This window comes from Takifugu rubripes, chromosome 7, assembly GCF_901000725.2.
Source record: "Takifugu rubripes chromosome 7, fTakRub1.2, whole genome shotgun sequence".
Lineage (NCBI taxonomy): Eukaryota > Metazoa > Chordata > Actinopteri > Tetraodontiformes > Tetraodontidae > Takifugu > Takifugu rubripes.
The window spans coordinates 6,234,041-6,338,953 of NC_042291.1; the positions used below are offsets into that span (position 1 = coordinate 6,234,041).

Sequence of the window (104,913 nt, forward strand, 5' to 3'; positions counted from 1 at the left end):
TTGCAGAGCACTGAGGTAATAAATGCGTTGCAGATCTCTGTGTCTCTGAGCCGTGAAGGATCGGGGCATCTTTCAGCACTCTCTACCCCTCTGCTCTATTTACCTTCTTTCCTCTCTCCATCCCCCCTTTTCGCCATCCTCCTCTCTCTATTTTTACCTAATTTCCTCTCCTCTTGTCCCTCGTCTCCTCCACTCCTCAACCGGCTGTAGCAGGATAATAAGCGCGTCAGATTTGTGCTGACTCGGCACAACTGACACATAAAGTGAAGGAGGAGCGAAAGTGAGAAACGGCGAGGAGAACAAGGGAGAGAAGTGGAGAGCGAGACCTTCAGGCTGTGTCTCGTCTCTGCAGTCCAAACAGGGGTGTGCGTCAGTGTGTGTGTGTGTGTGTGTGTGTGTTGTGTGTGTGTTCTGCACAGGATGTGCACGAAGCTGTGTACAGCTTAGGAGGTCCAGTCACACGACATGGCAGTAAGTAAACTTGGTGTGTGTTACCCTTTATATATGTATTTGTTGTGGAGTCTCCTGATGGCCAACAAACATCACATGTGGACACAAGGAAAGTCTTGCACAATGACGGTGAGGAGAAAGTCACATTAAGAATCAGGCCCTCAAGTGAAGCTGCTACCTCCACACATAATTCAACCAAGCATAAGTGTGTTCATGCTAGCTTTGGGCAGATTTTTACCACTCTTAACCAAGCTAAGCTAAGCTAAGCTAAGCTAAGCTACGATCCTTGATTTGTCGTACAGACTGTAAAACAGGGTTAAACGCAGATGTAACAAGTGGAACTGCATATTTTCCGTGGCATTTGCCATCGGTAGATAGTTCTGTCATGTTCTCCATTCATGCCTGGGTAAATGCACCACGGTCATACATTTCCACCACAAAAGAGACACTCGAAGAACAGATGAAACATAAAACAGCATGAAGAAGTGCTGAAAGAGGCTGCTGTATTCACACCTGTTTAAACTCCTGGAAGAATCAAGGCCAGTGAAAACTCCGCTGTTCTGAAGCAGAAGTTCATAAAAAAGAGAACGTTTAAACTCCTCCTTTATCCTTGTTATCCCTGAATTTGATTAATTTCAGACAAATCTCTCAACAAGGGGCAGGAACATGAAGGGAAGCCACTGCGGAATCGTTCAAAGATATCAAATAGAGTGTAAGAGAAGTCCTGGAGGTCCTGGAGAAATCAGCTGCATTATTCTGCAGCCAAAGAAATGACGTACATCAAAGCGCCGCTTGTCCGCCGCATGCTCAGCGTCTGAGGATGCAAAACCGCTAAACTTGTTAGAAGTGTTAGTGGGGGCGCGGGCGGCGCTTCAGGCTGCGGCGCATCAGCTGCAGGCTCTCCCAGAGATGCAGCGAGCAGCTTTTGGGGAAGCGCAACCTGACGGTACCAGAGCTGCGTGACATCACGGGGTCAAACGCAGGGTTGTTGCTAACACGTTCTCTGGTTGCCTGTCTGACGCTCACAATGCCGGTTTCTAGCTGGCTGTGAAAAAGGAAAAAAAACAAAACTCAAGGAAATCTGGTGCGCTGAGTGCAGCTGAAGTGGGGTGAGGAAACATCTTCACTCTTCTATTCAGTCTCAGGAATGTCAGGAACAAAATGAATCCACTTACCTGCATCTGGTGCAACGGAACACTCGTCGGAAGGTCTAGCTGACACAGCATCGTGTGGCAGGTTGTGTCCTTCAGCAGTAGCTTCCACTGCCCATCATAGCTAACATTTATGCAGGTTAATATTTTCTTTCCCAATATGGAAGAAGAATGAAGAGCTAACAGGAGACACCAATGTTGTGTGGACACAATCTGACTTTACAGCAAACAGGAACGCATTAGCAGGTTAGCACTGACTAATTTCCTTTGGCTTTGCTAGCATATTCATGGAGGAAAAGCAGGCTGCCTGACAACCTGAGCGAGAACTGGCAGGTTAGCTAAAGCAGGCTGCCATTGCCGTGTCAAAACCCTGAACCTTGACCTCGGTAGCTTGATGCTACTCTGGTGGTTTGGCCTCAGAAAGCAAAGGGGAATTATTTACACAGCTCTGACCTGCTAGCAGCAGCAGCAGCAGGCTTGTATTTCCAACATCTATTGAATCCTTTTCCCAGCAGCATAAAAACAGCACTCTACCTCTCTCTGCATCCACGAGTGAGATATCTTCTCATTTTCTAACCGCCTTCCTCGGCCTTGTGGACGAACGCCGCGGGACCAAGAAAAGAGCCGATGAATTCATGAGGCAACAGGAGGTGCAGAAAAGAACAAGGGTGCACATGTATCGACATTGGTCTTGCCACTTTAAGGTTTTGTTTTGTACAGCCAGAAAAACACTTAATTAGCACTGTGGCTCATGCGGATGGCGCGTGTGTGTGAGAGCTGGCACGCACACACCGTCAACGTGAAATAAAATGTTATTCTTTTGGAGGTTAACCACTTAAAACCACAACTGTCATCACGCAGCGTCAACCAGCTCATTTATTCTTGCCTCATTCTCTCCCCAGTGCTAATCTGATGAGGGCTTCACGCACATAAAGAGATCGTGCTCTCTTAGGAGAGAAACCTCTCCTCTGGCGATGGGGGTCATTCCAAACACGCTCCTGCTATCACGCTATCGGCCCATGTGCGTCTTGGGTTTCCTGTAGCTGTAGCCTCAATCACAGGATCCAGGGAGGCCGGGGTGTGTGTGTGTGTGTGTGTGTGTGTGTGGGGGGGGGGGGTTAAGGTGCAGCCAAATGTGCTCTGAAGATAAGATGCAGGCCAAGTGTGTGAAGGTGTGAGACGCAGGCCGGAGCGGCGCCCAGAGGTGCGAGGCTGCGGCTAAGCTACAGCACCAGAAGTCCCAGAGCCAACGGGATCAAGCCGGGCCCCTGAAGGCCTCCGACGTTCCACGCTGATACGGCGCTGGAGACACAGCGGCGGCCAAAAAAGCGGCAGAACACGAAAATACCACAGAATGAAGGAGCGGCTGCATAAAGCCAGCTGGGAGCGCGGTGGCGTGCAGGGAAGGACTCGCCACGGCGACGCTGTCTGTCCTGATTGTTCAGGTTGGCTGTTGTCAGGGAAATTTTTTTTCCCCTTTTAAATCAAACAAATAAATCAGAAACCTTTTGTTCTTCATTGTCCAAAAGCAGAAAGAACCGGTTGTTACCATGGTCACCAAACAGACGCAACAGTCAGGAACACGTGACCACGGCGGACGGGCCGCCGCGCCTCCTGGGGTTTCTCTGCAAGCACCTTTTTGGTCCTCCATTTGTGTCCTCACAACAAGTCTGAACCCCATTAAACCATTTTCCTCATAACTAAGCCAAAGCAGTGTTTTTGGTAATTATCTGCCTCTCTCAGCAGCGACAATTCTGCAGATGGCTCTGTTTTTACTCTGGAAATGAAGAGGATGTTGGGTGGGGAATCAACTCCAAAATGGACAATTAACTCAATTAATGGTAGAGTAGCATTAGGAAGGGCTTTATAATAGCCACGACAGCATCAATATGGCACCGATACCATATGTATGCTAATATGTGAGCGCTAAACGGTTCATTTTTTTTGTCCCATTACCCAAAATCCACATTTTTGATGACATTCATCCATCTAAGGCTATTTTAATACCCAGCAGCTGCAATTAGATGAGAATAAATTTGACCAAGAGGACTTAAACTCGCAGTTTCTTACCGAGTTTATGGCCTCCCGCTGCACTTTATGAAACCTTGAGCTAATGTATAATAGCGCTTACATGGATGTACGCCCATTTAGATACAAGATGGATGACACCTTTATCCTGATGAGATCGCCCGGTTGCAATAATGACACCGTCTGACCTTGCCCTCTCCCCATTTTCTCCGTGCACTTTCTCCCGTAACGCACTTATCAGCACATAATTTAGATGAAAAAGAAATTTTAAAAATGTTTGCCTCGCCGCGTTCTGCAGCTTAAGGTGGCGAAAGAGCGCCGGGGTTAATATGGGCTGGTTAGCGAGACAGCGAGGAACCTCATAAATATGTCCTCAGGTTCCCCGCTCCCTGTCGGCTTTAGCGCTCTGCCCACGCACACGCCCACACACGTGAATAAAGCCACAGGTACACACACACGAACACACGTGAAGCTCCGCGCGCTCTCGCGCACACGCCCACCCGCCGCCTCGTCAACCTCGCTGAGGAGCTCAGCAGGCGGCCGGGCGGCGCTGACAGGCTGAGCCAGAATAAGTCTGAAAATGGCTCACCTCAGCCACCATATCGACCACCGCATCGGAGCAGACGGGCGCCACCTGCCGCCTGATCGACGCGGCGCACACAACGAGTTTTTTGATGTCGCCTTTGATCTTCACGGGTTTTATTTAGAGACCGGTATTGGAGCCAGCGTCTCCAGGCGGTTGGACCGGGCCCCTCCTGCTGATCTCGACCACCACCTAACCGCCTGTTTTCCGACCACAATGGTGGCACAAGGTGGGACAGATCTGATAATTGAGCACCCACCAAAACATTTTCCAACAGAAATCTGGTCGATTGGTACCGAAATAACTGCAAATCCGCTAACGTAGCGACCGCGGCGTGCTCTCATTAGCAAAGAGGAGATAGTGTGGATGTGAGGAAACCCGAATCGATAACCTGTTAACAAAAATGAAACGTGCATTGGTGGTCGGGTGGGGGGTGGGGGGGGGTCTCCACTCCGGATGGATTCGAGGACCTTATCTGACTGAGCCATGGGATTGCGGAGGCTGCTCAGGGTTGGGGTGCAGACAGGAATCGGTGAGGAGCGGAGATTGAAACGTTAGCGCAGGGCTGCGGCGCCGTGACAGAAACCTCAACAGAGCGACTGACGCAGACGCCGGCGCCCGAACACGCTCGCACAGCAGATTTAGGTCAGCCTGCATGTGGGCAGGGTGGGTGTCTGACTGACTGGTAAATAAGCAAGATGGGAAAAGTAAATAAAGGAAACAGGATCAGACAGCAGGAAACCAGACAGGGGCACGCTAAACACACACACACGCACACACACACACACACACACGCGCGCTAACTGGTGTGGAAACATCGATGAAAATTAGCATGCTGCGGCGCAGAGAAATAAATTAGATGTCGTGTGTGACTCACTGTGTCTGTCAAAACCGGTGTGCTTCCACAATAAGCGCCAGCACGTGCACGCGCGTGTGCACGCAGCAATTAATGATTAAATGGGACAGTGCGTATGCATACATTTACGGAAACTTACACGCAATTATCGTGTCATAATTCTTGTAATCAGCTGAACATGAGTACACACGTATAAGTGCACACACACACACACACACACAATTACATCATTTTACTAATGCAGAAGCCCCTAGTGGTCTTTTATCATATATTACTAATGATTTATTGTCTTTGTGCTCTACATTAATTAACAAGAATGCTAAATTAATCGCACGACTGTGGTGATTAAAACATCAATAAATCAACATACTGAAATATTTGATCCCATGCGTTAAACATTGTCGTGCAGTTTTATTGGGTTTTTCTGTAATATCGCAGCTCTTGAAGAAAGTCCTGAGGCGCAACGTTTTTCCTCTCTCCCCCCGAAAAGACAGAAGCAGAACATTTGTTTTCCTTCCTAACAGATTCATCGGTGCTGTCAGCAGACTCTGCTCTGTCCCTCTGAACTTTTTAAACACACCTCGCTCCTTCAAAAACCTGTTGTTTCTGTATTTATGAGAACCAGCCCTCTGACCTGAGGGATGCTAGCATTATGCTAATATACATTTGCAGAGGAAAACTGGAATTGCACACGGCTATTAAACCGCTGTCTCCTGGCAAAATGGTCCTGGAAGAAGTCCTCGGTGGTTGGAACCTGGCCCTGTGGCTCGGAGCGGGGGGGGGGGGGGGGGGGGGGGGGGGTCAAGTGGTGGCTACAGGTTCTCAATCTGTGAACGCAAGATGTGTGAAAGAATCTTCTCTATGGATTCTGCCTGGTTATGTGAATCACTGATTACCTTTAGTGCTGCCCCCCCCCCCCTATAGGGCTGGTGATTACAATAGAGGGGGGGGGGGAAAATCCCATGTCGCAGGATTATTTATAGATTAACTCTACATAAAATGAACAGCTGAGAGCTATTTAGAAAAAAGCTGTTCCAGCAGAGCAGCAGCGCAGCAGATAGGGACTGGTGTTTATAGAGGCCCACACCATCGACAATGCCTCCTGCCGGGCAGTTAGATATCCAATTAGGCCCCTCGGCCTGAATGGGAGCAGAAATCAGTCGATACAGGTATGAAGTTGTGCTTCTGAGCAGCTATCAGCGCCCAGCACGCCAATTAGCTGGAGACTTTCTGATGAAAAACAACATTGATTTGTCATCTCAGAAGGACAAACGGGTGGTAGAGGGGCAATTTCCCTACTGCCTCCCCCCCCCCCCCCCCGATGGCAGCTGTGGAATACTGGTAAAGGTGGTGGCGCAGGATGTTGAGCACGGACGCTTGTGTGTGTGTGCATCCCATGATATTCATCCTATCCTTAAGACCCAGTGGAATAAGGTAGGAAGTGAAGGACGAGGATTCTGAAGTTATAGGCTGCGATTGGGCTTTGATTTCTGCACGTTTGACGATATTTAATATGCACAAAAGAAGGATGCGGTTGACATGGGAACAGATTACTTCCAAACACAATCTGTTCACGTCGGAATTATGTTGCAGAGACGCCACCCAGGCAGCCTCCCACTGCTCCGAGGCCTCCGCCCCGGCAGCAGGAAGGCCTCATCTAATAACCCTGAGCTGTCAGTCACCGTATGGATGTGCACCAGCGCCACATTAGTGCAGCTCAATATGGATCGACTGCTGCGGGAGACCGCACGGCCTGAGAGAGAGCCGGCTTGGGAGGGGAGACAGAGTGAGATAAATGGAGATGGACAGAAAAAGGTGAGCGCCGAGGGAGAGCCAGAGTGTGAAAATGTGTCAATTGCTGAGAGGAAGCGGGAGGACGGGGGAAAAGGGAGGACTCTGGTGTGTGTCAGCTGACGCAGGGGGGTGTTTAATACAGCACGGACAAGAGATGACGTCTGTAATGCACTGATAGGTGGGATTATGCATTCTACCCTGAGGTGGTGGTGGAGGAGGACCCCCGCATCAGAGACCTGAGCGGCACCATCACGCCGGCGCCATCAGCTCACCCAGCCAGACAAAACTGCAGCTATCCAGGTATAAAAAGAGGAGGGGATGAAATAATGATAAACTTTGGGGGAAGAAGCTGTTATTTTCCGATCCGTGCGATAATGGGCCCTCGACGGAAATCCTCCCGAATTCAAATAAAGCGGACGCGGACGCAGACAGACCCACAGACCCTCCGGGAGGACTGGGAGGTCAAACGTCTGCATCCCGGTCTGCGTTTGTGATTTACCTGGGCTGATTACCCGACAGGAAGCCGCACGCAGTAAACAGCCCCCCCCCGCTATCCTCAAAGCTGTCGACCGTCAGCCCGGCCTTTGTTTATAAAAGGAAGGTGAAGCTTTATTCCCATCTACAAGCCTGCAGAGCTTCAAAAAAGAGCTGCGCTAACTGGGACTGATCAATTACGCAATAGCTGTCCTCCAAAGACGCCTTCCTCCATCCATCCTCAGAGCAGCTGACCACAGGAGCAGCAGCACTTTCTCTCAACCGGACACCCCAGCAGCATTAATCACTTTCATGAACTGAGGATGGTCAGAACTGGGCCGGTCAGGCCCGACTGAGATGTCTGCGTCCTTCAGATAACTCAAAAGAATCAGCATCATTGTCTCTCTCCCATTGCTGATTCATCATGAGAGCTGCCGTAACTCCACCTCTGGTGGAGCTCCCTTCTAACCATCTTCTCCAGAACTTTACAGACAAGGTTTCGTCCCACTCTGCAGGCCTTTGGAAGACTCTCCCAGGCCCAGCAGGTGCACAACAATCCTGGGGTTCAGAGCAGCATTTATAGATCCCAGAGAAGGATGCAAACCTGCTCATCCCCCTCAGTTCTATATGAAAACAGCTCATCAAAGGGCAGCAGCATGCATGTCCAGACCACCAGCTGGTCCAGAGCAGCGACCCTGGACTGGTTAAAACCCGCTCAGGTTCTGCAGTTGGCCCGTGTGCTGCACCGGGTCCTCATAAACTTTATAGTGCTGCCATGTTAAGGGGCTGGAACAGTGTTTGGTATGCAAACACACGGCCCTCCATACATCATTTACATATAGATGTCAAACAGATGTAGCAGCATATAGGTGCAGAGCATACATATTCAAATTGAATGTAATCTGTAATTCAAAGGCATTTGAATATAAAGCGATGTGCTGTATATTTACACAAGCTGCAGACAAACAAAGAGAAAAGCGGCTCCTGCAGGCGGTGAAATGCTGTGTGGCTGGGCAGCAACTGGGAGCTCTGGGACGGCCGCTCTGTCGTCCCTCAGAAGGTGGAGGAGTGTGTGTCTTGTGTTCTACATCTGTGCGTCTGCACATGTTAAACACGTGACCGTTGGGAGTCTCTCATTACCTTTAAAGGCATTCGTCGCTGGCAAGTCAGTTTCCTGCATACTGCCCCTCCCCGCGCTCTGTCCGCTGCTGCCGATGCTGCGATGGATGCCGATGGACGAGCGTTAACCCTTCCGAGCTGCGGCCGCTGGTGGGTGGGAGGGTGGCCGGGAGGAAGGGGCGGCACCTGCCGGTATCGCTGCCATCTTTCTTCATCAACAGATCAGCCGGGTTCAAAGTCCGGAGCGGCCGACTCTCACGCTCACTCCTCAGGCTGGACTTGGGGATGTAGGCGGGAAGTCGGGAGGTTCTGGTAGTTACCGGCCGTTGGTCTGTCCTCCACGCAGCAGAACAATGGCCTTCGCTCTTCTCTTCTACCTCTTAGCTGCACTAAAACGTCCTCAGTCTGTGTGCGTTGCTTCGCAAACGTCGCTGCTGCTGACTTTGTTTATTCGTCTTTATTTAGCTTCCCTTCCCCACTTCCTCTTCACATCCCTTTTGCCCCATGAGGGACGTGAGGTACGGTGGCATTCATGCGGTGGCACCACAGCTGAAGAAGAAAACAGAGGAAAAGAAAACAGTTAAAGACACGTTTCAATTTCAGTTTCACATCGAGCAGCTTTTGCACCAGTATCATGATGTGTAATGATCCAGTTCGCGTCGCATAATCATCGTACATCAATCATCATTCCAGGTTACCACATAACATGAGGGCAGAGAACTCCTACAAGTGGAGCCAGAGAGTCTTTATCACCCGTGGTGGCGGTTTGGAGAGCTCCTGCTCCGCGGCGCCACCTCCTGGTGAGATTCTGACTCTTCCCTGGCAGGAAGAGCCACCACATTGTCTGTCTTTATTGAATACCAACGGCACGCGCCGATTATCGTGTGCCAGCCACGTCAGACCGGCCCTGACCGGTAGCTCCTAGTAGAATTTCTGCAATAGTCACACACGTCCCCCACCACAACATTCCGGTCCATGTCCGCGCTTGTGCAGAGCCTCACCCAGCTCCACAATGGCCGACCGAGCAAAGCCAACAGAAGCAGGAGACAAGCACGAGCGTGCGCACGAGGACGAGCCGCCTGGGTAGCAGGTGGGTGGGTGGTTGGCTGGTAGTGCCCCCTTTAGTTCCTCTCACCCACCACATTCTTACATGAAAGGGAAGGTTTTTCTGAAAGCTAAGCGCCGCCTGTGACCCTATTTCACAGAGCAGAGCGGAGATAGAGCCACATGTCAGCGTGCCGCTTTGAAGTCGGCCTGATAAACAGGGCTGGAGGAGGCTACGGCTAAGGAAACAACAAAACTTTATTTACATTTCAAAAGTGCCAAGTGCCTGCTCTGCTTTTTTCTTTTCCCCCTCCCTCCCTCTCATCTGTCTGCGAAACGAACAAAATCTGTGAACGAGGTTTTTGAAGGGAGAACCGGTGGGGAGGATTTGGAGGGGGAGGCCAGTTTCGGTCAGACTGACACCGTCTGCAAATGAGAACCTGCAGGTTATCACGCTAACGGGCGGGGGGGGGGACCCAGAATCAAGGAGGAAACCAAAAAAAAAAAATCAAAGATGAAGAGCTGCAGGTCGAGGAAAGTTCAAGACGAGAAATGGCACGAGGAAGCGAGGAATGAGTCTGGGAGAGAAGCAGACAGACGGTAAACAAACGCACGCCCTGTCTGAGGTTTACAAAGACTCAACAGATCTCCGTTAGACGCTGTTATCTCTGCCGGCCCAAACGGAGCCTCGGCACTAAGCAGCACTGATACACACAGCAGTAAAGACCCGACCCGCCTGCGACAAATTTCATTCCTTAGGAGAGTTTCTGTAGCACTGAGTCATGGCGTTTCTGCCTGTGACCAAACCCCCAGAGTTCCTGAGGCTTTAAACAGGCGCGGCCACCAGGCCGACGGTTGCATTCATCAGAGGAGCCAAAAGATAAGGAGTGGAAGGGCGGAAGGAAAAGAGATCCTGGGTGAGATGCCACCAGGACTGACGTGCAAGGCAGAACTTCACCAAACAAAACCGCCTCTGCTTGATTTGGACTCAGCTTAACTCTTTGTTAGGAGAAAAGAAAAGGGAGAGAAAGAAGCGTTACATGTGGTATTTGAAGGAAGTGTAAGGTTGTTTAACATCTGGGCACGGAGAGTTGGACTATATTATTACTACTTTACATTCTAAAACATGATCGTTAATGATCGATCATTAATGCAGCAGTGAAAGTAACAGTTGTGAAGATAAAGGCATGAGAAGGCTGCCATATTGATCCCATTTCAGGACTGACTGGCTAATCCAGTGCTGGCTATTGAAGAGAAGGACGAGTGAGTGAGTGTGTGTGTGTGTGTGTGTGTGTGTGTGTGTGTGTGAGAGAGAGTTCAGTGTGTCCATGTCTGTTTGCTCAGGCTATCTTTACATTCATCAGTCTTCAAACAACACCAGCCTGTTGCCACTATCGTTGATCAGGAGTTAGCTGATCATTATGGGTTTGTTTTCATCCTTGACCTGAACGTGTGGTTGGTTTCATTTTCCCTTTTTTCCTTGGTAACAAACCCCTCAGGAGTCCCCCAGGGTTAGGTTCTTGGGCCTTTCAGAGTCTCCAAATGCAGCTTTATTATAATATTCCTATTTAATCTTCCTAAGATGCAGTTTAAATCCAACTGTTGCTGCAGTATTCAACAATAATAAATGTTTGGGGGATATTCAGAGTCAATGAGTCCTGTAGTAAAAGTCAGAGATTGAATCATTTAAAAAGGATTCAATCTCTGACTTTTACTACTTTTACTACAGTAATGATGGCACACTGTCCAGGATGTGCAGCCTGAAAGGAATAATTTCTGTTTTGACGTGCTCTGTAAATGGAGGTGCGTGTGCTCCATCAGAGGTGACGGACGCTATAGTACAGTTTGAATTCAGTTACCTTACTGCTTGACATTGAAAAATCAAAGAACCTATTGACGGTTCCTGGGCAGGACTTCATATTTGATGATATTACTGCAGAAACCAACATGACTTTATATTCAAAGAGTGCTTTGAGGAGCGCAGAAGGACAAATGTTGTGAAAAGGTCCCACATGATCCTGAACCTGTAAAGGTTTAACGTGACCTGGCCCTCCGGATCCACCAATCTACCACTGCAACCAACACCGGCCTGTATTTTCCTGTCTGACTGGAAAGTCCTGACAGGCTGTGGAACATGTTGGTTGAGGATGTTTGCCAGCATTCTGAGGACACCTCCTGGCCTCCGCTCCAACCTGTTTGATCACTTGCAAACATTGCTTCAAGTGAAAGATCCCCACGATCCCCGCGATCCCCGCGATCCACTCCTCTCACCGGATGTTCTCCAGCCCATCAGAATCTCAGCTGCAGTCCAAACACGCACTCCATTTATTCCATGCCCACATCTTTATCGCTCCCCCCAACAAACCAAATGTAATAGTAAGTAATTAACTCATTAAATCTCTGCGGCCTCATCATCAGTTGTTCAGAACAGCTCTGAAAAACATCGGAGAAACACAAGATGGCAAATAGCTCCAAAGACGACGATGGGAGAAGATCAGCAAGAAACACAAGGTGGCCAAAAATGTCAAGAGACTCTGGGAGTCGTCCATCTACACCAGGACCAGAGGTTCCTCCAGCGGGGCCTTGCCTCCATTTCCAGGCTGGACACCCCTTGGTGACACCGAGAGTTTAGCATGTCTGGAGTACAGGGAGGTCCCCCTATCAGAGGGGGGGGGGGGTCAATCGGGGGCAGGTACTTATCAGCGAGACAGCAGCCAGACAGACAAACACAGACCCAGTTTTAAACTGTTACACCGAACGTTCGGCCGGCCTTGTTGGGAAAGAGAGCGGTTGCGTAACAGAGAGAATGGAGATAATCTGTCGGTCTCGGGCCACTCGAGGGTTTGGTCTGAGGACGCTGCTGACAAATGAGGCTTTTCTCCCGTTTTTATCAAATTAAATTCAAACATCACCCAAACTACAAGAAGAGAAAACGTAAAAGCTTCTCCTTTCCTCTCCTCTGGCTCCCCGTTCAGTTTGGCAAAGATTTAGGGGATTTATTTATTTTTGGGCGGTTGTAGTGCTAGTAACCACAAAAAGCGCACACCAAATATCAAAGACCACAGATAGCTTCGTCCCAGCGGGAGTTGTGAAGGCATAAATCATCCTTAGATTAGAAATAAACGTGACCAACAAAGGCAGAAATGGTTCAGTACTTTTCCTGAGTCACCAAAGTCTCTGCAGTCCTTTTGTGGTCACATGGAGACATGAAGACGCGTGTTATGACAAGGTGACAACAGCCCTGGAAATTCCCCCACCGCTAACCTAATGTTCGCAAGGTAATTTCCTTCAGATGTATGCTAATGCGGTTAGCATTTGGCCTTTGGTTACCCAAACTCTTCCTCCTCAGAACAGAAAAGCAAACATTCATTGAGCAAATGTCTAAAACAAAAACCAACAGAAACAGCCGATTTGGAGGTTTAATGCAGTTTCGCCGCAAAGTCTGGACGCCGATGACAGTTGAGGAATCGCTCGAGGACGCCGCCGCTAAGCGGGACAAGCTTGGACAGAAGCCAGGCCGCAGAGGGTTTTTAAGGCTGAGGTTAAAGTGTCCCACACTTCAGTGATGACTGCGACAAACACAAGGACGTGGGCAGGCGGTGAAGCTCCTCCGAAAAGCGGAGCAACGGGATGTTTCTTTTTTTTTAATGCAAGAGGAAATGGTCGCGTAAGCAGTCACTTTTTGATTCGTCTCAATTATCTGACAACACCTCGATGACAAACGGGAAGAAAACGCTTTCTTTGTGGTTTGAGGTGTGAAAAGCAACGTTAGGAGCGGCGCACTTCCTCGTCTGCGTCGCGCCAAACCGAGCGTGATGAAGCCGACACGCGTAATGTGGCCCCGGCCCCAGCGGCTCCTGTGCAGACAGGACGAGGGCGGTGACGCATCCGCACTCCCAATACAGCTGTGCACGAGAGGAAGCGCGGCAGATGGCTGGCTGACGTCAGGGAGTTGAAAAGTTTAAGACAGACGCGATGATGGATGCGCGCTCCTGTAAATCTGGCTGCTCCGTCGCAGCAGAGAACAACAAAGGCAAATTAGCTGACATAAAAGCCATTACGTCTCACAGTGGCAGAGGAGCACGAACGCGCCCGTCGAACATGGATGACGGCAGATGTTCCCACTGGGAATTTGATTCTTCTCCTCAAGTCCTGTCTGAGGGGATTTAAAGTGTCTCCTGATGGGTTTTTACAAGTCTGGATGAAGAAATCAAAGGACAAACCCAGATTATGGTTGAACCTACAGCACCAGTTTGGCTGGTGGGTTCAGAACAACATGGGACTCGTTTCTTTATCCTGCCGCTGGTGGATTGACGATCCCGTAATTCCTCCTAGGACCGTATATTTAGGATAGGCGCAGGAGTTGGGTGGGATGTTTAATCAGAATTTCATCTTCTATAATGCAGCCTGTGATGGGCCCCGGAGGGACGCACCTGAACCCTCCCGCTGGCTACGCTGCTAGAGCAACAGGAAGGGAAACAGAGGGTGCGGAGAGGTCTTAATCACATGGGTTAATGGAGGAAACAATGGCGACAAGGCGGCGACACACCGCAGACAGCCAGAAGAGCGGGCCGTCTCACGCTGGTGCAGGTATGCCGTCTGTCCTTTCTTTCTAAAGCTCCAGAGAGCAGATGGCTGGTAAACGGGAACATACTGTGTGCAGTTTACCGCCTCTCGCACATTATCGGAGTGAGTCTGGGTAATTTCTCAAACACAAAACCGTGCCAAGGACAGAAAAGTTTCAAGAATCAACTTAAGACCGAAGGAAACGACGGCACAAAACGATGACAGAAAGTACCAAACTTTCTGATGACAGCTGAGGTCAAAAGCTTTTTTTAAACAAATACAAACCGACAGTCTTTTTTTCCCCTGATAAATCACTTTAAATTCATTTGTAGATGGATGAAGATAGTGAATCAATGTTAAATGCTGTTAAAGATGAAAAACATGTTCTCCTGTGCTCCTTCCTTCGACAGAAGAGGAAAACTAATGTAGAAAAAAGAGGAGAATTGGCCAGGACATGGCCAAAGTGGTGACCTCGCTGGAACACTCTGACCGGATGGCTGGAAGGAAACATTGTCCTCCACCCGAATGCATGCACATTAAAAAAGGATGCTAATACGTGCAGGTACATGTGCTTTAAAAACATGCACACCGATGCGTTGACATGGCCGCTGTTGTGCAGCCTTATAAAAGCTATTTAAATACAAACTCAACAGCTAAGCTCGAGCTTAAATCTACAGGAACAGGAGGATAAGCTAATAACTGTCTCAGGCGGGATTGTGATGTCTGGAATCGTGGCGGCTTTGATGAAAGAAGCCTCGGATTTCAACGTGTTGGAATCGTAATCACATTTTTATCTGAAGCTTCTATTTCTGCTCCTCTACAAAGACGGAAACGGTTCCCCAAAGTGCAAAAAGTGACACCAACCGTGCGCGTCCTCTTAAACGGAGATGACGTAAATGTGGGTCCCGTTTGTGAGATTTAGTGATATCTAGTGGTCGGAGTACAGGGTGCTATTGGGTGCTATTGTTCCCCACAGCTTAGCAGCTGAATGTTAAATGGAATTTATTTTATTACAGTTGATGAATAATGGAGTTAAATCTGGTCTTTGTGGGAAATACGGCCCCATTCTGGCATCTTTGGGGAGGTGGGGGGGCATCATAATCACAGCCGTCAAGCGTCTGCTGGGGTACAGTCAGCTAATCCCACATTAGCAACGTGTGCCGTATCAAACCCATAAACTCAGTTGGCCACACTGCTACCACCTGCCGTAGCATGTACGATGTCACGCCATGATTCCAGACATCCCATGATGTCATGGAGCTAATGCAGTTATCTCAGGCCAAACATGTTCAAACTCCCGATATGGGAACCTCCTGCTGCAAGCTGTGCTGGACCAAGGCGACATTTGGTGCAGAATACAAACAGAGACGGTGTCCCCGGGTCAACCCTGACCGCTCCTTCCATTTGGCTCCCAAAGGAGACGAGGGTCCACGCGAAGCCGCTCGTTATGAGTCTTTAATCTCCCTCTCAGACTCTCGCCGGCCGTAAAGACGAGACGCTGACTCGGAAAAACGGTGACGGTAATCACGCGGTTCAAGCGCCGCGGCTCCTTTTGGAGCTTCCCGGCTACTGAGCCCTGATCTCATTTTCCGTTCATCAGCCAAAGGTCACGGTTATGCTGTTTAAGGAGAAAAAACCCTCGCTGTGGCGCCCAGCCTCATTAATCATGTGACCACCTGGCCACAGAGATGCCCAGCCTCCCGTCCACGCAGCAAATAGACTAAAGTAAAATCTTTGCAAAGTTGAATATTAAGTCAATTTGAGCTGAGGTTGCTTCTTATGTTCTCCATAATCAATTAAGCCTTTGTTTAACAGGCGTATTTGCAGAGCTCCAGCCTCCTCCAGGCTCATCTGTGCTCATCTGTGCAGCGGCGCCAGACTTAAAGAAACGCCCGAACCAAAACAGACGATTCCGAGTGAGTCGAGCCTGTGAATGCCTCACTCCCATAAATGCATGTGTAATGAAGACGGAGGTGAGGCCTGCAGCGGAGCGCCCTGCGTGCCTCATCCTCACCGGCAGCAATCCAAACTCTATTTACTCTTCATCAAAAATTCACAAAATAAAAGAAAGCGGATTTTTGCGGAGGACAAACATTAGCCTTGTTCCCACCGGCGCACGTCCGTCAAAGTGAAGAAGCGCCTAGCATGTGAGCTCACGCTTCCTTTATTCCAGAAAAGCCTCAACAGGAGAGGACGGAGTGATGAAGGCCACCATTCGATCAGCGCCGTCCTGACTGGCTGTTGTCATCATGATTACTCAGCTGCCAGGGGGACAACCTGTCTGTCTGTGGTGACAAGCACATTACATAAGTCCCTGTCATGGATTCAAAGCCTGCGAGTGTGTGTGTGTGTGTGTGTGTGTGTGTGTGTGCCAACTAGGCCAGTATATCCCCAGGCTTTATCCAGTACAGTAGTCTAATCTAATCACACTGGCTAATTGTACAGACTTGCCTCAGCCTGATTCTGTACTTTCATCTGTCAGTCTTACCGCTACTTCTCTCTGTCTCTTCCAAGTCTGAACCCGCTGTGATGTCACATGCTCCTTTGTTCTTTTTTTTTTCCAGGCCCGGTTCTGTAAGAGAAGCAAAGGGGATACCCCGACCGGATCAGATCAAAGAAACGGAGGCGAGCCGCGATCGTCTAATCTGGATTTTACATGAAAGTGGAAAAATCCTTGGCAGGGAGACTTTAAACGGAGCCCAAAACCTGCTGGGAGAATGAGCTAGAACCACAATACGCAGCTGTGGGAAGGGCATTCCATCGCCAAACGACAGCAGGAGCAGGAAAAAGGAGCCCGTTCTGGTCAAGTATCGATGCGCTGGTCAGATGATGGACTCTAGCATCAGCTTTGGCTAACGCTAACAAGGCTGCATCTTCCAAAACTAAACAACAAAAATAACATCAACATGGCATTCTGCCAGCGTCTGAGTGATGCGTCGGTCTTTGAGAAGAGGGCGAGAGAGACACCTGCACGCCAGCGGCTGGAATGTGGCGGAATTTGGAAAAAGTCACGTCTGCGCCTGGAGACATTCGACAGAAGGGAACCGACCCGATGACTGTGCAGGTATTTGATGATGGTTGATATGATCTGTAAATGTGTGTTGACTGTGTGCCCAGGGTTGACGTACACCAGCGGAACAGGTTTCATCCAGTTTCAGTGGCTCCCAGCGGACGACGAGCAGTTTCCCACAGCGATCCTGTAGCTCCATCGCTGCTCGATCGTTGTTGTCTTAAGGATTTTTCTGCTTTTCTTGGACTCACAGAACTTAGAATCTCTCACACCAAACTAATGTTGCCAGTAAAATGGACGAGTGCAACTGTCTGCACGCCCAGACATAGTTTTGCATAGTGGGGCATAAAAAAAAAGCCAGACTTCATCTAAAAGTGTGTGAATATGACCAAGGGCAAATCCTCACAGACAAACGCGTCAGAGAGGCGTTCAAGAAACCTCGTTCTCAGCACTTCCTTTGCCAACCGCCAACCTTTCCTCCACAAAAGAGGATGATTTATTTCTAAAGTCTGTTTGAACAAATGCAGCGAGCAGGTACAAACCCTGTCATTTAACCTCTGATCATGTTTACGCAAATTCCGCCTTTTTCGTGACGCCTGCATTTTAGATTTCATCTTTTTTGTCAAGTTTTTGCAGCCTGAGAATTTTTTGAGTGGTTTTACAGGTGAATGTGGTAAATCAGCAGGGGGAGCTGAGCACTCGTGCCCCCCCATATCCATGAAATCAATTAAGAATTTATTTTATAATTGAATGATGGACCTGACTTCCAGGAAACCCAGAGAGAACAAACAATCAAAACAAAACAACAACAAGACAGACAAACAACAACTACCAAACAAACCCAAAAGAGGCAAAAAAAGAAAGAAAATAGACTTTAACGACAGAAAGTGATGAAGGAAACTAGGAAAGAGAATAGAACAGGAGATACAGAAAGGTGCAGATCAGCAATGCATATTTAAACGTCCTTTCATACATACAGAGGTCTATTCACATATAGACAGGTGCACACAAGCAGCGTTCACAATCAGCAACAGTGGAACGTTCATAAGCGTGACACAGCCAGGTTAGGCTGTGTGTTACCGATGAGTGAGACTGAACCCCCCCCCCCACATCAGAGAAACCCAAGCACGCACAGACCAAAGTCCCCCAGGAGAGCGCTGGGTACCTACCCCGACAGTAACCCCGCGGCCCCCAAGATGCAACATGCTGCCAAGGGGGAGGGGGGCAACACTGGACCACACTCATGATCACACCCGTTCACACGTGTGCCCTCTCTCACACACACACACACACACACACACACACACACACACACACACACCACCCCCTAGTGTATACGCGTACATACACACATGTATATATGTATGTATGTGCTGTGGGTGCTTTATGGGTTATATGCAGTAGTGAATGTTGTTTTTAATTTAAAGTTTAGTTTAAATATTTTAGAGGGGGGTGAACTCCAGATGGGAGGGCCTACGTTAAGTGCCCCCACTCTCTAATCCGCCTACAAAATACCTGCCCCCAGCCCCGCGTGGCAGCTTTCTGGCTGCCATTTTTAAAAATTAAATAAATGACTATTGTCCCCCCGCCTGGGGGGTTTACAGTAGAAGCAACCCAACACTCATGATCACTTCCAATCCAATCTGAGCCCCGAGGAGGGAGCTGCTCCTCTCTGGAGGTAAAGAAAACAACGTGCAGACGCGGGAGGAAGCTGCCACCAGTCGGCCTGATATACAGAAGAGGCAGCCCAGCCGTCCCAGCGTGCACGTTGTGCGTGTGCGGAACATTTGCAAACGTGTACAGACGAGAATATCCTCCCTTTTTTTGCAGCAGTAAGCTATTTACACAAACAAGCCGATTGGGCTCAGACGGAGGGAAGCTGCGGAGGTATAAAAGATGGGGTCGCGCAGACAGGATGGGATAAACACTAACAACAGAATCGGCAGAGGCTGCTGGAAATCCCATTAACTCTAAATTGAAAAACAGGCTAAAATCGTCTTCCGGAGCGGCGCTGCGCTTTTTCATCCCCCCCCCAACTTTGACGCGTCGATGCGCTCCGATTTTCTCGGCGAGCTCTAATAGGTGGGTGTTCCTTCGCTTCCTTCTTGCAGTGAGGCGGCTTTATTACCCAACCAGGTCAGGTTTTTTCCCCTCCAGCCCCCGGGTGTGGGGGGGGGTTGGGCAGCGTAAGTTGACACCGCTTATTTTTTCATGGTTGCGGAACTTTCTCAGTCTGATTCCAGCCTCCTTGAGAACTCTGAACCCACCCACACGCCTCTGACCTCCCAGGACGTGCGCGCACATGGAAATGGAGCTGCGAAGCCTCTGAAGATCCCCTGGGATCCTTCAGGTGGGGTCTCCGAGAGCTTGATTGAACTGGGATCTGGAGAGTTTGGAGGGCAGGTCACAACCTTGGGCTTCCTCCTTGGAATCCTTTAAAGTCCTTGAGTTCAATTTCACATGCTAGTCATAGTCCGATTGAATTGAATTAAGAGACTCTGACAAAAACGAGTGCTAATCTCGACGATGGTGAGGAATAAAGTCTTGCTGGGAGCTTGAAGGTGAAAACCAATGTGTTTAGGGCTTTTTGATGTGTTTCTGAGTGTAAAATCTTTAATGGTTTCACCATATCGAGGCTCTGGGAGGTCAGGAAAAGGTCCTTTCCTGAAGTTTGGCATCTGTGAGCTTCTGACTTTGTCTCAGCTCCAACGTTTATTTCACAGTTTGATGCCGGAGATTTTGTCTTCTTCCTCACAGGTTGGAGCACAAACACATGCGGATAGCTTGTTCCTGCTCGTACTTTTGATTTTCCCTTCTCTGTTCTGGTAGCTTCATCTCGCTCTCGGTGAAGTTGTGTTTTCCTCAAAGTTCACGTGAAGCCTGGAGCGATCGACGCTGCACGATTATGACTTTGAAAAGCAACTTTGTATCCACAGTAAAGCTGGCAAGATGAAAAGGGAGACGAACTGATCCTGCTACCATCCCTATCTCATTTTCTTTTACTTTTAATTAAGTCCTGGATTAATCATTTGAACTTTTATGGAGGAAAAAAGTTAGAAATAGATAAAAATGCTGATCGAAGCCCTTAAATGCTCCTGTTTGATTCCTGTTTTCCAGAATCGAAAAAAGGAAAGGAGTCGACACTTGCAACAACAAACAGCAAAACCACCTCGGAGCGGGACAGAATTCCCACGGGCGCTTGGTTATTTGGTCACGCACAATCAAATCCCCGGATTTGTCGGCTTATTCCGGCGTCAGAAGTTCCGCTGGTCCTCGTCACGCTGCTCCTCTTCACCCTCTGGTTTTGTCTCCCTCCTCTTCGTCAACACGTCTCCGCTCTGCTCGTTATTCCCGAGGCCGCCTCGCTTCATTCAAACACCAGGCTTACCCCGAATCAGGACAACGGGATTAAATCCAGACATCCGTGCGCACGCATCCAGCTCACCCACTGTGAATCCAAATAAGGTCGGGATTACGGAGCATGTGTGAAAGGGGTTTATGAGTCAAGTTCATTGGTAACAACATCAAGTCTGTGTGTAAAAGTGCTGCTGACGGAGGGAAGCAGAATCAACCACACACCCACACACACACACACACACACACACACACACACCCAAAAGACTCTTAGTCAGCATCTTTTCCTTTTTTCCTTCCTCCTTATCAGATGTGATTTTGTCTTCCTTCTCCATCTTTTTCGCTACCTTCTGTACTTGTGCCTCTGTCGCTCGTTTGCTTTCTTTCTCTCTTCCTCTCCACCTTCTCTCCATCTCTGCCCCCTCCCGCTGCAGCTTTCACCGCTCTGCAGATGATTTGAACCGCCGTGAGGAAAAAAATTAAAAAGGAGGGACGGCGGAGGGATGTGTGCACGCACGTCTGCGGCGCATTGTGAATAGAAAGATAAAGGGGAAGGTGAGGGATCCCGGGTGAGAAACAGCTCGCCTGCTGGCATTCTGCCCTTTCAAAGGGGAGAAAACAAAGGCCGTGGAGGAGAAATACTCCACAAAAACAATCCTGCCTTAATAAACTGACCGCTATGCAGAAGTTTTCAAGCCACAGGCCCGATTCCCGTTTATTTCCGATTCCTCATCCACGTTTGCAGATGATGTGTTGTCTTCCCTGTGAGCAGTTTCCAATAAGGAGCTGCACATCAAACAACAAAAATCCTGATTGAAATTGTGGGGACCTGCTAAAATGTCCTCACTTTGCAAGTCAAATGCTTATTGCGGTCCTTATTTCGTAGCAGGAACTCACACACACAAACACAGACACCCACACAGGAGAGATGAGGAATAAGGACAAAATGGCAGATAAAGGAATGAAGAGAGCGAACAAAAAGAAGACATCCAGCCTGGCTGCTCAGAAGAGCCACAAAATGATGGATGGAGGGCCAGTTTGATTATGGAGGGATGGAGGGCTTGATGGATGGAGGAAGTGTTTGATGTCAGGAAGAAGGGGGAGAGTGATGAAGAGATGTGGGAGAGGAGTGGATGCTGAGAGAGGCAGCCAGAGGTAAATTTATTACAATTATTAGAGTTGATGGACTCGGTCTGAGGCGGCCGTCTGGCTCCTGTTTGTGTGGAAACGCGTCCGATACGCGGCGCCTCCTGATTGGACATCACCTGGCGCTTTCTTCCCATTTCTGAGCAGGCAGAAGACTTTCCTTATCATTTTCTGCCTGGTACCACGGTTGGTCCTTTCAGCAGCCCTGTATCAACGCCTGCTTTTCCCCGTTGGTTTTCCCTCTTCCTAATCGTCTCGAGCCGTTTCCCCCCCCCCGCGCGCTGACATGACGCGCCAGATTGCTGCGAGTGCTGCTATCACAGCTGCTTGTCACTCCCAGATCACTACAGAATAATGGGTCCATCTCCATGTTATTCTGCCGTGAAATCTTACGTCTGGAGGGGTCAAACCGAGGCCACGGCTGCTTTTACCTTCATCTTTGATTGTGGGTGGAACAACGAACTTAGTAAACGCGAACTTTTATTTCTTTTCCCACTTTGGAAGGGGGGGGGGTATATTTTACTCTTTTATGTAAACCATCTAATATTGATTAGCTCAACAGTTGCTACACAACACCGTCTGCAACAACACACACTCGCTCTGTGTCCATGGAAACAACAGGAAACATAATAAGCATGTGCAACAGTTGCATTTGTTAGTAGTTATTTTCTCCCCGAAACTATTAATAACATGACAAGCTCTTTCCTGTCAGCGTGACTCGGTTTAGCTAATCACCCACCCACACAGCACGCCCGCCACGGCGCCCTGACGGCCCTCTCTCCCGTCAGTCAGCCCGTGTATCTGCGCGCCGCAGGTCGCTGCGGCGCTCAGGTGACGGCGCTCATATTTAAAACCCTGCAGCGGCGTTTTGTTTCTGCCCCGCTGACTTTGCCTATAACCTAAGTGGGCTTTATCAGCCCCGCGCAGGCGACGGCAACCTGGAGACGGCAACTGGCGGGGGAGGGCGGTGGCGAGGGAGGGGCGGGAGCAGGCAGACAGAAACAATAAGAAGTGATGGAGGGTTTTTAAAGAAGTCTATGGAGGTGGGGTCAGGACAGGGAGGAAGGAAGGCAGAAGGAGAGCGGGGGAGATCTTTCACACTTCCCTGTGGTCTCACCCGAGCGGTGACCCTGTCATCACTCTGTGAGGGCGTACGCATCCGATTGTTGTCTGCAGCACGTGACTAAACCCTCCACACACACACACACACACACACACGCGTGCGCGCGCGCAGGGATTCTCAGATGTTTCATCCCTGGGTGTGCCAGATGAGAAATGACTTTGCCTCCAGGGGGTGAAAGTACATCTGGCTGAGCCCAGTCTACACGACAGTTGCGGCGTTGCGAGGGTGTGAATGGTTAAACAAACTCAAAGTCACTTTGGCAAGCTTTTCTTTCCCTTCTCCTCCTCATTAATTGCTATCGATCCAACGGCGAGGAGCAAAACCGACAGAAGATCAAAGAGGGGTAGATAAATACTGGAGAAGCAGGTCTGAAGGAGAAACGCTCCACCTTTCCAGCTGGATCAAACATTCATGAACACTCCTTTCCCAACGGCGGCGTGGCACAGCCGTCACGCTACAGCCCTGAGAGGGCTCCTGATGACTCCGCATCGCCCATCTTCATCTCTGCCCTTCCCTGTCATCATTCCGACACGCCAAGGGAGCATTAGGGTGCAGAGAGGCAGTTTGTGGTTAGTGTGAAAAGACAATCCGTTCCGCCCTTTCCCAGTCGATGGAGGCCTCTTTGTTAATTGACGGCGTGCCGCTAACGTCCCGACCGAGCCAAGATCGGTGGCAGGTGCCCAGATTTCTCCCAACAGTGGCTCCATCAAACCAGGCGGTTTATCCAGGTGTTTACCTGAGATCCTTTTCCCCACATTAAAGGGCCGCGCGCTGGTTGGTGTTCAATATATCTGTCACCGGCGTCTTTATTATAAGAACTAGAAATGTTTACCAAACACAGCCGCTCCTGATGAAAATGAAAGGAATTCTTTTATTATTTGTGAGTCACCGTTGCCAGGGAAGCTCCTCTTAACCTTAAATGATCCTCAGAGGAGGAACCTGACTTCCTCCCTGACCCTTCTCACCTGCCCCCCCCCCATTCTTTGAATCAGTGATGCACATTTAAGGTCAACCGTGACGTGTGATCTGTTTTTTAGGAGATCAAATAGCTTGTTCAAAGAGTTCAGAAAAGCGAACATCTGCACACATTAGCTTGAGAAGAACTACCAAAAACCACGGAATAATTACAGCTTCTAAATTGGCCCTGGGGTGGGTTTGAAACACAGAGGGGAGGGACGGCGTACTCCCCTACTGCAGCCTCACCCAACATCACCTGAGGGCAACCAAGAAGCTTTAACCTCAAGTTTGTGAGCTCTTTAGAGTCAGGGAAAAAAGCATGACTTTGTCTAACCCCTCCAACACACACACACGCACACACACACACACACACACACACACTCTTGCCTGTTTTGCTGTGAAGAATTGAAAAATGTTGAATATGGCCTCCAGCTTCTGGCAGCTGCTTTGATCGTCAGTGAGGTTTGCAGGGAGTATTCTGATCCAAGCACAGCCAATCAGTCTTAATTAATAAGCCTATCTTATCTCTTCTGGCTGCACTCATCGCCTTCACTCCCTCCCTAAAATATGAAGTGCAGCAGAAACGCCGAGGCCTCCCTTTTCCCCCCGAGCAGCTGCCTTTGACACTGCGCAGCTCCACTCTTCCTCCGCCGCTCCGTCTCCCCGCTGACGTTGCGTACCGAGGAGTTCAGGACAGGAGGTGTCTCATGTCTGCAGCCAAACCCTGAACTCCAGCTCAGCGGCGCTATAGAGAGCCCGACTCCGCTCCTCTCTGCGGAGGCGGTTTGTTTCCAAGCGGCTGAATAAACCGCCTTTTTGAAATAGTATAACGAGGAGGAACGGTCCCGAGGAGTGGATCTAATTCTCCCTGTGCAGACATGCATCATGTTTATGAACGATAACCAGCCGAGGTGGGATGGGGGGGGGGGGGTTTCGTGCATTTGGTCTCTCCAGGAGTCACGTTCAAGTGCAGATCTGATAGGACCAGGCAGGAAGCCAGAGCACAGGAAGCATTTGCCAATCAATGTCATCACCCAACACACACACACAGGCCAGCGTACAGTAACACTGCAGAGTGTTGCGCACGTGCGCGCGCGTGCGTCATGAGATGATTTGTGCTGCACTAGGTTTTGCAGCCAAGTGTTATCAGAGTTGTCAGGCGGGCAGATCTGCACTACAAGAGAACGTGGCTGGGATGGAAAGCAGACAAACTGTCAGGACGGGTGTAAATTCATGTGTGAGACCGAACACGCGTGTGTGTAAGATGCAGAGGAAAACCCCAGCAATAGCTTAGCAACGGCAGCCTCTGCTTTAGGGATCGTGAAGGTGGAGACGGTTGAAACGGCGGAGAGATAAAGGACGCCAAAGTCCAGCCATTTATGGAGGGGCGCCCCCGGTGGACGGCTGCTGTAGCTACGCAGTGAGCTTAAACACTGAGCAACAGCATAAACAATTAACACGCTAAGTGGATTTCTCTCTTCTCCAAAGAGTCAAAGCTCCCTATTTCCCCGCCCTGCCCGCACATCTCCGTCCGCCCAAGCTGAGAACCGGAGCGCCGCTCAAGGCTTCCTCTCAGGTCGCTCACGCCATGCAGAAATGTAGTGAACCGTTTTAATGAGTGCGCCGATGCCATAAAAACAAGGTCAAAACGGGTCTTAGAAGAGCGAAACATCCGCAGAAATGTCAGATCCCATGGCCGGCGCCGTCACGGCGGCGTCGCTCAGGTTTGGTCTGGAGGAGGAGGAGTGTGCGCACCTCCTTTTATCTCATTGAAACACACACACCTTCGTGTTTCAGGCGATTCCGTCTGACTGTGACTCCACTTCTTCAAGCATTGCTGCAATTTTCCACTTTTAAAGCTCATTTATTCTCTCACCTATGCTAAATATTCGCCTCTCTCGGGTATTTTTTATACCTCTAAACCTCGAGGATTATTTTACGTGAACTGTAAATGCATGACGCCTTGATTGGAGCCCAAAGAAACGCTCTGGTTGGTGATAAATGCTACGTGCTCGCTGTCTGGCCCTTTCCCACGTGTACGTTCCCAGGTGTGCCCCCGGCTCACTGTGGCTGAGTGGGATGATGGGAAAAATGTGGGATGCAGCCAGGAGAGATCTAGGCTGAAAAATGAAACTGATTAGGACTGTTGGATGGGGATCGAGGAGCTATTTCACTTCTGTGTTTCTCGAGGGCTGAACGTGCAGCTCCGAGCCTTTGTGTGCTTAACAGCGTCAGATGAGCTGATGAATGGCCTATTTAACAAACCTTCCCCACACGTAAAAAGGGAAGGAACAAAAAAAAAAAGCCCCCTGATGCAAACTGCGGCGTGCTATTCAAACGACCTTGGCTGCAGCAGCCCGAAAGTTGGAAGGATTAAACTTAATTGCGCAAGATCTGTGGCGGCGACCGGGAGCGGCTCTCTGCTTCCAGAAGTCCCTGACCCGCGGCCCAACCCTCCGCCGAGGGGCACCGTTATCGTTTATCTACGTTATGGCCGCGTCGGTGATCAAACGGCAGCGTGGGCAGGAGCCAGGGCCACCTTAGCCAAACACCAAAGGTTCACTGAAGGTTGAGTTGGCACCACAAACCTGTTTTGTGTAGGGGGACTAATTAGGAGTCTGTCATCTGCATTAGGAGAGCACTGGCTCCACTCCGACACCAACGGGCCGAATCAGCACTTTGAGCGGCCGTTGCTGTTGCATAAACCGTGCACGCAACTCACATTAACACTTGAACGCTCCGTAATTAATCAAACCTGATCACAGGATCTGGAAATGATAACGTCCTGACTGCTACTCTTGGAGCGGCAGGCGGGATTTTTCCAGGTTTTTGGAATGTTGAATAATTCATGACCAGCGCCATTTTACAACCGTGTTCTAAAAGTTTACATGTCTCTGGCATGGCAGGTGAATTATTCATTAATTGGTACTTAAAGCTACGCCACAGACACACACACACACATCCTGCTGCACCTTCCCCCGTGTCGCTCCGTTTTCTAAGCTGGCTGTTCCGGGTCAGACGGAGAACAGGGTGGAGCTGAGTTTGGAAAAGAAAAGGGGAAAGAACAAAACAAAGGAATGTGTTGTTTGGATGGTTACATGAGACACCACCCCAGCAGTTTCTCCCTGCATTGTTTCAGACTCAAATGTTGAACTTCCCATCACAACACTAAGCAAACACAGGCTGAACTTTTCGCAACCCTTCCACACAACAACTCCATTTGCTTCATTTCCTTCTTTAATGATGACTTTGAGACCAGATATCAGGGTTCAGGCTGCTGCACAGATGGGGTTTTTTTCCTCTCTTCACAAAATAACCTTAACGTTTGCTCTTTTTAATTCACTAAAGCTTCAGCCATGCAAGACAGAAGAAATTATCACTATTTCATGCAGCAGATGTCCAGTTTAACTTCTGTGACACACACACCCACACACACACACAGCTCATTTAGGCTGTCTGCCACATGTGACATTAAGGATCACTCCGCCATGTTTCTATCTCTCACGTGCACCGACAGTAACACCACCCAGACCAGACGGACACCCTTCTCTCCGTCCCCGTCAAAGCTGGAAGGTTCTTAGCAAAGGGGCCCCTGCAGGTGAGGCAGGTCGGGATATCTGAGCAATCGGATGCAGCTAGCCACCATAGGTGGCAGGTGCCAGCATGCTAGCTGCAGATGAGTCATTTTTTAGCCTTTTGGGATTATTTAGAGGAAACAATTTGCCGATTCATCAATAAAGGAGAAGATACCAACTGTCTGAGCTGCCGTGTTGCAGAATTGAATCCTGTGCGGTGTTTCTCGCAGTTGGTGCGACCCAAAATTGAGAGCGATTAGAGCAGGGTATGTTGGAAACACCTGCTAATCGCACTTCTGCTGTGACACAAAGTTTGGCACATCTTCGCCATCTGTTCACGTCTTCCCTCTGCATTTACTTTAATCTCCAAACAACTTTGTATTTAAAGGCAGAACAATTGCTAACACTCCATTTTTTTAATTAAAACATATGATTAAAATGTTGCTCTTAATTGACATAAAGAAATCCTCCAAAATCGGGATTATCCATTTTTGTCCTGAAAAGAAATGATGGCTCCAGAAAGCAGAGATCTGTGTCATATACCAATAAGGATGCAGCCAAAGGCTGATAAAATGTTCTACAAGAGATTTTTGTCTGATTCACTCCCGTGTGGTTTATTGATCAACTTGGGCTGAATTTTTAATGAGGACTCTTTTTTTCCCCCTTGTTGTTTTGCAGATTTCTTTGATTAAAAACAGAGAAAAAGAACAAACGTCCCTCGGCAGCGCCGACAACATCCTGCTGCAGCAGAGACGTCGGGATGTGGTGGAACCCGAAATGCCACCATATCCCTTTAAGCAAAAATGTCAGCAGCATAATTTCAAAATAATAATAATAATAGCAAACGGCCAAAACACCAGCGCAGGAAAATGTCAGACGGGTGCACGTGCTGTAATCAGCATTACAAAAGCTGCAGATAAACAGCTCGCAATCGTCAGGAAATCAGAGGCAGAAATGGTCCCGGCAGCCCTGGATGATGCATCCAAGGCTGCCGAAGATATTCCCATTGATTCATTTATCGGTTGTAAACTGTAGGAAGGTCTCGAGTTTCCCCGAGGCCGAAGTAAAATCACCCAAAATCCAGCAGCTGCAGAAAAGAGAAACAGCCCAGGTTCAAACTCGGGACAGAGGCTTCACTGAGGCTTCCCAACCCAAAATTCCACAATCCCAAACCAATTTTCCAGTAAAATGTAACAAAAATCCTTTTAATTTCAGCTATGCTATTACAACAATGCCCTTAACAACGTGCTTCTTTCTGGCCCGCATGCTTCCCCCTGATGGCAGGCGAGGCCGACCAGTCACATTCCAGCCCCCATCTCCTTCATCTCCAACGGAAGTCTGCTCCTCTACATCCTGGGATGTAAAGAAGCCATGGATATCGTACTAACTGCACTAATTTGTCACAAAAGCTCCCAAAGACAAACGGAGACGCCAGAATGCAACAGTGGATATATACGACGACTGTTCCCTAAAGGTTCCCCACATTGCAGTCGGGCATATATCTGGCCCCACGTCTGGTCATGTGATTCAGTCTCCCGGATTGACGCCTCGCTGTCAGAGGACCAGAGTGTGTAATTACCAACCACAATCCATTACCTTAAAACACTTGAGAGCAAGCACTGAATCATCCGTAGCAGATTCACACCTGCAGCACGCAAACCCACACACACACACACACACACGCACACACACACACACACACACAGAGTCTGAAACATGATGCAACCACAGAGAGAGGCTCATTTTGAGGAATATACCCCCGCCAGCCCAAACCCAGACATAAATGTGATATTATGTGTGAAGCAGATGTGATAAAAGCACAATAAAAGTCTTTAATCTTTTGATTTCCCACCCTGACTCCTTCACAGGCCGCCGCCACGCTCCGCTGGGGGACGTAATATTTTGACTGGTCCTGTCGGATGTTTAGCCGAATCTACATTTCATCTAAAAGTTTTGCAACATTATCGTGCACGGCTGTCATTATCTGAAGTGAAAGGCTTTAATTTGGCTCCGGGGCTGGAACGCCAGCAGGCGCCGTTGATCATTTAGCTGCCACAGATGATGAGGACCCTTCGTCTTCACATTCAGGCTGCATTTTCAGCCCTCGCTGCAGCCGAACTTGAACCCAAAGGTGCGCGTGCGCACGTACACCGTTTGTGCCTGATGAACCGACACACACCTCGCAGACGTGCGAGTGCGAAAGTTTTCACTTCAGTCTAGACATGTGGGCAGAGTAATGACAGAGGAAGGCTGAGGGAGAGTGACAGAGCCAGACCAGGGGCTGAGAACAATCCAGCGATAATGACAATAACAAAGGGAGCCAGACGGCGGCAAGCTAGCAAGCAGGGATGGGGCACAGGGCAGAGCGGGTGGGTGGGACTGGAGCCAGAAGGGCGGAAGTGGACTGAATATGCGCCGAATGGCTAAATAATAAATATTCATAAAACATGACATTAACACCTACAGAACCTGGCTCGCTGACTTTAAGATGCCTTAAAGGTTAAAATCCATCAGAGAGCTGTTGTACAGGCTGAATATGAGCAGACCTGAGTCCTGTATCAATGCTGGACTGTATATATTCCTGATTAGGAATAGGTGGGAGGGTGCTGGAGGGAGGAACAGGTCACCTGTCCACGATTGGACACACACATCATTAACCTGAAACCCCGAGGGGCCACCTGGAGCCTGCGGTCAGCTCCATCAGACCGTGAGAGGAAGTCCTGGACAGCCCATACAGGTAGGAGGAGAACATTCCAGTTTAGTCACTGTTGAGTTCACAAGTTGTCACGGTTTGATTTGGATGATCTGTCACCAAAGGTCATTTCAGAAACGGGCAGACAAGGAAAGAGCTGTGCAGAATTCTCAGAGACAAAAAAAATGTGTTAACTTCCAGATGAAAGCCAGCTGCTAGCATGTTCGCACAGTTTAGCTCTGCTCATGTCTGCAGGCGTCGCAATCTTTCCCACACACACACACACACACACAGACACACACACACACACACACACACACAGTCCTATTTATCAGGAACACCACAACAGGTTCTAGCTGTAATAAATGGCGGAATCATTCCTACATCTGACTGCCCTCAAGCAGGAAAAGAGTGGAGACAAGCAGAGAGAGAGAGAGAGAGACATCACAGGGAAGGGGTGTGGGGGGGCAGACAGGACAACACGGTGCTGCAATGCAGCAGCAGAGCCGACAAAGGGTTCTACTCTGAAGATGTGACCCTGTTTACTCGGGCCGTCCTCCTCTGAAGATGACGAAGATGGAGGATGGTCGGCCTGCTGTCGCATCCCAACGTCAGACGCGGCTTCCCGTTGCTCCGGAGCGAAACAAGGCACGAGCAAGACGAGGATGAAGAGGCCAGCCTCTGAGCTTCCCGTCCTGTCAGCCTGCTTTAAGCACCGCGTCACTTTCAGCGGGACCCAAATCAAGTCGCCCCCCCCCCCCCCCCCCCCCCCCACCCCACAATAAAAAAGCGAGAGGCGAACACGTTCGCTTAATTCGCGCTGCGCACATCCACCAAGTTTACAGAGCGCCGGGCTCTTTGTTGCCAGGAAGTGAGAACGTAAAAGAAGGAGGCTAGAGTAGAGTCAAGGTCAGATGAGTAAAGGCGGGCTTTCATGCTACAAGAAAAGTCTCACACCTATTTTGGAGGACACGCTGAGAAAAGTCAATACTGGAAACCACCCGATGGAATTTGTTGCTTCTTTTCTGCTTCCCTGCCGCACTGCCGAGGCTCTCTGCAGGGAGATGCTGTTTACTCACACACGGCAGCACCTGCAGCTTCACCCACAGCTATTTTTATTTGGGGGTGAATAAAAAGTAGAAATCCCAAGTATTCTGCCTCATCTGGGCGAAGTCGCTGCTGCAGTGCTGAGAGACGGCGGGGTGGGTGGGTGGGGGCAGATGCACGCGGGGGCGGGGGGAGACAGAGACAAGGGCAAAGCTGTGGGGACACTGCTGCATCCATCCTGCCAGCCAAGCAGTCAGCCAGCACAGACAGTCGGCAGTCAGGCTGTCAGTCAGCGAGGCTGCTGCAGAGTGGCGCAGTGCCACACTCTTAATGCTCGCTCACTCTTTCCTCTCTCCTCCACATCCATCCGTCCTCTGACAAACGCTCTTCGTCTCCCGTGCAGAACGTCCCCGACGCGCTCCTCCTCCTCAGACGTCCAGTCTGAAACAGACCCTCTTCACCAAGGAGCATCAATCTCTAAAGTGTGCGTACAATAATAATCACATAACAGGCTGAGTATTAGTAGATTAATGGAGGAAAAAAACCCGCTTTAATGTCAGATTCCTAAATTGGCCATGACGGACGGCGACAGACACGGCGCTAAATGAGCGCGGTCCATTCGTCGTTAAGACGGATAGGAGATATTCCATAACAATCAACTTCATGAGGGACTTTATTGGTAATGGTTTAAAAGAAAATAACTGTTATTTAACATCCAGGCAGATCCATAATTATTCCAACACTGACCTCATTTTAATCTTCCATAAATCAGCGTGATGGATTTAAAATAAAACCACTCCAAAGTGAAAGCGAGTCAAGTGGGAAAGGAGGAGACGTGGCTCAGACGGACCGGCTACAGGAATGTGGAGGATGAGAGGACTGGTTATACTGGGAGGGGGCAAATGGACTGGGCGGAGAGACTGGCCGGACTGGTCACAGTGGGGCAGAAGATGACTGGATTACCCCGCGTTAAGGGATGACTGCAATCCCAAATAAGATCTAATCGGATGACATCACCATACAACAACGTCAACAACTTCTCCATATCGTCTGTGATTCAGCCTTTTGGGATTAGATTGTAGAAAAACAAAATCAGCAAACTCATTTGGTTTTGAGAATTTAGAAATGGTTACCAAAGCGACATGAGTGGCCATGTGAGGAAACGCCGGGGAGATTACTATAGGTTAAAGCATGGCGATAAACTACTGCTGAGGGGTCTCAGTGTTCTCCCTCATCGTCCTCTCTCCTAAACTCCTAATCTGCCCTCTCCTCCTGGATACCGTGTTATTCCGTCCTCTCTCGTCACGTCTGCTCGGCAGCACTCCCTCTCCTTTTTTTGTTTTGCAGGATTCCGCCTCCTCTTCAGAGAGCTGCTCTCATCTCGTCTGTTGAAACGCTCTCCGCTCCTCTCTCAGGGCAGAGATCAACCACAGCCCATTTCACACATGACAGAGTCGGCTGTACCCCACTGACGTATGCACGGCGCTGGGGGGGGAAACCGAGACCCAGTAATGATCACAAAGACCGGCGTGCATGTGCATCGGTCATTGACTAAACCTCTGGAACTCATTTGTGTCCACAAAATAACTTGGTTTGGTTTCTTTTATTTCATGACGCCACTACTAAGCCGCTCTGCCTCAAACTCAGCACTGGAGCTTTACCTTCACCAACAATGGCAGTCTCACCACTGGGGAGAATTAACCCTGACGAGATATAGATTCCAAATAAGAGGAGGCAAACCTAAGTGCACAAGTTAATCCCGAGACCACCGAGTCGATTCCTTGTGCTTGTTTCAGGCCCAGTGCAGAAAGAGTCAGCAGAGAGGCCATATGGAGACGTTAACGAGGCCAAGAACGGGGGACTGCAACGATTAATTAGCCAAATAAAAGCGCTTGTTTGGATTGGCAGGCAGCATCGCACAGGACGCCGCCGCCTTGTTCACGCTAAAGTCACAGCCCCGGGAGGTTAAGACCCTCGCTCAGAGAGCAGAGGCCAGAGCTCGAACCCTCCCTGGAAGGCCGAGAATGCTCATTTGTGGTGAGACAGAGGGAGAGAGAAGAAAAGAGCTAGGTGGATAAAACAGGGCCTGCTTATAGAGAGAGCGGGACGGCGGCGTTACATCCCACGTGAATCCAAAGCAGAGCTACCTGTGCAAAGGAGCAACGGCTACGGAAGCTGTAAGAGAAGAAGAAAAGGAGTTTTAAGATTGATTCTGCTCCTTTGTCAAGAGAGACAAAGACTTTCTGCTGCCCAACAACAGCGCGACAGGCAGAGGAATCACTCAAAGGCACTAAGAATTTGTCAGAGTGGAGCTCTCTCACAATGAACACGAGCAGGAGCGAAGGGCTCCGTGCAGCAGCCTTCTCTAAAACAGGTTTGAGTGTGGACAGACCCCAGTGGGCAGCCTCCTCGTGTTCGCAGCCCCGTGAGTCGATGAAGTAGAAAGCCTCTTTACAGCAGAGATATAATAAACAGATTTAAATACGCCTGCAACAGACGGGCTGGTTTGCACTCCAGAGACACGGAGGGTGTGATCGCAGCAGTAGGTTCTCGTTGGCCCCTTACCAGGAAAACTGAATATTGTAAACAAAAACACCGGATTAAAAAACAACATGTTTACTGTGATGTCGCCGCACACTCCCGGAGCAGCCAAGAAGATGGTGGCCAAGAATGTTCAACTGAAAGAACTATCAGCGTCTTCGTGGGAAGAAGGAGGTTTTGGTGGAACGGCCTGTCGCTCCGCAGCTTTTAAACATAAAAACCCGCTCGCCATCCTCATAAACAACTGTCCTCCGACTGGAATTCCCTAAAATCCAGCCATATTTCTGCACAACTGTTAGCAAATAAAATGAACTTTGCCTGACCGGATTCTTATTTCCAATCAGCTTTGGACGCGAACGGCATTAAATCAGCCTGCCGGCACATGCCGGAGTGTTGGCATGTGCCACGGAACGGCAGTAAAGCAGGAAGAGCCAAGGTAAGACGGCATCGGCGGGCGGAAAGTGTGGAGCAGCCCGGTAGCTGTTCAGGGCCCAGTGAGCCGCCATCTGTCCCGGGATGGGGAGGCCAGGCCAGGAGACAAGCTCCCCTGACAGCATGTCGCCGCCATATGCCGCCAGAGCGTGCACGCACAGAACTGGCAGGGCTGAGAGCGGCATGGGACGGCACGGTCTGGTCAGCACCAAACTGAGCCGACCTTATCAGGGCCGGAGAGAAGATGCCACCGAAGAGAGCAGCACGGCGGTTCTGGCAGGTTGTGGTCACCGACCTGCCAGAACCGCCGTGCTGCTCTCTTCAGATCCCCATCAGACCTGAGTGGGATTATACTGGGGACGTAATCTGGGCAGGACTGAGCAGATTAGTGAAGAGACATCCAACGTGATGGGGTTGGTGGATTATTAGCATTTAAAGGTGTCTCTGTAAACTAATCCACCCATTAAACAGCCTTAAAAGGAAAACAGAGTTAAACTGGACGAAGACAAACGGAGGATTTCTGAGGACAAACTTGCTGCGCGGTCCAGACGGACGGAGGACGGACAGATGGACGCGCCGACAGCGAGACTGGACGGCGAGCGCTGCGGTCAGGTGGACACAAACGGGAGGCGACTGCGAGGTAAGCAGACTGCTGCTGTGTCAGAAGGCAGCGCCGGGACAAGAGGAGCGCCGCGTCCCCGTCACAAATGTCTCATCACTCCCCATCTGCACGTCTCTGACGGCTCAGATCCAAATGAACGGCAGTTAGGAGGCGTGCGACGTGCATCATCCGTCGTTCACGCCGTCCCTTCACCACCTAATCGATGGTCAATCTCACTGCTACACGCAACCATCCTCAGCATTAACAGCCGACCCGTTCATGACAAAGGACCCATTCTCTGGACAAGACTGCGTCTTTCAGACAGTAAAAGTGAAAGAAAATTGCCAAAAGTTTGTCAAAACCAAGAATGAATGGGGTTGTTAGTAGAATAATTGATCGAAGGGTCGTGCTCGGCAGCAGATGGACAGACAAGCCGATTCTAATCCCGACACTGCAGAGCAGCACCATGAATTAGCTTCCATCTGCTGGCAGGAAGTGGCTCACCATGCAGCACCGCGTCCCCAGCGTACAAACGTGGCGTTCGGATGTTAAACCCGCCTTTAATCGTGGTCCAGTGAGCGGTAACACAGAAAGAAAAGTAAAAAAACTTCAAAACAAAGACAGTGTCAGGTGGTGTGTGTAGGGGAGGGAGGTTATTAAAGTTTGCTGTATGCACAGACAAAGATGCGCGCGCACGCACACACACACACACACACACACACACACACACACACTTCCACTGGACAGATCGGTTTTTATAGCCCACAAGATTTTATAGTGCTGAGTGGCTCCCCCTTCGCCCCCAGTGGCAGCTTAATTCAGCCTCACCGACAGATTTATGGCATTTCCATCACCTCGTGTGTGTGTGTGTGTGTGTGTGACACGAAAGTAGTGTCACAGTTGGCCTGGTGCCAGCATCAGAACACTTGGCAAGACAAGAATGCATAAACCAGTGGCCACACACACACACACACACACACACACCAAGGTGATATGATTCCCATAAGTGCAGTAAGTTAGTGCACTAACTTTTCAATGACTTCTCCTCTGGTGATTGTGGCGGCCAACGGCGGGCAGCGCTGATGCGTGTCGACCTCTGTAGAGACAAACCCAGCCGGACCACCTGAGTCCAGATGGACCGACTGGACCTTTATATTGTCTGGAATGGTCATAATGGTCCATTCGTTTTATGGGCCATGCAGTAAACGCCGCGAAGATGTTAGGCGACACCGACCGTTTCCACAGAAACGGAGCAAAGTCGACATCCCATCATCTATTCTGTGGTTTCCATTAAAACTGGAACAATATCTCATTGTCGGGCATGGCTGAATTGGCCAGTTTGTTGGCAGGTGGTGGGCAGTTTTGGTTGGTTTTTAGAAAATCCGCACTGAAAGGCCGCCGCAGGGTAGCGGCGTGTCGAAACCTTAAAACAAATTTAAAAAGAAAATCGCCTCTGTGGTGACGTTATACTGTAGATAGAAATACCAAACTCCAACGCATCAGCCTTCATCAGAGAGTCAGATCCCACAGAACAAAAGGCTCTTTTTGGGAGCGCTGATGATGGAAACAATGGTGGCAACCAGGAGTGCTGAATTAAAATAGGAAAGTTGTGGGATGTGAAACAAAAATACACATCCTTTCAGGGATGTGTCACAGAAGCCTGCAGGAACATGGATGGAATTAAACGTTTAACATACCACCGCAGCACGTACAAACTTTATTTGTGTCAAGTAAGACTTGCGCGAGATAGCTAACAGCATTAGCGCAAGGTCAGAAACTGCGACGATTGAGCAATCCAAACTTTTGACATGTGAGAATTCCACCTGCGGGCCGCTAGATGGCGCTGTTTCAGCAACCGGCTCATCCCTCACATGCAACAATGGGCGTTAAAGGGTCCGAGTGCTCCAGAGAGCACTCAGGACGTGAGGAGTTAGGCACACTGGTGTCTGTTTTGACTCATGCTAGCTGAGCCTTTGCTTTGTATTGGGACTAGGACATGGAGCTTGAATGTAATTAAAAGTGTACTGGCTGACTAATGTAAACTTCACATGTGCGAAAATAAAGAGGGAAGCTTTCAGCCATATAACAAAAAGTTATTTATCGCAGATTCAGACCTAAAATACAACAGAAGCAAAATATGAAGCAGCATGCGGAGCACAAAATGCCATTAAATGCACATTTGCGCGAATAAATAATGTATGGCGCTGATGTACGCAGCTTAATAACAATCAGGAGAGCTCTTCATTCCCTTACTATATGTTTTATTCTGAAGTTTAAACGGCACTAAAGAAGGTCCACATCTTCACTGAAGTAGAAACTGCAGCCATTTCAGTCAGATCTTTGAGATTTGTAGATTAACCAACCAACTCCATGAATATTAGGGCCATTTTAGACCTGGCGCCTCCTAAAAGATGATTTTTATGGTCACCATTATTGAATTGCTCCTCTTCATTTTGGTCCCTCCTCTGTCTTTACAAGTTCCTAACAGGAAGCAAAGTAGTTTCGCCCCAGTCAGTCTGTGGGAAAGAAAGTTTCAGGCCTGGATACTTGAGCGTATCGCGCCACCACGAGCTGCAGGGTTCAACCTCTCTGAAATGGACAAATATTGGGTTTGAGGTCAGGGCGGCCACATGGAAGCCCGGGCAGACGTCTGTTTGTCAACAGGACAGCAGCACGGCCTCTAAATGGTTTCCTGCTTCCTCCCACAACCCAAAACCACGCACGCACGCACAGTGCAGATCAAGATGTTTGTGGACGATGCAGTGTTGTTCGTCTCCAAAGCCAAATTTCCAGACTGTGAGCGGCGGGAGACAAATGGACTGCAGCAAAAATAAATGGTTAAAACTCCCCCCATGAAGAGTGATGCTCCCTGTATCCCTGCGGTGAACCTGCTCCTCCTTGAAGGCAGGAACTTTCTAAAATTATCCCTCTTTGATACAACAGAGCGTGGCACTTATTACAGAATGCTATAACCAGTGGGACTTAATGATTTAAAGATGACGCCCCAGTCCTGAGGGCAGGCTAACGTCACGGGCTAATTAGCATTTATGCTGCATCAGCAGGGCTAATTCCCGAGAGTCTGCAAGTTTGTACCAGAAGAAAAGAAAGTTTGGAAACAGAAAGTTATGGTTAACACTGAGCGTGACATCAGGTGACATTACAACTTCTACTTTGCTTGATAGCAAGAAAAATATGCACGCAGCATTTTAAAACTTCTGTTAAATAAGGCAGAGCAGACTCTAGTTCTGGCATTTAGATTACTTATAATGGGAATACTAATAACATTAAATAAAGATCCTAGCCTTATTTTAAATGTGAGGATGGATTACAGCCCTGCCCTGCCCTGCAGCTGGAGCTTTACCTCCAACCTCAGACCACTGTGGAGACCCTCACCCAAAGTGTTAATTCCAGGCATCATATTTTTATTAAATAATAACATCATCATTTAGGAGCAAACGGGGTCAAAATGTCATTTTCTTATATAATGTTCATTATATAAAGCTACCAAACATAGCTCTGCCCCATTAGACACACGCTGTCTCCAACTTTTCCAGCCCAAGAGCCAAATTTAATCATCCCAGTCTCGCCCTGGGAACCGGACTCATTAAAAATGTACTGGTAAACTTGTCGTGTCACCAAAATCAGGTCGTCTCTCGGCTCCGTGTTGGTCTCCCGGGCCCCCGTCTTCACCGTCTGCTGCTAAATTCCTCTCAGGTTCAGTCTGAGTTCACTCCACCTTCTGATTTTTTTTTAGGTTGCAGCCTATGGCCTGCAGACCCCGGCCACCGCCTGCATCAATAATGCAGAGGCCGCAGCCTGCTAACATCTCAGCCTTTAGCCAGAGGTCCGCTCCACAACACGCCGCGGCAACAAAGGCAGGCGCAGACGTCTCAGTCTGGCACCATGAGAACAAGTGTGTTAACACCGGGGCTATTTTAAGCCCTCAGACACACAAAATCTGGACTGTATCGCACATGTGAGCTCCTGGTGCTAATAGGCTCTGTAGCGCACAGCGGGCACACGATCCAACACACAGAATGCAAGAAAAAAAGGTTCCTGTCTGACAAACAGCCACACCAGAAAGTCCAAAATGAATGCCGACGGAGAATAAATGTTTGATAAATGAACGTGTCGACACACATTTCTGCAAAGTTCCCCACAATTTGAACAACAATAGCTAATTTTCCAATGTCATTTATTCATGTTTCTTAGATACACAAATGTTTTGAGACTAAAAAATTGAAATCATGACATCAAAGACTGTATTTTGACATTAAACTACCAACAATAAATTCCGTGGAAGTAACGTGGAACTCCGACGGTAAGAGAGTGCTACAGAAAAGCAAGTCGAGCTATTTCAATTCTGTCGCGTTCGGAAAAAACAGCTCATTTTGATGAATGAGATGTTGCTTTAGAACCAATCAGAGTCACGCCAGCGGGTCGGACAGGATGTGGCGCACTTGTCCCCACCGAGCAGAGACCAACCCCGCTCTCAGGAGCTACCTCGTCGTCGGTCGTTCCAGCTTCCTGCCCTCTCTTATTTCAGATTTCCCACATTCCTGAACGTTGCACTCTGCCGGAACGTCATCGTTTGAATGAACGCTCATCCAGTCGCAGCCGACTAAACCATTCTGCTGGAGCAAAAACATCTGGTCGGGAAGACAGGAAGTCGGTCAGCGGGTTGTTGTCCCCGCTGACCGACCGCCCGCCCCCTCCTGCCGCCTGTAAATTTTTGATTCGATTTAAATGGGAAGTCCTCAGAAGCGGAGGTTCAACGCGAGTCTTCCGGCCCTGGCAGGGGCTTTGTGAATTATTAAATGGCAGCTTTGGCTCCGTGATGAAATGAGCACAAACAAAAAGGAAGTGCATTAACAACTCTGTGGCAGTCAACGAGTCTTCTGTTCGACAAAACTGCCCTCTTTCAAACCACCGGGAGAGTGACAAAGGAGCGCCGTCTCCAGCGTTCGGGCCGGTTTCTCGGCTTCTCTCCGCTTAATAAAGAGCTTGGAGCCGCAGTTTGTGGAGCGATAATCGGTGCGGTCATTAGCCAAATGCTCGGGAGTATCGGAGCGTCTGGAGGGCCGGGGGATCCGTCACGAAGGGTCCCGAGGAGACAAAGACAAACGAGCAGAGGGACGATTCCTGCTGGATAAACAACTCTCTCGCTCGCTCGCCGCGGCCTTCACGTTACTTACAGGGCGCTCAAGTGTCCACGAGAGAAACCCACACAAGATCCGTGGGTCATTTATCCAGCTTCTGTCAGAATTCGCTCGGCCCAGATTAAAAAAAACTAAAAGTGCATCTAGCGGTTGTAACCCAGAGGTGGGATTCTATGTACGCTTTGGATTACCGCCCTTCGTAATCCGGAGCTTTACGTTGAGGATTTATGGTTGTGCAGGGTCCTGTTGCCCACGTCGGGAAGCGGCAGCTGCTTTCACAAAGCAGCACAACCGGCGCCACGTCTGCCGACTCGTCGGTCCGCGGACGCCAACAGGCCGAGGCGATAGCGTGGGCTCCCGTGGCGGCGTGTTTGTGAGGCCTCTCGCGCCGCCGCTCTCACACGTGGCGTTAAGCTGAGGCGAGTCGGGCCTGGAGCTTCAGATGTTCAGCCGGATTCTTCGCCGACCTCCAGGAGGAACTCTTTAAAATAAGAGCACCCCTGGAGGAAGCTCGGCGGGTCGGACGCTCCTGGGAACATTTAACTCTGCTCCACTTTCCCTCCATCCAGAGATGATAGCTCCGGCTGCAGCTCATCCCAGAGGCTCGTCGACCCGATCCCTCCCATTTAGATCTCCTCCAGCTGCTCTCCAGACCTCCAGTCCGGGGGCGGGGGCGATGGAGGCTGGCAGTGGCACCTAAAACACCAACAATCAGGAGGTAGCAACTCGTGGGACGCACGCCATCGGCGAGAGCGTCTGTTGCACGACTGAGATTAACGTTCGCACCCGACTTAATCCTCGACGCGGCGATTTCTGCAGGCAGAATCGAGCCTGTTTCGGCAAATAGGGCCTTTGATCGAGTCGTCGCGTTGCGTCGACAGGGGTTAAAAATAAAACCGGTTTGTTCTCTCAGGGTTTCCTGCAACACTTTGATCTCCAACATTTTTGCATTTATTCAGTCAAAGTTACAATAAATAAAGAAATAAAGAAATAAAAGCGCCGAAAGTTTCCTTGGCCGGAACGTAAAAGCGCTGCTGGGAGAGTTTCCGCGCGCTGCTAAATGACTTCAAATGAATTGGTGTGGCAAGAAGTTGCTCTCAAAGTTTTGTTGCAGTGATTCGACGCGCAAGGCGGCCGAAGTTGATTATTCAAAAAAAAAAAAAAAAAGCCAGATGGAAAAAAAAAAAAGGGGAGAAAAAAAGAAGTTGAAAGGAAAAAATACCACAGAATGTGTGGAGTTGCTTCTTTCCACCCGCGGCGGCGGCGGAACAGCGAGCGATTGTCCCTTAAATCACCTCCTTCTATGAATAACAACCCAGACACAGATGCACTCTGGTGCAGACTGGCACTGGTGCTCGCCGTCTCGCGCCTTCTCCGCACCAACACGATGCCGTCACACCGGCTGGGAGACAGACAAGGCCGCATTATCAACAACTGGCTGGAGATCAGGTCCTGTGCGTGTGTGTGTGTGTGTGTGTGTGAGAGAGACAAAGACAGAAGCCCAGCAGAAGTTCAGGTTGAGGCTGAGCCCTCAGCAGCAGACATGCCCAGTCAGGCCTCCCTCCTCCGTCGAATGCCACGCGGCCCCCTCGCCTCAGGAGGTGAGAACCTGCTAATTGGCAAAGGGTGAAACACACACACGCACACGTCCACGCTGCGGTGCGGTGCACACACACACACACACGCGCAGACATACAGGAGGAGACAGATGGACGCAGACGTCCAGGCTTTGGTCCGGGAGCGACCAGAAGCCGTTAAGAATTCTCAACTGGCTTCACGTCATTTCGTTTTCATTGAAACGAGCGGCGTGTCCGGAGTGGCGAGGAGCCGGCCTCCTGCCCACGGCAGAGTCCTAAACACGCACGTCCTGAGACGGGACCGTGTGGGACAGAGCTGCGAATGCCGGAGGATCCAAGAGCAGCGATATTAACGAGCAGATATTCTGACGAGACAAGCGGGGCTCCACCGCCCCACGCACGCAGAACACAGCTAAAACCGCCGAGTCATCAAACGTGGACTTCGTCCGTGAGCCGGAACGACCAGAGACGACCAGAGAAGCTGGGGATCATGAAGTAGTGTCGATTTTCCACGCCAAACGGTTAGAAAGCCTCCGCTAAAGCGTGCGGGATTTGGCCCCATCTAGTGGCGATAGAACCCAGCACCGGTCCTGGACCAACAAATAGTTCTGCTGTGGATTCAGAAATCAGTACCTACTTCAATATCTTTTTATCCTTTAGTTTTTTTATGGAGAAAATCAATGGATAATTACGTCTTCTGCGTTGCTATAGAAACATGGAAACCTTCCAGTTCGTCTGGAGGAGACCTGCATTAGATTTACACCACCTTCCTAAGTGATGAACGTAAACATCTGGAACAATTGTCCAGTAAATAAAGTAAATATGTGTCTCCAAACGAGGTGTTAAATCGAGAAGGAACTCAAAATAACACTTAATGTGTTTAAATACCTGCCGTCGGAGCACTTTTTAAGATAATCACAAGCTTGATGGGGAATCCTGAAACTTTTAACGAATAAGTTTCACAGTGCTGGGGCGTGCGCGCACGGACGCGCACATATTTAACAGGACAGATGTGAACAGCACCGAGGCTCCGGCGCCGGACAGATGTGGCACCGAGGCATCAAAAGTTCGTCGCCCCCGGCCTGAAACTGAGTGACAGCTCGCAGATTTCTCAACTAGCCTCCCGGCTAGCTCCGATAAAAGCCTCTTTTCCACCTTTGCTACGGAATAAATGACACAGCCGACGCGAAGGTCGCGGTCGGCGGGAGCGGCAGCTGGGACCGGCTGATAGCGGGGCTGCTGCCGTGGCCCCGGCGGATGGATGGGAGCCAGGGCTGGCCTGCCTCCCTGCTCCCTTAGCCTTGTTAGCTTAGCTCGGCTGTCTGGCGCAGCAAGGAAAGCGGCTCCAACTCTGAACGCCAACTTCCAGCGACTGGCCCGAAGTCAGACGCCCCCCTCCGATCCCTCGCGCCGGACAGCCCGACTAGCCACGGCGGCTAGCACAACCGCAGCGTCGCCCCCCCCGTCAGTAAACGGAGCAGACAATTCAAAGGTTGCGGGAGTCCTACCTGGAAACGCAGCCGCCGAGGTGCGGAGTCGCCGCGTGTGCTTGTTTAAAGTCTGCTGTTGCGCTGGTAGACGTCAAGTCCGACTGCTCTACAGTGGTTTGCAGACTGGGAAGCAAAATAAAGCCCAGCTGCCCCACTGTGGGGTACATGCTGCTGACAGGGCCCCCTCAACGAGGCTCTGGCGACACCTGCAGGCTCACCCGGGAACAGCAGCCAGCGTGGCTCCACTTCCCCTTTAACCCCTTCGAAAGCGCCCCCCCACCCCGGAGTTATCAGTATCGATGACCCGTGGGGGGGGACTGTAAGAAATCAATAATAAAAATAAAGGGTGTCACGTGAGAATGACACCAAAGAACAAAGTAAATACAGAAGCCCAATCTATTTATCACAACTTTATTTAAAAAGACACACATACAACTATATATATATATATATTACATTATGTATCATTCAATTGTGCAAAATGTTGAACGTGTCATTGCTGTCAGAGCAGAGATGTGCCAACGACGAACTTTTCCTTGGAGTGTGATCCAACAATGGTGTTGCTCACACTTCCATGGAGCTGACATTTCCTCCTGCCGCTCCACTTCCAAAATGGAAGTCTGTTACACTTTTGGCCGTTCGCCCCAGAGCTACAGGAGGAAACGGAAAGCACATTCTCTGCAAATCGCGCGGGGGTTAACGCGGTTTCGCCATGGTAACCAGACCGAGCAGGCCAGGAGAGCTGCCGTACTGGGAAAATAAAAAAAACAAAAAACAACTCAGCAGAGGAAAGTCTTTTAGCATGTAATAACAATCATTAGCCATGTGAGCAGCCCTGATTAGGACTGAATTAACTGCTTCTGTATGGATGGGCATTCGTGTTCGGTGGTGGAAGGGAAGTCGTCCCACGGAGGCGACTGTGCAGGTGGGCTCTGCGTCATCGGGAGCCGCTTCCACAGAAAGGCTTCAGGAAATAGACAAAACCGAATCCGATAAAAACACCCCCTCCATTTCCAAGCATGTGGCCATTTTAGCAGAACAATCCACAAAGCAACAGCCCCATTTAAATCCGACAGGCGCGACAACAGAGCTGCCTTGTGACGCGAGCCACGTCGACGTGACAAAAACAATTAGCCCCCAAAGTCAACCGGGTGCCGGGCACGCCAAATCATTTGGTTCAGGCACGATCATCCGTAATGGGCCAGCAGAGCACACCTGAGCCGCGACCAGTCCGCAGCGCCGCTTCTTCACCGCCACGAGGTCAGAGGACTCAGGTCAAGGCTGCGCCTCACCACTCAGGTGAATAACGAGGTTTCCGCTTGTTTGGGACTGGATGAGCAGCCAGCCCACGTGCGTGCCTGCGGTGCTGGGCTTGAACTGGACGGGCAGCTTCAGATAGTGCTGCGATCTGACCAGCGGGAAAGGAAACAACAAAGTCAGCCAACGTGCATCTACAGACATCTCATGGCAGATAACGCTGCACGGGGCAGCGTGTTGAGAGTGAAGGTGGTGGAAAGGAGGACTCGCAGGAGTGACACGGTGCACGGAGGCTGGAAATGGACACAAAACACCAGTGGCAGAACTGGGTCAAGTTCTGGTTGCTGCAACACGTCAACGTCAGCGAGTATAATTCCTTTTGTGTTCTCCAATTCAATGATTTGAAAGGAGCCATGTTGTTTTTATTCTGAACACAGCTGGTTTCCCGTTGCCCGGCAACCCCTCGCTAGATCTTCGGTCCGTGCTGGATACGGTATCATCATCCCCCAGACAGGACCTCCCATAGCGAGCGTTAGCAACAGGAAAATAATCCTGCGCCCACGGAGGGAGGTGGAACATTAAACGATGCCCGGTTAATTAAAAAGTTTAAACGCCAGTTTAGACGTGCCACCGTTAAGAGAAGAGACGGGAGAGTTTGTGAGGGATAACGACCGTTGGACTCACCTGAGGGAATATTTGGAATGCTTGACGTGGAAGGGCTCCCTAGGCTTTACAAATGTCAACTGCAAGTCAATTAGAGAAGCCACACATCAAATATCAATCCATGCAAGAGCACAGCAGCATCTGTTAGAGGCCGCCGCCACATTTATCTTCAGTACCAGTCAATCCAAGCACCCGTGCAATTATTAGGGACAGTATGGACCAACAAAGTTTAGGCTAAGTATGCACGTGTGCTGCTGCCCCTCACCTCATGCATGTCCGACGAGTTGTTGCGGATGTTGACCTTCAGCGCGCTGGAGGTCCCCACGCGTGTGGCCGGGAAGGTGTAGTGATCCTGCGGAGAATACACCCCCCTCCTTACAGCCTCCTCCTGGCTGGAAACGATAAAGCAGGACAGGAAGCGTGAAGGCAGACGGTCGCCGTCGCCTAATTTCTGAGAAGACTCTTTAAACATCAGCGTAGGACAGGTACAGAGCAGGGAGGCATCGGCTGGACTTTCTGGAGGGAGTTCAACTCCCATCAGATTCACCTCTGTGCTGAAATGGCTTTCAGTTTACTCCCAATTTCTAGGGATTAAAAAGTGGATTTATCTCCACTGGTGCTTATCTGCCGGGCTGCAGCAGGCAGGTACGGGCACACCTATTGGCAGGCGTTTAAGTGCTAAAATGTTGACCCCCGGCTGGAGAGGAAAGCGATTTTACTTCATGAATACGAGAACAGCCTGTAAAGCCGACACGGACTCAGTTTTTTCCTCCTTCCATCTGTATTCATAAAGTAAAAAAAAAAAAAAAAAATCATCCTGACAGGAAGTGTTTTTCCCAAGCAGCTGTTACCTGATTTTTCCTCCTGATGTGTCTGCCCTCCTCCTGGTCTTGACTGCGGCCTCTGTCCTGACCAGAGAACAGTCACCTTCCTGCGGTCCTTCCAGCAGTCCTGACTTCATTCCCTTCACACACAAACACACACAAGCTCATCAGGAAACCTTTGGTGATAATGGTAATAAATAAAAAAGTAAAATCATCTACATATGAGTAAAAGAATGGCAAAGATCTCCTTCAAACCAGAGTGTACTTATCTAAATCGATGTTTTACAAACTAAAGTCAGGGGTAAGCCTTTAACAGCACTGAAGGATTCCACACTTCACTTTAAGAACACGTCTGAGGACACACACGCACGCACGCACGCACGCACGAGGACCATGGGTTGATTTTTCTCAGGTTTAGTTGTGTTTTGGTGTCTTCTGAAAAACACAATGAATGCAACTGCCAACTGCTTTCAAGAGGGGCAATAAAGGAATCCTCACTGTGCCGCACAGCTGGAAGCGAACTCTAGTTTTCCGTTGTGGCTCAGACACAGGGTGGCACTCCAGATCCCAGAACTGGGCGTAGTCTCCTCTGTCTCTGGGCAAGAAGGTAATTGGCACCTGGCAGGACATGAACAAGATAAGAGCTAGAACGCCAGTCACAGATAAAACAAAACCAGCCTCGGAGGACATTAATGACCTACCTGCATTTTCTCGCGAGCTCCCAGAGTCCCTGACACACTGGAACACCTGAAAGCCGTGTACGTGGCCCGATAAACATCTCCGCTGTTATCAACCCCCTGAGAGAGAGAGAAAAGCTGTATCCAAGTCGTCTATGTCAAGATGACCAAGAACAGGGTTAAATAAAAGGAGCACGGAGCCACAGATTTAAGTGAGAACCTCAGGGGAATGATGGGGAGCTTTATGGTGGGAGATGAAACAAAATAAATCAAAGCAGCAAACAAAACAAAATGAATAAAATGAGCACCTTTACATAAGGAGGAGCGAATGATGACAAGTACCACCTCACTTGCACTTCTCCATTCTGCACCTTCAGCTGGGCCTCTGATCAAAGGAAAGAACAGTGTATCCAGGTAGCCTACACCACATTCCGGAGGACATTTAAACCAAAGTGAACAGAGTCCAGATTTGTCCTCTGGGCGGTTTGGTTCTACCTGACATTTCACCAGAGTATGTAGCAGGGAAGACAATGGTCTTGCTGTTGATCTCAACCAGGGCTGAAGGCGACTGTGGGGTCTGTGGGGGCAGTGGGTTGGTGGTAACGAGCCTGCTCACTGGTAGCACTGGGGTGGCAGCCTGAGGAGGCAGAGCTGAGAGGCTTGTGTTTGCAGGAGCAGACGACACATCCAGAGCCAGATCTGGACGAATCTGGACCTTTATGAACTGAAGTCACACAGCGTTATATTCCCGCAGCACAATGGATATTTTCTGACGGACCAGTGTGTCTACCTTCTGTTGACCATCACACTGGACATAAATCTGTCCGCTCCATGGCAGCAGGGCAGATTTGGAAGCCAATGCAGGGTTGGGGCTGACCAAAATCTGCAGATTGCGCCTTTGAATATACAAAAGCTCATTTAAAAAAAAGCCATTATGCTTGTGAAACAGATTTGAGTCAACAGTCCATCATGTACTGACTGTGGGTCGATGACTCCGTGCTGTGGGGTGATGGTGAGGTAGTGAGCGGGCCACGACAAGTCAAAGCTCAACTCTCTGGAGGTGTTGTTCCAAATCTGGGCCTGACTGGTCGTGGTTGCACCAGCTGAAAAACACACAACACAAGACCTTCACTGCTTGTTACACATTAGTCTCCTCTCTGATTCAGACATGACGCTCTTTTTCTTCCACTCACCCACAGTCGGAGCTGCCATGACAAGCTGCTCAGGGTGGACGGTCCAGGACTCGGACTCTCTGCGTAACTCACCTGTGGACTGAAGGGGGAGGAGCGTTGGGCCAGGATTTACTCGTTCATGTTAAATGCTGTGAAAGGCTCCTTTCAAATTTTTCAAGTCCTTAAATGGAACCTACGGTACCTTAATCGAGGGCTCCGTCACTCTGAGAGCTGGGCCTTGGGGACCTTTCACTGGCAGCACATCCAGACTCACATTTTCATTTGGTACATCGCTGGAGATTAAATAAAAATCCCACTATTGATTGTGTGCACCAGCAAAAGGGCATCTCTACATTCATGTGTGGGTCAGTGCAGCTGCTGCACGCTACATTATAGCAAGTAAGACTCAGTACCCATCAGTCTGTGAGCTGCGTCTGGCAGAGGGCAGCAGGGCCACGGCGTGCTCGTCCTGCTCACATGCGCTTTTTGCACTTCCCAGCAACGACACCACAATCTTACTCATGTTTCCATAGAAGATATGAGCTTCATTGGGCCTCTGGGGAAGATCGAAGGCTACGGGGAAAAGAATAATAATTTGGAGACATTTTAAAAACAGTTTTGTTTCATCCCCCACACACACAAACTTAACTGGTAATTCCCACTTGTGTTTAGGGGGATTTGCTGGTGATTATTTTCAGAAAACCTCACTTTCTGCAATATGTTCTTCTCCCAGGAACTTCTCATTAAAGTCGATGTTCTTCAGCAGGCTGTTGTCAGACAGAGCCTTCTGTGCTGCCTCTGGTTTATTCTGCAGCAGCCTGAAAAGGAAAAACACAAACAAACCGAGGGGACATCAAAACAGCCTTCCTGGAAAATTGGATCTAAAAAACATCACCACTTCTAATGATTGGTGTTTATGAGACTGGCACATGAATCAAACGTAGCATCACAAATATTGCTTACAGACCAATAAAGCCGAACAATCCACCCTTGGATTTTGCTCTAGAAATACGAAACTAAAGGAATTACTGTTAGCGGCTTCAGATCCAAGGTATCATTTGCACTAATGTATGCATTTGTAAAATCACATTACACGCACACGCAGGCTTTGTTCGGAAATTGAAGCACTTGACATAGCAGGGAATTTAATTTACACGTCCATCGTGCAGTGCGGTCCTTTCCTATAATCAAATTTTGATTTGATTATAGGAATTGATTTGATTGATTTTTTTTCTCTGCGCTACAGAGGTTTGATGCAAAGTTTTCCAAAGAAAAGATTTAATTGAATTAGCAGATAAAGGAATTAGTACCAAGTAAAAAAAACGTAACTAACAGCATAAAGCTTAAGACCCATGTCACCTTTTGTACTGCTGCCTGGAGACCTCATCACCACAGAACAGGTAGACAGTGGCCAGCAGAGCACTGGCAGCCTGACAAAGGTTCTGTTCTCTTTGGGTGGACTTCATCAGCACAGTGATAACCTGAAACCACTCAATATTATTACACGTAAACGTTCATTCTTTCAATTCACATGGGCTGAGCGCTTCTCTCCGACCGCCTGTGTCCGTTCCTACCTCCTGTGTCCTTTCCTTCAGCACAAATTGCGATGGGGCGATGCTGATGACAGATGGTTCCATGATGGATCGTGTCTGAACATCAGAGAAGGCCATGGCTTTGATAAAAGCTGCTCTGGAGCCAGTATTCCTCACACACAGACAAACTTTGCTGACATGTCCCACAGAGATACTGCTCATTATTGCTACATAACCATCCCCCTGTTTCCTCTGGTCTTCCAGAATAATGTTGCTGGTCCCACCATAGCCTGACAGAGGAATCTGAAGGCAGAAACCATGTTTCATCATTACCGAGTCTCTCCAACATTGCAGATCTTTTTTTTCTTAATACAGTATCAACTTTAATGGTCTTAGCACAAGCAATCCATTTTATATTTACACATCTAATTACCGGTAAATATACGCTTATTTAATGTCATCTGTGATTTGCAAAGAAAAAATTCTTCTGTTTCTGGCACTGCAAAGAAAATATGGCAAGGAGAAAAAATTAGATGAACTCAAGCACATCCTCACACTAAACTTGACGCCAGGCTGTGAAGGTCGGACTCCAGACTGCTTTATTTCAAGCTTCGCCAACATGCACGCAATCCTGGTCGGTGCGAAAAGTAGGTGGACGGTCACGTCCTCTTTAGGACGAATTGACAGCTCGCCATGTCGAGTCAGACGCTCTTCGGGGCTGAACATACTTTGAAGCTAAAGGAGAAATATATAGAGAGTACATTTTCCATAATTTCATTTACAATACGAGCAATATGCAAACGACACCAAACAAACATCCAAGATGCAAAGTTCTATAATGGCCGAGGGATGCATTTTAAATGCCACATTATACATTTACTTCGTTTGTCTGGGTTTAACTTGATGTATTTGTGTGATGCAGGGTGGTTCCAATATGCAAACACCTGCCTGAAAACAGTCCTGGTCTTGACCACGAATAAGCAGCCGCAGCTGCTGTGCGGTGCTGGTCGAGTTGTTCCTGAGGACCAGTTTCTGTTGACTAGAGAACAATGGAGACCGTTTCTGAGATAATTGCATGCATGCGGGTGTGTCAATTCACCGTGTACTTAAAAAGATTGATGCTCATTATCTAAATGCCCTAAATTATGTAAAATAACCAAGATCCAATCCTGATTCAAGTTAAATGAATTTAGCCAAATCTTCAGGGGGGTTCAGCTTTCTTACTGTCATCTGTACTGTCATCTTCAGTGAGTGTAAATAAATTCTACACGATACCAATTCTACACTTGAAATAGCTTCTGAGTAACAAAACTCCCTGTAGATGCCCACTGCCCCATTTCATGAATAACATTACAAAATCTTAATAGAATAATAAGGACCGCTGGGCTTTCACATTTTTTAAATCATTATTTTCTGCTGAATAACTGATATCAATCAAACAATTTGTTCCTCTTATCAAATAACAGTGAAATGACAGAAGCTGAAAGTTGCTTACACAGCTCTGCCCAGAGTGACGCCTCCCCATGCTACAAACTGCTTATTAGAGAGAATTGGTGGAACGTCACTGGCCACACCGGGACCAAAAAGAGCAGCAGATGGAATGGCAGGTTTCCCAGAGTCCTCTGAGACAACTTCTCCTCTCAGGGTTACCTCGTACTGAGGACCTGATGGCAGCACCAAGATGGTGAGAAGGCTGGAATACGACAAGGACAGGAAACACACAGTGAGCCGAGACCTTGAAGTGATGCGTTTTGGCTCCTGTTTGACATATATTAACTCCAACGTTGGTTGGGTCTCTTCATGAATACATGTTTTATTATGGGTTGTGTTAGTTCTGAGTTCTCTGTAGATGAACTTGTGTGAGGAACACTATGCATGTCCATCAGAAGTATTACCACTATATTGGAGCCACAGACCCAATCAGTCGCTGCACTAATTGCACCAATTCTAATTGCAGCCTTGATTAGATTGAAATAATACTTCAGTATTACATACATAAGAAAAACTAAAATCAGTGAGCAGGTTAGTCAAATTTAATCAACCAGAAAAAACGATCATGCTCTTTATTAGCTGTTCAGAACATCCAGATTTGGACAATAAAGAGCCAGGCTGCTGCACTATTAACCTACATATCTTTAATTTTACTGTAGTATTTTTATGTAAATTGCAGAGTTGTCGAGCTAGTAAAGCATTTCTTCCTTTCTTTTTGCAAATATAATGGAACTAAAATGCACTTGAGTTGTGGTGTTTACAGGTTTGAAAAACTCACAGGAACCATGATCAATTTACCCAAAAATAACCCACAGGCATTTTATTGAGCAGTTCCATGCAGGGACTTTTCCCCCCACATCACTGAAGATGCATAAACTGACTCAGAAGAGTGTTGTTCACGTTTACTTCCGTTACATGCACGCAGCATTCATGTTTAAGGAGACAGAAGAAACATTAAATGCCTCAAACACCGACCGGAAGATAAACATGGAGTCTCATGCCAAAAAAAACCCCCACAAAAATGTTAGTACCATTCAGAGTCGGTACACAAAAGCTCTGATTTAGAGGTTTCTGTACCTTTCACGATATTTCCTGCTACACTGTGGTTTGAAGGAGATCATAATAGCCTGTTCCTTTCCCACCATCAGTGGCAGTTCATCAGGTGTCACCGAGAAGCTGCCCTCAGCATCGTCGTGCTGAAACAGGAATGAAAGAGAATTTAAAGACTTGCAGGATGACATGGAACATATAAGAGAAAAACTAAGAAAAAAAACCACCACATCTAGCATAAATACATATGAGAAACATCTTTCAAAGCTGAGAACAAGGATCAGTCCCAGAGAGAACAAACAAAAAGGAAGTAGAAGGAAAAAGGGAAACAAGTAAAACCCGATTCAAATATCAGCAAATTTTCATGAGGGAAAACTTTCAGCCCAAAATGTCAGTGACTCGCCCAAACCACAGAGCTAATAAAAACGGAAAGGTCAGAATTACCTTGAGTTTCAGCTGCACGTCAATGTTTCCTGCATTCTTTAATGGCAGCACCTGTTGACTGGACTTACCCAGTGGAGCCGCCAGGCTGATTGTCTAGACAGAAGCACAAAAAGCATCTGACTGCCAGCTGTGCAAAGGCCAAGAAGAGAACCTCAAGGAAGCTTGATGGTAGCTTATTGTTAAAGGGAATATATGCTGCGTAGATGAAGACGTATTTCTCAAAGTGGAGTGCTTTTGAATGTGTCTTAATACCTGGAGGTCTTTTGGGGCATGGACCCTTGCAGTTCCAGACCTAGCCTTGAGGGGAATGCTTTGAATTACATGACTCGGACCAGGAGAGTCCACTTCAATCTCAACCCGAGCGCTGTAGTCATCGGCCAAACCAAGCTCTTCTGTGAATCAAGAGTTACTCAGAATAGGTCTTTTCCTGTATCCTGATATTTTCTTGTTTGCACCTGATTTGTGCTGATTACCTGACGACGCTGTGTACTTCAGAGGGGGTCTGAAGTGAACCCACACCATAAAGCTCTGCGCAGTCTGAAAAAGAGTTTTAGTGGAAGGATAAATTTCCTTTCAAATGCATTCCGATTGGATTCCTGCATTTATTTTACAAAACCAGGATTAACTATCACATTTCTTCATAAGGAAAAAAAAAAGTTTCATTTCTTTTGAACATATTTTACAGATTGGGAAAGGCAGTTCCAGAGCTGCTGGAGGGTTTTTAGGTTATGCCTGCTTCACAGTCTCAAACCAATTATTTCCTTATTATTTTCAGTGTAAGGGGGGGGGGTAAAAGCAGTACAATAACTTCAGAAAGCTGCAGAGAAACAAAACACGACAAGAAATGACTGTATGAATGGCAGCAACACACAGAGAAATGTTGGCAAATCTAACCTCTTCATAGCTGGCGTGCATCACATGGTTGATCACCGAGGGAGAGGACACTGTAGCCATGTGGCTGGCCTGCTGTGTTGGCTCAGATGTCGTGGTGACAGGCTGCTTTGAAAAGGTGAAGCATCGCCATGCTGTAGCAGTCTGAGGAAATAAGACACAAAATGTGACCCTCTCATTTAGTTTATTACAGTCAATGTTGTGCTTTTTCATCTCTGCATATGCCGTCATGTTGATGACTACTCAAGTACCATGCCAACTGTGAATTAGCTTTAAAACGGCATGCTCTAAGCCTCAAATTGTATCAAAAACTACCCAGCTGTGACCACAACACCCTCGTGATGGACACGTGTCCTCAAAAAAAGACGTGTTGTTGACTCACTGCGCTGATGACCAGCCGAATGGGCACCGTAGCGCAAGTCCTGTTGACCAGTTTGAGTGGAAGGGATTTGGCACTGCCTGCTGGAAGATCTCCAAAATCCAGACAGCTTATTTCAACCTAAAAATAAAAAAATAAAAAAATAAAATCAATATGACTTTGAACTGGATAACTTCTAAAAGACATTATTCGGATGAGATTTGTGAGGCAGTGGTCCGCACCTCTATTGCAGGATTCTCTGCGATGCCAACCAGCACAACATTTTTAGCAAATATATTTGCCCTGGCAGCGACTTCCGTTTCAGCGGACGCCGGCCAGGAGCAGACACTGAGGACACACTGGTAGACACCAGCACGTGGGGGGATGAACAACACCTTCTGTTCCTCTGTGGTCTTGGGCCCAATGATAGTTTTATTCTTCACCATAAGCCACTGGTAAGGCAAGCTTTCCACCTGGAAGGATTGAGCTTTGAATTTAGGTTCTCTTTATAATCCAAAAGTGTAGGAAGCTCAGCTCAGCTTCTTGCGAATCTTCTCTTATATATAATGCAGGGATTCTTGTATATTCTAATCAAGCTAATCCTCTAGTTTTCAGTAGAAGTACTCATTTCCATTACATTCTGACACATGTTTTGAAACCAAATTAGTGTATCAGTCACTGTCCTGAATTCTTCTCACCTTCTCCCCATCGATGGCCAGACTGGTGACACTGATTGACACTTGCTGCCATCTCTCAGAGGGATTGAACAGACTGAGAGAGGTCTGTGAGGCGATGCCGACACAGCAGGCATGAGGGAAGCGCAGCTCCTCTGGCACCACCACTTGGCCTGCGGATGACAGGGAAATAAGGATAGTAGCTCAGGGAAATGCCGCCCCTCCATGTAGGAGAAGAGGTATGAACCAAATGACATTAAAAGGACTGTAACGATTACAACAATTAACATTTTAACACTCTGTAATTTCACACATTTTTGCCATGCATTATTGGTGCTGAAATATTAGCTTTTCTGGAAGCTACTGATGTCAGGGCCACCACCAGTGCTGGCAGGGCCTTTTTCAGTACATTTTAAAATGCATGTTGATTCGTTTTGCTTAAACATCAAAGCTATGCCTCATCCATCCTTCCTTCAAACTTACATGACATCAGGGACTCTACGCCATACTGAGGGTAGGGTTTTCCCAGCAGGCCTATATCCTGCTGGCTCTGATGAGGTCTGGGGATGTGATGAGACCCAGAGAACCCAAGAGGACCTGATGTGGGTGGAATGTGCTTTGCAGCAAGGTCACTGGGGAAGCCTTAAAAAGTCATGTTAGGAGAATGAATTGTAATTGATATTTTGCTGCTCAGCAAACATTAAACAGCACAGAACCTTGAGTTATGAATGTAAAGAGGAAAGACATACCTGTTGAGGACAGGGCGAAGAGCCCGGTCCCTAATGTTCCTGCATGGTAAGCACCAGGATGTAAAGGAGCTTCTGGTGCCAAATATTGCTGAGCTATCTGGGAGGTGAAGAGGGAGCGTGCGGCAAGAAGGGACTGCATATCCCCTTGATGTGGAAGGTCAATCAAACCTGTAGCCTTAAAGTTGGGGATGGGGACATAGTGAAGTCCCTCTGTTGAGTAGGATGGCACCGGTATCCCAAGGCCACCAACATAGGCCGATGAAGACACTGAGCCGGGCCGTTCCCACTGCTGAGAATGCTGAGGTGCTGCAGAACTGCTAGCATGTTGAATGTTCAGATTGCTGGAATAGCCAGAATCTACTTTAGTGAGCTGTCTTCCACTGGGGTCAGAGAGGTGTTGAGGGGCTCTGCAACCTGCTGAACCATCATCAGTTCGGTCTGGAGGGCAGTGGAAGTTGCATTCACTCTGACTGCGAACACAGCTCAGAGCAGAGCCAGTTTGTGGGGGATCTGGACTTTTGCAGTGATGTGCTGGTAGTGGGTCCAAGCTTTTAGAATGCTGTGGTGGCACCTGATTCAGACCTTTGGTGTGAATCAAGTCCAGGTTGGACTGTGAATCTGGTTCTACAGGTGGAGTTGGACTGAATCTGATGATAGTGGTGCTCAGTGCCATACTGGAGTTATTCTGTGGAAAACCAGCATGATAATTGGCTACTAGACACTGTTAAAATACAAGCACACATCAGACAGTGTCAGAGAGAAGGTTTGGTCAGCTGTGTTCCCAACAGAATTGAGAAACTGTACAGGTTTGTTAATGCTGGATACCTTTTGCTGCTCAGACATAGACATGCCGGTGCCTTCATTCATCGAGATGTAAGTCAGCCTGCTGAGACCGGGGCTGGAGCATATAGACTGTGGAGAGAGGTCAACACCAGGATGTTTGTCTGGCACACACTGTCTTGAAGCTACTGGGGACACCACACTGGGAAAACAAGACCAAAACAAATTACCCGTTTCACATTGACAAATGCACACACTTAAAAAGGACTGTGATGTTCTATTTCAATTTAAGTGCTCTGAATGTAATTGTCATCCACCAAATTCCATCTTAATAATGTTTACTTCTATTAACGATCTAGAGAAATAAACAATACCTATCAGCACTAGGAAGAGTGGTCTGACTTGGAGAGGAGTGAGTAAGTGGAGAGGTTGATGGTCTGAAGTTGCATTGTGTCATTTCCACGATGGGCTCTGAAAAACCCTGTTTCACCTCTAAAGAAATATATAAATGTGTTATAATATTCTAATGAAAATTTTCCTTCAATGAGAAGCCATTTTTCTGGATTCTACTCACCAACTGCTTGGCTTTTTGCAGGCTGGGAGATGCCAAAGTGCTTCTCTCCAGAACTAGAATGCAGTGGAGGTGCACTTACAGTTCTGACAAGTGGTTTCTTTTCAGGAGAACTGTTCTGTCTGTCCTGCTGCTGTTGGCCTGGACTCCTTAAACCGTGTGCCAGAGGAGATGTAACCTTACTGCAAGACAGAGCCGTCTGTCCTTTTTTCATGTCTGGTGATGTTATCGGTAAGCTGAAGGAGCTGGGATCATGTTTTTGTGCTTCCAGAGAATGCCTATTTGAGCTTGATGTGTGTAGCTTTTCTCGTTGCTTGATTCCATGTGATGTTTGTGTTCTGGAGGAAGAATTGGGAGAAGCAGAAAAAGACCCCAGTTTGTCTGCCCGAGGATTAAATGTAGACGATTGCTCCGAACCCACAGACTTTCTGGCAGATGACACTGGAATTGAGCTTCTTTTGGAGTCACACTTGAGGCCTGAGGATGAGGATTTTAAAGAAGAAACTGAAGGTAATTTAGTGTTTGATGTCATTTCCTCCATATTTGTACTTATTGGCTCCGGTTGAGTCTCTCTTTTTCCTGAGGCCATGCCCGAATGTTCTCTCTGAGATGTGCTGAGGTTTTCTGCCCAGGCAGTCAGGTCAAAAGTAGTATGTGCAAAAGAGACCTCAGTGGTGGCTGACACATCAGTCTTTTTCAAGTACTTGTCCATGTCAAAGATGCTCTGCTCTCCAACAAACTGGCTGCTCTGTAGTGTATCCAACAAGGCACTCTGATGTGGCCCATGGACCTAGGAAGAGGATAAAATTTTGCTACAGAACTCACCATTCAATCATTCAACTACACTTTGTGACAAAAACTCTCAAATGTCATTACAATAGTATATGGGAGTGAAAAAAGTTCTTGCCTGTTCATGTGATTGTGGTTCCTCAGCGAACTTGACAGCAGGTCCTTTAGATTTGAGTCCTTCCTGCAGAGGTTGACTCCTCTTCCTGCCCCTCTTGGACAGCTCCATTATCATGGCAGCCAGTTCAGAGGGGTCGGTGCTGATAGAAGCATCAGCAATAGCTGAAGCAATGGTGCTGATACTCAGCATCAGCTGGCTGTTGTTGTCAGGGGACACACAGCTTTGGTTAGCCAAGGTTGACCCAGACTCGGAGCCCTCGATAACGTCAGGCAGTGCTGCTCTCCCTGCATGTTCCTGAATGGAGAAATGAATTTTATATTGAAGAGCCAGGCAGCTGTGAAAGGTTCATTTTTGATGTTTAACGATGTAAAAGACGACTGTACCTCCCGTTTGTGTGGTTCAGGATTAGGGTCACCTTTAGGTGATACCCTTTCAGGTGGTGCTTCAAGAGTTTTGTCCAAGTCCTCTGCAAAAATAGAAAGACAAATCAATGTAAACACTCTAAAGAAAACATACATATTAAACACTAATACTGTGAGCACACCTGGGTTGAGAGTTTTGTCCGCTTCACCAAGTATAATGGTGTCATTGTGAGGACCGGCTGTGGCCGAGAGGTCTGAGGGGGAAATTAATGCAAACGGTTCCCTCTTCTCGGGAGATGTGATGATGTAGCCAAATGAAGGCTAGAGAAAAAAACCAAAACAATAACACTTAATGTAATACATGCTGAGACAAGAGATGAGGAATTACAACTGGATTCAAATTAAAATGCAACAAGAAAAAAAAATGGTCTTACCCGTTTAACCACGTCGTCGTTGCTACCCAGACAGCCCAGGGCTTCAGAACGCTGTTCAAAAAAGTGCCCTAAAGACAGTCGAAGGTAGCTGTGGTGCCCATCCTCAAACTCGGAGGAGACCTGAGAGGTCCTCATCAGGACGTGGCTGCCATTGGGGATCTTCCAGGATGAGTCACTGTTAAATGTGCTGCTGCTGTTGGCAGCCTCAATCTTCTCTTCCTTTGAAAACAGCAAAACACAGAAAAATGGAACTCTGACAACAGTACAGCCCAAAACTTCACAATTAGACTTACTTAAGGATTACTTTGAATGCCTTTGATTTTTACATATATTTACTGAAATCTGGAAGAATCACTTAGACCCAGACCTGCATAAATTGATGCTCTTTCTCAAATTCTTCTTGATCCTTAAGTATCTTCTTCATAGCATCATCTACAAAGGACAAAAATGTACCATAGTCATTTATTCACAGCACACCATGATAGAAGAGGCTTCAGCATTTGATAGCGTAAAACTGTGTACATACTAGAAGAGACAAAGTTCTCAGTCTGAAACTGGCTGATATCCTCTGGCACATTGCCATCAACCTCTTTTTCAAAGGAAGAATAATAAGCCAGATCGGTGACCCACTCCCCATCTTCATTCTGGTACACAACATTTTGAGAAGCACCTGCAAAAAGACATGCTGATAAAAACCTCACAACCACCAGTTAATTTGTGGATATAAACCTCAGAGATCCAGCCAACCTTGTTGAAATTCCATTTTCCACCCATCGTCTGAATCTTCTGGTTCCTGGTGGAAGCTATGGGAGAAATATTTGGCTTCCAAGGAGGTGGACAGAACCTTGTTGTCATCCTCACTGGTGTTACCAGAAGCCTCTGCACCAGTCACATCACCACAAGGCCCGCCTCTTAACCCTAAGAAGGGCCTGGCACCATCAGGTTCATCTATTTCATCATCATCATCTTCAACCTCCTCACTGCATTCTGCCAGATCCTGCAGTTAAAGACAATAACATTATTTAAGGTGTCTCTCTTACAGTTTTATTTTTAAGTGTGTCATAAGTCATATTTTGAGCTGGGGCACAGTGGAAACTCACCTGTGTACCTTGAAGGAGGGAAGCAGCAGGGTTCAAGGAGTTCTGGCTTCTTCTCAGATAAACAGTGTCTAGCAGATGTTCAGCAGTGGGTCCAGACTCTGTACTTTCCATGGCATCCTGACATTCAAATCACACCCGCATCAATACAACCTTCTCATTTTATCCACAGCTCAAGTTTACTGGAGAATATTATGAACTAACAGGGTCAGCAACTAACCACCCTGTAACTACACAAAACTCATTACGCTAATGTCACAATGGTAATTACAAGTTAGACCTTTTAATTTAAAGATAATTAATATCCATTAAGTATGTAATATAATTCCAAAATTAAACAAGCCTGGTTCGCTTGTGTCTTTTTGATTTCGGTTGCAAAGCCAGGTTTTTTTTCCCCCAGCTGGAAACAGTTTTGGCATGTTTAGCAGACAGTTGAGTATCTTTTCAAAAGATTCATATCGCACAATGGCAGATAATATCAGTGGGTTACAGAGTGCAACTGTTGGCCAACAGAAAAAGAGATAAATATGCAAGATACAAATCTGTCATTTGACATTTTACCAAAATCAACTGAGCAACATTGACGCCCACAGAATGCAAGGACTGGTTTAGCAGCTAGTCTCACCAGTGCTTCCTGGCGGTTCAGAACCATGCTCCAGTTGACAGGAGAAAGTCGTTGTGCAACCCCTGCTGTACTGGAAGTAGCATTGGTCTCTCCTGTTCCTACAGGACCCACACGGTCACCAATCTGAGGAAAATAACGTAAACATGCTAAAGTAAATTCTATGGGCAACAACAATTCACTGATGGACTTTTTGTTTCACTCCCACCTCAGTGAGCAGAGAGAACATGTTCCGTCCATGTCCAGAGAGATGACTTGCATTACTGTTATCAGCAGCAGCAGCAGCGCTGCTGCCCACAATCCCTAAACCACGCAGAACGTCATAAGTTGTCTGGACATTGGCGGATGGGAGAGGAATGGTTGAAACTCCCCCATCGTTTCCACTGTCCTCACTTCCACTGCTCCCATCTCCACCCCCTCCATCACCTGCAGTTAGACAGAGACCAGAAAAACACAAAATATTAATGAACAAATGAAAAAGAAAAAGAAAATAAATGTGCACTGTATGGGATAAAGTTTTTTACTCTACCTGTTAGAGGTGAGCTGATCACTTGCCCCTCAGCAGAACGTCTGTGCTCGATCCCAGAGAGGAAGTGACCCCCACGACCAGTGGAATCTTCATCATCAGAACTGCCCCCCTCTAAGCCTGGCCTGAAACTAGGACGATTACTCTCACCCACCTGTAAAACCACACCAGAAAGTGAGCTTTTAAATACTGGATACAGAGCGGTGATGAGTTGTGGATCTGGTGGGTGGGTGTTCTCATTTCTAACCAGCTGTCTGGAGGTGCTGGGCAGCAGATGTGATCTGACAGCATTGCTAGTCCTGGCGGACTCCAACTCATCTTCAGTGTCTTCATCACTAGCTGGACAGGAATCCATCCCAGTTGCAGCAAGCCGAACATCAGGCATCTGGAAGTCGTCATGAAGCTGACATGTAGACAATGTGCAGGAAGAAAACAACAAATTACCACTCGGGAAATTCTAGAGAGTCGCAGTCTGAAGAGGAACTCCCAATTGCTAACCTTATTGTAATCATCAAAGAATTGGTCTCTGTAGTGTTCTGGTTCTGTAGAACTTGCTTTTGGCAGGTCATCAGCAGCACTCAGCAACCCCTATGAACAAAAAGAGGTTGAACAATGCCGATAAGAAAGCAAAGGTCATGTAGGTTTTCTAAATTAAAGGGCAGTCTTACTGTGGCAGGAATCTCCTGGCCCTCCACTCTGCCTCTCTGCATGACAGGAGGCACCAGCTTATTGAAGTACAGCTGCATCTCATCATCAGGCATGTCTTGGGAATCATCATCTGGAAAACAATTTATATTGTCTGACAAGCCATTGAGCATGACTGAATACTCTAAAGAGGAGAAAAAGGATACCTGTAATATCACTGTTCATGCTGTCCATAGACACGAGCTTCTCGTTTGCCAGAAAGCTTGAGTTACTGCCGCTGAAACGGTCACTGTCCACTTCATCGCTATGGATAAGGTCCTCCTCAGCAAGTAAAGCCTGAGCCTGCGTGGACTGCACCAAAAAGGTGGATATCATTTAAAACATTTAATCAGCAACTTAATACAATTAAAGTGGAATGATTAATACAATACAGAAAAAGAACCGTACACACTTTTGCATCCACGTTGTTTCTATGGCCAAATTGAGCAAAAGTGAGAAGGCCTGAAGACAACTCTGTGAAAGGAGAAAAAACTAAATGGAGTGCATAAAATATTCAAGTGTCATTCTAATATCATGACTTAAAAAAGCACATATAAGAATGAATTTTTACCCATTCCAAGTTCTGAGGGACGGCCGCGGACTGAGCGCATCTGTGTGGGAGGAGGCTCCACAGTGGAGCCCTGGTTTCTGGAGGCACTCTCATCCAGATTGATCTTCACAAGCATGTCTGAAAGACGGTGGGCTGCAATGAAGTTATCCGCAGTGTCCCTGTAGTACAGGTGAGCATTAATGGAAAGGATGACTGGGTAAAATGAAATATGAATCTCCAACTGCACAATATCAATATAATGTTGCAAAAACATAAAGCAATGATCAACTTTAAATAAAGTCCTTTTGTCTTTGACTGTCAAATTGTCCAATACGTTCAACACTGTAAACTACACATAAACATATACTCACAAGTCATCCTTCAAGCTCAGAGCAAAATTGGGTTGTTCAGGTGACTGTAAGCTCACATCTCTGCCTTCTAGATATGATGCTTCAACAGCGTCTCCCCTGTGAAACAAAAACACAAAACACAGTCAAACAAGTCTATAGGAGCAACAAGCTATATTTATCAGATGAAAATTACCATCTACATATGGTAGATTTGATGTCTTGCATTCAATATTGGCTCTTAGACATCCCAAATTCACATTGCAGCTGCATTTAATAGCTAATAAATAGCAAATCAACAACAAATCAGCTGCTTGTGAAGTTTGGGGACTCTGTAAAGGTTTCAACAAGTCACATCTGTCAGCAGCAGCCACAGCCTGACCCCCACCTGTTTTCAGATGCAGGTTTAATTTTAGCCACAGTAGAAGCTGCCACTGGAAGTCCTGGGCCTGAACCCAATGTCACATTCCCCAGCGTGGCTCGGCCACTGGTGCTGTCCAGAGATTTGGAAAGAAAACTGGGAAAGGCTTCGTCTTCCAGCTTGTAGAAGCTGTCTGCCATGGTTTTCACTGGAGATAGTCGGCCAAGTGTTCATCGGATGACCATCTACAACGCCTGGGGGTTAAATAGGTGACATAAATTCGCTGGTGGCGTCATTTTACAAATGCATTTTTCATACTTTGGGGCAAATATTGATATATCTGAATGTTGCAGAAGCAACAAGCCCCTTTAAACATTCATACCGAAGGCAGGTATTGGTTGAATAAACCTAAAACGCTCTATATCGAATTTATTTGGACCTGTTTTATTCACATCCATCCTTCCAATAGAATAAGTTGATATAAAAACGGTACCGGAAATCCAAAGTTATTTATCCACGATAGCTGTGGTGAAGCCAACTTTTTAGGCTAGCTACATGCTAAAAACAACTGAATTTGAACCTCAGTGCTCGGAAAATTCTTCTTCACTGCATTTCTCTATGTTTAAAAGTTTGAGAACTATTATTTTTAGAGCAGCATGCAGAGTGTAGATGAGTGTAGAAGTTAGATAAATCAACGCGGTACCGTTTTCTTTTAGTTTAGTTAAGTTCCATTTTCGCAAGACAATTAAAACAACGTAAAGCTAAGTTCAACTCACATTTAATACTGCAGGAAGGGGGCCGCGGTTCTTTCTCAGCTGGAGTTCAGTCTTTAAATAAACGCGTTAGGCGATTATGTACCAAAACTAACTTTCACAATGCTTAAATTTGTCATTATCGCAGAAATATAAGTTTAGTTATGGTGACGACCCAGCGCCCAGAAGCCACAGGAAGCCCGCGTAAGTGTCATGTTTTGTGGGCGGGACTTGCCCGAATTTGAGCACTTTGATTGGGCAATAAAGTTGAAAGAGAGGAAATTGACATTTATGGTAGGACGGGCTTCACGTCAATCAACACGACTGTTTTTTTGGATACGATATCACACACATACATACATTTTAACAATCAGGTGTTTGTCCTAAAGATATGACTTCAACAACGTAGGTTTCTTCTTAGCACTATCGTTATGCCATTTCAACGTCAAGCGTCACAATAGTTGTATATTAAACCTATGCAAAATAATGACGTATGATTCAGTTTCCAGACCAAATGTGTCCAATATGACAGCTACTGGACGTGGGGAGGTTGCTATCTCATGTGTTCTGCCGAGCAGCTGCAAAGATGCTTTGGTAAGCAGACAGCTGCCATCACCGACATTCCAGGGTGAGCCATGAAATGAAACTTTAGCCTCTTTGTCAATACAAGTTGAAATGATCCCCCACTGGGTCACCTCTGATACGCGCTTCATGAGGCTAAAACAAAAAAGCACTGTTTGCATAAAAACACCAATTTGATGAGAGAATAGAGTCAAACCTCCAAATTTTCAGTTGTATTCCGGTGCTGTTTTCCAGATTTCAAATAATCCCCTTGGATCTTATACAAAAATAGCACTCATAGCAGACATGTGACAATGAATAATATGACATTTCCACTGAAAACACCTCACATGACAGTGAATCATTCAGGGATGGATGAACAATGTGGAGAAGAAACCATCAAAATAGAATTTTTTTTAATAACTTCCATGAGTAACCAAGTTAAATACAAAAGTTTTTGCAGCCACCCGCCAGAGCAGAACAGATTCTCCATCGGTCTGATTTACAGGTGTCATGCAGTGATGTAGTTTATCTTCGCAGAACAGTCAGAGGTGTTTATTAGCTTTCACACATTCCAGCTGCTCTCATTGTGGCCTTTTGCATCCAACGTCCCTCTGAACTGAAACGCCCCAGGTAGCTGGCCTTCAGCCTCTGTCAGGGGCAGCAAGGCTCGAGATGAGTGCCTGTGTGGCAGAGCCTGCTGTGGAGGTGGAGCTGGCTCAGCATCGCAGTGCTCTATGAGCGAAGAAGGAGGCAGCAGGTGACCATACATGGTCCCCGCTCTTGGAGGCTCCAGAGGTGGGAAGAAATACCTGAATCAACAGGACGACAGATACACAGACGGGGAGGAGACGATAGAATACGAGGGAAACACATAACAGAAAGTAAAAAAACAAAAACGATTAAACAGAGAAAGATGGCGGCTGCAGACAGTGGTGACAAAGCCCAGCTGTCACTTCAGAAGATAAGCTGAAGACAAACATGCCTGATCCAGAGTGAAATTTTAAAACAAACATGCAATTTATGTGCACACAGCTCTCACCCTGAGCTTGTAGGTGACTAACACACATTTCAAATGGATTAACGGAAAAGCGCAAACAGGCAGATGAAGAGGAGACGTTAGTAATATGCAGGATGGTGGTATATCTTTGGAGAGGTCAGCTGCCGCTGGGGAGGGACAGACGGAGCTCTCTTCCAATTCCTGCATGCAACAAGCAGCACAAAAGTGCATTATTTATTAACAAAACAACATTCAACGAGGATGTGGAGTGCAAGATATTTTCTATGCAGTGTAAACTTAGTAAGCATTGAAAATAATGGTAAGAATTCAGCCCTGGAGCAGTCATGTAAAAGGTGCTCCAGAGGTCATGACCTGCAAAACACTCAACAGAATGTACGATTAAATCGGGCTTGTATATTTCTCTGTTATGTCTGTTATAAATAAAGCTGATAGGAAAACCCAGCAATGCGTTCTGCAATATCTTAGAACCCCCATTAAAATATAGTTGTTATGGAAACTGCTGGAACACTGATACAATCACATCCTCAGTACGCAGAACATCAGCAGTAAAAAGGCATGTACAGCAGAATCGAAGCTAAATATAAAAATAACTGAATAAAAAGGGTATTTTTTACTCATTTATTCCGCATGTGAAATAAACCAACATTTACGGCAAGTTATCAAACCTGTGCTGACAAGATCCCAAAACGTTTTTATATATCAAATCCAATATCTGATAGGAAAACATCAAAAGGAAAAAAAAAAGCTCATTTGGGTCCAACTAGCTCAAACCAGAAATCTTACTAGAAAAAAAGTTAATATTTATTAAAAATTGAATCCACTTAACAGTTTATTAGATTTCTGATATGCTGAATGTGTTTAATTAAGAAAAGAATAGTGCCACACTGCCAAAAATCCAACATTAGCCACTGGAATTACACACAAGAGTGAACCGAGGTATTGGCTGCTGAAACACTGTGTTAGAGGTTAGTCTCAGTTTATATCCGTTACCACCTCAGCTGTGTTCACATGAATAAAGTCTGGGCTCTCCGCAGCCACGTTACTGCGTTTGCTTAATAACCATTTGTCCTTCTCAGCAAAGAGTTTGGCACCACTCTAACCTGACATTTTGGATTTGATGTGATTGCTGCATATAAAATTAGTCAAACCTCAAACCACCGTCCCTCAAGATGTAGCAGTTCATCTGATTTGTTCACGTTAACATCAGAAACAGCTCCGATCGTAGGCGCGCAACGGCTGCCGCCTTTGAAATAACAATCACATATTGGATTTATACAAAAACAAGTTTATTATCATTACTTTATATACCAAAATGTTGTTTTTTTTCTCTCACACTGACAATGCAAAGTGGGACCACTGGCAACTACAGCACGCATCGGTACAAACAGGAGGTATCATTCATGTTGTTTGGAAAAGCAGCAGCACACAGCCAGCTCCGCGGGCCTGGTGCCGATACCCTGGGTGCCGGGAGCCAAGCTCTTTGCACGAGTGCAGCGTTTGGACACTGTGGGGTCCAGGTAGTTGGTCAGTGAGCAGCAGCGGTCCGAGTCAGTGCGAGGCGTGGTTAGGTTGTCAGTTCTGACCGGCTCGGTTTTAGGGGGTGGGTGAGTGCCGCACGGATGCACCACACCACCTACCTTCCTGCTGACATGCCGTTCAGGGCGTTCTGAGAGGTGTGAACGGAGGAGCCCACGATGGTGCTCATGGCCGTGGGCTGACCCGACGAGCCTGTGAGCGGGCTGCCGTCGCCCTTCAGGATGCCCGTGCACTTCCAGTTGTCCATGTAGTTGGCTGAGAAGGAAAAGAAGCGGCAATGTCACCGAAACGGCGTCGGCAACAACCTATCCAGCAGCTTTTAAGATGCAGTTCACTAGTGAGCATTCTGCACGTGCTAATGACAGAGTTGTACCTTTCCAGAGGCGCACGCAACCGTCGTCCCCAGAAGAGGCCAGCAGCGTGCTGGTGATGTTCCAGCTCACGCGCCACACCTGAGAGTTGTGGTTGTCAAACTGAGCCACAATCTGCAACTCAAACTTGGTGGGTCCCGAAGACGTGCTCTCCTTCCTGTTTGGCGGATCACAGTAATTAACACACAAGCCAAATACTGTGGACTCTGCCGACGCCTCGTTCACACACGCACAAGATGAATCTGCGCTGCCAGATTTCATCCTGCCACTGCCAGTATCAACTCTGGATCAGTTAGCAGAGCAAGGAGCCGCCATGTTGTCACTGCTCTGGTGTGCAAGTGTGAAAAGACATTCAGAAAAGAAAATTAAACCTGACCTCATTGGAACGAGCTTAAAGATTCTGACGTCTTTAGTGGCGATGGCAAGCACGTGGAAAGACCTGCCGAGGTTTGGAGCGAAGGCAATGTCGTGAACGGCGTCGGTGACTGTCATCAGTGTCTCGGCTTTAGCATATTTCCTTTAAAACAGGGACATGTCAAACACGTCAAACTAAAAGATTATAGTAAATTGTATCGTTCCAGAGCAGCTCCTACCTTGTGTTTTCATTGTATTCGTAGATCTGTACTTTCCCACCGTACGTTACATTACTGTCGTCACTTCCCACTGCAAACATCGGCGGATGTGCACGAGAGCTGGATGGTGGGAAGAGCGAAGGAAGTGTTACACTGAGGCCCCTTTTAAGACCATTGATCAATTTATTTACCTGTTAGTTGGATTCATTTCTCATCGATGATGAATTTGACTCTACAACCTAGAAATATGAATATTATTTAAAGGAAATTGGCTCACCTTGAAGGGTTCCAAGAGATGCAGCTGCAGCTGAGCTTGCAGGAGATCTCATGCTGCAGAGACCACTGGCTCAGGTTCATCACATCCGGAGCCTCGTAGATCCTCACCACTCCGTCTGCAGAGCAGGTGGCCAGCATCAGGCCCATGTGTTTGGGGGCAAACTTCACATCAGTCACTGAGGTGCGGCTGTCCACCAGGGTGGTTCTCTTGATCTAAAAATGGAAGCTGTGGGTCAAACTGTGCCTAAATGACCCACTGATACACATTCCCAGCTGTGTTCAGTTACAAAATTGACAATTGTAGGGGCTCAAATGATAGTTTAGGTGCATGTACAGATATGAGAGTTGTACAAACCCAGTGGCTCAGTCCTCTCTGCTTGTCGTTGGACTCTCCTACAATTTCTTCCCAAACAGCAGCTGTCCTGTCAAAGGAGCAGGAGGCCAGAACCTGCCCAAATTCTGGATGAGCCCAGGTCACCCTCCAAACTGACCCGCTGTGTGTCTGCAGAGAAAAGAGATTTGCTCAAATTGACAAGCCCTGCAGATTATAGGATGTCTACGTTAAAAAAAAAGACGTGCAAAAATAGGAAAAGTTATATAATGTATCATTACGTTATGCAAGCACACTGGCAGATAGATTGTTTTACCAGGAAAGCCTGTTCAGGTTAAAATGGGATCAAGCAGCATCAGGTGATTTACCTTCCAGCTGGCAGTGCAGTGCCACTCTCCGCTCTCACTTTTGTCCCAAACCTGTCAATAACAAGTGTTCAGCACACATTCAGAGTGTGTTTTCGTGTTGTTGTGCATGGTTTATGGTGGCTAAATCTACATCTCAACCTGACTTGTAAGCTACAGCCCCATAAACAAACTAGCTAGTTTTATTGACAAAAAAGCACTTGAGAGATCGAATCTAGCCGCTGTTTTGGAATTCTATAATACTTTCATCTGCCCACCGCAGATGAAATAAGAACGAGTGACTCCATAAGGAATTTTGATAAAGGGTGTAAAACTGCATATTTTGACAAGCAACATTCGGTGGCTAATGCTAAATTAGCTCCCTGGCTCCAGGTCGATTCACCGGCCGTTACCTTGACACTTTGGTCGCTGGAACAGGTCGCCATCCTCCGGCCGTGAAAATCATACGAAACATCGTGAATGAGATCTTTATGATCTGCTGCGATACTACGCGCCACAAACATGACTGACCCGACAGAATAGCAGAAGTACTAGTGACACGGGTAAGCTAGCAGGCCCGTCATGTGTTCACTTGTGTTTGGCGGGTCCTCGCTGCGAGTCGGGGCGCTACCTGACGGTGACCGCCAGGTGGCGCTTTTTAGCAGCATATAGACGGACGTAGATAGATAGATAGATAGATAGATAGATAGATAGATAGATAGATAGATAGATAGATAGATAGATAGATAGATAGATAGATAGATAGATAGATAGATAGATAGATAGATAGATAGATAGATAGATAGATAGATAGATAGATAGATAGATAGATAGATAGATAGATAGATAGATAGATAGATAGATAGATAGATAAGTTGGAGGTCCATTTTCTTAGTATTTGGGAAACTAACAAGGCGATTGCGTTGAATAAAGTACAACTCCACTAATGTCGTTGCAGTAGTGCAAGAAATAAACGTTTCCGGCAGGATTCAAAATGCAAATCCAAATTTTCAGGTGAAACTGGCCATAAAGACGGGAGAATATTTTATTCCTCTCAAGTTATTTCAAGACAGCTCAAGTACTTGATCTAAAAAAAAACCCGTTCAATTATTGTGATCATTATAAAACAAACTAAACAGCGTTAAAACGTGCAGTCTAGTGGTGAATGTGAAACATGCTCCGGGGCTCTGGGAGGAACCTGCTGGCTGGAACACGTTGTTGCGTCACGCGAACTGGCAACGGGGCTGCGCGTGCGGCGCGTGCGGCGCGTGCAGGAGCAGCAGAACGACTCCCCGCAGGGTTCCGCACTTCTGCTCAGATGGCTTTCAGAAAGGACTAAGTTGGTGGACGGCGCTTCGAACAGTCCGCGGCTCATCCTGCAAGTGTCTGGGGACGCTGAGCGCGTCAACATGGAGCGAGAATTTGAAGAGATAGATTCTTCCGGGAAATGGCAAAACCTTTACAATGTGAGTCGGGACCCCGGGCCTCTCGTGTTTCTATGACGATCGGCTGCTCGCTTTCTGGGCTAGCTAGCTAGCGACCTAGCTGCCTTCACAGTTCGCCCGCCGCACACGTTTCCACCGCAGTTTTACATCTTCGGGCGTTTTGCGCCGCGGCCCGTTGCGTTGTTGGAAGCGGATCCCGCCGGGGCGCCGTTCGTGCAGCGACGACATTGTTCATTTTCGCCGGTTGTAGCGGCCGACTTCCGTAGCTAGAACAACGTGCAGCGGCGGCGTTCGGAAGCTAGCTAAGCTGTCTGACGCTAACAGACGTCAGTTGCCGTTTCTGAGAACTCGTTGGTACTTCTGGAGAAAAACACATGCGCTTACCAGCAGCTGCCCAGCACGGCGCTTTCGATATCCCCTATATCGCCTATATAAATACGGATGCGAATACTTTAACGTGCTGATTACCTGTCTGGCCCTCCGTGTAATATTAAATTTGGATTTCTAGGTTTGGTGGTAGGTGACATACCTGTAAATGGTTTGCGTCTGTTGGAAGTCCCAGCGGGGTTATTATTGTCTGTAATTACACGACGTCATTACAAATGATTGTTATCGCAGAGTTCATGTGGAAACTTGGTTCATTTGCACCACTGAAGCTGTGTTTGTTCTTTAAAGATCTAAAATCATTTTCGGATCAGCTGATTTTTGGCACTGTGGGAATCGCTGTCCGCATGTTTGTTTAGCGAAATAAGGGCTTTATTAATATCGTTGTATTTATCAAGCCTCATGTTTTATTGAGCAGCTACGAAATATTTGCAAAAGTTGAAATAGATTTAAGGCTGCCGGCCATATGAACCCAGCAAACCCAAACCTGCACATTTCACCTAGGAAGAAAGAGTTTGCGCATTCTAATGAAACTGGAAATTCATGGCGAGACCTAAAGATCAGGATATTAATACAGATTCAGAGAGGATATAAAGCCAGCTGAATGGAACTTTACACCTCTGATCAAAAATTAGAATCCTTAATTCTCTGTACTTTTTAAAAAATGTTTTAAAAAGAACAGAACAGCGTGCATACTCTGATTTTTAATGTTACTCTAACACACATTGTGTGATGCTACTTATGTTAATCAGGGTTATGCGCATGCCTGCATTTGTCGATTTGATCAATATTAACAATACTCTTGCACATTTTCTTATTTTCTATAAAAGGAGATCCGCAACCAAGCCAGCGAATACCCTTACAGAGTGGCGAAACTTCCCCTGAATCGGAATCTGAACCGCTACAGAGATGTCAGCCCCTGTGAGTCTCAATGCAGAGGAGATTATTGGGCTGAAATTGCCTCTTGTTCGGATGAGATTTGTGAGTGATTGTTCTGTGGTCCCCCATCAGATGATCACAGTCGGGTCAAACTTGAAAACTCAGAAAACGACTACATCAATGCAAGTTTAGTGGCGGTGGAAGAAGCCCAAAGAGCTTACATTCTTTCTCAGGTGGGTGCATGACTGTGACTGATGCGGTGTGCACAAGAACACGCAGAAGTGGTGAAAGTCTCCTGTTTCTTTCTAAACATTGTTCTTCAGGGCCCTCTGAGGAACACCTGTGGCCATTTCTGGCTGATGATTTGGGAACAGTGTTCCAAAGCTGTTATCATGCTCAACAGAGTGATTGAAAAGGGATCAGTGAGTACACGTTAGCACCGGAGACGGGAATTGGTGATGCTGAGGCAGACGGTGGCATAAACTGTTATTGTTGCTGTCATTATTCTTCCGCCTTTAACAGGAAAAGTGTGCACAGTACTGGCCCACCTCAGAGGAGCTACAGATGTCCTTCACAGACACGGGCTTCGTCGTCAGGCTGCTGTCGGAGGAGGACCGATCCTATTACACCATTCGAGTTCTTCAACTGCAGAACACAGCGGTGAGAATGGGGGCTGACAGCTCTTTCTTTTTTTCCTCCACATACCAAGTGAAGAGGTAACACTTCAAAAGTAACATAGCTTTAGTGTAATTAAACCTGTTGGAGATGAATTCCTTCAATTCCTCCAGCCTGCGTTAATTACTCTAACCTCCACGACCGACTGTCTGAACGTGTCCTGTCTTGTCTTGAATGGTTGGAGCTACATTAATCGCCACATCTGTGATTTCAGTTCAAGTGTAATAAGCCCAGTCTGCCCACTTTCTCCAGTCAAGGTTCCGGTATTATGTTTTGTTTTTTAATAGACGAGCGAAACCAGGGAGATCTTCCATTTTCACTACACCACATGGCCGGACTTTGGTGTCCCGGAATCTCCCGCCTCCTTCCTTAAATTCCTCTTCAAGGTCCGGGAGTCTGGTTCTTTGGGCCCAGACCACGGTCCCTCGGTGGTGCACTGCAGCGCTGGGATAGGGCGCTCAGGAACCTTCGCCTTGGTGGACACCTGCCTGGTCCTGGTAGGTGTGGTGGTGATTGGGGGCAACCAGATGGAGTTACTGTTAAAGAGAGGAGCTGCCAATATTTATATTGAAAACAAAGTCTTATTACACAAGAGATTCAAGTTGTAGCAAGACAGGAAGTTGAGAGGATGGCTTTATTTTTGGTGCAACAGATCTGCAGGGAGCGGTTGTGGCATGTTGGGGTGTTTTATGGATTGTATAAGGATTTTCAGTCCCTTTAAACAAATCACTTCTGCCTCCAAAAAGATCTCAGCCTTTAGCAGGCTGTTGGGACTGAACTTACTGTGTGTGGGGAGTTGAAGCTTGATGTACTGGCAGAATGATTTTATTTATTTGTTTATTTATTTATTCATCTGAATGTTCACATATGCTGAGCAGGAGCAAAGTTTAATGCACATTGTCCACTGTGTGATTGGGCATGAAACAAATCAAATGCTTGAATTTTGAATTGAAGATCAGGCCAGGGTTTCGAACAGTTCTCAGAAATCTTTAGAACTCTCAGTAGTTTGCAACAGGCAGGATCTTCTCAGAAAAGAGGGAAAAAGGGAATTTTCTGAAAGCTGCGGGTGGAGTCCTGCTGTTGCTGCTGTTTGGACTGAACTCTCTGCTTGACTCACCGGACAAATCATTAGTCTTCAGCATTGAACTTCAAAATCATATAGATCATTGTTTTAAATTTAGATGTCCAGGAGGAAGAACCCATCATCAGTGGACATACAGAAAGTTCTCCTAGACATGAGGGAATTCCGAATGGGCCTGATCCAAACTCCTGACCAGCTGCGCTTCTCCTACATGGCCGTCATCGAAGGAGCGAGGCTCATTCTGGCAGACAACGCTGAGGCACAGGTAGATGTTTCAAGACCGCACTTGTTTGGAGAAAAAAAGTGTTTTGTTCAGGCTGGTGGTACAAATTTCACCTCATAAATAAGCCCCAGGGCCCAGGCCAGTGAGACAGGCCTCTCTACAATGAGCCCATTGTGCCGTCTATTGTCAACAGATCGACTTTATGGGCTGAAACCAAGTTTACTAAAGGTTGAAATTGAACAACAAGGGCAGGTAAAGCTGTCAGGCTGGAATGATTTATGGTTTTACCACACTGCAGCATTAAAATCTGACACTGGCCACACTTCAACAATGTTTTACAGTTTATTTACCATTTGTGTATAATGGTTAATACAGTGTGAAAGGGGGGAAAAACCATTCACTTTTACTTTTGACTCCATTAGCAGATCACACAGGAAACAGTGCCCAAAGAGCAAGTGGAACCTCATCGTCCTCCACCACCCCCACCCAGACCTCACCTGAGGGACGAGAGGCCCAACGGTCAACCGTGCCCCCACCAGGAGCCTCAGAGCACCTCTGGGGACCAGCCGCAGGAAGGAGAGCCAGCAAGTCAGGACGACAGTGTCGCAGAGAACTCTGGGAAGTAAGTGTCAGCTAGCAGAAGATAATGCTCACTTCCCTGCTTCCGTGTTTGCAGGGAAGTGATAGTCATAGTTTATTAATCCCGAAGGTGTTTGGTACCGGGGACTGTTGGTATTCACCGCGTTGACTCTCGTTTCAGCGTGAGAAAGCGACACCGTGAGGAGAGGATCGCCAGCACTTCACAGAAGATCCACCAGATGAAACAGAGACTGAGCGACTCGGAGAGAAAACGAGAGAAGTGGTTGTACTGGAGACCCATTCTGCTGAACATCGGCGCCGGGGCAGCTCTGGCCATGGGCCTGTTGGTGTGCTGGATGTACTCCCAGTGAAGCCCACTGGGCCAACTAAACTGACTCCTATTTTGCACCAGTACCTGAAATTAGGTACTTCTTTAATTAGAATTAGCTTATATGTGCATATTTATTTCTTAAGGTCAAAATGTGGGAGCGCTAGATCCAGTGTTTGTGTATATTTTCTGTATAAGATCTTAACAAAGATAGTAACATCTCAGGATCTCGGTGCCAGCACGATGATTTAATTTTCTTTCCTCCTGGTTGCTATTGATGATTGTACTGTATCATAGCTAAATGCTTTGAAAAATCTTACTAAAGGTGCAGTACAAAGCAAAAAAAAAAACAGAAGAAAAAAAGTGAGTTAGGTTAGTTTTTGATTCTTTTCTTTGTAATTTTCACGTGTGTGCTCGTTGGCGGACACTTATTCAGACTGACTTGTGCGGACTGTCCCTCGTTGGAAGGAGACTGGCATTTCTCAGCCACAGCATTCCTTTGATTATTTGTTTTGAAATTTTTATTTCACGCATGCATTACAGGTTTTCCAGAATGTCCTTTGTTCTTCCGTTCACATTCTGCAGGGCATCCCAAAAGGCCATATATATATTTTTGTGCGACTGGACGTTTAAATGGGGAGCGGCCTTGCAGATGTTGCGATCTTAGCTCTGATGTTAACTGTTTCCTGTCATATGTTCATGATTGTTGACAGGTTTTTGATTGGACAGAACAAGCTGCAGAGTTCTGGATGCTAAGTTTGGTGTATTTTGACCCACTGGATGGGTTTGTGTGTCTCTCTCTTCAGGTTGTCCAACTGATATTTTTGAGGAAACCAAAGCAAAGCTGTCTGTATCGGTAATGCCAGACAAGCCATTCGTTAACATTTGATGTCATTATATGGAATGTAATATTTGTTTACCTGAACCCGAAGTCACATTGCAATAGTCTGCGAGACCTCTTCATTTCCACCTGTATTATCACTGGATTGGGACCAATCTATAGCTTAAATTGTGCAATCTATTAGAGCTGAGCACCTTGCATTAAAGTCAAGTTTGGAGGTTGTAAGAACTTTTAATGTGCCTTTAAATTAATTCCTGTGAACAGTGAGTGCTCCAAGATTTCCTACGATAAAGGTTTAGTTGAGCCATTTGTCCAACGTAATGTTTGCTTTGTAGCCAGAGGTGTCACACAGTGAACATATATCCGTTGGATTGAATGCCAAATGTTTGAGTGGATTGTTTTTTGGTTTCCTTATTACTACTGTTTAACACGACTTGTTCATTTGCTCAGTTATTATTTCGCCACCAAATGAAAAGGTTTGACCATTCCACTTATTTCTGTTTTTCACACAAGGCGTCAGGTGAGTTCTGCAAACAGCTGAGATGCAGCTGAATAGTTAAGAAAACAAGATACACATTCAAATAAAATTAATCTTTTTTGATACTAAATGAAGCCTGTGTTTTTCTTTAGCATTTGCTTCTAAAGCACTGAGTGGGTTTTTCATCTCCCTGCACTGCGGTGGTTTGTTCTTGGCATAATTTTATTCTGACGTGAAGTAAATCGATGTAGTCATACTGAAGGCCCCGTGCTCTGGATTCCAGGAATGGATTCAATATTTCAAGAAGAGAGCCTGCTCATATTGACTGCTGTAGTAATTTCATTTTCTCCTGTCTGTGGGATGAAGATGGCGCGTGCAGATAATGAAAATGTTTGTTCAGACCTACAAGTCTACCCAAAGAAAGAATATTTGTAAGCAGAATTATTTGTAAATCAAAATAGAACACTTAACTATTTAATATAATTTTTTATTTTATTGAAGGTAAACTAATTACATGCGGGGGGAGGGGGGTGTAAAAATAGAATCCGAACTACTACTAAGGGTCCTTTACTTGTCGTCGCATATAGTGACGTATGGAGGTAAACACCAGGCAATCGCCTGAATATAATACCTTGATTGAACACATGGAAAAAAAACACAACTTATGCGTCAAATTTTGTATACGACAATCTTTACAACAATATAAGATTTTTGGTAGACCAAAGACGGTAACGATTTACCCCTCGCATCACATTTATGACTGGCATGCGCTGCGTCCCCATTGCCGCCGTTGGTCGAATGTGCGCGCGGTTGGCGGATATGTCAGGAACAGAGGAACAAGCTGTTATTGATCGCCGTTGAGTTGTTGAGTTCGCGGTGAAGGTGTGCGGACGCCGTAATCTAGTTACTGCATTTAACATACCAGGCAGTCATCTACTAAAATGTCTCTGCCGCCAGAGAAAGTTTCGGAGCTCAAACAGACAATTCACAATCATCTTCTTAAGGTAAGCAGAAAATGCTACCCGCTTTATCTACGCTCCGCTGGTGTATTCCATAATGCTTAAATGTGTATTTGTATGATGTAACTTGTCTTCAAATAAAATATTAATACGTGCCAGAGAGAAGCCGAATTAAAGTTTTCACCAAGTAATAGTGACCTGTTCTCATGGTGTTATGTAGTAAGAGAATGTATTATTCTATTATATATTTCTATTTAGTACACCCCCACGTCTCCAACTGATATTCTATTGTAATGTTACATGAACAGAAATATTCAAGGTTTTTTTTTTAACCCCATGAACGATGATGTGATGTTCTCTTTAGATAGGTGTTTTTTGTTTGTTGTTTTAAATTGAAGGCAGATGTTTTCTGTCTTTGCTGCTTGTCAGATTGACATCCACGGGAAGATCAGAGAGGTGCTGGCTGAAACTGCCAGGGACGGCCAGGATCCAGCGCTGCCGCCTCCGTCCAGGGTGGATTTCATCAATGCGTTGCAGCGGAGGGGAATCATAGACGACGTGATGAAGGATCTTCACTTCACCCAGGTAGACGGCAGTGTCAAGATTTCCAATATGTACTTGGTGTGAACAAAAAAGTGTTTTCATTATCCATGAATATTCTGCTTTGATAGGACGTCCCCACAGAGATCAAAACAAGATCTCCACCAAAGCAAACATCTCATTTTGTTGACAAGGATGTCAATAATATGGACAAAAGTAAGGCATCAACTCAAAGAAGGAAATATTTCCTTTACTAAGATAAATTCTTATTTAGTTTTAAGTAAAGTTCTCTATTTTCTCAGCTAATGTTGACCCATCCAGACGGTATCTGTATCTTCAAGTCCTTGGTGGTAAGGCCTTTCTGGAACATCTCCAGGAGCCAGAGCCTTTACCTGGTCAAGTCTGTTCCACATTTACGCTCTATCTGCATTTTCGTAACCAGAGATTTCGCTCAAAACCGGTGCCTTGTGCCTGTGAACCTGACCTGAAAGAGGGCTTCATATTAAACATTCACAGAGATGGTTCAGGTGAACGAAAGGTAGCACTCACAGTTTCACTGAAGGTCCTGCGGTATATTAAGTTTTTTGCATTTTACTGTTTCAGAGGGAGGTAAAATGGCAGACACAACCACCATGCTGTCCATGTGTGACCCAGTTCACTTGGTGCTGATCAGAACAGACACCTCCAATGAGACGACGCTGGTGTCGTCCTACTTCCTGGACTGGAGGACGGTCCTCACCTCACCAGCTGGGAAGACATGCTTTGCTGTGGAGCTGTTGGGAGTCGGTGAGGAAGAGTGATTCTACTGCAGTGAGTGCGAGCATGTTAATGCGTCCTCAACCGCAGCTGTTTTTGATTCTGCGACACAAGTCTTAAAAATGTTGTTCATCGATGACAGGGAGGGTTTATGTTGTGATGCACATTTGGTTAAAATTTTCCTGCCTTGTTCTGGCTCTTGTGATTAGTGGCGGAGAAGCAATGCTGGAGTATATCAGCAGCGCACCAGTAGTGGATGAACCACATGGCAGAGAAATGTTTCCAAAAGTCATTTTTAAGTTGTGTGTGGGTTTGTGTCGCCAGGAAGTGAATGTAAAGTCCCAGCTGGTGTTCTGACTGTCAGTCTGGAACTGTACCCTCCTCTCACAGAGCCTCTGAGCGCTGATGTCATCAGCACACAGGTCAGAACACTGGGGTCGCGTCATCCTCTGTTTATTCATGCTGAATAAAACGCCACTGTCAGCTCAGTGAACCACCACTGAAGGTTATGAGGATCTGAGTTGGTCAAAAGGGCATCATTGTGAAAGAAACATCACTTTTTTTTTCCTCATCCAGCAAGCGCTGGAGAGGCAGAGGACAGCCGAGAAGGAAAGGCTCTTCCTGGTTTATGCCAAACAGTGGTGGAGAGAATTTCTCGAGATTCGTCCGTCACACCAGTCTAAAATGGTGAAGATATTTGCACAGGTTTGTGGGCATCTGGGTGGTGCTGGAGCCAACAGAAACTTAAACACTCAGGCTTCTGCCTGTACCTCCGTGGACCTGTCTCACTACCGCAGTCTGTGTCCGCAGGATGAGAACGGCGTCAACCGGCCGGTGTGTTCTTACGTGCGTGTCCTCCGGGCAGGCCGGTTGCTGGAGAGCCCTCGACACGCGGCACGCTTTGTCAGCCTTCTTGCCTACCAGCGAGCTCCGGTGGTGGGAGGAGGAAGCAAACAGGAGCAGTGGTGCACATTGATGGCTTTCCTGTGTAGACAGAAGGTAGACACGAGTCCTGGTGGTGGAAGAATGGATGGTATCAGTAAGAAGCTACTACACTCAAAACATGTAGCGCGGGGCTTTCATTTTTACCACTGGAACTATTTTCAAATCGGTTATCAGTTCTTTTTGACTTAGGCATAAACTAAACTAAATGCTTCAAAGTAATCAGTTATTATTGGTCAGATTTCCCCCATATGTAAGTGCTGCTGCATGTCCGTTCGTGGCTGCCCTGAACGTGACAGATGTGTTGTTTCGGCGTGCCGGGCTAACTGATCGGCGCATTCTCCTCTCTCAGATAGATAGCGGGCATTTCCCGAACCACCGCAGGATAAATCTTCTCCGCCTCGCCTCCGACGGCGGCTGGCAAGACAGACACAACGGCAACTCTCGCAAAGTGGCCCTTGTCAGTCATGATTTATGAGTTTCATTCCAGGGAAAATTAATTTAGTCTCATCAGTCTCCAACCGCTTCCAGTGCTGCCGTCCATATTAGCACTTGTGGTGAACATCTATCATTGTGACTGGCCTGAAGCCGCAGCCAGCATGCAGCCACAGCGCAGTTTCAGACCAGGGAAAAACAACCATACAAGTGAAAAGGAAGTTACTTAATCTGCGCCTGCTTTTGATGACAGAATTTTATTGTGCGTCTGATTTAAAAACTTCTGAAAGTGTTGGATGATACACAGAAGCAGCACCAGCCTGTTTGCTTGTCAATGTGAGAAAATCCAACCAGGCACACACAAGCCCTCACCTCCGATGGTGCCGTGTTCACCTCTTTAAGCAATAATGCACTATTAGAAAGGTCATGTGACCTCATCAGTGTTAGACTGCTCGTGTGCAGGTTCATGTGAGGGGAGAACAAATCAGTCCCTGATCTGAAAGGAATAAATATGAGCCCGCACAGCAGCTGACAGTCAGTGTCTGCAGGGCGACTGTGAGGATCACGCCACCCTGCTGTGCAGCCTCCTGCTGGGCTTTGGCCTGGACGCCTACGTGTGCGTGGGCACGAACGCCAAGGCAGCGCCTCACGCCTGGGTCCTGACCCGTGGCTGTGATGGCAGCATAACCTTCTGGGAAAGTTTGACGGCGCAAAGGTTAGTTTTGTTACGTCTCAGCTTTTATCTGTGCCATAATACAGCGTAATAACGCTGGTTACTGCCGGTTTGGTCAGATACCTGCACAGAGCCATAGACCCAGATGCTCCGCCCCTGGCCCCCCAGCCCAAACCCTCGTCCCCTTACAGGACAGTGGGCTGCGTCTTCAACCACCTGACCTTCCTGGCCAACTGCCAGCCGTCCGATGCTGTGAACGTGTGCATCTTTGACTTCCAGGTACTGTGATGTTTAATGTACTGAGAAGAATATTTCTGTCACGACTCATTGTTTTATGTGTTATTACGTCATCTTAGTGTTGACATTGTGCCACCGAACACATTTGTTTGACTGGAGGGTTTTTACTTTGATTAATTTCACTATGAAAATTCTGCTGCATATTAAATCTGAGTCGGTCTCATCTAATGGGCAGAAGGGTTTTAAATCGGCGCTACGGGCTTCCAGCTTGGAAAGCGGCCAGTTTTGGACTTTAGAAAAGCGGCCATCATCATCATCATGAGTAACCTGTGCCATGTTGGCTCAGAGCAAGGCAGCAAACCCTGAGAGGCCTGTTTCCCTGCTTCCCCGCAGAATCCATCTCGGTGGAAAGCGATGAGCGAGGAGGCTCTGAAGTCTGTGTGTGTCCCCGGGGCCACCAGCTCTCTGCCCCCCGTGCCCCCGCTCTGCGCCCCCTCTCTGGATCCTGCTGCCGTCAGCAACCAGCTGGAGCTGGAGATGCGCTTCCTGGTGTCTGAACACAGGAAGGTAGGACGAACCCTGGGCAGGTCTCAAGGCTAAATCCGTGAAAGGTTTTGAAAGCAAGGTTCCAACGGTCCTTGGGCCTACACCTTGAACTCTGCCGCTCTCCTCCAGGACCTGAAGATGGCAACCGTGTGGGACGACAACCTGTCCTACCTATTGTCTTCTGCGCTGTGGGCCTACGAGCTGGAGCGATGCACCGGCGTTTCCTGCGGCAACGAGGAATTCCAGGACGCCGTGAGGAGAGCCGTGCCGGATGGTCACACCTTCAAGGGCTACCCCACCCAACTCCTCCACCTCAACGCCCGCAGAGCCTTCGCCAGCTGTCTGAGGTGAGCCGATCGTGCGGTGCAGGCAGTCGGTCTGAAATGTGACATCATCTTCTCTGTCTTCTCGCTCAGGTATCCCATTTGTGAGGAAATCGTGTGTTGTCGTGGCGACAGCGTGAGGCTGGCGGTCCGTGTTCGGGTGTTTGTCTACCCTGAGAATGCCTGTGCCGTGTGGCTCATGTTTGCCTGTAAATACCGCTCTGTTCTCTGAACCAGAACCCTCCCAGCTTCTGCTGCACGTTGACCTCAGATGATTTTAGACCCTCGTGATCTCTTATCTGTTTTGCTGTGAAATCATCCGAAATGTTTTTTTTTTTTTTTCAACCTTTTACAGAAGTTTTAGCCTTTTTAATTTTACTATTTAAACATACTTCTCTGTCCTGATTGGTTCGTCTGGAGAGATGTCAGACATAAGCCAATGGTGAAATACTCCTCTGGGTGTGAACCTAACATACACATGCACAGACAGACAGGTCTGGAGTGACTGCCTCCACTCTCACAATGTTTTGTTATTTTTTAAAGCTTTACAAGTTTATTGTGTACAGGCAGTATCTGCTGTATTCATGTATCTATTTTTGTAAATAAATAGAACTTTGTTTAACATGCTTCTTGTTCTCGAAGTTGTCCCATCATAAATGGTCTGGAGCTTAAATCCTATGCTTAGGATGTCTCTTATTAAAGAGTTTATATTTGGTTAAAACGAATGAAAACGAAAACCCTGTGGCGGGCTGGAGTAGTACCTCGTCTCACCGCTAGATGGTGCGTTAGGACAAATATTGGCTGCAGGGGCAGTTTAATTAATTCAGATTAATTCTCTTTGGTTCTTTCTGCACAGCGCATCCCTGAGTGCTTCACAGTTATTCTAATCTGGAACTGCTGAGATAAAAGTTTGGGAGTTAAATAACCCATTATGAGGTTAGTCAAATCAATCAACCTTTGTTTATAGTGTCTGTTACAACAAAATAGTTTCTAGGTGCTTTCCAGAATCCCAGGGCCTGACCCCCAACAAGCAACAGTGGCAAGGAAAAACTCCCCTTTAACAGGAAGAAACCTTGAGCAGGACCAGGCAAAAGTCGGCCATGTTTGAGTGGCTGTGATAATCGATGTGATTTTTTTTGTTTCCCGTTTGTGGAGCTGTTTGCATTAATCTCTTTTCCTGCTGTACTGCTCAGTGCTGTCTGGAGTTTTGACACAACAGCCCAAACTTTGACAACCTTCAACTGCAAAAGCAGCCAATTAATTTTCCTGGGAGCTAATTTGCAATTCTGCATTTGCCCCCAAGTTGTTGAGCAAGGGGATCTGGAGGGAGGCAGAAGGAAGCAACTAATGAATAATTTCTCTTTTTTCCCCCTGAATGTCACACGCATGCACACCGCTGTGTTGCACAGGAAGAGCGTGCACAACAGGAAGTGTGTGATGCTGGAAACCCAGGTATGTTTTCAGCTCATATTAAACAGCAGCGCTCGGGTGTAATGGACTAATAGGTCCTGTGGGAGGGGTGTGAAGGGCGGGGGCTGTGTGAAACTGGAAGAGAGGAAAGGGAAGAAGGATCCGGCGGAAACAGTCGCACCTTCCACCTCTGCAATGCTGCCGACAGTGTTTGCATCCAGGTGAGATTCTCACATTAAATATTTGTGTAAAAAGAGGCAGCACGTGTGTTGGTGTCACCTTCATTCGCACCTGAACGTGAAGAGGATGATTCTTTATCAACCAAATCGATGACTTTATTATTACTGCCCTGCTGATTGTTGAGATGATGATGACTGAAATGACCAAACCTGCGTTTGGATCTGGTGTTTCCATCAATATTCTTTGTTTCCCCCCCACACACACACATTGAATCCTTTTCCTTCGCAGCAGCAGCACAGGCTGCTAATGACTGTTCTCTGTCTGCAGGCGCTTCACCTGCAGCTGATGAGTATTGTCAATAACCGCATCATCAGTTGGTGCGATGGCGTTGATTGGGACAAATACGTTGGCGAAAATAAGTTTCTGCGTTGGACTTTGCTGCATTCGTTTGCAGAACAACATGGAACAAAGGCTGCGACTGTGAAGACAATATGGAGATGGCAGAGAGAATTCGTCCCTTATCTGTCCAGATAATGAGCGTGATCAGGTTTTTAGATTGGCTTGATATCCTGCTAGCATGCAGATGATATCATTTATCCCTGTTTGCAGGATGCTGGAATAAACAAATCCAGATGAAGCAAACATGCGCTATCACTACCTTTCTATCCCAGAACCCTCTCTTCACACCTCCGTTTCCTCTGGTTGCAGCAGGAAGAGAGTTATCAGGGTCTGTCTGGTCGCTGCAGAGCCGCCTCATTATTTTGTTGTCAGTGGATGAACCTAAATGAATGTATGGGCCTTAGGCTCTGTAGAGTTTGTCAAGTAAATGAGAAGACTAATGGCGCATCTCCTTATCAGTGGTGTCTTTCTATTGTGCTAATATATCTGCTGACAGACGCTGATGTATCAACTAATTACCGTATTTTAACCATTAAAGCGGGAGAGTTTGGACGCCGAGCTCTGCTGTGATTTTCCTCCTGTTGCCATTTGTCAATGTGGTAATAAATTAAACCTGCTGTAATGACAGGATGGGCATTACAGCAAATGTAAGGAGCACGAGCGTCAGCCTCATCAGGACACACCACTCCATGAATAAATGCATATAGTTGCATTTAGGGAGGAATAAAGCTTACACACCAACCTGCAAAAGTCCTTTTCTCATAGCTCCATAAATTATTGCATATTGATTTTGCAGGTTTGACTTTAGGCTACTTGTTAAAGCGGCAGCTGTAACGACAACCTCTGTGCATTAATGACATCTCCTTCCTGCCACCCACCGACTGGTCTCTGCTTCTGTCGTTTCCTTTTCTATTTTTGAAAAGAAAATCCTGCAGGGGGGCAGAGGAAGAAAGAGGGGTGAGAGGGAAAGAAGAGCGGTGGGCATCGGAGAGAAATGTGTTGCATGGCCCGCAGCCTAACGGGTAATAAAGTCATTAATTCAGCTGATTAAGTTGGCCTTTGGGTTAAAGAAAAATCATATCCGTCTCCCTTTGAGATGTGACTGGGGAAGCACAGAAGAGGGAGAAGCTGGCTAATTAGTGCTGGAAAACAGGAGGGGGGCGAGAGAGGGAGAAGAAGAGAGAGAAACTGTGTGTGTGTGTGTGTGTGTGTGTGTGTGTGTGTAGGGGGGTGCACATAGGTGTTTTGGCTGAACTACTAATGAGGCATGTTCAGGGTGAAAGAGTGACGAGCTCATCAAAAAGCCTCCCGTTCCTCTCAAAGACTGCCCGGTTACCTTTGAGCCTGACGCTGCCACTTAAGGACTTGAAACAGGAGCAAGAGATACGGAGGCGCAGGTGAAATGCCAGTTTGCGTAGCTTTTAATGAGCCTGCGATTGGATGCAAAATGAGAGAATAAAAGCGACAGGGATGCAGTCGGGGCCCCATCGTCCTGTCAGAGATATCGCCTGTTGAATACATTCATTTCATATAATGTTTGCAACCATACAACTTGAGCATGAAGTGGATTTAAGGAAGCATTAATTCCATATGAGCTGTTTTGGTTATTCTACAGTTACTCAGAGAGGCAGCCCACTGCTGTGACCCCTGCGTGACCTTAGTCCAGCATTCCATTCATCGGCAGTAGAGACGCAGAGGTGTTAGCTGTTAGCCGTTAGCTGCTGCCAGGAGTCCAGCCTTTAATTATGATGACGAGCATGGGAGAAGTGTGGAAGAAAAGGATCTTAAACATTCCAGTGACGCTCTCTGACATCTAATAATCTGACATAATCATGTTTACTTCAATCTAAGTAAATGACAAATCATTGCAATCAGCTTTTGCATTTTTATTCCACAATATCACATTTTTACCTTCAAAATGATGCATAGAGGGATCAAATGTTGCTATGAATGGGCCATAAAACACATGAATTTAATGTCAAACATTATAAGGAAGGAACAAACGTTTAGAATATTTACAGTTGACACTGTTGACCTCAGCTCTAAAGTTCCCACTGGAACCAGGCGGAGGTTATCGGAGCCATACAACAGCTGCTTCTTCACGCACGGCAGCATGTAAATAAGCTGCAGGATTATCCTCCACTTCCCACGTTCATCCATGACCTTTTCCTGACCTTAAACTCTTCACTCTGACACCTTCAGAGGGATCAGAAACACTCCAGCATCCAGCAGGAGGGGCGTCGGCTGTTCCCACATCCTGTCTGCTGTCAGTGTACTTTTGTGAGGGTCTGGGGGCACCAGGCCTCTGCCGGCCCTCTATTGAAAGCACTTCAGAGGACTCTCGCTCGTGGAGTCCATTAGAAGGGCCGAGCGTGTTTTTCACTGGCCCGGAGGGGAAAACAAATATTCTCTGCCAAATAAGCTCAGTGACCCGCTATTGAAGCGGCGGTCAATCAGCGGCACAGAGAAATGGAGGAGGGTGGGGTGAAGCAGCAGGGAGGTGAAAAACACAGATCAGTGAAAAAGATGGAGCTGGACGCCGCCGCCGTGGACCCTGGACGTCCTCAAACCGCTCCAACTTACTGGGACTCCAGCGAACAAACAAAGAGAAAAGTGGAGAAGAAGAATGTGTGAGGAATATAAAGTGATGGCAGTGGGCCGGTGACAGGTGACAGGGCTGGTGCCAGAGACGTGTCAGCCCCAACAAAGGGACAGCCGGACAAACTCCCCATCGCCCCGGTTACCGGCACAGACAGACGAGCCAGAAGATCCAGAGATGTCCTGAAAGTAAGCGTTGGCACCGGAGCGCCGTCAGCGGCTCGAAACTGCAGCTTTGGACAGATGGAGAGAAGCAGGCAGGAGGACAGGATACAAAGAAAGAGAAGAAAGAGGCGACAAGGGAACAGAAGAGGAGAGAAGAACTGGGGCATCGCTGCTGAAGAAGACGCAACCAAAAACCTCACTGGATAAAAGCTTTCAAATCAACCTGTAACCACCAGATTGTTTCTGCCCCCCCTCCTTTCTCCCCCCAACCCTCCCGGTCCCCCGTTCTGCCCGGCAACAGGGGATTTGTATTTTCAGGGGAGTTTTACTGCCATTTCAAAGGGGGGATTAATTAATAGTCAGCTTTAGCGTTTCACCGCCAATTTCACACACCTTTGCTGACAGTAATTGCTTCAGGTTTAAATGAGACGCGCTCCAATATCTCGTTACGTGATGAAAAAGGATCCATTCCGGGTCTTTTCTCTCAGTGTTTACTGAAGAAGCGACCTGGTCCGTTTGCCCAGGTATTCACGTCTCCCTGAGAATCTCATTATTACAAAACAGCAGAGTTTCTAATCACAGATCTTTGCAGAAATCCGAACTTTCACCTATCTTTTAGGTGATCGTCTTCGTCCAGTTGGACACAAAAATCCCCCACAGCAGTTAATGGTACATTTCCCCCCCGATCATCCCAGAAGAATCCAATTACAGCAGTGTTTGGAGATCAGCAAGATTACAGTGTATCTAAGGAAAAACAATCAAGGCCTATCTGCTGCCCATCTGCAGCAGGAGTCACGTCCTGTAATGAAGTCCCTTATTTCTCCCTCCCTCCTTTATCTCCTCCGCTACATCTCCCACTATATTTTGCATTTCTCTCCTTCTGTCTTTTCATCCTGCTCTGTTTTAAAAAAATAATAAAATAGAATTGTCTTTAAATCCCCTTCTCCTGTGTGCGTTCACACGTGTTATTCCACCAGAGACCTGTAGGTGGAGCACATGCGCAGAGAGCGGCTATCTTGCGCCTCACTGCTGAAAACAGGGAAGAGAGCCTGTGGGTGGTGGTGACCTTTGGAGAACGCTGCATTTTCGGCTCACTTGCTCACTCTTTCGTCCCCCCGACCCCCTCCTCCCCTCCCCCCGCCCCTGGGCGATGTGGCTCAGCGACGGCGGCGAATTGAAAGCACGTAGACCCTCGCTCAGCCTCTGTGTAAATAATTCACCACTGCCTCAAAAATGAGAGCAGGAAGAAGGATTTTGCAAGGAATATATGTATATTTTATTTTATTTTCAAAAAAGCCCAAATGAGTCACAAACTGTCAGAAGCTTCAATCAGAGCAGAACAACAGTTTAGTTCACGCGATAAAGCCCGTGGAAAAGTCACAGCGTTGAATTAAAACCTTTTATCTGAATATTTCCAACAGCAGCCCGAGGTGCACGTGGTGGTTCTATCTGCCTGCTCACCCATAAACGATGAGCTGATGAGTGAGCGGAACCGTCCTGCTGAAATGTCACAGAGAGGAAGCAGAACTGATGCAGGAGGCCGATGTGATCACACTTTCTTCTTCTTGCAGGTATTTCAGCATCTTCTCCAAAGAGGCATCAGACTTTCACACTGCTGGCCTGAAAACTGATTTCCAAGCAGGAGAATTGGTGTTTTTATCAGTTAAACAAAGACAGGATGTAACAATAAAATAAAATATCAAATAAAATATCATATCAGTGGGAAAATGGGTTATTTTTTAGAATATTTTACATTGCAGATAAAATGTGAGACCTGCGTGAATAAAGATACACTAAACAAGTAAAATCAAACATAAATTAGCAAAATAATGTCTATTCAAAGGAGAGAGCAGGAAAATTACTACGTATTTTCTATAAAATGAATCCGTTTGTGTGTACGAGCTGATGTTATAGTTTGGTTTTTAAAAAAAATCATTTTTAAAGTGAGTCAGAGGTCCACCTGATGTTCTGACCCAATTCATTTGATGTTTTCCTGCAGCCTCAGTGAGATGGAGTCATATATTGAGCTCTGCTGTTCCATGTACTGTCGGCTCAGCGCTAACGCACCCCCCCCCCCCCCCACCCCCGCAGTTAACTAAACAAGCTCACAAATTTCACCCAAATCAAAAGGACACAAACTTTAAAACACAGTTAATGTGCGGCACAACATACATGTGTGATGCCAGCTTTTGTCCCTGGGTTGTTATCCTTCTCCATTACTATGTAATAATATTCATGAGCCGAGCCCTCCGTGCAGCGGCAGGCGCTGTACGTCTCATGCTATAGATCCAGGCGGCGTCTCCTCGAGCCCGTTTGGCTCAGGCCTAATGACCGAGTCCAGGATAATCCCTGGAGTAACACACGCTGCACTCTGCTTTGTCAGAGAAAAAGGGCTCTGATGAGGCCTTTGAAGGAATGTCACACTGGTGTCTCAGTGTATGTCGCCTCTGGCTGCCCCTAACCCTCACACACACACACACACACACACACACACACACCCTGGAGACATATACACAAAGACACATGTCCTCTGTATTTGCATCTTCTCGCGTCCATGGATGAATTTTAGCAAAATCACACACACACACACACACACACACACACACACACACACACACACACACACACACACACACACACACACACAGTGGGGCCCTCACAGTAGGGGCCAGAGTAATAGGCACCCTGCCATCTGGAGACCCTGTCCAGGGGGCCTTAAACAATAGAGCCCACCAGTGTGGCAGGAAAAATCATCTGCGTGTGCACGTACAGGTTGTGTGTGCATGTGTTTGTGTGTGATGAAATAACAAGCAACGTCACCGGATCTTCTCCTCCTAAACCAATGTTTTCTCACCCCCTGCATCCGCCCTGGGGCTGTTAGGTACCGCTGCTTTTAATAGGACACACGCACGCACACGCACACACTGAATAATGCAGAAACACCCTCATTCAGCACCTAAATCCAGGCAGCACATGTGTGTTTTAAACATATGCTGCCTTTTCCCGTGTTACGTGGAGCCTGACAAGCTTTATGAGTCTCCACGATGGCAAAACAATTAATGTTCTAATTGTGACTGTTTAAAGCGGGTCGATATGGTATTACTTCCTGTTACCTGCAAAGGGGCAGAGCCAGTCACTCATCAGCTCATGTATTCTCTCAGTATCAGCTCTATAAACTGTAGATCTGTAATACTAAACGAACAGACACCTATTCTGTCAATCTGGAGTGGTCCTCATCGTCAGATCATAAATATCTGGCTGAATCAGCTGCACTGCCACTGATTATCTTCTATAAATGATCAATCTATCAAATCTATCAAATGAAGCTTATTTTCTTGGTTGTGTGGGTTTTTTTTTGGTAAGCTGCCACCCCCCTGCAGCGAGCGTGCACTAATACGCCCGTTATCAGCCGTGTTTCCACAATGTCCAACATATTTAAAGACAGCAGCGTCTCTTTGTGGTTTTGCAATCAGAGCGCGATCTTTGCTGCCTTTATTTAAGGCATAGATGGCTAATAACCATTTATTCTTTGTCCCGGTTCCGTATATGAGAAATAACTGTCATAAGAAGCCCCCCTCCTCCACAAGCCTTTTATGAAAATCAGACCTAGAGAGCACCTAATTAGGCGTGATTCCCAGCAAAGGAAGAGAAAAGAGAGGAATGTGAATAAATTGAGAGCAGGAGGAGGAGAGGAAGGAACGACAGACTGGTGATTAATGTGAAGGCTGTGATGCACGTCAGCAGGGAGACAAATGAAAGGATGGGGAGAGAATTTCTTTGAAAATGAAGAGGGGGACGAAGCCGAGCAACATTTTAACATTTACATTTGCGCTCGCTTAATGCTGCATGCATTTATTTTTAATTTGTGTGCATATATTCCAGAAGAATCAGGCTCGACTCTCAATTATTTATGAATTTGTGGTTCACCAGTAAAAAAACAAAACAAAACGAGGTCCCAGTTTTAACTGAAGGGGGCCTTTAGAACAATTGTTTCTGTGTCGCAGTCCCTCTCTCATGAATAAAACAGTTAAGAGACTTGTGTCACAGTGTGTTTTGTGCCGTTTGTAGCGTCCTTGATCAGGTTTAAAAGAAGCGTGTGTGGACGTTAGTCGGGGCGAACTGAACCAGAGTCTCCCTAGATGTGCTCTGCCTGAGCCGGCTGCAGCTCCTCCAGACATCCCATCAGCGGCACTCCTCTGGTTTTGCTGCAGTGCTAATTGATGAAGGAAAAGAGGTGAGTCCTCTCTCTCGCCCCCAATGCCATCTCTCTCACACTCTCTCTCTCTTTCTGTCAGTTTCTCCTGATTCTAAATGGGCTCAGTCCAAGAGGACGGGTTCTTTCATTCCCCATATAAATGACGGCAATCGCCCGTGTCCTGTAGAATTTCTGTATCTTTGCAGGAACTGCGAGTTTATTCTGGTCTCCCTGGATCGGCGCCTTCGCCTGTTCTACGTCTCAGGTTGCTTTTGTGTAGATGGAAATGAGATGTGACAAAAAACATTTAAGAATCCAGACAAATCATCAAACCTAATTGCTGAAAATCAAACAGCTCCTTGTGCGAGTTTAGATTCCGTGGTCGCCATGGCAGCGATAAATTCAATTTTCTGAGTTTGAAGACAGAAGGTCGGGCTTTGACCTCAAACACGTGACTCCGTGCTCCTCTGTGAGGTGAACCCGCGTGGCTGAATGGATGTGTGCTCTTTTATCTGACCCCCACAGGCCCCCCATACCCACAATGTCCTCAGTTCCATGTGATCAGACCTGAGTTGCACGCGCGTGTTCAGGCTGCCTCTCCTCAGCATCAGCTCTGGGGAGTGATCAACATTCCTTTTCTAGGTCGCTGGTTTCGTCAAGCACGGAGCCACTGGAAGCCACTGGGAACCACCGGGAACCGCTCGCACTCCTATTCTGCCACTGCAGGAGAAGCCAGCCAAGTCTCCAATTAAGCCGCCCTTCATCAGGACGCCCATCCTCCATCGGATCTGGAGCAGTCATCTCGCATTCAGACGTCTTCCCTCACACTCGGTACCCAGAGTCCCTGAAGAAGCCGAGGAGAGACAAGGAAAGATTGTTTCCTGATTGCCGGCAAGAGGAAAGAGGGGGAAGGTCTCTGAAATATTGAAGAGAGAAGCGGTCTCGCTGGAACGAGGAGGTTTTGTTTTGTTTTATATTTGATGGTGATAAACCCCGGAGTTACACGGGTCTTCCATTTAAATCACAGAGATGTCAGAGTCGATGAGAATTCACCCAAACGCTCCCATGACTTTTTCAAGACGGGGGGGTGTTTACAGGCATCTGCTCATCAGGGTTAGGTTTGATTTATGCAAAAACGGTGCTCTTTAATTCAAAAGATCAGAACTTTTAATTCAGCAGATCCGGATTACCTCTAGAGCTTTTATATAGGCCAGGAAACCTTAGCGGTGACACAGATACAGAATCCAGCTGATTGAAATGTTTTTCTCACTAGAGAAACTTTGTTCAAGACCCGAAGATGTGGAGGGAGTTCAACGGAGGGATGTGTTTGGATTGTTTAGGTGTCAACAAGTCGCGTCTGCAGATGTTCAGAGTGTACGTGTACCTGCCTGCACACTCCCACCACCTCCGGCAGGAAACAGCTGTCGCCATGGTGACGGACAGATGCCTCTCTCGAGTGGATGCTGCGTCTTCGCGTGTTGCATTTGGAAAAAAAGGATGATCGGGGGAGCGGGCGGCCTCGCCGGGGTCCGCCTCTGTGTGGTCGGATTGCAGTTTTTAGAAGAGGGAAGTGGGAGCAGCAGCCCGGCGCCGGCAGCTGTTCCCAGAAAAGTTGTCTTCACCTCTGCAAACCGGCAGGAACAGACGCCTCTCCTACACACCATGTGGAAGGGGACCTTTTATCCAACACACGGGTCCATTTTTGATTCAGACTTGGATCCAGACGAGTCACAACAAACAATGCAGCCAACTGTCGCCCTCAATAAAACAACCCAGCCTCCCAAACGTGTGTTCTAGTGCTCAGAAATCACAATAGCCTTCAGCCATCATTGTGGTGGTGGAGCGATGGACTGGGCACGTCCCAGCATCCGCCCAACTCAGAAATAAAACATGCTTATGTGAATGGAGTAAAATATTGACGTTTTTGGTATCATAGCCAGGAATCAGTGGCTCTCACAGGCTGTGATATAGGCTCCAGACTGTGGGCTGTTAGACGTGGGTGGTATCATGTCCTGGAGGGGTTTAATAAAACATTCAACAACATCGAGGCGTTGGCCTACTGACCTCTAAAATAGTCCTATAGTCTTAATGTTAATGGGAACTGAAATAAACATCACGTGAGCATGAGATTGAAGGTCCTGCAGGAGTGCAAGTGCTGTACCTTCTCTGCATGTAAACACACACACACACACACACACACACACACACACACACACACACACACACTTAAACTTACATATCAAGCCGAGCATGCAGTAGCAATTAAATGTAATCACTTTCATTTATAATGCAGAGGAATAATAACACAAAGATGATTTTACAATGTGAGATAAATGTTGTTGTTTGCTCAGGGTGTGAATTATAGCAAAAACACACGTGCACGTATATATGCGCGTGCGCACACATACACAGAAAGAGAAGGCTAGGGAGAGAGAGAGAGCAAAGTGAACTTATAAATATAGCTGCAGTGCTTTTAACAGTCAGGTTTGGCTTTTTAAAAAGCCGCTGGACCTGTAGCAGCAGTGAGCTGAATCATTGTCTGTGCTCTGTGGCAGCAGCAGAGATGATGGGACGCCTGGGAATTCATCCCTCCACCCCACTCACCAACACCATTGGCTGTTTTCGCTAACAGCCTCTGAGGCCATAGTGGGGGCTTCTCATCTAAATATTAATAATGCCTCGGTGGTGCACCCACATATTAAAAAAAACAAAAAACAAGAAGGGACACGAGGAGGTGGAAGGGCAGAATCTAATTAAAACGCTGGCTAATAACTTCAGCGCTCTGTTATCATATTGATGTGGCGGCCTTGGCCATAAGCTCTCGGAGCAGGTCGATGACGGAGAGAGAGAACCTGGAGTGGAGCTGCGCTAGGATAGCATTAGGATATTAGGACTGTGTGGGTTTGTCACTGACTTTGTACTCTTTAATGTGTGTGTGTGTGTGTGTGTGTGTGTGTGTGTGTGTGTGTGTGTGTGTGTGTTTGAGAGAGGTCACTTTGACCTGTGTGCATTGTAGTTTTTGTGTCTGTGCCTCGCCTCAGCCTCTTTTTTTTGGACCAGCAATGATTCCTCCATCTTCTAAGTGGAAAACAGCTAATTAAAACCCACTTCAGCTAACAGGCTGTCTGGGACGGCGCTAATGTTGCCACGTGCTGGTTCCTGCTCACCATTTCCGCTCCGGCACGCCATCATCGCGGCTATTTCCCGCCTCCCCCGCTGCATCTAATCATTCAGATGGAGGAAATGCGTCGGCGTACGTACGATTGTGACTGTATTTCCATTATTCTACGGTTAATTGTGCACGCCATCGCATTAATCAGGAAGATGCTTAGTTTTTATAAATGATCCTCCTCTTGGTTGTGCATTCTGTCGATGCAGAATGAGACATTCAGACTGTTTTTGTCTTTATCTTTGCCTGCTGGTAAAGTGTTTGCTGACAGCTGCTGGAGACAGAATCTCCACAGTTACCAGGAGAGAAACCAAAACATTTCATCTCCTCTCATTCATTCACTGTCTTAGAAATGATTTTGGTTTAAATAAAAGGTAAATAATATTGAAGATTAAGAGCCACCCCCAATACAAATCTGTAATATCAAAATAGAGTTTTAATAATTAAATGTTTGGTTGGGTTTGCCGAAACTTGCCTAAAAATTAAAAAAATCCTTCTGGAATTATGGAAACAAGGTTAAAATTTAGGGGTGGTTACTATTTGTTTTTATCAGGTTAATAAAAAAGTAAAAGATGTTGCAGAATTGTTTTTATTGACCTTGTTTTATTCTTGTTTAATTAGTCTTTATATTCCCCACATTGAGGCCCAGACCTCAAACCTGAAAAGTATAATAATTACTTCTAAAACATCCCATGAAATTACATAATCCTAAACGGTAAAAGCCATGATGAGGTTTGTAATTTGTCCTTTTAACACTCCCCCAGGACAATAATTACCAGTCTCCTGTATAAAATAAACCATTCAAGCATCTCTCAATTCTTGCTGCATCCATATCATTTATTCTAAAAGTGTTTGATTATTTTACTACATTTCAAACAAAGAAAGAGTCAAACCAACACATCAAATCTCCCGAGACCATCAAAATCATTTAGATTTCATTTAACAATTGACAGGGTTTGGTTGTTTTTTCCCCCCTAAATCTGATATAAAGCTTCAGAGACGTGTGGGCTGTCAGTCAAATTCATCTACACAGCTTCTCCTCTCAGTAACGAAATCCTCATTATAAAAGTCAGACGAGAATAGATAATTGTCTCAAAAACCTGCCTTGGTTTTCTAGCGTTTCCTTGTTATTGCAGCTCGTCCCCCCAGAGGCCGGGAGAGGAAATGCACCGATCCCCCCGCTGTTGTTAATTAAAGCTGTCAATCACAAACGGAACTCTTTTCTCCTTTCTCTCTGGGTCTGTTTGTCACTCTGATCAAAGCTGTGATGAAAACAGAATCCAGCAACAGAGCAGTTCATGTCATTTTAATGAAACATTCTTGAATGCAAACTTTTCGCTGTTGTTTTTCCTTTCACGCCCATCATTATTCATTCCTCATGCTGTTTCAACACAGTTCTTTCTTCTTCCACTGTACCTGTGGCACAGATTTTTGACAGTTTTCTTCTGATATTTGGTTTTTAGCATTTGAATGTGAGGGAAATCTCCCCCCCCAAAATAAGAGAAAGGCCATTTTCGGTGTGCATCATCTGTCTGAGACCCCAGGGAGCAGCTCGACAGGACACTTGGAGACCAGCAGGAGCGAGTCTGTGTCTGAACCCACGAAAATAATCTCCTCTCAAGCCTCCAGCTTCAGGTTGATGAAACAGCTCGTCACCATCACAGGTGAACCTCCGGTGCTCCCTCCTCTAGACCCTTAAATACCAATAAAATCTGTCATATATATCCAGTACTTCAGAGGTCTGTGTGTTTCTATCATCCTGCCCTCACTCACTTATACCATCACTCACTTGGATATCACGGATCAGCTGCAGAAAAACACCCCTGTTCCTGTCTGAAAGGGCAGGAAATCAATAGTGCTGCTGGTCCCCGACAGGAAAAAGATTTAATTGAAATTCAACATCCCTACGTGATGGTTTAGCAAATGAAATGTTGCTGCATGTTTGTTAATGGGGCTGTGAAAGTGCAGTGTTGCATTCGCCATCATTCAGACGTTCAACAGAACACACCTGTGTGTGTCTGTGTGTGTCTGTTTTTCTCCTCCTTGACGTCTGATTTTTTAACAATCATCAAACATCAGAATCAATCGAATCCGGCAAGTAAATGCTGATCACTCAGTGGTTGCCGAGGGCATAATCGGCCGTCGGCAACCACTGTGGTCAACCAGAGAGGCACAAACAGGAAGAGTAAAAGTTAACGGACAGCTCGTTCGCCAGCAGCACCTTTAGAGCTTTCAGGCCTCCGTGAACAAAAGGAAGGAATAAAAGTTAGAATTTGTGTCACATGTTGAAAGAAGAAGGAAAAAAGGGGACATTTACACCAGAAATAACGCTCCGATAAGAAACTGTCATATAAAAACGACTCCGCAGCGAGTGGAGTTTGGCCGCTAATTTAAAACAAATGCTCTCTTTAGACACCAGCTGATGTTCAGCAGGGACTTTGTGTCTGGTGTGTCTGGAGTTTGCTGACATTTGTCGTACTTCAGCTGAAGGTGAGGCCGATACAAATGAGCCTTTTATATTCAGTGTGGGGACAATACGCCCCCCCCACCCACCCAGACCTGCGTGTCAAAAGCCGACAGTGGAAGCATTCAGTCCCTCTCCTGTTAAATGTGAGTCCGTGGAGCCTCGGAGTAGATAAGGTCTGAGAAACGGCTGCGAGGGAGGGGTGAAAGGGCCGGAGAAGTGCCAACTCAGGCTCTCTTTTCTGAGGGTCCTGCCAAGGCCGCGCTGAATGGATGCCAATTATCCTGCCCAACAACGTTGGGGAACAATACTTTAATGACGTGTCGTCTGTTGAAAAGCCGCCGAGCTCTCAGGAGTTAATTGGTTTTTAAAAAGCATTATAAAATCCCATCGCAGCGACTCTTTCACTCCTCCGCCTGACAAAACCGCTAATTGTTTTAAGTCCGACTGTGAGCGTCTACGCTCAATTTCAGTGTTTGACAGCAGAGATGAGCCGGGTTCCCTCTTTCCTTTCCGGGTCCTGGGAGAGAATGAGTTTACTCATATTTAGGAAGGTGACAGAAATGATTCTGTAGAAATGGTTATTTTGGGAATCTTTTTTTCAATACACCGTTAAAGCCAAGATCAGCGTGTGTCTAATTTCAACAGTAAAGCCACATTAATTCAAGCCCAATCAGACGAGCGGCTGACCTCCTTGCTCTGCTACACGACCCCGTCCAGGCGTCAGAGCTCATTTCCACTCTGTAGTCAAGGAGGCTGCAGCCGCCATTGTGTTGCCTGACATTTGACATACAGGAGGTTAAGGGGATACAATAGATCCACCGTGTACGGAAGTCACTGAGACTGGAGGGGAAATATAAAGGAGAGAAGTGGGCTTGGAATTAATGCCCAGCACGTATTTTTCTATCTCCCGGCTCCATCCTTTTTCTCCCCCATCCTCTGTCCTTCAACAACAACAGTGCAATTACATTTCTGATGATAATAAAAGCCCTTTGCACAAAGCCCCATGCCTCCTGCAGGGAAAGGTGCTTTTGCTCTTGTGATGTGGCAGCTCTCACTCCGCTGCTCTTCTCCACCCCCAAAGGACAAAATAATGTGTTAAATCTTTTTGGTTTTGCAGCATGATACACGCCAAATGCAAGTTTAAAATGAAAATACATTTTCTCACATGTTTCGGGGAGCAGCCGCGTCATTTCACTTCCCAGCAACTCTGTCTTAACCCCCCCCCCCACCGTCTGAAAAGAAACAGCACGATCCGCACTTCCCAGCCTGCAGCTCTTGAAATCAATTGGACAGATAGGAGCAGAATTAGCGGCGGATCAGACCAAATTTAGCCTGATGAAACGGCGGGCTGCGGCGGGCTGCGGCGCCGCGGCGGGCGCGCTGGTGTGCGCGGGGGGAGGACAGGAGCAGAAACAATGGAAAAGCCATAATGCTCCGAACAGTGGGATCCCGGCTCCCCCTCCACCTGGGACGCAGAGGCAGAGGATCCCCCCCCCCCTGACCACAGCCCAATTAAATCCTGCACACGCGCGCACGTGCACACGCCTCCACGTGGAGTGACCCGCTTCCGTCATGAATATGCATGTATTGGAAGAATGCTAATAAAGCCCTCTCGACTACAGAGAGCCGGGAAGACGGAAAGACAGCCGCAGACAGGCGGACAGACAACAAAGACGGTGGAAGTGGGAACAAAGGAAGAGTCCTGGATGAGGCTGCGCAGATTCCTCCACTGATTCCGCCCGTCCTCTCCGCGTCTTCTCTCCGCTCCTTCGCCTGATTTAATGCTACTTTTGACAGACTGTTCGTGGCCCTTCTCATCTGCATATTTGTGACTCTTCCTCTGCTTCATCCACAATAATCAAAATGAAGAATACAGCAATAAACTCACAGCTCCCCACCCCACCCCAGGATGTAAAGGTAAATGAATCATTCGCACACGCTCCGTAAATATCTCCCCGTAATCAGGAAGTGGATCTGCGAGGCAGTCTGCAGCAGAGACCGCATAAATATTAGATGAAGCAGGGGAGAGGGCTGCCCAGAGGACACTGGTGGTGTTCCCAGCACGCACACGCGCAGGAGTGGAGAGAGCAGACTCTATTAAAGGAGCATCCCGGCCTGGTTAACAAGCGGGTCTTGAATGGACTCTTGTGCAGGGATGTCGGAGCAGCTGCAGGAAGGTGAAGGAACAGATGAAGGAAGGAATTCATCACCAATCAACGCAACAGATTTCCCTCAGTGCTTAAATAGAATAAGCAATAAAACGGACGGCTTCATAGATAGTGACATTTAATGCAGGAGAAGTGCCAAGCCAGACGCGGCGTACAGGGGTCTGCTTGTAAATAATTAATCTTTGCTCTTCATGTCTTCTTGTCAGTACAGAAGAGGGGCTTGTATCCTGGCAACGCGCCATGGTTCCCACATGCTGCAGGGAGAGCGAGGCCCTCGGGGGGGAGACAATCTTCAACCTGCCTGCAGCAAAAAGCGCGCACGGCGGCTGCAAACAAACAGACTGCTACACGAGCGCGTGCACGGCAGAAGCGATACCGACGAGATGTTTGAACACACACACACACACACACACACACACACACGCACACACACACACACACGAGTGTATACACGACCCAATGCTGCTGCCCACGCGCGCACACACCTGTTATGGATGCTGTGACTCCACCGAAATGCTACTGTTAGTGTGTGTGTGTGTGTGTGTGTGTGTGTGTGAGGCGCGCGGGGGGGGGGATTTATGGCGCAATATTGACAGTTCATATCAATTAATTTCTAACTTACTCTGGTGGAATTCAGAAATTGTAGAAAAAAGAATTTAAAGTACAAACCGACTGAGAATTTCAAAGAACGGCTGATCCATTTTTATCAGCTTTTACCGCAGCAGTGTATTTCTGTGCATGTGACAGGATAAAATCCTTGAGTTTATATGGCACAGATGTCTGGCCTTCTGACCAGCCTTCAGATATAAGCAAGGTCTTGATTTAAAATGCTGTATATTCACCAAATCTGGGTTTTTGGAGAGCTTGAGCTTCAGTTTACAGAGCCGTTGCTAATGTTGGATGTTTCCAAGCTTTCAAAGGCAGGAGAAGAGTGCAGACATTTTTATTTAAGGAGGTGAAGTCCATCTTTTCTCCTTGCGTGAGTCATTTTCAGCCACGGGAGTCTGCAGACGTCTCAGCTGTGAGTCTCTCCTGTCCATATTCATCACTGAGCCCGAGGACAGCCTGTCCAGTGGACCATGACCCCACTGGGCGCATCATTAGCAGCACCTACACGTGTCCGCTTCCCACCAACAGAAACAACAGAACGTGGCCAAACATGTACGGGTGCACCCTGATGACGTGTGCTACAGACGGGGTTGTGGTCCCGTCGTACCCAAACCCAGCTAATTATTGCTGATTATTTTCGCCTTCAACATGACTAATCACCGCCCAGGCCAGAGATTTGTACATTAACGCCACAATGAGCCTGGAAATTAGGGACATTAGCACGTACCTGCTAAAAGCACGTGACTCCCATTTTTCATCCCTGTTGCCAGAAGCGCATTTTGTCTGTGTGGAGGACCGTCAGTTCAGCCATGTGAAGGAAAGAAACATGAAAAGGAAACAGTCATTTCTGGAGGTTTTCTTTCAGTTTGTGTCACAATGTCAAAGTTTCAGTCCTTGTTTGTAGAAATTTATTTAATTGAATTACATATAAGAGACACACTTGTGCGCACGCAAACTCTCTCTCTCTCTCTCTCTCTCTCTCTCACACACACACACACTTGCTGCCGAAGGCCTTCCCTCTCTGGTGGGTCAGGGTAATTATTATTCTAATGGCCTCTCAGTCAGATGCAAATAGCTCTAATGGTGAAGCGAGAGATGGGGGAGGGAGGAGAGAGGAGAAAAGGAAGCGCACAAAATTAGATTTGCATTTTTTGTTAGAGAAATATGTGATGGGTAGTGGCAAGAGGATGATGACGATGTGTGTGTATGATTCCTTCGTGTGCTTGAGTGCTTTTATATTTTCCTACAGTCACTACTCTCTCTCTCCCTCTCCCTCCTTTCAGATTAGAGAGCCTTTTATTTCAGATGCAGCCATTTTGAATGACAATAAAACCTATTTATACACTCACTTACGCCTGATGCTGTTGCTGATTAACAGTATTGATAATGACTATTACTACATCAGGAATACAAAGCATCAGTGTTGATCCTTCCACCATCTTAGATCTTCACATGATCCGAATCAGTGCTGATCCTTTAGTCCATACGGGCTTCTGATCACCTCCTGGGTCGTTTTTGTTCCTGCTTTCGCTCGCTTGTGGCTCATGTTTGTGCTTTAATAATCACAATTTCGCACAATTTGATTTCTTCGTGTTGAAGCTGATAATTCTTTTCATCCCTAAAATCACAACAAGGACAAACTGTACGTTGTCTTTTATAGAAAACAAGAGATGCGATTATTCCATTGATGGGGATTTTCACTTTCTTTGGGCACAAAGAGAAGAGTGTAATAAACCCGCACATGTGGGGCTCATTAGGAATGCTGTCATTCACTAACACATTTCGCTCTTCCAGCAGCAGAGCTTTAATTGTCGGTAGGTGGAGGGAAACGACCTTGTGAGGCTATTAAAGCCCAGAGAGGCGATGTTGTAACAGAACAAAGCTGCTGGCAGATAAACAGATAGTTTGTGATAGTTCACGAGTGCGTTTATGGATCCACTCTCAGCCAGACTCTAGCGGCTCCAGCCTTTGTTTCCGTGCTGGAGCGAAGATCTGTGCCGAAATACTTCCTGATCGGAAGGCTTGAACCGCCACCGAAGACTTGTCAGGGCTCTTGAAAAGAAAGGAGCTATTAATTTCAGCAAAAAAAAATATTTATTTTTGAACAAATCCGAGGTGCCCTGGAACTCTATGGAAACCAAAAATTTCCAAGGTTAAAATATTCATTTACAGATTAAAGGCCATTCACCAAGCAGCGTACTCTCAGAACAAACATGTTTTTAGGTTTATTTAATTAAGCAGATAACTTGTGGAATTCTAATCATTTAATTTGAAAATCCAGAGATTATTCAGGCATAGGAGTGAGAAAATTGATTAAAGTCATGGATGATATTTAATGGAGATCACCTCTGCACCTCTGCGTTATCCTTTTGTTTCTGTCTATGTTTCAATTCTAAAGATCGAAGAACATCCGTGGATCGATCTCGGGCGCCTCTCTAAAGCGATCGCACTGCGCTCACCTCTGCCCAGAGTGATTTCCCACAGATTCCCGGTCACCATGGTGAGACGGAGCCTGGGAAGCAGCATTCCTTTAGGAAGTGGGACGGGAAGCTTTCGCCACAGAGAGGCGATTGTTTATTCAAGACTGGGCACAAAAACAGTGAGATGGAGCTGAAAGAGAGGAGGAGATGGAGGGATGTGGGGAAATAAGAGGGCTTGAGAGGTTTAGAACTCTACTATTGAAGTCTTTGATCTTTCAATAAATGAAGGTAAAAGCTCAATAAAATGGTTTTTTTTACATGTTTGTGCTCTGTAGAATCACTGCATATGCAGATTTGCAGCACCTGCAAGCCAATATTTTTCTATTTCTTTTGGTGCTCCAACAGAAATAACATCCTAAATTCTAAAGTAAACAGTCATTTGACTTATTTACTCCTAAAACCCATCTGCCCCACGGATGCTAGACTCAACTTTCTATCACTTAAGAGCTATAAAACTGCACCCAAACGTGGCGAGCGGCGTCACCCCAGAGGAGGAGGAGGAGGTGAAGGCTGCAACCCTGCTTTCACACGCACGTCGGTCCCAGCTCTCCATTCTGAAGTGAAGAACGTATCTGTCCCTGCCAGCTCTTCACCATTGAACTCTCTGCGGCAGAATTCAAGTCCCCGGGCTGTGACAGCTGTGGGCCCTGAAGTGGTGTTTCCCAGAGAGCCGGCCAAACATTCCTGGCTGCTCTGGCCTCACAATGGGCACAATAACTTCCAGCAACAGCGCGGCGCTCAGCTGACGAGAGGAAGAGGACAAGCGGCGGCCTTTTCTCCCCCACGAAGGCCTCAGATATCTGGCCGGCTCTCTCCGCTCTCCCTTTCTTTCCCACATCTCCCCTCGTCTCGCTTTGCCTCGCGTTTGAGAAACGTTATACGGTTCTGAAACGCGACTCTGTCGTATGCTTGGCGGCGCTGCCCGTGCACCGTGCAGGGCCCTCCTTTCCGTGCACTCTCCTCTGAAGTGCGGCTCAGTTCATCCGGAGAGAATGTTAAGAAATGAAAGAAGTCAGCTAAATGAGTCCCGACAAAGACCGTCGCCGCGACAACATAACCTGCTCGTGGTAGCAGACTTCAAACCGCTTCTTATTGTTTTTACGGCTTTGACGCGGCGTCAGCCAGATCCCCGCTCTCCCGCTGCAGATCACATATCAAGCTAAACGCACAGCTTATGCCGAGCTGCCAAGCTTTGAAATGTCACATCAGTGCGTGATGCATTATTCCGACGCCGGCGCCTCGTTCCCTCGGAGTGGGGGGAGCATGTTTCAGCCCCGGCGCATTTGCTAGTTTGTCAGCAGGATTATGGAGAATTTGCGCAAATCCCTGAACGGAAGAAAGGAAAGAAACCATTCAAATCAGAATGAACGTGAAATCTTTATAATTTTTTCTGAACAAGTCAAAATATAAAATCCGAGCTTCTGTTATTCTGGCGTTGTTGCTGGACGTCTTTGACTACCTGTACGGCAACATTGCAGTTTTATGATGTATTTTGGCCGCTGTTGTTTTCAGCCAGGCTGTAAAAACCCCCCCCCCCCCCCAACCAATGACTTGGAGGACACACTGAGCCCCAGCGCGTCAAGCTAATGTAGAAAATGCCTGTTTTTACATTTCTCATGGATGCATCGTCCCTGGATGACCTCCCTGGACGACCTTCGCTTCTCCGTTTGTACGTTCAGGCCCCTCCTCATATAAACAGCTTGCCCTTTCGTGCAGTATTCAGCCTTTAAACCTGCAGCATACTAATTTGTCTTTGGGTAACAGGGGTTTTAGGAAGCACGAGGCATAACGCAAGGCAATTTATTAGTCTAATTTAAAATGTCTGTCAGCAAAACGCTATGGGAGGCAGTAACCAGCTCCATGATGACAGCCGTGTGAATGGAGAATGTCATCTTATAAAGTGGATACGTACACCCCTGTTTATAATGCTGCAGGAGGCTTAAGACGCCGACCTGTGGGTGGGGGGGCTCTTACACAAATTCACATAGATGCCAAAACATGCACAAACACACACCATCTGAGTGGACTGATCACCAGAGGTTCATTCATTGCTCGCCGATCTCTGGCCTGAACTCCACTTGGCCTCCAGTTTGTGTGTGTGTGTGTGTGTGTGTGTGTGTGTGTGTGTGTGTGTGTGTGTGTGTGTGTGTGTGCGTGTGTGCGTGTGCTGCTGGCATCCTCCAGTTCCTGGCAGCGGTCTGTGCTGTCACAGCATCTCTATAGCGCCGGTGTCACCTTTCCAGCTCTCGCCTCTTGTTTCTCTGACTGCAGCGTGTGAGCTAAACTCAGCCAATCATATGGTTTTATCACCGTTTTCTTGTTGCTTTGCTTCCTTTTGTTGCTTTGGACGATCAAATTTCATGTTTTTCTTTTGCTTTCGTCCCATCTCACTGCCCTCCCCCTGCAGCCTCCTCAGGCGCCAAACAACTACACTTCAACAGATCCCAGGTTCAGGTTTGTTGTTTCAGTCCAGGTGTTTGCATCTGTACAAGTGTCTGGAGTCATCTCTCCGTTACAGCTGGGGGTGGCCAGGTCCCAGCAGTTGCCCCTATGACCACTATCGGGGGCAGGCGGGTGTAAATCCACAGACACGGAGCATGTGGAGACACTCACATCACCTCCTGCCTGTGAACACACCACCGTGCACTGCCCTCCTCCATCACTGAACCTCTTCTCTCTATCAAGTGCAAATTGTTCCTGCGGAAACAGGCAGATAGAGCTTTTGTTCATCAAGAGAGCCTGAAATAACAGAGGTCAAACTAGAGCCAGATTCTGTTTCCTGGTACTTCTCTCCACATTTGTGGTTAAATGAATATGCACGGCCAAGTGTGCACGGCCTACGAAATAATGCTGGTTAGATCTCACAATTCCATTCCTCATAATAAAACACATAAATACCACCACAAAATGCATGAAATAAAGAAGATCCTTGGAGGCAAGAACGTGAATGCCACAGAATGCCAAAGAAGCTGCCCTGCTCATTACATGATATTTAAGAGAGAACCACTGAAATCACTTGGCTAATTCTGATGTTTGGAGGAGTAAACAAATGAGCTACGTAATTATGAACTTAATTAGCTGAAGTGCTTGGCTGGGAGAGAGAGAGACAGAGAGCGAGACAGAGACTGGGGATAGCTTGCTTCGCTTTACTGTTACTTCCTGCATCTAATCGAATTTACAACATTAAAATCAGCCCATGATGTTGAAGGCGAACACGGATGGTTTTGGTACTGTAATCAGAGTGAGACAACTTACAGGAGCGAAACCAGCATTTGCTTTCATCGATAATATAAGTTGCTGTGGAAAAATCACAACAAGATTCTCCATTCTACTCAAATGTCCAAAAAGTCATGATAATGAGCCAACATCCTCTAAAGTGAAGCATATAAATGGAACCCAGCCCTCATCTCCTCAGTATTGACGCTGGCACTCATCAGTTAAAAAAGAATTATTTTTCTCTGCAGAGAGTCAGAAAACAACAGTACAGAGTGAGCACCCCCCCCCCCCCCCCCCCCCCCCCCCCCCCCCCCCCACCAGCAGCACACACGTCAATCATCAACTGTTTCTGTGTAATCTGGGGAATGACAACACATGAGACTATTTCCTCCCACACGGCACATTTTTCTTTCCTCGTGAACAAAAGTTTAATTAAAATGAAACTTTGGCTTGTTTGCATTAATTCCACTAAGTTGCCGCTGTAACATATGGACATGAGCCTTTTAATATAATTAATGTCATTTATTTCACCACAATAACTTGTTTTCAACGTGTTGCCTGGCGTTTTTCTTTATTACAAATTTATTTTCTTTGCATTGGCTATATGGCCACTCGGATCTCTCTCTCTCACGCACTCACTCTCTCACTCACTCAGACACAAACACACTTACACACACACACACACACACATACACACACACTGGTTCAACGTGTAGCAGCATCTACTGTAAGTCAATAGAAAGGATGACAGCGAGGAGAACTGTTGCCCACCAGTCATTCAGTCTAGACTCCAGATGTTGGCAGAACATAACCCAGCACACGCCCACCAACTCTGCACCCACACACACACACACACACACACACACACACACACATACACACACACACAGTAAACATAACAGACATCAAAAGGTATCATCTCTGCCAGATGTCACAAAGTGTTGATAGAGTCGCACCATTGTTGGGGGCCAGCATGTGTGTGTGCGAGTGTGTGTGTGTGTGTGTGTGTGTGTGTGTGCATATTTAAAGCAAAGCCTGGGAGCAGCTTGAGAACAGTAGCACCACACAGCAGGAGTCAGTGGGCTGCTCTGTTTGACGAGGCGCTAAACGCTGTTGTTCTTTTGAATGTCTAATTTGTTGCCTAAACACATGCACATCTTCAGCGTCTGAGTGATGATTACGAGCGCCGAACACTGCGGAAGACAGTCTTCTGTCATCAAAAAGCCTTCAGACTGCAAATATTCCCTGCAGTAGGTATCTGGGAAATCACTGAACGTGATTGATAAGCACTTGCTTGACTTTGCTGATACATGAAAACACTCAGGATTTATGATGCAGAGGAGAAATCTGTCTTAATTGTAAAGGTTCCTGCAGCTTTACTTTTGCTAAGGAACCTAAACTGGTTATGTTGGACTGCATAACAGTTCTTAGTGGGATAAAGATATAGATATCAGAGTCTTGACCTCAAAACAACTGCAATCACCTCATCTGACTTTGAGCTAAACTGACCCTGAATAAAAGTCACAAAAAAAAGGCAAACTGGACCATCGGCGCTCGGACGATGACTGATAACAATGTCAACGGCAGACATGAAGGATCACACCTGCAGCCGTGTTGACCTAACAACACACAGCTAGGCAGCCAGGTGATCTCACACACACACACACACACACACACACACACACACACACGGTAGCAGGAGGTGTTGTTGTCTGGACGGCCCTGCAGTCCATCTGTTGTCCAGCCAGGAGGTGAAGCCGAGGGGAGGGCGAACCTCGGAGGAAGCACTCGCAGTATCGCTCATGTCCAACAGCAGGGGGTGACACCTGAGAGGGAAGCCGTGCACCTGAATCCCAACCTGGCACCTGATAACGTTGACTTCAGCCAGCTCTGACCCAGTTCCTGCTCCCCTGAACAGGTGGTGTACCTGAGAACCTGCCGGGACCTGAAGGTGTGATCATTTTTAGACCTGACCCG

The 104,913-nt window shown here is 47.2% G+C and overlaps 4 protein-coding genes and 1 long non-coding RNA gene across 10 annotated transcripts; 2 read left to right on the plus strand and 3 right to left on the minus strand.

Moving 5' to 3' along the window:
* Positions 1-6,153: 6,153 nt before the first annotated feature.
* On the minus strand, positions 6,154-42,993 carry LOC115250500 (uncharacterized). The gene is made up of 3 exons (XR_003889060.1): positions 42,788-42,993; positions 8,477-9,004; positions 6,154-6,207 (listed from the first exon to the last, which is right to left on the minus strand). It is a non-coding gene; the product is annotated as an uncharacterized lncRNA (long non-coding RNA).
* A 177-nt stretch (positions 42,994-43,170) lies between these two features.
* On the minus strand, positions 43,171-62,770 carry cep192 (centrosomal protein 192). Its single transcript, XM_029838278.1, has 52 exons — positions 62,569-62,770; positions 61,820-62,046; positions 61,456-61,551; positions 61,106-61,263; positions 60,947-61,008; positions 60,702-60,846; positions 60,519-60,628; positions 60,349-60,438; positions 60,098-60,253; positions 59,854-60,004; positions 59,533-59,750; positions 59,328-59,450; positions 58,706-58,822; positions 58,353-58,602; positions 58,132-58,275; positions 57,973-58,037; positions 57,606-57,824; positions 57,354-57,492; positions 57,193-57,275; positions 56,810-57,103; positions 55,906-56,692; positions 55,706-55,823; positions 55,377-55,533; positions 54,552-55,272; positions 54,286-54,444; positions 53,827-53,975; positions 53,371-53,601; positions 53,153-53,269; positions 52,774-52,914; positions 52,353-52,416; positions 52,132-52,271; positions 51,880-51,972; positions 51,463-51,581; positions 50,390-50,587; positions 49,843-49,933; positions 49,450-49,629; positions 48,937-49,197; positions 48,722-48,843; positions 48,071-48,180; positions 47,776-47,935; positions 47,565-47,655; positions 47,384-47,462; positions 47,170-47,293; positions 46,981-47,086; positions 46,686-46,914; positions 46,499-46,575; positions 46,215-46,310; positions 46,012-46,131; positions 45,541-45,653; positions 44,955-45,081; positions 44,711-44,769; positions 43,171-44,177 (listed from the first exon to the last, which is right to left on the minus strand). Exons 2-52 carry the CDS (start codon positions 61,990-61,992, stop codon positions 44,045-44,047), a joined length of 8,265 nt encoding a protein of 2,754 aa, XP_029694138.1. The 5' UTR covers positions 61,993-62,046; positions 62,569-62,770; the 3' UTR covers positions 43,171-44,044.
* A 734-nt stretch (positions 62,771-63,504) lies between these two features.
* seh1l (SEH1-like (S. cerevisiae)) lies at positions 63,505-68,196 on the minus strand. 2 transcript variants are annotated; one of them, XM_003965875.3, is made up of 9 exons: positions 67,970-68,196; positions 67,581-67,631; positions 67,237-67,383; positions 66,883-67,094; positions 66,627-66,725; positions 66,410-66,550; positions 66,036-66,190; positions 65,764-65,917; positions 63,505-63,917 (listed from the first exon to the last, which is right to left on the minus strand). In XM_003965875.3, the coding sequence occupies exons 1-9, from the start codon at positions 68,078-68,080 to the stop codon at positions 63,671-63,673; spliced, it is 1,317 nt and encodes a 438-aa protein (XP_003965924.1). In that variant the 5' UTR covers positions 68,081-68,196; the 3' UTR covers positions 63,505-63,670. The 2 variants fall into 2 exon arrangements, with proteins under 2 accessions (XP_003965924.1, XP_029694139.1); XM_029838279.1 differs by lacking the exon at positions 63,505-63,917 and adding an exon at positions 63,966-64,306 and having other exon boundaries at positions 67,970-68,194.
* A 563-nt stretch (positions 68,197-68,759) lies between these two features.
* Positions 68,760-74,599, plus strand: LOC101063867 (protein tyrosine phosphatase non-receptor type 2). Of its 4 annotated transcripts, none has more exons than XM_011605300.2 (9): positions 68,760-69,022; positions 70,216-70,306; positions 70,397-70,497; positions 70,588-70,686; positions 70,787-70,924; positions 71,227-71,436; positions 72,121-72,285; positions 72,666-72,865; positions 73,004-74,599. In XM_011605300.2, exons 1-9 carry the CDS (start codon positions 68,966-68,968, stop codon positions 73,191-73,193), a joined length of 1,251 nt encoding a protein of 416 aa, XP_011603602.1. In that variant the 5' UTR covers positions 68,760-68,965; the 3' UTR covers positions 73,194-74,599. The 4 variants fall into 4 exon arrangements, with proteins under 4 accessions (XP_011603602.1, XP_029694141.1, XP_029694140.1 ...); XM_029838281.1 differs by lacking the exon at positions 73,004-74,599 and adding an exon at positions 72,437-72,495 and having other exon boundaries at positions 68,810-69,022; positions 72,669-72,807; XM_029838280.1 differs by lacking the exon at positions 73,004-74,599 and adding an exon at positions 72,437-72,495 and having other exon boundaries at positions 68,810-69,022; positions 72,666-72,806.
* Positions 74,600-75,249: 650 nt separating this feature from the next.
* cep76 (centrosomal protein 76) lies at positions 75,250-80,502 on the plus strand. Of its 2 annotated transcripts, none has more exons than XM_011605297.2 (13): positions 75,250-75,473; positions 75,858-76,013; positions 76,100-76,184; positions 76,271-76,495; positions 76,572-76,754; positions 77,049-77,146; positions 77,301-77,429; positions 77,535-77,723; positions 78,650-78,816; positions 78,894-79,053; positions 79,405-79,578; positions 79,687-79,904; positions 79,974-80,502. In XM_011605297.2, the coding sequence occupies exons 1-13, from the start codon at positions 75,411-75,413 to the stop codon at positions 80,110-80,112; spliced, it is 1,986 nt and encodes a 661-aa protein (XP_011603599.2). In that variant the 5' UTR covers positions 75,250-75,410; the 3' UTR covers positions 80,113-80,502. The 2 variants fall into 2 exon arrangements, with proteins under 2 accessions (XP_011603599.2, XP_011603601.2); XM_011605299.2 differs by lacking the exon at positions 75,250-75,473 and having other exon boundaries at positions 75,871-76,013; positions 76,271-76,318; positions 76,411-76,495.
* The last annotated feature ends 24,411 nt before the right edge of the window (positions 80,503-104,913 follow it).

Coding starts and splice junctions, on each gene's coding strand:
- cep192 (XM_029838278.1), bottom strand. CDS start 61,992: ATGGCAGACAGCTTCTACAAGCTGGAAGACGAAGCCTTTCCCAGTTTT. Junction 55,824..55,905: donor TGCAAAAAGCCAAGCAGTTG/GTGAGTAGAATC, acceptor ATATTTCTTTAG/AGGTGAAACAGGGTTTTTCA. Junction 48,844..48,936: donor TGAAGGAAAGGACACAGGAG/GTAGGAACGGAC, acceptor GAGTGGTTTCAG/GTTATCACTGTGCTGATGAA.
- cep76 (XM_011605297.2), top strand. CDS start 75,411: ATGTCTCTGCCGCCAGAGAAAGTTTCGGAGCTCAAACAGACAATTCAC. Junction 75,474..75,857: donor TTCACAATCATCTTCTTAAG/GTAAGCAGAAAA, acceptor GCTGCTTGTCAG/ATTGACATCCACGGGAAGAT. Junction 76,496..76,571: donor CATTCACAGAGATGGTTCAG/GTGAACGAAAGG, acceptor TTACTGTTTCAG/AGGGAGGTAAAATGGCAGAC.
- seh1l (XM_003965875.3), bottom strand. CDS start 68,080: ATGTTTGTGGCGCGTAGTATCGCAGCAGATCATAAAGATCTCATTCAC. Junction 67,095..67,236: donor AGAGAGGACTGAGCCACTGG/GTTTGTACAACT, acceptor TTCCATTTTTAG/ATCAAGAGAACCACCCTGGT. Junction 65,918..66,035: donor TTGCGTGCGCCTCTGGAAAG/GTACAACTCTGT, acceptor TTTCCTTCTCAG/CCAACTACATGGACAACTGG.
- LOC101063867 (XM_011605300.2), top strand. CDS start 68,966: ATGGAGCGAGAATTTGAAGAGATAGATTCTTCCGGGAAATGGCAAAAC. Junction 70,687..70,786: donor GAGTGATTGAAAAGGGATCA/GTGAGTACACGT, acceptor CGCCTTTAACAG/GAAAAGTGTGCACAGTACTG. Junction 70,925..71,226: donor TTCAACTGCAGAACACAGCG/GTGAGAATGGGG, acceptor GTTTTTTAATAG/ACGAGCGAAACCAGGGAGAT.